The sequence below is a fragment of the Salvia splendens genome, chromosome 10 (assembly GCF_004379255.2).
Source record: "Salvia splendens isolate huo1 chromosome 10, SspV2, whole genome shotgun sequence".
Taxonomy (NCBI): domain Eukaryota; kingdom Viridiplantae; phylum Streptophyta; class Magnoliopsida; order Lamiales; family Lamiaceae; genus Salvia; species Salvia splendens.
This window is the reverse complement of record NC_056041.1, coordinates 22507774-22651952: the sequence shown is the minus strand read 5'-3', so window position 1 is coordinate 22651952 and position 144179 is coordinate 22507774. Positions and strand designations below refer to the sequence as shown.

General features: G+C 37.8%; 9 protein-coding genes across 17 annotated transcripts; 6 read left to right on the top strand and 3 right to left on the bottom strand.

Moving 5' to 3' along the window:
• The first annotated feature begins 5428 nt into the window (after positions 1-5428).
• LOC121752344 (trihelix transcription factor GTL1-like) lies at positions 5429-8637 on the top strand. 2 transcript variants are annotated; one of them, XM_042147355.1, is made up of 4 exons: positions 5429-5676; positions 5743-5997; positions 6900-7941; positions 8064-8225. In XM_042147355.1, the coding sequence occupies exons 2-4, from the start codon at positions 5759-5761 to the stop codon at positions 8073-8075; spliced, it is 1293 nt and encodes a 430-aa protein (XP_042003289.1). In that variant the 5' UTR covers positions 5429-5676; positions 5743-5758; the 3' UTR covers positions 8076-8225. The 2 variants fall into 2 exon arrangements, with proteins under 2 accessions (XP_042003289.1, XP_042003288.1); XM_042147354.1 differs by having other exon boundaries at positions 5431-5676; positions 8060-8637.
• A 31801-nt stretch (positions 8638-40438) lies between these two features.
• On the top strand, positions 40439-59580 carry LOC121751502. Of its 4 annotated transcripts, none has more exons than XM_042146248.1 (23): positions 40439-40752; positions 41202-42244; positions 42907-43022; positions 45289-45497; positions 46436-46555; positions 47844-47948; positions 48069-48194; positions 48841-48896; positions 48990-49089; positions 49833-49950; positions 50125-50334; positions 50530-50854; positions 52874-52967; positions 53655-53763; positions 53851-54119; positions 54204-54328; positions 54682-54916; positions 55312-55500; positions 56129-56412; positions 57205-57418; positions 57489-57728; positions 58572-58654; positions 59200-59580. In XM_042146248.1, the coding sequence occupies exons 2-23, from the start codon at positions 41394-41396 to the stop codon at positions 59357-59359; spliced, it is 4338 nt and encodes a 1445-aa protein (XP_042002182.1). In that variant the 5' UTR covers positions 40439-40752; positions 41202-41393; the 3' UTR covers positions 59360-59580. The 4 variants fall into 4 exon arrangements, with proteins under 4 accessions (XP_042002182.1, XP_042002179.1, XP_042002180.1 ...); XM_042146245.1 differs by having other exon boundaries at positions 47844-47972; XM_042146246.1 differs by having other exon boundaries at positions 41193-42244; positions 47844-47972.
• A 15060-nt stretch (positions 59581-74640) lies between these two features.
• LOC121752473 (GATA transcription factor 26-like) lies at positions 74641-80862 on the top strand. 2 transcript variants are annotated; one of them, XM_042147568.1, is made up of 8 exons: positions 74641-75195; positions 76229-76597; positions 77005-77428; positions 78111-78183; positions 78518-78621; positions 78962-79148; positions 79234-79351; positions 80268-80862. In XM_042147568.1, the coding sequence occupies exons 1-8, from the start codon at positions 75156-75158 to the stop codon at positions 80570-80572; spliced, it is 1620 nt and encodes a 539-aa protein (XP_042003502.1). In that variant the 5' UTR covers positions 74641-75155; the 3' UTR covers positions 80573-80862. The 2 variants fall into 2 exon arrangements, with proteins under 2 accessions (XP_042003502.1, XP_042003503.1); XM_042147569.1 differs by lacking the exon at positions 74641-75195 and adding an exon at positions 75212-76147.
• Positions 80863-83154: 2292 nt separating this feature from the next.
• LOC121750428 (putative glycerol-3-phosphate transporter 4) lies at positions 83155-88478 on the top strand. The gene is made up of 3 exons (XM_042144964.1): positions 83155-84322; positions 85241-85780; positions 88089-88478. Exons 1-3 carry the CDS (start codon positions 83326-83328, stop codon positions 88127-88129), a joined length of 1578 nt encoding a protein of 525 aa, XP_042000898.1. The 5' UTR covers positions 83155-83325; the 3' UTR covers positions 88130-88478.
• Positions 88479-89767: 1289 nt separating this feature from the next.
• LOC121750504 lies at positions 89768-93751 on the bottom strand. Of its 3 annotated transcripts, none has more exons than XM_042145043.1 (8): positions 93540-93751; positions 92755-92843; positions 92593-92668; positions 92086-92135; positions 91613-91992; positions 91489-91530; positions 91225-91263; positions 90231-90372 (listed from the first exon to the last, which is right to left on the bottom strand). In XM_042145043.1, the coding sequence occupies exons 1-8, from the start codon at positions 93709-93711 to the stop codon at positions 90366-90368; spliced, it is 855 nt and encodes a 284-aa protein (XP_042000977.1). In that variant the 5' UTR covers positions 93712-93751; the 3' UTR covers positions 90231-90365. The 3 variants fall into 3 exon arrangements, with proteins under 3 accessions (XP_042000976.1, XP_042000977.1, XP_042000979.1); XM_042145045.1 differs by having other exon boundaries at positions 91489-91527; XM_042145042.1 differs by lacking the exon at positions 91489-91530 and having other exon boundaries at positions 89768-90372; positions 91669-91992; positions 93540-93749.
• Positions 93752-96761: 3010 nt separating this feature from the next.
• On the top strand, positions 96762-98687 carry LOC121753168 (monooxygenase 2). 2 transcript variants are annotated; one of them, XM_042148367.1, is made up of 6 exons: positions 96762-97110; positions 97173-97288; positions 97363-97428; positions 97505-97667; positions 97740-97968; positions 98097-98687. In XM_042148367.1, exons 1-6 carry the CDS (start codon positions 96940-96942, stop codon positions 98606-98608), a joined length of 1257 nt encoding a protein of 418 aa, XP_042004301.1. In that variant the 5' UTR covers positions 96762-96939; the 3' UTR covers positions 98609-98687. The 2 variants fall into 2 exon arrangements, with proteins under 2 accessions (XP_042004301.1, XP_042004300.1); XM_042148366.1 differs by having other exon boundaries at positions 96764-97074; positions 97142-97288.
• Positions 98688-98697: 10 nt separating this feature from the next.
• Positions 98698-100547, bottom strand: LOC121753169. Its single transcript, XM_042148368.1, has 2 exons — positions 100163-100547; positions 98698-98923 (listed from the first exon to the last, which is right to left on the bottom strand). Exons 1-2 carry the CDS (start codon positions 100392-100394, stop codon positions 98874-98876), a joined length of 282 nt encoding a protein of 93 aa, XP_042004302.1. The 5' UTR covers positions 100395-100547; the 3' UTR covers positions 98698-98873.
• Positions 100548-115553: 15006 nt separating this feature from the next.
• LOC121751316 (GTP-binding protein YPTM2) lies at positions 115554-119265 on the top strand. Its single transcript, XM_042146036.1, has 8 exons — positions 115554-115711; positions 116360-116432; positions 117927-117974; positions 118063-118110; positions 118227-118298; positions 118401-118556; positions 118674-118777; positions 118892-119265. The coding sequence occupies exons 1-8, from the start codon at positions 115698-115700 to the stop codon at positions 118986-118988; spliced, it is 612 nt and encodes a 203-aa protein (XP_042001970.1). The 5' UTR covers positions 115554-115697; the 3' UTR covers positions 118989-119265.
• Positions 119266-133067: 13802 nt separating this feature from the next.
• On the bottom strand, positions 133068-134797 carry LOC121752907 (phospholipase A1-Ibeta2, chloroplastic-like). The gene has a single exon (XM_042148001.1). It carries the CDS (start codon positions 134756-134758, stop codon positions 133163-133165), a length of 1596 nt encoding a protein of 531 aa, XP_042003935.1. The 5' UTR covers positions 134759-134797; the 3' UTR covers positions 133068-133162.
• Between the last annotated feature and the right edge of the window lie 9382 nt (positions 134798-144179).

Here is a 144179-nt window from a genome sequence, read left to right as displayed (position 1 = left end):
TCCGCAATGATGTCGTTTTCAATATTGTCGATGATCCATGAGAACACCACGAGGTCGTTCTCTTCCCATTCGTCGTATCCCCTGCTTCCCGGTTCTGGGGGATCATTCTTGATATGTGAGTAGGTGCCCCTGCCTCCAATCTTCACCTTGATCAATCGTGCCCACAACGGGTAGTTCCTACCATTCAGTTTGAACGGTACCGTGATGTTTTTGCTGTTTCTGAGGCTTACTGGTTGTTCCACCTCCTTCGTATCTTCTGTGTCTGACATGTTTGGATGTAGGTTCTGGGTTTTTTGAATCGGTTTTGGCTGAAAAAGGTCGAGAAATAGGTATTATCGGCTATGATGATATTTTTTTGAGCCACGATCGTTCTGCTCTTGATACCATGTTAAACTCAATAGGGGAAATCATATTCTTATTCAATGTTGCGTGAATGCATAGATTACAATGTTATATAGGCTAGAGGATTCTACATATATGGTAAATCTAATTTACAATAATTACAATGAGATATATATGACATAATATATTCTCATATCGATTTCATATGATCTGATGCCTGATTTCGTGTGATATGATTCTAACAATATCTAAATGAATCTGAGGAATACATAAGATTCTAAATATAATACAATGGAAGTGAAATCACATGGCATGGTATTCTTTTATTTAAGAAAATGATCAATAATGATTTGTTTTTTACATTAGTGCTAATTATGACTCAAAATTTCAATGTATTAGTGAGGAGAGATCATTTTATGAATGAAATTGTGGTAATTAATTAAAAATGGAGGAACTGTGTAAAGGTGGGAAAGGAGGGCATGTGCAGTAATATTAGGAAGGGATATGAATCAGGAGAAACGCCACACGCACGTTCCACCATCTCACATGCTCATGCTCATGCTCATGCTCATGCTCTCCCCCACTTCACAGTTGTTTCCTTGTTTTCTTGTCCTCTCATTCCTCCTTTTCATTTTCCATTTACTTCTCACATTAACAAAAACAGTGGATGTAGCTTTTATTTAAAGATATACTCCCTCCGTTCCGTAATAGTGGACGCTTGCTTTTCACTATGCGATTTAAGAAATATTGTGTTAAGTGAATTATATAAAAGGTAGAGAGATGAAGAATGAATAAAGTAAAAATGAGTAAACTAAAAGAGAAGAAATATGTCGGCTTTTGCTAGAGAACGTTTCAAAATGACAAAATGACTCCACTACTGCAGAACAGAGTGAGTATTCGAGGAGAGGGATATTATTTTCAATTAATAAAGTGAATAAAGTAAAAAAGAGTAAACTAAAAGAGAAGAAATATGTCTGCTTTTGCTAGAGATCATTTCAAAATGACAAAATGACTCCACTACTGCAGAACGGAGTGAGTATTCGAGGGGAGGGATATTATTTTCAAGAAAGAAAAATAATGTAATTAATTCTATTATGGTAATGTATTTTGTATTAAAATTGTATTTTGGATGATGTCATATTGAAATGAGACAGTGAATAATTATTGAAATGGGATTAAGAATAGTAATTATGCACTCTAGCTCTTTGCCAAAAGAAATAAAGGAAGAAAATATGGAATTATATAAAAATACCCCATATCAACAAAAACTTATTAAAAATAGAAGTATTCGTTTTTTATCTGAAAGCAACTGAAATATAAAAATATCTATTAATATTATAGGCCATCGGAGATTTATAAAAATATTTTGAATTTATTTTGTGGTGTCGAAATATTGACTTGGCTTGTGAGATAGTGGATATATGACTGAATCACAATTTCATCCTAAGAAATGAGATTGCATCTGTTAGATCTCTAGAATTTTAAAATGTTATCTGAAGGTCTCTGTTAATGATTCATATAACTACGTACGTTATATTCTTTTCTTCTATTTATTTCCTTGAATCCACGTATCTTTTTATTCTCTAATTATTTTTAGTTGGATATCGTACTAAAATTTGATTTTTAATTATAAAGAAATAAATTTGATTTATTCTATAATTAGTTATTTTATTATTATGAAAATTATTTAAGTATATTACCACTTAAAATTTGAATGACATTCTTTCAAACTAATTCAATAGTTATTTATTTATTTTTATCTTTTAGTTATTTTAAAAAAGAAATATACTATGAGCTATATTTTAATTGATTCGAAATTTATATTATTATATATTTAATCAGTTTGTAAATATAAGTAAAAAAAATTGCTTAAAATTTCTATTCATCAAAAATTCAAAATTTATTTAAGTAATAGTTTTATGCCGAAATATTGTAATCTGTTTATTCAAATTCATTTTGGTCCTTTCTATTTTAGGAAGTGTACACCACAATCCACAGTACTTCCACTATTTTTTCTCTTCCTCTCTTTTACTTTACCCGTTTTTCTCTCCCTCTCTCTTATTTTATCAATTCATTTCTCTTACTTTATCAATTGTGCATTAAAAACTCGCGCTGTTTCAAAAATTTCTAATTTTCAAAGACGGAGGTAGTATGAGGAAATCTTGAAAAAATTGATAAATAAATGTTTAAATTTCAAATCAAAAGAATATTTTACTTACTCCCTTCGTTCTCGTCGTTAGGTTATTTTTCATTTTGGAACGTTCCACCGTAGTTGAGTAATTTCTATACATGATAATAATCAACTATTAGAGTTTAGTACACTGTAAAACATCATTTGTATGCTTGTATACGTAAATTTTTTTTATCCATTTTTCCATTTATTGAGAAGGAATATTTTGTTACAATGTGTTTTGCCTATGCATTTATACGATGTTAAATTTACATTTAAATACATGAGAAACAAACTATTCCGAGTCTTCGGCATAGTAGACTGGTTGTGAACGACGTTCACACTAGGTAACTTAGTCAGTTCTTGCAGAAGAGAAATGAAAATCACAACCTATAAAGACTTTGGCTACATATCATGAAAAATTGCGACGTCAGTCCGAAAATTTCTCTTACCTAAACAAATGAATGATGTTGGTCAGTGTGGTATAGCACTGAATTGATCTTATAGTATGATTTAAATGTTTAAGAAGCAAACAAGTCTAATTCTTCTACTTAGTAGACTGATTGTGAGCGTCGTTCACACAAAGTAAAATAGTTGATTCTATGCAATTCATTGCAGAAGAGAAATATATTTCACAACCTAGATATATTTTGGCTACATATCGCGATAGGTTGTAGTGTCAGTCCGTATGTTTCTTTACCTTTAAGAAATAAACGACATTGGTGTGGTAAAATACTGAACGAGATCTAACAGTCAGATAAGTCTTTGATTTATCTCAATGATATTTCTTAATCATTGTTGATATAACATTGAATATACGATATTGATTATGCACTACTTTGATTTATCAAAAGTGCGGGTTTTTCGTAATCCGAAAATCCTCTTGTGTAGTGATGATCAATGTCTAGCGGTGTTAGTATTGTTGTTGCAATGAATCATGTGTTGGGAGAGTCTGACTCGAATTACTTTTAGCACGGAAAATTACCCGCAAGTGTACGAGGTTTTGTAGTGAGCGGCAAGTTAAATTATCGAATTCACGGAGACTAAGTAGTTGACTCAAGTACCATGTTTAGATGTCAAATACTCTCCATGTCCCTTAAAAATAGGTCACATTTGCCATCTTGATGTTCCTTAAAAATAGACCAATTCTATTTAAGCAAACTTTTTTCTCTCCAATGAGGTCGGTCCCGTCCTGCACTAACAATACTCCAATTAATTTTTCTTTATACCTCTCTCATACTTGACTAATTGTGCAATTAAATTTGTGCCGTTTTAAATATTGTCTATTTTTAAGGGACGGATGGAGTACTATCTAGACTAAGGAGAGGTTTTTTTATTTTTATCTAAGATCTACTTGTAAAGAAGCAAAGCAAGTAAAACAAAGCAAGCAAAAGAACAACTGAATTGATAACAAGTTGAACAAGGCAGAACTTAGGATTTATTTACCATTGGAGGACGTGATAACACTCAATGAACGTGTTGACCTATATGCACCTCAATCTATGACTAGGAAAGCCGCTAAATCCGGGTAAGCCCTCTCTATATGTAGTGCACCTAACTCGTAGATTGATCTCTAATATCGGAGTCTCCTCCCAACACTTCGAAGTTAACTCCCCAAGTCCTATGACTCAAGCCCTTTCACATGCAAATGCTTATCTCGAATGCAAATTGACACAGAGTTGTTGATTAATTTAGGCAAGGAAATCCAAATGGTAGCTACTAGCTAAGTATTTGAACTATGAAAGCACAATAACTAACAAAATCATGCAAAGAGATTAGATAAACACAAATCCACAAGATCAATCCATACATCCCATTACAATCTTCACCAAAACTTCAAATCTATCTAGCTACTCATCATCAAGTCAAATACACGGAGGAATTCCATAATAAATGAGCAAAACATGAACAACTATTTTTTCGTATTGGTTTTACAATAAAATATGAGTGTAATGAGTTAGTGGATGTGAAACCTATTACTAAAAATAGTAAAATATAAATATCATGACAAGTATTGACGGACGAGTCGAAAGGAAATTATTGTCAAGTAATGAAGGACGAAGGAAATAAAAAATTTGAATTTTGTTCATAAGTTAAGTATTTCACTAGCAAGATAGCTACTCCCTCCGTGCCGATTAAGATGATACACTTTTTTTTAGTTTGTCCAAACCAAGATGACACACATTTCTTTTTAGTTTGTTCCAATGAAGATGTCACATTTATAATTTTAGTAACATTTCCTCTCCAATTAATACATCCAATCATTTTTTCTCTTAGCTACTCCCTTTGTCCGCCATTAATAATCTGATTTGAGTTCGGCACGAGTTTTAAGAAATACTGAAAAAATGGGTGAGAAAAGATAGTGGAATATGAGACCTATTTTTATATATTATTTTATAATAGAATGTGAGTGGAATGAGTTAGTGGAAAGTGAGGTGTATCTACCCTTTATAGTAAAAGTGTATTGAGACTCCTAATGGTTGGACGAGCTAAAATAGTAAATCGGGACTCCTAATGATAGATGGAGTGAGTATTAAATTCTCCTATTCAATTTTCTTTCTCTCTCCATTTAATAGTTACACCCACTCTTTTCTCTCTCCAATTAACCATATTAACTAACGACTCCTAAAATCTCGTTCCGATCAAGAAATGTGTCATCTTCGTCGGAACTAGTAATCAAGTGGTTAGTTAACATGTTAACAAAATAAACACTTTGAGTTAATAACTAAAACAAGAAAGACAAATTCTACATAAAAAAGGAAAGAGAGTGTCTAATAGAAACAGTTAAGCTAAATTACTTAAATATGGAGAAATTTGAAAATGTTTAAATCATAAGGAAACAATAAATCAAAGCATCATTTATTTTCCTTTATTGCTTGAATTTTAATATATTGGGAGATGGTAAGCGCAATTATTAGCTCAAAGTGCTGCAGCTGACAACGTAGCATTTGTGTGCTCACACAAACACACACACACACTCTCTCTCTCTCAATCATCGTCACCTTCATAAATCCTTACCCCTCTTCTCTGTCAACAGTCTCTCTCCATCTCTCTGTTTACAGTTAATACCATGATTATGGCATTCATCCTATGCCTTTTCCTCTTCTAAGACAACTACATGAATAAAAAACTCCATTTCACAATCTCCGAATTGAAACATTAAGGTCAGGCACCACTGATTTGAATTCCGAGATTGGATGTTTTATTTGATGATTGATCTCTGTTTATAGGTAGAGAATTGTGGATATGCAGCAGCAGGAGGAGGAGGAGGTGGCGGTGAGCGATGAGAAATTGGGAGATCTAGGGATTGCGGAAGCCGCCTCTCCGATTAGCAGCCGGCCGCCGGCGGCCAATTTTGAAGGCGGCTCCTCCAGCAACCGGTGGCCGCGGCAGGAGACTTTGGCTCTTCTGCAAATTAGGTGTCAAATGGATGCTGCATTTCGTGATGCAACTCTTAAGGCTCCTCTTTGGGAGCAAGTTTGCAGGTATGAATATATTTAAATTATTGGAATTCATTCATAATTTCATAGTATCATGTTGTGTTTTTGTATTAGTTAGTAGTAATTTAATTTTGATTTGTAGAGTTGAGGGATTTGGTTTTGTTTAGCAAGGCCAAAAATGGCTTCTTTTTTGAAATACATGATTCTCCATGTGATGATGCTTCTGTCTCTCTCTCTCTCTATCGCACTCGCACATGGGCTTGTGTCAATGCGTTGGCATCACGATTCACAACATGGCTTTATCATTTTAAAATTTCATCTTTTGTGAATTCCATTGTGACCCCTTTGCATGAAATTCTAGCCAATCATTTTCATTTTTATTCCCACCACATTACCATGAGATTTTATGTAAGATTGAAAAAATAGAAAAAATATCATTTTTATTTTAAAAAACGTTTCATTTTTAAGGGGATAGAAAGATACAGTCCTCTCGATGTCTGCACGTAGCCTCATATTCATTCTAATTGCTCCAATTTCAGAAATCACAAATCCCGAGACCTCCGTTTTATTCATTACCGTTCTTTATAATAAAAGAATTCACAGATCCCTTTTGCTTTGCTGCGCTACTTTATTAATCAATCCAACAGATCTGATCCATTTCTCACATTTTTTTTCAAAAATTAAAATAAAACAAAAATCACTTGGTTCAATTCATACTAATTTTATTACGCAATCCAGAAAAAAAGGTTTTATTTTGCTATTTTGAAGTCCACGTTTAACAGCTTTTTCTCGATCTCTCTCCTATTTTACGTATATGTCTCTTACTTTATTATTTTTTCTCCTTCAATCTTTACTTTAATAAATTTCTTATTAAAATCCTACCGTCAACAAATGAGACTATTTTTTTTAGACGAAATTACTAATACGTAGAATGTTATGATCGGCAGGAAATTAGGGGAGGTGGGATACAAAAGAAGCGCCAAAAAGTGCAAGGAGAAATTCGAAAACGTCTACAAATATTACAAACGGACTAAGGAAGGGCGCGGCGGTCGCCAAGACGGAAAGACCTACAAATTCTTCTCCCAGCTCGAAGCGCTCGATCAAACCACCGCGAATCCTGCAGCTGCGGCCGTCTCTTTAGCCCCACCGCCTCCGGCCTTATTCAGCCTCACCTTCTCATCCGACAGCTCGTCCGACGACGAAGAGACGGAGACGGGGAAGAGGAAGAGGAGCGGCGACAGCGACGAGAGAATGATGGAGTTCTTCGAGGGCGTGCTGAGGCAAGTGATGCAGAAGCAGGAAGCGATGCAGCAGAGGTTTCTAGTAGCGATAGAGAAGAGGGAGCAAGACAGAATGATCAGAGATGAGGCGTGGAAGCGGCAGGGCATGGCTAGGGTGGCACGGGAGCACGAGATAGCCGCACAAGAGCGCGCCATCACCGCCTCCAGAGACGCCGCCATTGTTGACTTCCTTGAGAAAATCACAGGACAGACCATACAGCTGCCTGCTGCACCAGTGCCACCGCCACTGCCACCTCAACCAGCTACGGTTGAGATGCCAGTGCAGGATTTGGCCACCTCAGAGCCCAGCTCATCCAGGTGGCCAAAACCCGAAGTTTTGGCACTGATAAAGCTGAGGAGTAGCATGGAGCCAAGATATCAAGAGGCGGGGCCCAAGGGCCCGCTCTGGGACGAAATATCCGCGAGAATGCAAAGCATAGGATATAACAGAAGCGCAAAGAGATGCAAGGAGAAGTGGGAGAACATCAATAAGTACTTCAAGAAAGTGAAAGAGAGCAACAAGAAACGCCCCCAAGATGCGAAAACATGTCCTTACTTCGATGAATTGGATGCATTGTACCGGAATAAGATACTTAACGTTCCTCCTTCTACTAGTTTGTCTCACCAACCCGACCTGCAGCATCCGCCAGACTTCCCTTCCAACCCTTTCGTCGAAAATCCTCAGCCAAACCTTGACGGAGAAAATCAGGTATAAAAGGACTACACTTCAACTTCCACACTTACACATAACTAATGAATTACTATCATGTTTTCATTTTGGTGTTGTAAAAAATAAATAGTGCTGATGATTAAAATCTGTATTGAAGCCAGAAGACATTATAGATAAGGGACATCGACAAGGAAACGGAGACACAACTGGAAACTACTGCTCTAATAGTGACGAAGATGAAGTAGAGGAGTACGACGACAAAATGGTTTACAAAATACAGTTCGTAGGCTCCTCCTCCAACGCTGGAGCTTCAGCAGCATCCTCGTTCGTCGCCATGGTTCAGTAATCCTTTCCATACAATATTCGAGGCTCAAACTGAGATATTTTTCTTTCTTTACTATACTCTCATTTATCATTTTGCAGTTTTCTTTATTTCATTCAAATTAAGCCTTTCTCAGCCTCAACACATCTGGACAAAGGGTCTGTGTTGTGTTGAGGATGTATAGGATGCAATAATTTAGTGATTTATTCATTTGATTGGGTAATAAAGGAACGGTTGGTTTCAAGCCATGCGCAAGGATTCACTCGGAGGAAGTACCTACCAAATTCATATCGCGAGCGCTGTGTAGAATTGTTCTTTTTTTCATTATTTCCTTTTCATTTGCATTGTCCAGTTGTATCTACAGTTACATAAACCAAAAATATTTCATTATATCTTTCTTCAATTTCAATTAATATCAAGTGTTACTACTGCATCCCCTTTAACAGGGTGTGACTGTAGCTACACAAGAAATGAGAAGTTCTTTTAAATTACAAAGATTGATCTGGCATATTTCTAGTAAGATCTTCTTGATTTCTTTCCAAGTTATTAATTGCTTATTTCTTGATGTAATTTTAACACAGCCTTCTCAAATTAAGTAACATGGCCACTAATGCTTTACTTGCTCAAAACTTCGGGTCAATATGTCGTCAAGTTGATCTTTAGATTGAGCAAACGGAAACTCCAAGAATCCTACTTCAGTCTCTTTGCTGATAAAATATCAATTAACATCTACATGCTTAATTATGTCGTGTTGAACAGGATGTTCTGATATGTTAATGGCAACATTGTTGTAAAAAAAAAAACTTGACATGTCTTTGAGGAATGGTAACCATGCTCGAGTAACAATTTATGTAGCCATTAGACTTCTGTCGCTTCTCCATTGATTCATCTGAACTCTGCTTCATTACTGTAAATGCCAACTATCTTTTGCCTTTTGTCCTCTAAGTGACCAACCAACAAAGGAATATATCTTGTATGTGTGAGTTGGCCAAGCGGTATAGAAGTAATATCTGAGGCCAAATGTCTCGAGTTTGAATCCTCCGATCCGTAGCATGTCCTTTAAATTTATATTCGAATTTTGAATTATTTAGGTATGCTGTTGTTTAAATCTATCAATTACTATTATTTGATGAGTTTGTTGAGGTTTAATAAAAAAAAATGGCTTAAAAGAGAGAGGATAAAGATGATGAAAAATGGAGTTAATTCACGCAAGAAGTTTTCATAGGAAATAATATATGCCAATCTCCTCACCTATAAGGACTCTTAGGACTCGTGAATAATAGATTCTCAACATATTTTACATAAGTAAAGTTGCAAGTCGGACATAAAGAGAAGATTTGCTCTTTTGGATTTTATCTAGTTTGTTAGATTACCTATCACTTCAATTATAGTTTTTGTTTTTATTTTCTTATTTATGGATGGCTAGATTAATAAGATTCTAGGGTTGTGTAGAATTCACCATGAAATATATGCTTAGGATATATCGAAGATCCACGACTCCCGAAGATCTCATAGGATGAATTATGAAAATTACATAAATAATTCACGAAATTATCTAGACTAGAGTGCATTTAGACAGATTGCATGTATGAATAAATGATCATTAGTACTCCTATAGAAACAATAGAGCCCTCCCTTTTTTGCATATCTTCTTTTTGTAGATGAAGGTTAATCCGAACCTTAAATCTTCTAGCCAATTACCCTTACTCAAGGTTTATATATTGTGTGGGAAATACTCTATCAAATCCTTAAATATAGGATATAGAAAATACAACACGAAGAGATATAAAGCAATTTTTCGAAAATCCAAGTGTGGATTTAAAAAATTCAGCCTCTTGATGCAATTTTTTATTACTCCCTTCGTCCCAACTAGATGAAACACTTTTCTTTTTAGTTTGTCCCAAATAAGACACATATTTCTATTTTTAAAAACTTTTTCCTTCAGTTAATACACTCAACCATTTTTTCTTTCCATTTAAATATTTAACTCCCTATCCCCTGGTGACTCGAACTTCTGATCTATTTTGGTTAGAGGGGAAGTGTCTTACCAACTGAGCTATGCTTCATTGTCAAGCTTCTCGAGGCAGGTCATATGATTAGATTCTCCATCCACTATTTCTAGAGTACTAATGTGATTGACTAGGGATCCAATGATATTTAGATAGGCCTCATCCTTTAGAGTTCAACCCAATATATTACTCCCTCCGTCTAATAAAAACATGTCATATTTTCTTTTTCGTCTGTCCCATAGAAATAGTCCATATCCATTTATGGTAATCTTTTTTGTTCTTCTATTTTACTTTATCATTTATGGTCCCACCACCCACTACACAAGTTCAACTACTTTTTCTCCTTTGCCAATTACACATTAAAACCCGTGCCAGCCCTAAAGGGCCCATTTCTATGGAATGGGGGGAGTATTAAATAAGTGAGTAGCACGGATTTTGCATGTTTTAAGACCTAGATTTAGCTCATTTCCAATGTCAATCATGCAAAATACTCCCTCCGTCCCATAAAAATACGTGCACTTTCATTTTTGTCCGTCCCACAAAAAATTATGTGCATTTCATTTTGGTAAAGTTTTATCAATTTAATAATGTAGGTCCCACTATCCACTAACACTACTTTTAACTACCATTCTTCTTCGCTCTCTTACTTAACCATATCATTCTACTACTCCTTCTTACTTTACTAATTTTGTGTTAATTCTCATGCCATATCCATTGCCCATATTTTTATGGGACGGAGGAAGTATGTAATTTAATTACAATATTTGTACAATTTGGTATTTAGACTTGTTTTATGAGAAATGTGCAAAATAGATTAAGAAATGGGCATAAACATATTGAAATTGAAATTATGAGGATTCATACCATTTCAGCGGTCCGCTGAGGTCAGAGTATGCCGAGATGGCGTCAACGGTCCACCGAGTTCAATGTTGTTGAGAGTCCAAGAGCAAGTCAGCAACTCGCTAAGAAGATGTTAGCGATCCGCTAGGTTCTTGCGGCGAATGCATTCAGCCTGTGCCTGAGAGGAAAACCATATGTCTAAAGAGTGGCCCCATTTATGAAGTTTCACATGTGCCCGAGAGGACATAAAGAATGAATCATGGTGAAGAAGATGACGTGGTTGAAGGAAAAGAGAAGAAGATTGAGAGCTCGCGACTAAACTAGTGGATGAAGTGGCGACCCATGCGATAAAGAAGGAAAATGATAAAATAGAAGAATTCCCACCAGTTGAAAGCTCGCGACTGAACATCTGGATGAAGAATACGAAATAAGCTCATTTCTACAATATTTCCATAGAGCAAGAATGCATATTACATCTTCCGGTTCTAGAGAGGCAACAACATAAAACAAAGCACTAGAGAGGGAGGTTACCCTTATTTGGAGAAATTGTTTATTTTTTTTATTTGGATTATTTTTGTTTTGCTTTAGTTTTGTTTTGATAAATTTTGTGTGCTTTGATTCGGGTTATCTTTGTTTGAGTGTGTATGGGAAAACAAGAGCCATAATTGGAGTGTAATAATGTAAATTTGGAGTCGGACCGAATCACTTGGTCGAGTGACAATCATGCCTCTAGACCACTCGACTAGTGGTGTTTTTACCGAAACCTACTCAACCCGAGTTAAGTGTTTACCAAAACCTATTCAGCCCGAGTTAAGTTTATGTCAAAACTCACTCGACCCGAGTCACACTGAGAGCAGTGAAGTCAGAGAATTCCACTTGACCGAGTGGACTCTACACCTTTTCCCAACTTGGCCGAGTAACAATCATCTATATTAATCTTTTTAAATTGAGAACTTTGTTAGGATTGGTATACTGAAAAGCATATTTCGAGCATGCTGCACGGATAGAATTGCTTGTATACAATATATTCTACAATCCACTTTTGACCCAGTGAGAGAAGAAGTAATTTTAGCGCATTGGTGTTTGTTTGTGCATTTATAAGATATTTCTCAAACATTTAAATGTATAAGAAGCAAACAAGTCTAATTCTTCTGCATAGTAGACTGGTTGTGAACGACGTTCACAGAAGGTGACGCAGTCGGTCCTTTGTAGAAGAGAAATAGAATTTCACAACCTAGATAGGCTTTGGCTACTTATCGTGAAAGGTTGCAGTGTCAGTCCGCATGTTTCCTTACCTTAGGAAATAAACGACACTAGTGTGGTATAATACTGAAGGATCTAACAATTGAGATAAGTCTTTCTTGCTATTTACTGAAAGACGAGGTCTTAGTGATTGTTATTTCTTAATCATTGTTGACATAACAATGAGCATACGATATTGATTATGCACTACTTTGATTTATTCAAATGGTGCGGATTTTTCGCAATCCAAGAGTCCTGTATCTTGGGTAGTGGTGATCAATGTCTAGAGGGGCTAGTATTGTTATTGCAATGAATCGTGTGCTGGGTGAGTCCAGTTTGATAATATCCTCAAGAGGTGTTCGAAAAAAATTTTATTATTCAGAAACCCGGTCGGTTGGAATTTATTCCAGAATAATAAATAAAGATTTTGAACTAGACAACTCTTGGAAAAAGATATTAATTAATTAAAGTCAAATAGCAAACTTAAATTAATTAATGGATATTTATATCTTAAACACGGGAAATAATAAATTAAAGAGGTACATCCTGGATTACTCGTAATTTGGGATTGGACGGGCAGTCAATATTATTACACTATAGTGACTGATAATAATATTCTGTCGGACTTGTATTAAATTGTGGCCCAATTTAATTAGTAAAAGTCCAACATGTTTGGCACAAGTCCAACCTCCATGGATCCCTAATATGACACATTAGGCCACCCGCAACGCGTCACGCGGGTGGCCCGTATTCCGTCACGAAGGGACGGGTCGGCGGCGTGACACCCATCTCGTCCCCAGCCCGTTCTGCGTTCTGTCACGCCATGACGGTTGGCGAGACGTCTCGCCACGCGCCGAGGCGACGTGGTGCGCTCCGGTGCCATGTGTGACGCCCACTCGCCGACCCGCGAGTGGATATCGTCACGCTGACGCAATAATTCATTTTTTAAAATTCAAATTAAATAAAAAACAAATAAACAAAAAATGACAAACGGTAATATTACTATTATATTACCGTTTTTTCAATTTTTTTTACTCTATAAATACTCCTAATTCATCATCATTTCACACACAAATACACATCTATTCTTCCCAAATCATCTCCATTTCCTCTCCAATTTTCATCTAACCTCTCATCACAAAATGTCCGGACGACGGAAACTCTGGCGGTGGCGGCTCCGGCGGGTTCGACATCAACGCGTTCGGTGACTGGGGGGCATGTACAATGTCCTCGGTGGTGGTTCCGGTTTATCGACGCCGGGCACCCAGGGTTCTTCGACGCCGGGGGGTACAATGAGCGTTTGTATCTCTGTAGATGAGAGGCTGATTCCAGTGTCCTCCGCGGTGGTACCTTCTCATAAAAAGGAAAGAAAAACATATTAGAAAAGAAGGAAATAATACTATTTACACCTATGCACTAAACACATCCATAAAATAACACCATGTTTCTCCGACAACGGCGCCATTTTGGTAGAGCGATATGGGTTTGAGATACGAGCGGATCAAGTAATATCAGATTATCACCGATCGGGTGGATCAGTTAGCAAATGTCGTTGCCACTTGATCAAGGAGTTCTCGCTCTCGCTCACCACCAATATAATTTATAACTCCCAAACTCGCACTACTTTAACAGTAAACCGGCAAGAACGGGGTCGATCCCATAGAGAAACCGGTGTATCGAGTGTGTGAGAAGTGAACAGGGTTCGGCTGCTGCCACGCTTTAAGTGGGGAGTTTTTATGCTACTGTGTTTATGCTAGGCAGAATGTAAACTAACTACTTGATCAAGCTATTTATCATGCTGGCACAATTAATGGATCAAGTAAGTGACAGGCGGAAATAAGAACTTAACTACCTAGGCATGCTACGAAAAACACAAACACTTCGCCATTCATCATGATTAAACACTGAATCGAAGACTAAAAAGCGAAACTGAACTGGAACAGTAAACAAGATGACGAAAACAAAACAAATTCGACTTTTATACCCAAAGCTCAGAACAGTGTTGCGAACATGCGGAATACAAAAAGATTGATTCTTTAACTACAGAACAATCACAGAATTATACTAAGCTAACAACTTCAGAAAATTAAGAAAGCGAGTAAAGCTGAGAGGTTCTCGGTCGGAAACTTCGAGAAGACTCCGAACAGATATTGAGTATTCTGTCGCGCTCCCTTTCGGTCGCTCTCTCTCTCTAACTAACCATTTCTAACTATCTTTGGAACTGGAGAACTACACTAAGCTAGAACGGAAAAAACGAAAATAAAAGAAGAAACTAAAAGAAAAATGCTAAAGAGAAGAGATCCTCCATTATGGTAGCATATGCTCTATTTATAAGCTTGCCGCAACGACCTCCAACTGGATAACGATCTCGACAGAGGATATTCGCTCACGCTCTGATCGAGCGTCTCATTGATTGATACGCGCCTTCCTTCTACAATGACGTCGCTCCTCAATAACAGAATGATGACTTAGCTCCGTCCTTGCGTCTTGCGTATCAGCACGTGTCTCCTTCTAGAACGTCCTCCTTGATGATGATCACCATCAAGCTCATTAGCCTCCGTGTCCTTCTTCTAGAACGCAGTGGTCCCCGCCTAACTGCTTGATCACTCCTTTGATCAACTCCTCTGATTTTAGGTTTTTTTCACCTTTTGTACCAGCTTGGCCATGTTGCCTTGGTCAAGCAGCATTCCTGCACAATTAACACTCGCTTTGCGCAATAAACTGATCAAGCAGCATACATTTTACCCCTAGATCGATGCATGAAATAGGCCTTATCAAACCGCTCACACTTAAAACATACTTGTCCCCAAGTATAAAGAAAAAGAAAAGAAAAAGATAAGACAAATTTCAGGCATGGTTTACTCATTCCAAGAAAGTAAAAGAAGAAGAAAAGGAAAACAAGACTCAAAACAAGACACATACTCGCATAGATGCATTAGACCGAATAAACTTCCAACAATCATACCCGAGGTCGAGGTCAATCCATTTTCCAGCAGCTTATGTTTCGTCCTTTTCGCGTACACTTGATCAAGGTGTCAGTTTGTCAAGATTGCTCAATTAAAAACCAATTGTTGGATTCACTCAGTCACTCATTTCTCACCAGAGATGTTAGGACTGTTCACTCAGTATTGCCACAAATTTAATACATCGAATCGGACTGTACAAGATAGTTCCTTAAGGTATTTGTTTTGGTTGTAATGGGGCTTAAGGGGAGTAATGTATTAGGGTAGGGTCCTAGGGGTTCTAAGTTAAATATATAAATTGTAAAAAGAAAAACACATGAGTCAAGAGACCAAAGATCTAAACAAATTTGTTGGATCAGGCTGAGTAATTACTTTGCCACTGGATATCTCACTTGGTCAAGTTACGACCTTTAGCCTCTAATTTTTGGCTTATTCCCTAACTTTCGACTTACTGGGTCAGGTTACAACTTTTTCCTGCCCTCTTTTCTCGAACTTTTCTCAACTTTCTTCAACAATTTTTTTTTTCGACTTGATCATCCTGATTGACTAACTTGCTCAACCCGACTACCCTTTTATTTCGGTTATTCTATTGCCATCCCTTTTTCTTTTGAAATAATTCACCTCTTTGACCCCTTTTCCTCACGTGTTTGTAAAAAGTATAAAGATGTGGGTTTCGGTTTAAAAAGACGGGTAAAAGTTTATATGGGATCAACGTGGTTAACTAGGGGGTGCCTTGTTTGATGAGGTGGGTTCATGAAACGAAGGAAGAAAAGGCTCAAATGGTTAAGTCCTAATGCCTTTAGTCCTTACTACTTGTGCAATTTTCACCTAAATATTAAAACGTAGCCTCTCGTATTTTTTCCTTTGGTAAAAATAGTAGAAAGTATTCTACTTTGGCTTATAACTCACATATAGAGAGGCTTCACAGAAGGTTTTAAAAATTGGGCATTTCCATCATACTTGCGTCGTTCAACCTGATCAAGTTTAGCAATCAAGTTTCTACATGTAAATATACTGAGTCCTTTTTCTTACTCTTCCCAAAGCAATCAAGTCTTTAATTTATCCAACTTCATGCATACTGCCCTATTATTACTATCTGGTATTTTTGCATTTTATAAATCGACATGAATGATTCAATTAGGCGGCTAACCCTCCCCCCTCCCACTGCATATGAACTCGTCCTCGAGGGACTTGATGCAATGAAAAAAGGGTTAGGCCACGACATAGACAAACCAAGAAAAACTTCTCACACTTAGACCAGACACTGTGCTAAGTGGGATATTGTGCCAACAATCAAAGCATGCCAATAAAAACAGAAAAAAACACAATAACCAAAAACACATAAGAAGTAAAAAATGGGAAAACATGCATAAACTTCTCACACTTAGACCCAACAAAGGTCTAAGTGTGAAAGTGGACCAGAATATCAGTTATTACATACCAACATCAAATGAAAAATAGAAATTGTTTTGAAATGAGCTGAGTCAGGGGGCTATACTAATGCTTCCGTGAGGGTTGACCGGGGGATGCCGAACTGGGCCTTAAGGATGGCGTAAGCCGCCGCCGGATCTGTCTCGGTGGGTATGCCACAGAGAGAATATTCTCTAGGCGCCTCATGGTGGCCGAGTCCACTTCAGGAAGTGGAGCGGCGGCGCTAGGTTGTGGTAGAGGGGTTGCGGTGGTTTCTGGGACTGTTTGGGCCTGGGACGAGGGTCTCCGGTCACCACTGCTGGTGCCGGTCCCTGAGGATGAGGAGGAAGTGCTGAATTGAGTGATTTTCATTTTTCTTTATGATGGCTGCGGGTGGTTTCTGTGGAGAAGATGATAACTTAGGAAAAAGGTCTTGAATCTTGAGGGGATGAGAACAAATACGAAGTACTGTAGGCGGTTGGATAAAAGTGAAATACGGATCAGAAGGCTGCCTTTTATGGGGAGATCTCGACTGTTGAGATTCCTGCGACGCTTCAAGTACATGCGCGCTTTTTCAGAGTGACAGCTGCCTTAGCTTCTCCGATACGCTTCCTCTCTCCAGTACCACCTTTTAATGCAACAGTTAGCACTTTCCGATACCTTTTCAGTGATTGCATGCATCCTGTCATCACCCTGCCCTGATCAATTCAACCACTGTAACCCACCAATTAAATTCAAATTTCAACTGATCAAGTGGACAATTAATTCCAGATGAAAACTCAAATGGTACCACTTGATCAGTTGCTTCCTCACTTTCCAACTTTTAATTTCCTAAGAATTTAAAACTAACACATGAAAAATATTTACACTAACTACCAAGGACTTGACCGAGTTCCACTAGGACGTCACTTGATCAGTTTAATAGATTAAGAAATTTGTTGCTTGATCAAGCAGACTACCCAAGAGTACCCAGTCACTCCTTTTACATGCTTACTAGCGAGAGTTAGGCATGAGTAGTGGAATGTCGTCCACTACATATACCTCTATTCCTTCTCTATATGGCTTCACCCTGTGTCCATTCACCATAAAGAAAGGCGAATCAGGATCGCTTCCCTGGAGTTCGATTGCTCCATTTGCTCTGATGGCGATGATGGTATAGGGCCCAATCCACCTTGAACGCAACTTCCCGGGCATCAGTTTGAGTCTTGACTGGAAGAGTAACACTTTCTGGCCCACCTCGAGCTCCTTCTTGCAAAGGTTCTTGTCATGCCACATCTTTGTCTTCTCTTTATACCACATGGCAGAATCGTAGGCATCAAGGCGGAGCTCTTCAAGCTCTTGCTGTTGCATTCTCCTCTCTTCAGCACCTTACTCGACATTCAGATTCATTTCTTTTATCGCCCAGAAAGCTTGTTGCTCGACTCCCACAGGCAGATGACACATCTTCCCAAATACCAGCCGGTAGGGGGACATTCCGATAGGCGTTTGAAAGCGGTCCTGTAAGCCCAAAGAGTGTCCTCCAGACGACGGCTCCAGTCTTTCCTCGTGCGGTTGATCGTCTTTTCTAAGATCACCTTGATCTCTCTGTTCGATACTTCGGCTTGGCCATTACACTGCGGATGATATGGTGTGGATAGGCGGTGGTGGACGCCATATTTTCTCATTATGGCCTCGATGGTCCTGTTGACGAAATGAGTCCCTTGATCAGAGATAATGGCTCGCGGTACCCCGTACCGGGTAAAGATGTTTGATTTTAAAAACTTGGCCACCTCCCTGGACTCACACGTCCTCGTCGCCTTCGCTTCTATCCATTTGGACATATAGTCCACTGCCACTAGAATGTAGAGATTTCCTTCGGAAGATGGGAGGGGTCCCATGAAGTCCATTCCCCATACATCGAATATCTCGCATACTATGATGGGGACTTGTGGCATCTCATCTCTTGCGGAAATTCCTCCAGTCAACTGGCATCTCGGGCATCTCTTACAGAACTCGTAAGCGTCTCTATGGATGGAGGGCCAGTAAAATCCGCTATCAAGTACATTCCTCGCTGTTTTCTTTGGCCCGAAGTGACCACCATAGGCTAGTGTGTGGCAGTGGACCAACACGTCCTCTTGCTCCCAATCTGGTATATAGTGTCGGATGACTTGATCCGCTCCCATCTTTCATAAGTACGGATCATCCCAATAGAAGTATCGGGAGTCGCTCTTAAGCTTATGCTTCTGTGCCCGTGTGGCATCCTCATTTCCAGGTAGCGCGCCTGCCATGTCTGCAAACCATGGCTCTTGTTGCTTGTGTTGTCTCTCTCATCCTCGGTTGGCTTGATCAATCCTCTCTGCTCGGTTGATCCACTGAAGGCTGGACGCTGACTTGATCAGATATAAAGCTCATCAGGGAAAGCGTCAGAGATGGCCTCCCCATTATTTTCTTGCAGAATTCGGCTCAAATGATCCGCCAATCTGTTCTCGCTTCCCTTCTTGTCGACCGCCGCCTAGTCGAACTCTTGCAGGAGGAGGACCCACCTGATCAGCCGCGACTTTGATTCCTTCTTTGCCAATAGGTACTTGATGGCCGCATGGTCTGTGTACACTATCACCTTTGAGCCTAGCAGGTAGGGCCTGAATTTCTCGAAGGCATAGACTACCGACAGCATCTCCTTTTCGATTGTATCGTAGTTCTTCTACTCTTGATTCAGAGTCTTTGAAGCGTAGAAGATAACATAACTCTTTCCGTCGATCTTTTGACCCAAGACCGCCCCTACTGCATAGTTGCTTGCATCGCACATTACCTCAAAGGGGTGAGTCCAGTCGGGGGCGCGTATGATTGGAGAGCTGATCAGTCTGTCCTTCAATAGCTGGAAGGCGGCTTTGCAATCATCAGAGAATTCGAACTCCACCTCATTCTGGAGCAGCCTTGTCAAGGGTTGGGCTATCTTCACGAAATTTTAGATAAATCTTCTATAAAACCCTGCATGGCCCAAGAAAGCCCTGATCTCCTTCTGATTCGTCGGGTATGTGAGTTTTGCTATGACTGTCACCTTCGCTTGATCTACCTCTATCCCTCTGCTCGACACCACGTGGCCTAGGACTATTCCTTCAGTTACCATGAAATGGCATTTTTCAAAATTCAGAACCAAGTCCTTCTGTCATCACCTTTCCAATACTCTGTTCAGGCTATGCAGCCCTTAATCGAATGTGTCCACATAGGCGGTGAAATCATCCATTAAGATCTCTATGCAGTCCTCCAACAGATCAGAGAAGATGCTCATCATACATCTTTGGAAAGTGTCAGGGGCATTGCAGAGGCCGAATATCATCCTCCTGTAGGCATAGGTGCCGAAAGGGCAGGTGAAAGTGGTATTCTCTTGGTCTTACGGATTCACCGCGATCTGGAAGTAGCCACTGTACCCATCGAGAAAATTGAAATACTGCTTCCCAGCTAACTTCTCAAGCATCTGATCTATGAAGGGCAACGGGAAGTGGTCCTTCTTCGTGGCCGCATTCAGTTTCCTATAGTCAATACACATCCGCCACCCAGTGACTGGACGTGTCGGGATCAGCTTATTCTTCTTGTTTTTATGACCTAGATCTCTTTTTTCTTTGGCACCATATGCACTGGGCTGACCCAGTTACTATCAAGGATGGAGTAGATGATTCATATGGAGATCAGCTTCACTATTTCCTTTAGTACCTCTTCCCTCATGTTGGGGTTGAGTTTGCGTTGCTGGTCTCGGTGCGGTTTGGCTCCTTCCTCCAGTCTAATGTGGTGCATGCATAAATCAGGGCTGATGCCGACCAGATCCGTCAGCTTCCATCCAATAGCCTTATGATTCTTCCTTAGTACTTCCAGCAATATATCTTTCTGCCCTTGGGTCAACTGGTTGTTGATGATAACTGGCTTTGTTTCATCTTCCCCCAGGTAGGCGTACTTTAAATATGCTGGAAGGGGTTTCAATTCCTTTGCGGGTGTCGGCACTTCAGTCGGCAAAGGATTTTCTTCTGTTTCTCTTCTCATTGATTTGCCTTGATCAGGCAGCTTCTCTAAGCTAGATACTTGAGCCTTCCCGCTTGACCCAACTGATCGCGGGCGTTCGCAAAAATCCATCATCGCTTTCGCGATGGCTTGATCATCCATTTTATCGACCTTCATGGTTTCGTACCATTCTGCGACTTCTCTCTCGACCTCTTCATCTGCAGCTGAGTCGGTGAACTGCCTCTATAGGAATTCTTCCTCCAAATATTCCTGCACTAATGGCTCAGTCACATCTACTGAGTACACGTTTTCGTTGTCTGCTGGTCGCTTCATCGCTTCGTCGATATTGAACGTGACCTGTTCTCCGTTGAAATCCAAGCTTATCGTCCCATTATGGACGTCGATAATAGTGTAGGCCGTCGACAGGAATGGCCTTCCCAGTAGAACTCCACTTGACTCCCTTGCTGCTGGCTCTGTCATCTTGATGACGAAGAAGTCGGCTGGGTACAGAAAGTTGTTCACCTTCACGATTACGTCTTCCAGAATTCCCTCCGGGTAAATACACGATCTGTCGGCCAGCTGTATCATTATATCAGTATCAATGAGCTTGGCTGCTCCCAGCTTCTGATAAATGGAGTATGGCAGAACATTGATAGATGCCCCCAAATTGTACATGGAGTGCTCCACTTGAATATCCCCAATCAAAATCGGGAGCGTGAACATTCCTGGGTCAGTCTTTTTTTATGGGAGGTCACTCATCTGGATCACGGCAGAGACGTTATCCTCTGTAATTAGTCTCCCTTCTTCGTTGACTTTACCCGCCAGGTAGTCCTTGATGAATTTACTGATCGGGGGCATCTTCAGTGCTATCAAGAGTGGCACCTTGACTTCCACATCTTTGAACATACTTGCCACGTCGATCGTGGCGTCTCTTTTCCTTGTCACCATTCCGCGGTATGGATATGGCTTGACCTTCTCTGCTTCTTCTCCTTGCCCCTCTCTTGTGGTCTCACTGCCCACTTTCGCTTTGCCTTTCTCTTTCCCTTTCGTTTGATCCGCTCCACTGGACTCTCCTTCTTCTTGGTGGCTTGGTCCAGGTATGGACATTGGGGACACCGCAGGTGGCCTGGGGCTCTGGTACACCTTCCCTGACCTCAGGGAGATTTCACTAATGTTCTCACGCCCAAGCTGCTGCACCGTCGCAGGAATTTTTCCTTCGTTCTCCCTCGGTTCTCCCAGTGACATGGCAACTTGAGATAACTGCTTAGTAAGCATGTCCAACGCCGCCCTTTGCTCCTTCGGAGCCTCCTGAATTTCTTGCATTGCATCATTAGGATGGTGCGGGATTATCATTTCTCCTTGACCTTCATTGGGGTGCCGGTTGTATCTTTGATTTGACGGCCCCCCACCGTGGTTCGGCTGAGCATAGTCGGACGCCCCATAATGGTCTGGCTGGTACTGTGGCTGGTTGTGCTGTTGGTTGCCTCTTTGGTGTGGTGGAACGTAGCTAACCGCCTGGTTGTTGGGTTGCCTTCCCTGGTTGCTTGACTGGGGGCCTTGATGTCTGTACCCCCAGTTTCCTTCATTCTGTCTACTTGACCAGTTGGGTTGTCCTCCAATTGCCTTGTGGTCCACCTGACCAGTTTGATCTCTCTTGGTTCCGAACGAGCCAATTGGACTGCCCTTCAGAGGATTATATCTGTTGCGCCGATGGTTGAGGCGGATTGCCTTGATTCTGATCACTCTACCTAAAATTGGGGTAGTCCCTCCACGGAGCGTCCCTTTGCTTCCCCTGGATCCAGTTTCCATTGGCGTTCCAATGGCCGACGACATTCACCTGAGGTTGCGATTCCACTTCAGGTGGGAACTCACAATAATAGTAATGGTGCTCCTCTGGCGGTGGCGGCATATATGGATTTTCCTTGGGTGCAGGCGGCGAAGGTGCTCTGGACTTCTCTACTGCCTCTAGCAGCTTCTTCTCTATTTGCTCGAATCGAGCCTCCAGCTTCTCATCACTTCTTGCCTCCGCTGCGTGCACGACACCTCTTCTGTACTAGCCACGGGAGGTCTCATACGATCGCTTGGCTTCGATTAGCCTCTCCAGAATGCTTTTCGCCTGACTGAATGGAGTTTTTGAGAAATCCACTTGGGCGCTAGGTTGAGATCGTTCTTGCTGTCCACTGTAAGTCCGCCATAGAAAGTTGAATAGACCTCGCGATTTCCCATCTTGTGGTTGGGGCACGCTTGAAGCAGCCCTTGAAATCTATCCCAGTACTGTCCCAGGGGCTCATCATACTCTTGCCTGGCCTTTGTAATCTTCCGTTTAAGGGCACTCGTCTTCGACGCTGGGAAGAAGCGATCTAAGAATATCATACGGAACTCGGCCCAGGTCCTGATCGATCTCTCTGGCAACCTCGAAAGCCAAACTCCATCGTCGCCCTTCAAGACGAACGGTATAGCCTTCAAACTATAATCTTCGGATGTAGATCCAGCTGGCACGGGCTGAATATCACAGTATCTGCAAAATTCCTCCAGAAAGGCGTAAGGACACTCCTTCGAAAGGCCATAAAAATTGGACAAAACGGCTAGTACTCCTTCTCGTCATGAACGTGCAGAGAGCCAATTCCTGAGTCGTTGTCGACGAGGGCCATCTCTGCTTTTGCTTGCTCAAGTGGTGGTGGCCTTGGTGGTGCGTTATGTTCACCTTCTTCCTCACTGGTTTGCTGTTCTTTAGCTGCTGCTTCCAACGCGGCTCTATAATGAGTGGTAACTACACCGGCCTCCTGGACTCGCCAATGAGCGTTTGTATCTCTGTAGATGAGAGGCTGATTCCAGTGTCCTCCGCGGTGGTACCTTCTCATAAAAGGAAAGAAAAACATATTAGAAAAGAAGGAAATAATACTATTTACACCTATGCACTAAACACATCCATAAAATAACACGATGTTTCTCCGGCAACGGCGCCATTTTGGTGGAGCGATATGGGTTTGAGATACGAGCGGATCAAGTAATATCATATTATCACCGATCGGGTGGATCAGTTAGCAAATATCGTTGCCACTTGATCAAAGCGTTCTCGCTCTCGCTCACCACCAACATAATTTATAACTCCCAAACTCGCACTACTTTAACAGTAAATCGGCAAGAACGGAGTCGATCCCACAGAGAAACCGGTGTATCGAGTGTGTGAGAAGTGAACAGGGTTTGGCTGCTGCCACGCTTTAAGTTGGAAGTTTTTTTGCTACTGTGTTTATGCTAGGCAGAATGTAAACTAACTACTTGATCAAGCTATTTATCAGGCTGGCACAATTAATGGATCAAGTAAGCGACATGCGGAAATAAGAACTTAACTACCTAGGCATGCAATGAAAAACACAAACACTTCGCCATTCATCATGATTAAACACTGAACCGAAGACTAAAAAGCGAAACTGAACCGGAACAGTAAACAAGAAGACGAAAACAAAACAAATTCGACTTTTATACCCAAAGCTCATAACAGTGCTGCGAACATGCGGAATACAAAAAGATTGATTCTCTAACTACGGAACAATCACAGAATTATACTAAGCTAACAACTTCAGAAAATTAAGAAAGCGAGTAAAGCTGAGAGGTTCTCGGTCGGAAACTTCGAGAAGACGCCGAACAGATATTGAGTATTCTGTCGCGCTCCCTTTCGGTCGCTCTCTCTCTAACTAACCATTTCTAACTATCTTTGGAACTGGAGAACTACACTAAGCTAGAACGGAAAAAATGAAAATAAAAGAAGAAACTAAAAGAAAAATGCTAAAGCGAAGAGATCCTCCATTATGGTAGCACATGCTCTATTTATAAGCTTGCCGCAACGACCTCCAACTGGATAACGATCTCGGCAGAGGATATTCACTCACGCTGTGATCGAGCGTCTCATTGATTGATACGCGCCTTCCTTCTTGAATGACGTCGTTCCTCAATAACAGAATGATGACTCAGCTCTGTCCTTGCGTCTTGCGTATCTGCACGTGTCCCCTTCTAGAACGTCGTCCTTGATGATGATCACCATCCAGCTCATTAGCCTCTGTGTCCTTCTTCTAGAACGCAGTGGTCCCCGCCTAACTGTTTGATTACTCCTTTGATCAAATCCCCCGATTTTTGGTCTTTTTCACCTTTTGTACCAGCTTGATCATCTTGGCCTTGTTGCCTTGGTCAAGCAGCATTCCTACACAATTAACACTCACTTTGCGCGATAAACTGATCAAGCAGCATACATTTTACCCCTAAACCGATACATGAAATAGGCCTTATCATGGATGCATACGCCCGTCCCTCCGCCTCAAGGTATTCGCAGGGATTATCCCAGATTCGGGAAGATTATTCCGTTGATCCCACTCCGGAAGAAGGCCGAGGCGGTGGAGGTGGCCGAGGCGGTGGAAGCTCCACGGCGGAGGTGGAGGCGGACGAGGAGGAGGAGGAGGATCTAGGCCGGCATCCGTACGGCCCGAAAGAAACGCTGGCGGTGTACAACGCCTGGCGGTGTACGATCTCATCGTCGGAAATCAACAACCCCGGAAGTACTTCTAGGAAAAGGTCACCGAGGCCTACCATGAGATTAAGCCGAAGGGGTCCCTTCGCCGCACATATAAGATGCTACGCGCTCACTTTGACCGAGTAGACAGAGAGGTCAAACGATTCTGCGCCATCCACAAGAATGAAGCGGCTCATTACCAAAGCGGAGCCACGGGAGCCGACATTCTGAGGTCGGCTTTGTGGGTCTACTTCAACGACACAGGCAAACAATTCAAATATGTCGATGTTTGGGAGGTCGTCAAGGACGAGGAAAGGTGGGTCGGCGGTGTCCGGTCCAACTCGGGCTCGACCTCGAAGCGCACGAAGCACACGGTGGGTGGCTATGCGGGCCACAAGAGTTTGCCTCACAGGAGGTTGAGGCCCCGGCAGACGATGCCGGTGGGTCCTCCCGTGGGCGCCGTCAGCCGCAAGGGAGAAATGCGGCTAAGGCAGCTACAGGGAGGAAGAGCCGAGCCGAATCAAGCCAGGCGGGCTCGGCCTTGGGGGGACCCTCGAACTCCCTTGTGTCCATGTACATGACCGCTACAATGGCGGACACTTCCCGCATGACGCCTCCCCAATACCAAGCCTATCTTAACGGAATTGCGTTTATGGCGGCACAACTTGGCATTCCGCCTCCTCACAGCTTCAGTGCACCTCCACCGCCTCCGGGGGATGTTTCGCCGGCAGTAGTTTTTTTATTTTCTATAAAATTGTATTTTATATTATGTCATTTTTATTTTTTTAGGATTTTAGTTATGTATTTATTTATTTTTTTTTTTGAATTTTAGGTTGTATTTTTATTTTATGTTGTAATTTTATTTTATTTTTAATGAAGTGTGTTTTTTTTAATTGAATTTGGTTGGAAATAAAAATAAAAAATGAAATTGAATGAAGAATAATTTAAGGGACGGTTAAGGGACGGAGGGTTGCAGGTTCCGTCCCTTAGTTAAGAGATGGAGTAAAAAAGTACAGTGGGGCCCTTGAATAGTAATTTAAGGGACGGTTAAGTGACAGCGTTGCGGATGGCCTTATAACTCTATATAAAAGGAGGTTAGAGAGGAGATTTATGATAATTAGTTCATAATTTTCGTTCCCCTCCTTCTGGGAGTGAACGATATTTTCAGTTCTTCCTAGAACTGAATTCTGTCTTTTTTCTCTTCAAGACCTTTTCAATTCTGACAAGCTTTGCTCACCCAAAGGTCAGATTCCGAGGTCGGGATACAGATTAGAAGAATCCTGGTTGAGTACGAAGATCTTCATGTGGAGAAGGCGCAAGCAATCGTCGATTCTTTGGAGAATCAGATCGGTAATTCTAAACCGTAGGAATTCATGAACTAGGATTTTGAATCCTTATTTGAGAATTATATGTGTTCTAGCATGCAATTTTGTGTTTAACATGTGAATCAATTAATCTCATAATCGGTCAAATAGATATGTAGATCTTATTTATTTGTGTATGCATGACTTCCACTGTGCAAGAGGTACCGAACCCCATCAATTGGTATCATAACCAATTTTTTTGCTCTGATTGTATTGGATTAATTTCGTGTTATATGAATTGCTTGATCGCATTTTTTTCTTCGTTCTGCTTGTGTTTTTTCTGTTGCTTTTTCAATTTGAGGAATACGGGAAAAAAACATGAAGAACGGCTAAATGAAGAAAAAGGCACGCCGTGTTGTTTGTGAAAATCTGTTCTCATTTTTAAATCATCACACGTAGACATAATTTGGGAGAATATTTTCTCATGATATGCTCGTAATGATTGCATGCCTAAGGATAGAATATTTTTTTTAATTCACCATATTCTTGTTGGAATATAATGGTATGTGAATGGTTGAATCTATTTGCAACGTGGGAGTTGCAATGGTGATTCACGGCGGTGAGGGCAGATCCGGTAGGCGGTGCTGATCAGCACCGCAAGAACAATCGGGGCAGCTGATTCTGCAATAGAGACAGCAGCACCGTGTGCAGTGGCGACGACGGAGCAGATGACAGCAGAGTCGACGGCAGTGGGCGTGCTGCGGAGACATTGCAGCAGTGGCTGTGGTTGTCGGCGATCGGAGCAGGCTGTAGCAACAGCGGTAGCAACGATGGAGCATCGCTGGCAGTTGCGAAGACTATTAGAAATGGGCCACTCACCCCTTAAAAGGCCTCATAAGGGGAGGGTTATCCACACTTATATAGGTGAGCTAGGATCGTTACCAAGTCGATGTGGGACAAGAATTATGAATTTTAACACGCCCCCTCACGTGTGGGCCGGAATGACACATCGGACATCCATCACGTGGATATGCAAGAGAAGAGATATAATCCATCATCGACTTGGGCCCGCTCTGATACCATATTAGAAATGGGCCACTCACCCCTTAAAAGGCCTCATAAGGGGGAGGGTTATCCACACTTATATAGGTGAGCTAGGATCGTTACCAAGTCGATGTGGGACAAGAATTATGAATTTTAACAAAGACGACGTCGCGACAACGACGACCCAGCAGCAGCAGCGGCTCTGTCCCGCATGCTATGTCAGCGGATTTCCGATTGGTGCCGGTGAAGAAGCTGTCAAGACTAGCAGCAGCGGCTGTGGATTTCAGTGGGAGTACGATGGAACTAGATTAGGATTTCCCTATGCGCGACGCTCGCGCGGGTGGATTTGAATATATTTTAAGTGGTTCCATCGCGCATAGGATTTCCCTATGCGCGATGGAACTAGAAGCGTGTTTCTAATATTATCGCGACCCACCCTAGTGGGGGCCATAATCCTACGAAATTGCAAGTTCATATGTTTAAACATTTTTATAAGATAGCTATGGAATTTTGTTAGTGGCATACGACCTTCCCTAGAAGGAGTATTAAAACAGAAATGAAATTCCTAGATGCTAATATTTATGGTAAAAGCTTAGATAATATTTGGCGGCCATGCCACCTTAGTGGTCTCTGGACTATTCGTCAATATTGTGACCAGGAAATTGTTGGAATCCGAATTTGTATGACCTCCCTAGAGACGTACTTATTTTGGTTTTCACTGTTGCGAGATACATAAATTGTTTTGTGGTTGTTTGCGATTATGTATCAAGCATAGTATGTGATAAATAGTTTTATTCTTTTAAGCTAAATTCTTAATAATGTCTGCGAACCTTAAAGAAATCAAACTCGAAGGCCAAAATTATGTAGACTGGAAATGTAAATGGATAAGATTCTCATTGCTGAAAACTTAAAGTTTGTACTCACCAATTCATGTCCTCCATTTCCTCGACAATGTCACATTGCCTCGTCCCGTGAAAAACTTCCAAAAATAATTAGGGTTTCCTAAACCAGAAATTGAATTTTGGAAAGATTTCAAGATATGTTTTTAATAAGATTTGAATATATTTTAAGTGGATTATCTAAATTTAATTTTTAATTAAATTATGGATTAATTGGATATTTATCTTTATTTTATGGATTTAGATAGATTAAATTCTATCCTGATAAATCCTAGATAAATTTGTATAATAATTAATTTTATTTTTTCTTTTGTCTTATGGATTTATATAGATTTAATTCTATGTGAATGAATCCTATATAGACTAAAATAAATAATAATTAAGATTATCCATATCTTATAGATATTGATAGATTTATATCTATCTAGAATATATCTTAGTAGATTTGGATAATTAAAATCCATGTTTATCTTCATCTTGTGGATATTTATAGAATTAGTTCTATTTAGAAAATATCCTAGTAGATTTAGATAATTAAGTTTTATCTCTATCTTATAGATATTGATAGATTTATATATATCTAGAATATATCTTAGAAGATTTAGATAATAATTAATGCAGTATTGTAATTATCTTTTGGATTTAAGTTAGATTTATTTCTATCAAGTTAAATCCTAGTTGAATTAAATAAATATTAATTCTAGATTATTCTAATCTTATGAATATAAACAGATTTATTTCTATTTAGAAAATATCTTAGATAGATTTGGATAAAGATATTACAAAAATAATTCTTATCTAATGTGATTTTGATAAAATTAATTTTATCTAGAATAAATCCTAATAGATATGATATATTCTAGTTTCTTATTCTAAATAATCTAAGATTTTCTATATGTTATGGATATTGATAGATTTGTCTCTATCCTGAAATATCCTAGTATGATTTAGATAATGATAATCAAAGGTTAGTCTTATCTTGAATTTATGATTTGATTTTATTTATATAAAATCTAGAGTATCCTAATTGGATTTAGATAGATTAAATTCTATCTAGGTACATCCCAAATTAATTTGGATAACCATTATCCAAGATAAACTTATCAAATCTGAAATTTCTATTTTGGATAAGATAAAGAATTAATTATTTAATTGAATCTCTCTAGATTTATTAAATAATTTCAATAATTATCCAGTGTGATTAATCACCATGACTTAAATGGATTTATCTGTTTATTTGGTTAATATGTTATAAGTTGATTATCTGTCTTATCTGCTTATGTGATAATTATGTAAAAACCATGTTTAAAATGACTAAGCGATAATTATAACAGTGCGTTGTATATGGTCTCCATAAATTGGTCTATATATGAAGCAATTTCTAATATTATCGCGACCCACCTTAGTGGGAGCAATAATCCTACGAAATAGCAAGTTCATAAGATTAGACTTCTTAATAGTAAATTGTTTAAACTAGAAGCGTGTTTCTAATATTATCGCGACCCACCCTAGTGGGGGCCATAATCCTACTAAATTGCAAGTTCATATGTTTAAACATTTTTATAAGATAGCTATGGAATTTTGTTAGTGGCATACGACCTTCCCTAGAATGAGTATTAAAACAGAAATGAAATTCCTAGTTGCTAATATTTGTGGTAAAAGCTTAGATAATATTTGGCGGCCATGCCACCTTAGTGGTCTCTGGACTATTCGTCAATATTGTGACCAGGAAATTGTTGGAATCCGAATTTGTATGACCTCCCTAGAGGCGTACTTATTTTGGTTTTCACAGTTGCGAGATACATAAATTGTTTTGTGGTTGTTTGCGATTATGTATCAAGCATAGTATGTGATAAATAGTTTTATTCCTTTAAGCTAAATTCTTAATAATGTCTGCGAACCTTAAAGAAATCAAACTCGAAGACCAAAATTATGTAGACTGGAAATGTAAATGGATAAGATTCTCATTGCTGAAAACTTAAAGTTTGTACTCACCAATTCATGTCCTCCATTTCCTCGACAAAATTCCACAAAGAAAGTTTGAGAATGTATTTTATGCATGTACTTGACAAGTTCTTTGACGAAGAAGGTTAAACTACTTTCTTTTAAGTAGTGAGACAAGTCTTGATTTATATTGATAATAAAGAGATATCCAATAAGGACGTTGTCTAGATTCTATTGGAACATCTAAAAGAGATAGAATGTTTTGAGGAATCTTCTGATTCAGTTACTCAAATAGTTTCTACTTTCAGTTCATCGCCATATGTAATATGAAGTGATTATATGAAGGTTGTTACTGAAAAGTTGGAAACCTTCGGCATTATATTCACTTAATTACTATTGAATCACAATTGGAGGAAGATAACATGATAGTTGACGAATTCATTAAGGCTGCATCTTAGTTCAATCGAACAGAAAACTAGCAATGGAAAGAGGGAAGAGCTGAATTGTCATCAATGTCTGCTGGAAAGCAAGAAATGCAAGAAAAATTTGGTGAAAAAGCAAAGAGAAGATGCATTGTAAGTCAGATTGACCTCTTCTATAGAAGGAAATGACTTAGATAGCAATGCAACTTTTAAAAGAGAGTTGATCCAGTTGGACAGTTGTTGCAGTGGGAGCTATTTATTTATGCTCACTTTATTGTTTTGTTTTGATGAGTAAGATTTTGTTTTATTGGTACAATTTAGTTTAGAAAGAATTCAATTTCAGTTTCTAAACTTGTTTACGATTAAGTGATGTTCGATGTCATTTTATAATGCGTGCATTATTAAAAAAATGTGATTCGAATATCTATCGTAGTGCCATAGAAAAATAAATAATACATCATAGTATCTAAACAATATAAATGTAACAAGATTGAGTTCTACACAACAGTTCAACTTCTTAAACAATGAATGATAAAGTATTTATGGCACTTAGACATAAGGCCAAGAATGTACTTAGTAATTGTTCAAACTGATTTTATCTAACTCAAGTGACTATCGAGATTTTAACAACTTGCTTGTTAAGTAGCTTGAACGTCAAGAAAATCTGGTTGATGCACTATAAGTTAGAATCATTTGGTTGTTCAAGGGATTCAGAATACTTATAGAAATGCAACATAGAAAGACTAGCATGTCTCAATGGTCTACACCATAGGAGACGAGCAATGAGTTAAGATCAATAGTGAGAGTTAAATCCTAGTTGACTACTCCAAGCATTCTTCTAAAGAATGGGATAGTCATATAAGAAGATATCGAAGTCTCTCGGAGACAAGTTTGATAAGTGAACATTTTTACTCAATAAAACCTTATCATTGATGGGATATACGTTGGAAACAACGAGTTATACCCTAAAGAAACTACCATAACATCAGTACCTTCTACAACACACGAGTTGTGGACTAGAGGCAAGTCTAGTCCAGCACATCTCAAGGTGTGGAGTTATTCCAACACATGTTTTGGAAAAGGTATCCAAGTAATTGGAGTTGTGTACTGATGTATGTTTTAAAGTTATCTCAAATGATAGAAATGGTATAAGTTCTATATTCTTCAGAACTAGAAAGTATTTGTTTATACAAATACCAGATTCTTGGATGAAGATTATGAGAAGAACTACAAGCCTAACAAGCATGATAATTCTCAAGATAATGAGAATATCTATTTTCCATCTTAACCAAGAAGTAATACCATTAGAAACTTATGCACTAAGAAAATCAATGTTTGTACCTGAGATTGTAAGAGTCATGTCGTAGTGGGAGCGTTCTTTGGGAACATAACAAGTTCATGGGTTTAAGAGAGTCTTTAGACACAGTCTTAGATCGACTTGAACCTAATCCTTGTAACTACAAGGACGCATTGACTCATTTAGATAATCGTTTTTTATAAGATGATAGATTCTGAATAACAATCTTAAATAGATAAGAATGTTTGCAAGACTTGAGATACTACCCATAGACTATTTCAGCCAGTGGGATCTAATGGATCTGCAAGTTTAAACATGGATCTTAAAAGGCTATAATAATGGCTAAACGGTTATACCAAGAGAGAATCATATTCTCGCCTGCCATTCTTCCTAAGTCGATCTGCATCATATTGTCTATGTAGCCTACATAAATTAGGATGTATGTACTATGATTGTCAAGACAATTCTCTTTAGTAGAAGTCTTGAGGAGTTCATCTGCATGGAATATCTTAATGGTTATGTAATGAAGGGCAAGAAACACGTGATTTGGAAGCTTATGTAGATCATTTATGGTCTTAGGAAAACATCTAAATCATAGAACATGTGTTTCATCCAAGTTGTCAAATATTTTGAATTTGACCAGTGCCCTTAACAGAACTACAAGTACACGAAAATTGAAAGTGCACTATATATGGTATTCTTGGTATTCTACAATGATAACATCTATAAAAGTTGATAAACAACTAAGAGGGTTATCTAGCGTAGGAAACTGATCGTCTACCCAGTTTAAGGATGAAGGATTTAAGATAAACTAGTTACATTCTAAGCATCTAGCTCTTTAGATTGCTAGAAAAAGAATGTTATGTTTTCTTAAAGAATCCTACATCTACCCAATACTTAGACACTGTAGCATTGAAGATTCCAAGAAAAGGTTTTACTTCTCTAGATGGAATTATCTTGTCTCTAGTCAAGTGTTTTTCCACACTGAATGAGATCAAGAGGAATGAGACAAGTTCCGTAATTGGAAGTCTCGTGTATGCTATGATATGTATTAAGTTAGATATTAGTTTTGTCGTTGGCATAGTAGCATAATATCATTTTAACCATGGTCAATGACATTGGATTAGGTAAAGAATATACTATAGTACTTGAAGAAGACTAAACGGTATGCTCTAGTTTACCAGACATCCATATTATGTCCTTTAGGTTACATCGAATCATATTTTATAATTGATCGATGATCGAGTCATCCTCTGACTACGTGTTAACATTAGGAGTTGAAAACTGAGACATGAAGGAGTGTGATCAAACCATAGACTCTATCATGATAATTACAAGTGTGGTTTCATCTAAAACTGCTAAGGTATTTGTTAATCTTAGTAACTTCCTAGCTTTGACCGTGATTCCGAGTATGTGTATGAGTATTATACTTTGTTATGATTATTCTATCATATGTCTAACTCGAGGGAAATACGTGCTGATGAAGCTAAGCAATCACATAGAGAGAAAGTATGAAATTAATTAAGGATTAAGTGCGCAGCAAGACATTATGGTTACCAAGAAATCATTAGAGAACAACCTAGCAGAATTTTTTCACAAAATGCCTAAATGGCAACATTTTTACACATGAGGTGAAAAGTTTGGTAGTTTGGTGTATCATGGTCCGAGACCTGCTTAGAGTATAAGTTGGAGAGTTTTAGTAGTGGGTATACTCGAAAGCATAATTTTGAATATAAGTGGGAGATTGTCACGCCCGCATTTTTAAGGATAGAAAACACGGTTGATCGCGACTAGGGGAGGATTAAAGAAGCGGGAAAGAAAAAGGGAAAACAACACAACTCGACCATAACTCGAAACAAATGGGAATAGATCGAATAAAATCAGAGTATCTCAACAATCAACAACTCAAAAATGAATATTATCTCAGCGATACAAAATCTCAAAAGAAGGACAACTACTCAACGGAAGCATTTGAGAGAAGGAATATGCCACGTGTTAAGACATGACACATTCTAAACACTTAAATTTCTTCAACGGTCTTGCTCAACACCCACCGCACCCGTCACGCTTAACCTGCACGTTTTTAAAAAGAAATGCAGGGCTAAGTACTTGATGTACCAAGTGGACACATGCCAAAATAATTTTCATAAAATATTGTGTCAGCATTTAAAAGTGAACTCGGGGTTTTATAAAAGACCAAGTCACCAAAATATTTTCTCACTCAAAAGTATGGCTGCAGCCCATTTTTCTCTCTCCTCGTACCATATCTGAACCTCATATGTGAAACGAGAACTTGGCCACATTCTCGATCACTGGACCGGCCAACTCGAAAGATAGCACACGATACCCTCTGTGTACACTAGCTTGAATATGAACTCACTCCCTAGACAAACCCGAATTTGATTAAACTCATAACTTCTAGCAGGGACTCACTCCCTCTCTCTTTCCCTTTTACCAGCAGCGATGTCACACCATCTCCGATGAATTCATGGCTGCTGTCCCATCTCTCGTCTCTACTCCTTCTTCATGTCGCCGGCGTCCAGCAGATCTCGCCACCGCTGCCGTCGTTGCCGCTGTTGCGGCCGCCGCTGACGCAGCCATCTCTTTCTCTCTCTCTCTTTCTTCTCAACGTCGCAAAGGTTGCAGGGCTCTTCCTTTTTCTCGGTTCGGTAGCCCCGAAAAACAGCATCGCTGCCCAACTTCTCCATCTCTCTTCCTTCATCAAAACGCAGTGCCGCTGCTGGGATCGCCATCGCTGTCTCACCCCTTTTTCTCCCCTCATCTCTCGGTTTCTTCTTTCCAAAGTTGGATTTGCTATGATTTTGAAAGAAAATGGGTAAAAATATTATGATTGTGTGAACGTGGGATATTTATAGGCAAAACTGATAGATATTGATGGATTTGGTGGTTGGAGAGATTTTAGGGAAGATGGAGATATTGATGAATAAATCGTGTAGAATGAGATTAGGAGAAGGAATTTACGTTGACTGAGGATTTGACTGTAGGATTAGAATAATTAATTAATATTTCAGTTTCTTAAAATTGGTTCCAACTAAAAGAAATAAAATGGGTATAAAAAGTCGGGGTGTTACAGAGATTGTTAGGATTGGTATACTGAAAAGCATATTTCGAGTATGTTGCACAGATAGAATTGCTTGTATACAATATATTCTACAATCCACTTTTGACCCAAGGAGAGAAGAAGTAATTTTATCGCATTGGTGTTTGTTCGTGCATTTATAAGATGTTTCTCAAACATTTAAATGTATAAGAAGCAAACAAGTCTAATTCTTCTGCATAGTAGACTGGTGGTGAACGACGTTCACAGAAGGTGACGCAGTCGGTCCTTTGTAAAAGAGATATAGAATTTCACAACCTATGGCTACCTATCGTGAAATGTTGCAGTGTCAGTCCGCATGTTTCCTTACCGTAGGAAATAAACGACACTGGTGTGGTATTACACTGAAGGATCTAACAGTTGAGATAAGTCTTTCTTTATATTTACTGAAAGATGAGGTCTCGGTGATTGTTATTTCTTAATCATTGTTGACATAACAATGAGCATACGATATTGATTATCCACTACTTTAATTTATCAAATGGTGCGGATTTTTCGCAGTCCAAGAGTCCTGATATCTTGGGTAGTGGTGATCAATGTCTAGAGGTGCTAGTATTGTTATTGCAATGAATCGTGTGCTGGGTGAGTCCAGTTTGATAATATCCTCAAGAGGTGTTCGAAAAAGGTTTTATTATTAAGAAACCCGGCAGGTTGGAATTTATTTCAAAATAATAAATAAAGATTTTGAACTAGACAACTCTTGGAAAAAGATATTAATTAATTAAAGTCAAATAGCAGACTTAAATTAATTAATGGATATTTATATCTTAAACACGAGAAATAATAAATTAAAGAGGTACAGCTCGGATTACTCGTAATTTGGGATTGGACGGGCAGTCAATATTATTATACTATAGTGGCTGATAATAATATTCTGTCGGACTTGTATTAAATTGTGGCCCAATTTAATTAGTAAAAGTCCAACATGTTTGGCACAAGTCCAACCTCCATGGATCTCTAATATGGCACATTATAACTCTTTATAAAGGGAGGTTAGAGAGGAAATTTATGATAATTAATTCATAATTTTTGTTCCCCTCCTTCTGGGGGTGAACGATATTTTCAGTTCTTCCTAGAACTGAAATTCTGTCTTCTTTTCTTCAAGCCCTTTTTGTTTCTGACAAGTTTTGCTCACCCAAAGACCAGATTCTGAGTTCGGGATACAGATTAGAAGATTCTTGGTTGAGTACGAAGATCTTCATGTGGAGAAGGCGCAAGCAATCATCGATTCTTTGGAGAATCAGATCGGTAATTCTAAACCGTAGGAATTCATGAACTAGGGTTTTGATTCCTTATTTGTGAATATGTGTTCTAGCATGCAATTTTGTGTTTTACATGTGAATCAATTAATCCATAATCGGTCAAATAAATCTATAGATCTGATTTATTTGTGTATACATGACTTCCGCTGTGCAAGGGGCACCAAACCCCATCAAACTTCCCTCGTCTCTTTTGGATTTCTTTCTCATTTATCTTTCTTCCTCTCTCAAAACCAACTTCATACATTGAATCAACATCTTTCCAAATTATTCTTGCTTTGCTTTGAATAAGTTTTGGGTGTGTCATTTAGGATTCAGTCTCTTTTTTGTTTGATGCACTATGCACTTTGCTTGAATTTTATTATTTTTCTTGATTTTAGTTATTGTTGTGTTTATTTTTGTTTTTGTTGTTTTTGTGTGTTGTTTTTTTTGTTTATATGTGCAACGAGATATTGGATGAGTTGCTAGAAAATGATACATTATCATTAATTGTTAAAAATAACTAAACCACCAATTGGAATTTGTGATAAATGCTAATATTAAGTACAAACCTATCCCATATCGGGAGTCTGAGTGAAGTTGGAAGGTGTATCTAATTCATGTCCAACCTTAATCAGTTTGAGGCCTTTTAAGAGTGACCTATAAACAAATCCGTGCGGGCTACAATATTAAAATGGAAAGAAAATACACAACATAGTAATAAAATCTGCCTTGTAACTAGTCGAGTGGCTCGACGAGGCTAACACATTCCCAGCTGAGCTATATGATAACTCTCCAAGTTGAGACATCTCTAATTGGAAATTGCGTTGTTAAAATATGAGAAATTGGACTTAGTTTTTGGAAAAAACAGTCTATGATTTCCTCATATTCATTTCTAACTTAGGACACAACAATTTTGGATGGTTTCTTCCAATTAATTCCAAATATCAAATAGTTGCAAACTAATGATAACCTGAAGGGACTGCCAAGATGGTCTCCAAATCCTATTTAAAGACTGTCATTCTCTTCATCATCGAAAAAGCTTCGCCTTGTCACCTTGCACGTGTCAATCGGTGTCCGAATGAGAAAGTTATGACCATTTTATGATGAATGCGTAGGACTGCGTAATTATGGTTACTTGACTTGCCGAAAAGTGCAGTTTTTCCCGAACCGAGTCAGCGATAAACTTGACTCAGTTTCGGATTTTTACCTATTTAGTGGCCTCAAACACGACTCCAAACACACTCATTCATGCCCAAAACACCCAAAATTCGCTCTAGAGCGAGAGGAAGACATCTAGAAGACTTTAATAAATGATTTGAAGACTTTCATCCGTTCAACTCTTCTCAATGGCATTCATTCTCCTGCTATTCATGTTTTATTGTTTTCTATCGAAGTTTTTGCTAAAATTCTTATGAACACGAGTAGCTAAATACTTTCATAGGGGGTCATTATGATAGAAATCCATGGGTTCCATCCTAAAACCAATTGGTTATAGAAGGAGTGGCCCATTAGAATTATATAGTGGTTTCAAATCTATGTGAACACCGATGTGAGATAGTTGTAAGTATTACTTTAGTTTCAATTGCCAACACATTCTTTGGATTCATTACATCTCGGAAACCTACCTAAAGAAGCTCCCAACCAAAGTCACAAGAACTTTTTCACCCGCCGGTTTTCTTTTTTCTTTGTCTGCCTTAACTTCAACGAAGGAAGGAGATGAGAGAGATGAGAGAGAAGAAGAGATAGAAATTCTAATTTTGGAATTTCTTTTTTTCTTTTTAATTATTAATTTTTATTTTTTTATTTATTATACACTAATTTAGTGAAAATATCACTAATCGGGCGTTGACCGTTAGTTTTGACTGAACCGTCAAAAAAAGGACCAATCTGACTACAATTTCGTTTGTTTAGGACCCGATTTTCAAAAAGTGAACGTTTTGGATAAAATTCGTGTTTTGGCCATATGTGTAGGACTACTTTTTTACCTTTACTCTATTATAAATATAAGTCTTATTTCGATTTTGTTTCATTTTTGAAAAGTCAAGCCACCTGACCTATATTATGCCCCCTATGTCCCGTATTACTTGAGGCATTTCATTTCGGCACAAGATTTTAAATAGTTGTGTTTAGCAAATTAAATATAGTAAATGAGAGAAATAAAGTGAGAGAAAGAAGAGAGAATAAAGTAAAAGAAAAAATAAAGTAGGTGAGAGAAAATGTAGAGAGTGTGATGTTTTTATTTTAAAAAATGTGTCATTTAGAGTGAGACATCTCAAAAAGGAAAATGTGTCACTTAGAGTGGATGGGATGAAAGGAGTATACATTTTGAATGAACCAAATTTACAATTTGAAGTTGATTATCTAAATCTCAATATTTATTATCATCGATAACTATGCTTATTCATTACAAATAGCCAGAGTTATAATGTTATAAATCTAAAATAATTACTCCCCCAGTCTATCATTAAGAGTCCTATTTCTTGGCGGCACGAGTTTTAAGAAATGTTAAGAAAATTGAGTGGAAAAAAGTTAGTTGAATATGGGTCCCACTTGTATATATTAGTTTTAAATGAAATGTGAGTGAAATTAGTTAGTGGATGATGGAACCCTATTATCATTTATGGTAAAAGTGAATCGGGACTCCTATTCGCGTACGAACTAAAATGGCAAAACAGGACTCCTATTCACGGACGGAGGGAGTACAACACATGCAACAATGCAAAACCTTCTCTTCATATTTCTTGCCCAACCTTCTTGTAACGTCATCGTCTCCTTCCGCCCCAACCCCTCCTTTTTATTGTTGACAACTATCTCTTCTAGGTTTCCTACTTGATCTGCCGGTTTTGGAGGAGTTTTGCTAGGGGTGGGAAAAAACACTGAAATACCACACTTGTCGTACTGTAAAATACAGAAAATACTAGTTTTTCGGTATACTACAATTTTAGGTTTGGTATGATACCGTACCGAACTCTTTCGGTACAATAACAATATCAATTTTCCTATACCGCGATACACCGTGGTATACCGAATATTTGGTATATACTGTAGATTCGAATACCGAATCCTTTGTTCATATAAAAAAATCGTTATATGTTGAAATATTATATAAATATTATACTATTATATTTAATATATTTATATTAAATAAAATTAAAAGGAAAAAATCTTTGAAAATCCTACTTTTAAATATTTGTGTATAAAATACATTTTTTTTTGCATAACGGTATTACGGTATACCGTAAAAGTGCGTATACCGCAATAACGGTATGGTATCAATATGATATTATATCATATTGCAGTTTTAGATACAGTATACAATATGAGGTTCTCGTTATGGTATACCGTACTGACTCACCCATAGTTGTGGCAAATGAATGGGAAAGCTAGAATGTGGCTGCAAGTGAGTAAGCTTTTATTTATTTATTTTGGATTACATTAAAATATTTTTTTGTATTGTTACAACAAACATTCATATTATTTCTTAAAAAATTTCCTTTTTATAGTACGTAATATAAAATCTTCACTCTTTTAGTTTTGTTGAAAATTTCATAAATGCCACTCTCATTATTTCAAAAAACCTTTTCACTTCAAATTTTCTTTATTATTACAAAACTAAATAAAATCTTTTTATTTTTCTTATTTTATCAAAAAATATGTAATGATATTTTTATTAATTTCTCTACAAAACCCCTAGTATATATAGATATAGATTTATCCTAAAGAATAAAATAATGGGGCACATTGAACTCATACCTAAACCCCCAACTGCTTTTATGCAAAGTAATTATATCCTGTTTAATGTTTGTTTGGGCACATATTAGAAATAGGAAAAGTCTTTATCCGTTACGGAGATGGAGGCAAAAGACAGGCTCTCTTCCTAATTATACTAATGATTTTGTATAATTATCTTAATTACAATAAATTTAATACGAAGCGAGTACAGCTCAGCTGATAGATCTCACACCGGAATCCAGCTAATCATCATTTTTATATTTCCCCTCTCTCTCTCTCTCTCATCACACTCCCACTCTCAACTAAAATAACTCCCTTCCCCTTTCGCCATCACTGTCGCCATCATCACACCCTTCCCCACCACCACCACCACCACCGTTTTCCTACTGTAGTCAATCTTATTACCCTAGAATTACATCACTGCATCTTAAATTCATTCAATCTTCTCTGAGAAGGAAAGGCGCGACGCTGACTTCGCGAAGCTAATAAACTTTTTTACTTTTCATCGTTAGTTTCTCCGCCGGGGAAAAAATTGAGGCTTGTTTCGGAGTTCGTAATCGTGCTCGGAGATTCACTTTTTTTTCCCGGTCAATCTCTGCTCTCAGCACTCAATGTTTCGTGTGTGTATGGTTACATGTGGCGGTATATGCGAAATTGAAATTGAAATTTACATGTAGGTAAATTAGAGTGTGTAAAATCGACTATAATTAAGTTTGTTTCAACTTTGGTCAGCAAATGTGCTTGCGTGAGCGTATGCATGTGTGTTTTAGTAGGCTTCCTTGTGTGATTTTAATCTGAATTACTGTTATGATGTTACGGATATTCTGTTTAGTTGCTGTGAGTTGTTGTTTCGAGATTATGTGGAGAAATTGAGTTATGTTATACTTTGAGAGTATTGAACAGTGTGCCTAAGTTACTTACCATCCTTAGGTGATAAACTAAGTGGGGGAGAAAATGTGTGCTTGTCAAGTCTAATAATAATACTTGCTTTCATACTATTGTCATATAGCTAATACTTGAGATTCAGTTACCGCAGGAAATGTATCACATGAACTGATGAGCCAGTGCACAAGATTACTTGAAGTGGGGTGATTGTGGATATAGCAAGTTTTATGATTCAGCTTTGACTTGACTGATTCAAAGTAGCAGCGATAACGATTGATTCTTGTGGAAATCTTGGCTCATTAACGTGTTAATCAATATTGACACATTTTTTCATTGGACGGTCATGCTTCAACTGAAATGTTGGTATTATGTCTGCTGGAGTGTTTTTTGTGGATACTTTTGGGTACATGTTCTTTCTCACAGCTTGGCGTGTACTGAAGAACAAGCCCTCAAGCTGGACAGAGTGTCAGCTCATGGTCTCTCACTTTTAAGTGGTGCAAATCGAACCAATTATTTTTCCAGATTACAAATATTAGGATCTTCAACTGAAGAAGATGATTTTGTTTCTTGTGAGGACTTGAAGGGTGTTGGGTCATTTGATATTAATAATACATGTGTTCTCAATTCAAACCTGAATAGGAGTTCAGACATATATGTAGTTGGTGGTGGAAACCTAGAGATACTTCCTCATGTAGAAATTCTTTGTCCAGTTGAAGGTTGTACGATAAGTTTCAATTTATCTGGCACCATAAAAGTTGGTCACAATGCAGCTGTAGTTGCTGGTACAGTGATTTTTTCTGCTGCCAATCTGACCGTGGAGCCTAATTCTTCTCTAAACACATCATCATTGGGTGGGTCACCACCTCCTCAAACGAGTGGAACGCCTGTCGGCTATGATGGAGCTGGCGGAGGGCATGGTGGACGCGGTGCGTCCTGTTTGAAAACCAACTTCTCGAACTTCTGGGGTGGTGATGTTTATGCATGGACTACCTTGTCTAAGCCATGGGCTTATGGTAGCAAGGGTGGTGGTACATCTGAACACCACAAGTTTGGGGGGAGTGGTGGTGGACGTGTATGGCTTGAAATAACTGATACTCTCTACATGAATGGATCAGTAACTGCTGAAGGTGGAGAGGGAGGATCACTTGGTGGTGGAGGATCTGGTGGGAGTATCATAATACGAGCTACGAAGCTGTGAGTAACCCTACTTGAATTGTTTAGTGCAACGCCAAATGCGCACAAGAGCTTAACCCTACTACTAATAAAAAGATACCCTGGATCCTTGGTGAATAGATATCTGAAATGGTACCTTAATGTCAATTAGAATTGACATAATGATTGATTTTGTCCATAAAAGATGAATTCAAACTAATTGTCCTGGACTTGTACAATCTGATTAACTGCTCTTTGGGAAAACTTTTGCCTGGTCATATTTTGTTATTGGCCATTAGAGAATAGAAAAAACTCGTCGGAACTGAAAGCCACTACCTTTACCATCTATGCTACTTCTGATTTTGTAATTTGTAAAGATGATGTTGTACAAGATCACGATTTAGTGTGAATACGTATATGTTCAACCAGATCACATTTCCTGTGGGAGTTAAGTTAATGTGGCCTTTTGAGTTGAAGCATTGACTTTCAGGGCCAAAACCCTGAATAATCTGATAGACCTATATCTTCTAATCTGATCTGCCAAAAGCCTAAAACTAGACTGGATGAAATATACTCTTATGATTTTTTTACATCTCGAAAGATTAGTGGTTGATAAGTTTCTCCCATGGTCCTCGTTTGGGTTAGTCTTTAACATAGAATTACTTAGTATATTTTAATTTAAATAATGTGATATTACTGAACAGGAGGGGCTTTGGGGTCATCAGCGCAGCTGGTGGGAAGGGATGGGGTGGAGGTGGAGGTGGACGAATATCTCTTAACTGCTACAGCAAGCAAGAAAATGTCAAAATTACAGTGCGCGGTTAGTGCTAATCTTGCCCACATTGTAATTTTAGTAATAGACCCCTAAGGAAGATCTTTTGCTAATGCTTTACACTTCTTCATGAGTAGGGGTGAGCATTCGGGTTTCGGTTCGGTTTTTTGCCTAAACCGAAAAACCGAATTTTGTTCTAAATTCTAACCGAACCGAACCTGAAAAACCGAAAACCAAACTTCAAAAACTGAACTAAACCGAAAAAACCGAAATTATATGAAATAACAAAAAAAAACCCAAAAATAATATATATAATATTTTATTTTAATATATTATATATATACAAATATAGGGTCGCGTTAAAATGCTAGCTAATTTCAATTGAGAACCTCAATTTTGTATGTTAAAATTATCAATACTGGGATATAAGAATATTAACATCATCTGTTGATATATTTATGTTTTGTGTTGATATTAAAATTCACGTGTAATATTGACAAAGTTATGTCTTTGCATTGATAATTTTAATGCACAACATTGAAGGTTCTGGGTTCAGGATTGAGAATTAGGTAGCATTTGATTATATCCCTACAAATAGAATATATAAATATAAAATTAATAGAATATACACATATTATATAAAATATATTAAAAGAATATATATGTTATTATATTATTAAATTAACAGAATATATAAATATATATAATATTATATAAAATATAATTCGGTTTTTTGGTTTCTCGGTTTTTTATTTCGTTCGAACCGAACCGAAAAATCGAAAATTTTGTATTTTCCGAAATAGACCAAAACGAAAAACCAAAAAAACCGAACCGAATTTCAAAATTTCGGTTTGGTTCGGTTCGGATATTCGGTTTCGGTTTTTTTTTGCTCATCCCTATTCATGAGTAATTTCTTACTTCCATCCCTCATTTGCATGGTAATGTTTTCAATATTAAGTTTTACATTTGAAACTACTAACTATTTATTTTCATTTCTTTAGCATAGTCAACCCTATCGTATTCGGGAATTATGTTATTATGTATAGGTCGGTGCCATGCACGCCTTGCATTTTCAGCTCATCTATTTTAGTTTCATTCTCCATTAAATATGAATTAGATCAAAAAAATTTACTTATGGGGTCTTATAAAAATTCTTCACTGTACGCCGCTGATTGATTGAAATTATTTATCATAAGTTCCTTTTTTATATTTTTGTTTTTGCTTATTAAAATTGATGAATAGAATTTGAATTTCCATGACAATGACAAATCACTCTCAATCGAAACACTTTTCTAGCTTTGACCTTTAGAAGGCATTAATAATTGCAAGGACGTGCATACTTTGAAAGCTTATAAACATGCAAATAAAATAAATCTAGAACAATTGTAATCTCACGATGCGTAAAAAACCTTGCAGCCTGGTACCGATATGATACTTTTTGATATTTGTATTGACTTGACCATGTAAATAATGTATCTTCCATTAGATGTATCATTAATAATAACATTTTCTTTGTTGCTTCATATAATGTTGGCTTAATCTCCTAATTGCTGGATTCGTACTTAGAATCATCCTTGAGCCTTTTACATTGGGCCAAATTGGAAGTTACGCTTGAACATTGCACCACCTATCGATGTCTAGAGATTAAATATCATACGCAAACATTGGAAATGAATGGTAGTGGTAATGAAGACTACATGTAAGGTGACTTTGGATACTTGCAACACAACCTAATTGTATAACAATAAACTATAGAGACATGTGGAAAATTAGAGGCATAGTAGAGAAAAGTAGTGGGTGTATTTTATTACTTTACATTTTACAAACACACACACATATATATAGTGCAATTGACTAAGCCTAACTAGGACACATAACCGATGTGAGATACTTATTCTATTACACTCCCGATCATGTCTAGCTTGGTACAAAATTCTTAGAAATGTTTCGCGGCCAATGGTTTTGTGAAGATATCAGCAGTTTGGTTGGATCTGCACATCTCCAGTGAGAATCCCACATAGCTTTGACACTGTCCATGAACATGATGTTCTGAATCACAGATGGTTCCAGGCTCAAATCCTGGAGCTATGTACTATATGATGCCTCTGTGTTTCATAGACATCGTATTTGACCTTTAGAGTTCAGTGCCCTTCCACATTATGGAGGTTATACAAAACCAAACTATGTTTGTATGCATAATTAGCGGAAATGATGTGAAAATCTTGCCACAATTTTTTTTCCATATTCATATAATTTTCATCTTCATAGGGTTTCTAGGGTTAACCTTGTGTATGGTCTGTCTTCTTTGTGGCAGGTGGATTTAGTGTTGGTTGTGGTGGGAATTGTGGTGCTGCTGGCACTTACTTCGATGCATCTGTATTGAGTTTACGAGTTGGCAATGACAACTTGACAACAGAAACTGAAACTCCTTTGTTGGATTTTTCTACAAGCCCACTGTGGACAAATGTTTATGTTGAGAACAATGCAAAAGTTTTAGTGCCTCTCCTCTGGACAAGAGTTCAGGTCTACCATCATCTCCTTTTCCGATTTAAAAGTTTAACTTGTGTTTATCTCTGACACATATAGGAAGTATTTCCTTGACAAAATGTTGCAGATAAAATACATGTTTAGAGACTTTTTCATCTAATGCAGTCAATAACGAATGTTTAGAATCATATACCTTTGACACTAATAACAGGTGGTCAATGTTCATCCATCTGGTGAAGGGACCTTTCTTATTGAATATAGACAATGTTCTACTTTCCTTTTCAATAGCGAAATAGTTATACCATCACTACTGAAAACTATATGTACAATAGTTTCCTTTTCCTACATCAAGGTTTGCCTCTGGCGTATATGCATAGTTTGATTCTTGTGTTCAATTCAATCATGTAGACTATGAATTGTAATGCTCATAGGATTCTTGGTTGTATTTCTAATGTATGTGTGAATCGCTTTGTGGTATTTATAGTGTATATGTAAGTGGCTGCTGATTAATTGATACTTATGTACTATTCAACAATTCAACAATAATGTAGTGGCAATTCCAACAGTCGGAACATATTCTGTAAAATATCCACCTATACTCCGAAAGCATTCAGGTTTATCAATGACAAGCAGCTGGTTCCTAAGGTTTCTGTTCAGAAGCATTAAAGGCAGCTGTTTCTGGAGATTGCAAATGCATATAGTTGCCAAATCGCAAGTGTAGAAATCTGTCGTGCTTGTACAATCATAGTAGTAATCGATCAATTAAGTACAATTACTGAATCCCTGTTGTAAAATCTTCAATACTGTTCATTAGTGAGATTTAGTGAGATTTCCTAGTTGACTGATCATTAGTTTTTTTTTTCTTTGCACCAAATGTTGTTGTTGCTGCTTAGGATGATACAAATAACATTTGAACTGAACTTTTCTTTGCTGGGAATAACCCATGATGATTTCTTGGAACTTTCCTTTTGAAGGTGAGAGGGCAGATAAGCTTGTATCGTAAAAGCAGCATTATTTTTGGGTTGTCTGACTATCCTGTCTCGGAGTTTGAACTTGTTGCCGAAGAACTTCTAATGAGTGATTCCATTATAAAGGTACAATCCTTTTTCTTATGCTATATATCTGCCTCTCAGCGTCTATAGATTTATAGTACTAATAAGTGTGGTTTTGGAAATATAAGCTCTGTGCTTATATTCAGATTTACCTCAACCTTAAAGTGCAACATGTTCAAGTACATAATGTTTTGTGACAGGGAAATTATTTGTTGGTATAAAGTGGGTGGTATTAAAATCTATTTAATGATACCTTGATCCTCATATCTATATCTTGAATCTTGATCCTCATATCTGTTAATATTGGGGGCAATCAAAATTTACAAATCCCATTGCTTCATATTAATCCATACCATAAGGTGCAACATGCTTGGGTTAATAGATTTTGTCCAAGATTCAGTTTGAAGTTTGGTGAGGTACTTTATTTTTGGAGGTCAAGTTGGATGAACCACACACTTCTCTAGTGTCTGAGAAATTGAATGCTTGTACCATTTTAGTGCACAGTTAAACTGGAGTAATCAATTAAAGAGGTGACATTAGCAAACATGATTCTTGTGAAGTATAATGAACATATTAGAAACTACGTAAAAATATGTTCTTTTCATCCATCTTCAACTTTATCATATTCGAACGAGTCCTAAGTTTTCAAACAAAGACTTAGTATGGAGCTCCATTGTATTAATATAATAATTTTTTTATGAATGTTCATTAGATAGTATTGAAGGAAGTTTGTACACAAATCATAATATGAATGGAAATAAGGAATGCTGGGCTATTAGATTGCCAATTAATGGACCCAAAGCCTTGGTTAGTTTTTAATTTTATAAAAAGGATATCAAACAAATAAGTGCCCTATCGACATGGCTCAAACTCAGGACTATGATGACGAAATTTTGTAATTGATTAGTTCAATGTCTTATTGGATGTGCAATTATAAGGATAGCAATTATACACAAGAGTTCCATAGAAGTCTATACATGTGTACTTTAGGATGTGCAATATAAAGGATACAGAAAATGCTTCTCCAGTTCTGCTTGATTTCATTTTTCTGATGAAATTTTATTTGAGCTGTACCTTGCTTGACAGGGGAAGCAGAAGTATGGGGCTGTCACCCATTGAAAATTTTCTTATTTCTCATCTTCAACTGGACTAACAACTCATTCTTTAAAAGATAATGAGGAAAACCAAATGCTATTGACTACAGTGTTTTAATGACCTAATCCTATTCTATAAGAGTTAAGACCATTGTTTCCTGACCAGAATAAAACAGAACTCAGTTTTAGTCTTCAAACCAATATTCACTATTTCTGTGTATTTCTGTCTCTACTAGGTTTATGGAGCTCTTAGAGTATCAGTCAAAATGTTACTCATGTTGAACTCACAAATCCAAGTTGATGGTGGAGGAAATGCTGATGTTGCTACATCCATCCTCGAGGTCAGAAATCTTGTTGTTCTTAAGGTAATTTCTACTTACAAAAAATCTGCGAATGTTGTCTTGATTAGAAGATAGATTTTATTTCGGCGTTAAATCACTACTTAATCCTTTTGGCGGCAGGACTACTCTGTGATCTGTTCGAATGCAAACTTGGCTCTATATGGGCAAGGACTTTTAAAACTGACAGGTGAAGGTGATGCAATAAAAGGCCAGAGACTATCATTGTCGCTATTCTATAATATTACTGTAAGATATCAGTTAAAGAAAAAACTTGTCTTCTTTTTTCCTTCTCCAAGTTATGTTCCATAAACGGCAATTCCTAAAGTCAGGCAGTACATTTTGTTTATTATATTTTTGCTGTATGAATTATTTTTATATTCGCTCACAACTAAAACATCTCTGTGATTAGTTTAGAATGCTTTAATACAAATCCAATGCCTACTCAGTATGTGTATATGTTTTCTGACATTGGCTAAACTGTTCCCTTAGAAATACCACAGTATAAGCTTTTATTTGCTAAAATTGTAATTTACATGATGCCAAAGTATTGGGATCTTTCTACGTGAGTTGTGATGTACCTTATCTTTTCATAGAACAAAAAAATCTCCTTGCATCAGAAAGGGATCAAATATAGCCCTAGTGAGGTTAATTTATTTTCACCAGAATTGACATTTATACGAAGCTGAAGTCTTAAGTTCTTTCCACTGGAGTTGGCATATGCTTTTGCTCTTTGTAGGACAAACAAATATCCTTGCATCACAAAAGGATAAAAATATAGCCTTGTAGATGTTCATTGATTGAGAAATTGACTGCATTCTCCATTTTTGGCTGCTTCTCGGTTTTCTTTATGCCCTTCAAACATTATTTTTATATCACAACTTTCACGTGGTAGGTTGGCCCAGGTTCTTTACTTCAAGCTCCCTTGGATAATGATGATAGTACACGCTTGTGAGTAGATCGAACAGTAATACCATATGCATAATGATTTCTTTTTTATTTCTATATGGATAAATGAAATCATCTTATGTTCACCTGAAACAGGGTGACAAAATCTCTCTGTGAGAGTCCAACATGTCCTATGGATCTGATAACTCCACCAGATGATTGTCATGTTAATTACACAGTGTCCTTCTCCATGCAAGTAAGTCAGATAACTTGTAAATACCCTCTGCATCTCTTTGAGAGTTTATCTCGCCATCATGGAAATTAAAAATAACTTTACATATGTGGTGTTTATTTATTTTTTGGGAAACTGTTTAATTTATTTGAGGTTATAAGCAATGTGTGTGGGGGAGGGAGGTGTCTGAATTTTTATTTTCTTTTTTGGTGCCATGGACATTGTTGAAAGTGTCCAGATTCAACCTAGTAATTCTTGCTTCCATATACTAGCATGGTATAACTATAGTTTCGAAGAATTTATTTAGAGGCTTGAGAATTCACATGTCTCTTGAAAAGGTTAGTAATTTCATGTTTTCTTCCGTTTTCTTTCTTGTATAGCACAATGACTAGATCAATGGATTCTTGTGGATGTAATTGTTAAATTAAAGGAAGCAACTAGTCATTAAAAAACATCTTAAATTAACATCACTGAGTGGGAAGGAAACATAGACCAATTAGGAGAGAAAAAGTTTCTCATTCCCAAGGGCGCTGTCTGCGTTATCCTTGACAGTTCTTTCTTGTAAGGAGAAACACATCTTTTATTCAACAGAGCCACGCAAAGCCCATGCTTGCAGCCAAATCCTAAAAATTAAACAACAGCTTATTAATTATACAATATTACAATGAAATGAAAACAACAGAAAATGCACCCACATGTAAACCATGTCTATTATAGTTATTCTTTGTGCAAATTTATGACTAGTTCTGACTGTTTTATATTTACAGGTTTGTCGAGTGGAGGATATTCTGGTGAGTGGGGTTGTTAAGGGAAGTATTGTTCACATTCACAGGGCAAGAACTGTTATTGTGGACAGTGTTGGCATGATAACTGCATCAGAGTTAGGTATATATGTATATATATATATTCTACAATCTGGTGGCATGCTACTTGCTCATTGGATTCTGAATGCTGCCTTCCAGTTTAATGCATTTTAATTATTTTGTATGGTGCAGCTTATGTGTTTCAGCTAAGCAGTATATATATGTGATTGGGTTTTTCTTGTGGCATGCTGTCCAGGTTGTAAGACTGGTATTGGTAAGGGAAATTACTCGAATGGTGCTGGTGCTGGTGCTGGACATGGTGGGAGAGGGGGATCTGGATTTTTCAATGGAATCCACAGTGAAGGCGGTCAGAGATATGGCAGCGCTGATCTTCCTTGTGAATTAGGTAGTGGAACAGAGGGTCGTAATCAGTCTGATGGATATGTGGCTGGTGGTGGATTAATAGGTTAGTATTTTAAATAGCTGTTATATTTTAGTCTTAGCAATGCGTGGTTTCCTTGTGGTAATTTATGTGTCGACAAATCAAATACGTTGAACTAATGCGACATGGATATGCATGAGAAAAACTTAAATCGCTCTATTGTCTTTTCTCTTATAAATGGTGTATGTGACCTGTGTTCCTGTTTATGCTTTATTGTAGTTATTGGGTCCAAGCAGTGGCCGCTTCTCAGGCTGGATAATTATGGGTTTATCAGTGCTGATGGCCAAAGTTGTCATAAGTCAACTCATAATAGTAATGGTACTCTAATAGGTGGACTTGGTGGAGGTTCTGGTGGAACCATCCTTCTTTTCCTTCAAGCAATTTCACTTGTAGAAAACTCTTCTTTATCAGCTGTCGGAGGCTATGGTGGTGCTTTAGGGGGTGGTGGTGGTGGTGGTGGAAGAATCCATTTTCACTGGTCTAAGATAGCAGCTGGAGAGGAATATGTACCGCTTGCATTTGTCAATGGTGCAATCAACTACAGGTATGCAAATTTCATGATATACATACATGTTTTTTTGTACTTTAGGGTGGTTCTACAATAAAGGTTCCCGAAATGAGAACCTTTATTTAGATTGCAGTTTTGGCAAAAACGCATACCAGGTATGCGTTTTTAAAAATGTAGCAGCTTTAGAAGCGCATATGGCGTATGCCGCTTGGAAAACGCATTTGGGAAGTATGTTTTCAATAATGCACACACCAAACAATTCAATTAAACCAGAATTATAAGCCTCATCGAACATCATTTGTATGCATGTCATATCAAGTCGAGCACCTATATAACTGTATCTATATGCGTTGATTTATAAAACATCTTATTATTTCAATATTTCTACATTTCGATCATTTTTGTTTATTCCAATCCTTTTTACAGACCAAACAAACAAACTCATCACACGAACTCTCCCACTCAAAATAATGTGTCAATTTGAGTAGGATGGATTATACGCAACATCCACACCAGAACATTGTATTATTTTACAGCCCTAAAACAATTTACGCAAAGAAATCACTACAACCTGGCCCATATTTCAAATAAAAAGAGATTATAGATAAAAAAATTAGAATGGTAAACTCTAAATCTTCTTCTCTCTCTCATCCTAAATTCTACCCTAGTGGCGCCGCCTATCGTCGGCCCACCACCCTCCAGCACCGCCCCCGCCTTCTTCCAGAACCTCCGCAACCCTCCAGCCCCTTGCCTTCGCCCAGAACCTCTGCATCCAGGCCCATTTACCTATATAACCCGGCCCATACTAGTGATGATGATTTTAATTTAGTCATTATTATTGTTGTTATCAATTATGATGATTGTTGAACTAAGACTTTAATTGTTAGATATATTAAATAATTGCTTGTGACTTTATGCTTTAATAATTGTTTTAAGAGTTTAGATATTGCATTTTTGTTATTTTAATCTAATGGCTGAGATCGTTTTGATCGTTTTGATCTAATGGCTGAGATTTGTTCTCTGGGTATGCACTTAATATTAGTTATACTTTGATCATTTCTCTCTCTCTCTCTGCGTTTCTTTATTTAAATCTAGTTTTGCATAGATTAAAACCCTATATATATATTAATAATATTTTATTTATTTATTTATCGACTGCCATATCCATGTGGCGGTTTTTGGGTGGACTGCCATTAGCCGCCATATGCCATTGACTGCAACAAATACATATCAAACTGACTTTCAAAATAAATTAAGAAACCCTAATTTTACAAATAACCGTTCCCTAACACTTAACAAAGTTGAAAATAATTCAATACCCAAACCAAACTTACCTCAATTTGTGAAAAATCTTTTCTAATTTCTGAAAATTGTATGTGTGTATGGTGTGTTTGAGCAAAATGGGGGAAAAAGACATTCTGCTGCATTTAAGACAAGTCAAAAACGTGTTTGGGGTGTGCGGCTTTAAAAACGCATACGCCAAGTGTGTTTTTAAAAACAAACATATCAAATGTGATTTCAAAGCCACTCATCTAAATGTGCTTTTCCCAAAACTGTAATCTAAAAGAAAGGTTCCTGTTTTGGGAACCTTTATTGTGGAACTGCCCCAAAGTAGAAAAAAACATTGATATACAACTTGCTAGTATCTCCACTGAAATTGTTGTTCACTTCTTAATTGGTGTGTCCAAGGACATCAATATTCACTTGGATACCATTAATTGATCCATTGTTGTGCCATCTATTTGTTAGTCAAATCAAAACAGAATCTTCTGTAGGTAGCTTCTTTTAACGCACTATGTTGAAATCTTCTCTTCACGTCAAACATGATGTGGCTTTTATGTTGTCTTTGGTTTGTTAGCGGGGTAATTTCATATTTACTCCTTAATGTACTTATTTTATTCTTTCTGGTTGATCATCTAGAATTTCAATATTCCTGCTATTTCCTACTTTAATAATATGTAAGTGAACTGATAACCATAGCAGACGTATAGTGCAAGCATTCGAATGAAAATTTTGCATATGTACCGGATAACAAACGTGTCCATTTTGTTCCAGTGGAGGTGCTGGAAGTGGAGCTGGTCGTTATGGGGAGAAGGGCACAATTACTGGAAAGAAGTGCCCTAAAGGCTTGTATGGTACATTCTGTACAGTATGTTCCATGTTCTCCCTTTTCTTCTATAGCTTTGGGTTGGGTAGAAGTATGCAAGGACAAACATTATGCAACATTAAAGCACTCGTTAATGTGGTGAAGATTTCATTTTAGTCTTGTTTCATGAATATCACATTATGTATTTATGTTTGGTATTACTACTAGGAGCATAGCACATCTTTGTTTTTTAAGGGTAAAAGGTCGATTTTGTCCCATCATTTGGAACATTTTCACGTAAATGTCCCGCCGTTTAGGTAATTACCATTAAGTATCCTTTACCCTTCTTTTTTAGTAATGTAAATCACCAATTCTTTTGGAATTCTCCATTGTGATGTGGCTATCTACCTTTTCACTTTATTGTGAGTTCATATTTACAACTTAGAAAGTGGACATACTCCTCGTGATCCAATTGGTTGGCACCATTGATTGGAGATGTGTGACATCTCCTTCGTAGTCTTCCTGAGTGGCTTTATAGATGGTAGGGGTAACTTTTTAATCATGCTTGATTTGGAATGTAGGTTAGTTGTCTAGAATAAATGCCAACTGATTGCATGACTAAAGGGTTTAGAAGATCGTCCTTTAATACTATAATGCAAGAAATCATTCTTCGTTCTAACCTATAGAACCATGCATGGTATATCTATCCTGATTATAGCTCACTTACTTACTACAATGTTGGTACTATAGGAATGCCCTGTTGGAACATACAAAGATCTTGAAGGATCAGATCCCAGTCTTTGCAAGCCTTGTTCTCTTGAACAACTTCCTACTCGTGCTATGTTTGTATATGTAAGAGGTATTGTAATTAATATGATGCATTTGTTCATTCAATATATCTTCATAAGTTTACATCTACTTCTTTAACATGCCCTATCTTCTGCAGGGGGGGTAACCCAGTCAAGTTGTCCTTATAAATGCATATCTGACAAATATAGGACACTGAAGTGCTACACACCTTTTGAGGAGCTGATATATGCATTTGGGGGGCCCTGGCCCTTTGCTTTTCTATTGTTCTGTGTTGTCATGGTCCTATCTCTAGCATTGAATTCTCTCAGAATCAAACTTATTGGATCAGGATGCTCTTATGACGGGGCAAACTTGATTGTGCATAATGATGATCAACGTTCTCCTTATCTTCTTTCATTATCTGAGGTGTGTATATCCTACTTCCCGCAGTGTAACTACAGCCATGGCATGGTCAATTTATGGTCTGAGTTGTGTTAATTTATTTTCCAGGTTCGTGGTGCTAAGGCAGAAGAAACTCAGGGTCACGTACATAGAATGTATTTTATGGGGCCCAATACATTTAGAGAACCCTGGCATCTTCCTTACTCACCTCCCACTGCAATATTTGAGATTGTGTAAGAATGTTTGCTTTTATTGACACTTTTTCGCTCTAGTGCATAATAATTTTCGCTAAATGCCGAGAGATATTTTCACATTTCCAGATCGGTGGTTTAACACCAGATTTAATGTGATATCTATGGTCCAGTTTTAACATTTTTAATATTCTCTTATTATTTTTCTGAGTATTTTAAATGCCGTATTTGTCTTAACAATTCTTTCTATACTGTGCTGGATTATAGTTTTATTTGATGTTCAGGTTATGCCATATTTACCTGATTTCATGCATACAAACTATATGGACTTGATATCTTTCATGTTCGGGCCAACAATTTCTGTAGTCACCAGCCATATTTATTTGGCAATGCAGGTATGAAGATGCCTTCAACAGATTCATTGATAAGATAAACTCTGTTGCTGCATATGAATGGTGGGAAGGGTCAGTTCATAGCATACTTTCAGTCCTTGCATATCCTTGTGCCTGGTCCTGGAAACAATGGCGTAGAAGAAAAAAGATTCATCAGCTTCAGGAGTTTGTTAAGTCAAAATATGACCACTCTTGTCTACGCTCTTGCAGATCTCGTGCTCTATATAAAGGAATGAAGGTCTTTTGGATATTCTTCATGCTTATTTACATATTTGTTTGATTAATGTACTTATGTATGATCTTAATACTTGTCCAAATATTATAAATTATACTTCCTCTGTCTACGAAGAGTGGTCTTATTGTCATTTTTGTCCATCCACCAAGAATGTGGCGTTTCCAGTTTAGGACATAACCCCTTATATTTTACCATCATTCACTCTCAATATTTACAAAACAAAACATTTACTTTTAGTTTTTGGTGGGTCCATAAATCTCTCCTACCCAATGCTCATAAAACACCTAATACCATAAATCTCTGTTTGCAAAAGTTGATTGAGCTGAAGAGGATGATTGCATATGTACATGGAATGCTTGTGAATTTGATATTTTTACATGTGAAATTCCCTTTTGCAGGTCGGAGCAACTCCTGACTTGATGGTTTCTTACATTGACTTTTTCCTTGGTGGTGATGAAAAACGAATAGACATGGTATCCAGTGTGCAGAAAAGATTTCCAATGGGAATTATTTTTGGAGGGGATGGAAGTTATATGTCTCCGTATAATCTGTACAATGATACATTATTGACAAACCTTATTGCTCAGGTAACTTTAATGTTTCAATCCGCTATTCAGAATTAATAGGAGTTTGTGATAGGTAAACATAGGTGGGAACTGCTAATAAATTCCTTTTCTCCATTTATCCATGTGAAATTCTAATTCTTCTCAACACTCAGTCAATTCTATTAAAAAAGTTTTCTGAAATATTCAGAAACAATCTTCTCCATGATACAATAAAAGAAAGACGAGGAGATCTAGAGAAAATTTCTATTTCAAAACAGCCCAACAATTATAGCTTGATATGATGATGATGATGATGATGATGATGATGATGATTATGAAAAATTATACTCCCTCCGTCCCTCTGCAGTAGAGGCGTTTTATTTTCAGCACCCGTTTTGGAAAAATAATAATAAATAGTTAAAGTATAGAAAAAAGTAACGTAAGAGATAGAATAATATAGAGAAGACTCTTATCTATATTATTCTCTCTCTTATTTTACTCTCTCTACACTTTAACTATTTATTATCATTTTTTCAAAATAAGTGCTCAAAATGAAACGCCTCTACTACAGAGGGACGGAGGGAGTATATGTATATGGTTTCTAATATACTTCATAACAATAAAGTCATTTGTTTGTCGTTTCTTCTCATACAAGATATTCCAATTTCAGCATGTACCTCCATCTGTCTGGAAGCGCTTTGTTGATGGCTTAAATGCCCAATTGAGAACTGTGACACATGGATCTATACGGACAGCTCTGGCTCCCATTATCAATTGGATGACTACTCACGCTAACCCCCAACTTGACTTTCATGGTTCTAAAATCGAGCTGGGGTGGTTCCAAGCTACATCTAGTGGGTATTATCAATTGGGAATTTTAGTACTGGCTGGTGGTTGTTCTCTAGAAGATCTTCATCACTCCGACTATATGGACAACTGTGATGCATCATCGAGGTAGTAAAGTTTAATAGTATGGTATCAATTAATCATGTTTGCTTAATTGAATAACATGTGTTTTATAAATTGGTTCTTTTTTTTTGTCTCTTTAGCTAACATGATAAATTTTTCTCCAACTGAGAACTGCAATACCGCATCAGTGATGGAAAATTTCTATAAGCTTTTTAGTACTCCTCTGTTCTTTGTTAATGGAGTCACTTATTTTCAGCACGTAGATTAAGAAAGCGATGTTTAGTATGTTAAGTGGAAGGAGAATAAAGTAGGAGAGGGAATAAAATAATAGAGATGAATAGAGAATAAAGTAGAGAGAGTCTTACTTTTTTTGCCAAAATTAGAAATGACTCAATTATCTTCGAACTTTCCGAAATGGAAAATGACTCAATTAACAAGGAACAAAGTACTTCTCAGTAATTTGCTTCACTATCAATTTTTGTAGATAAATCAAAATTTTCCGTGTGCTATCTCAAAACAACCAGAGAAATGCAATAATGTGCTTACTTTAAGCTGTATGCAGCTCATCTATCTCATTTCTGTTCCCTAGTAGAAATGTTACTGAATCTCTACTCACATTCGGCATCTGTAATTTTGAAGTGCCCTTTTCATCTGTGTGATGTTGACCTGCTACTCACTTGAAACAAATAGTAATGAAACTCTTCATATTAGTTTTCTTTTCTCTTTTATATACTTGCTGAGTGTCGTCGAATTACATCAGCGCTAAAGATTTGCTCCTTGAGGTGAAAATGTTTAGCCTTAAAAGTTCCTGGCTGATCTCATTATATCCTTCTGCAGTTTTAGGAACTTCACTGCAGGAGCACAAAAGAGTGCCAAGCATTCAGAAGAGAGCCAGGCCTATACAAGTAGTTTGCTCCACCGTAAAAAGATTACTAAGGGCTTCAATGAGGGTATTATAAATGAAGCTACCTTGAAATCACTAAGCTATAAACGGGACCTTTTCTTCCCATTTTCTCTATTGTTGCTCAACACCCGGCCTGTTGGCAGACAGGTATTGCAAGTCTGTGGTATGTTTGTGAGTACAAGGTTCACACTTTGACATTTGCTTACTTCTGTTTCAGGATACTGTACAGCTTTTGATTACTGTCATGCTCTTGGCTGACCTTTTTGTCACTCTCCTAATGCTCTTTCTGTTCTACTGGATAGCTCTCGGGGCTTTCCTTGCTGTGCTTTTAATCCTTCCTCTGTCATTGCTCTCGCCCTTTCCAGCAGGCTTGAATGCCTTATTCACTAATGGGCCTAGGAGAGTTTCACTTGCTCGTGTCTATGCCTTGTGGAATGCTAGCTCAATCTCAAATATTGTGAGTATTACAAACATTAACATTTTCACTTTCACCTAAGAAAGAACACTCCAAATAATAGTGCAATAAGGGAAGAAAAGCTAAGAGGGGATGTTGCATTGACTATATGCTTCAGACTCCTGATTTAGATTGTAAGGGTAGACGCTGTCTGCTATATGAACTCCAACTGAAAAATTAATAAATAATGTAGTGGACAGCAAAGAAAAAAGAGAGAATGCTGCACTTATTTGAACCAAGTGCCAACGTATTTTAGATTCCTAAATCTTGGTAAAAAAATAATCAGTTAGATTCCTCCCATTGATTGAAAGAAGATAAATCATCTAGAGCAATATAGATTGTTGCTTTAGGGTTTTGCCGCAACTGAGCTGCAACCAAGAAATGCTGTGGATCCAATTAAGTATTTGAAGGAAATTGTCTATAATTACTTCTTAAGTTAGCCATAGCTTGCTTGTCAGTGGCCCGATGAATATTGTCTAATTATTGACATGTGTTTTACCAAGCCTTCCTCTTGTTTTGATTGGAGAAACTCGTTGATGTCCTTTGCCGTTTGGGGCTGCCAGAATGTTAATCTGTCACCTCTATGCATTTTGTAACTTATTTTTCTTTTAAGGTAGAGACAATATTATTTTTCTTTTAAGGGAGAGACAATAGAGAATCACAATGACTAGTTTGTTCCTAACTAATATGCCTTGTTTTGTTTGGGCTGGGATTTACAGCATCACTCTGGGCAACCCAATTATGGTTCAAAGAGAAATTTATACGGAAAAAGTGACATGGTTCTTAGCTTTAACTTAGGATGTCTGCTTTCAGTTGTTTAATTATACCATTTTGTGTTTTGTTCAGGTTGTGGCATTCATCTGTGGCCTGATTCATTACATCATCACTATGGTGAAGTCCCAGGCAGAAACAAATGCTTGGCGTTCAAGGTAACTTTTTTTGACAACATGAGAATATTATTTTACCATGTTGGATGGGATTTTATTTAGTTACTTTAATTCACCATACTAAGTTTCAAAAACCGACCTAATAATTTCTAATTCGAAAATATTTCTCCCTTGACATTTCTCTTTTGACATTTCAATTTCCTACGAATTGCGCAAATGGGTTATACTTGAATGAAAATTAAAATCTCAAGGGGCAGTTTTCAAACATACTGGGCATATAATATGATGCAAATACATTCCTTCTTGACATTGACATTATGATATAAATGGGCAGAGAGAAGCTCACTGTAATTAGAACATATATGTGAGAGCCTCAAGATTTTATGAAGTGGTAGTATTGATTGCTTGGCTTCATTTTTTTTGGGAAATAACAAAGCACAAGTAGGTCTTTATTATTCCTTTGATAGAAAATCTGCACAGCAGACTCCTTGAGACCGACCAGCCTGTTGCGTAAATGAAGAGTCAGAATCTGCGTGTTTTGTCGTAGTTAGTTTGATGATAGATACCATGTAACATTTTAATGGCAGGGAAGACGATACGTGGTGGCTTTTGCCAAGCATACTGATGTTGATTAAAGTAGTGCAAGCCCGGCTCGTAGATTGGAACATTGCGAACCTGGAAGGTAAGGACCTGTCCCTCTTCAGCCCTGATCCTGATACTTTTTGGGCATATGAATCAGGTTCTTGATTAATCCATGCATAACTGGATTTACCTCTCAGCACCAAACTATCATCACTGTACAGATATATTCTTGCATAATAGAGAGTGAGGCCATTTTGTTTATGATACTTGTTGTGTACATATTGACTTTCGCAGTTGATTGTTAGGAATGATAGAAAGAGCTACTGAGACGACGACAGTATGTAACTCTCATTTGATTAATTATATTTTTACACATGTTTCTTATGTATCATTTGCAAAGCAGTCTACGCTTTGCTTCCTCAAAAATCTAACGTCTGAGATTTATCACCTCTAGGTAAATTTCATTTTTAAGTTTAATAAATTATACTTCCTCTGTCCTGTAAAAATAGTACTAACATTTTCCATTTCCATCCTTGCTCTCCCCAATTTATTTACAATTTATATCATTTTTTAGCAAAAAGTAATCATCTCTCTTACTTTATTCTCTTTTACTTCATTCACTATTCACTTAATACACACACTATTCTTAATCTCTGTGCCGAAAATAAGTGTATCTAATAGTATCATAGAACGGAGGGAGTAATGTTTAAAAATGGGCTCCACATTTCATTATATCTTTTCACCCACTTTCCTTTACATTTTTTAAAACAAGTGTTGAACTCAAATGAGACTTTTAATGGCGGACGTATGGAGTATGCATTAATTCCCATGTCGTCTCAAATATCTCTATTTTTATTAGACATGAGGAATATAATGAGCTCAATAATTTTATAGTTGGATGCAATAATAAAAATGAATCACGGACTTATGGTAAGAAGTGGCACTCATTTGATATGTATGCATCAAATCAAAACTCATTCTTATATCATAACTAATGCTAAACTAGAGCCATTAGATATGATTATCAACCGCCTAAATAACGCTATACTGTAGATTTATTATTATGTATGCAGTAAGGTAAATTAGAGAATCAATCTTTTTGTAGTTATGGAATAATCGATGATAATGTAGATTGAATTGAATAATGTCATAGTGCAGTGTAGATAACGCACTCAACGTGTTATAATTTTGTTGATTTTCAAATGTCTCATGTCACTTTAAATGACAATTGGCAATCCTTAAAAATTCTAAAAAAACTTAAATTTTATATAACTCTCTCGATTTTTAAATTATTTTTATGATTTAACAACATCTGGATTGCATATGTTCGGTAGAAAAAATTTGCACAAAAAATGTAATTTATATATATCTATAGTGACATAAATGATCTTAATTTCTTAGCTATGATGCCCTAAGTCAATGAACGTATGCCCTAAGTTCTGTATACATAATTCCAAAAGAAATGTACTCCCTCTGTTTCCAAAAAAATGAAACTCTTTCCTTTTTTGTATGTTTCCTAAAAGTAGAAATTTTCTAATTTAGGAAATGGACCCCAAAATCCACTTATACTAAATTCATTACTTTTTCTCTCCCTCTTCCTTACTTTGCTCATTTTTACTTTTTCTCCCTTCTACTTTACCAATTTTGCATTATAACCGTGACGTTTCCAAAGTTCTTATTTTCAGGAAACAAAGAGAGTAATGTTTAAGCGTATTTTCAAATTTGCAAACAAGTACAGTTTTATGAAGTAATCCATCTGTTCTAAAAAAATAGACTAATTTTACCATTTTGGGTTGTTCCCCAATATTAGACCAAGTCTAAATATGGAAAAACTTTAAACAATTACACACTAGTAATAATGTGGACTCTTCACTATATTTTCGTCTCTCTTACTCTCCATATCTCTCTCTTACTTTAACGATTGTACATTAAAACATGTGTCATTGACACATGTGGTAACATGTGTCGCAAGCAAGTACTGGTAACAATCCCTCTCTTCTTTGGTCCAGGTGGGGCTGATATGAATGGCACGTGAGTTATATGGTGAGCACAGAGCTAAGCCAACACGTCTCTCTGTACGCGATCTGAGTTTCCTTGTTGGCATACATGCTCTGATCACGATTCTTTCTGCATTTTGCTCTTTAGTTGTTTGACCAAGACTAATGTTTTGCTCCATGGCAGGTGTATGGAAGTTCAATTGCTACTTTCAAGGCAGGCTATGTCTATTGTGTCGTGCTGCAACATAACAATAAGTTTGTCAACTCAATGTCATGTTAGTAATTCTTGTGTTCATCTAATGAGCGCAGCGGAAATTGCAAACAAGAATAACAAATCTAGATTCATAATCATATTGCAAGTTGAGCACGTAATACACAACGGAACTAAATCTTACTTCTTGTTGTGTTTTCTTCTACGATTGTGTCCTGCAAGTTGAATCCACTACTATCGAGGTCCACGTGTATTATGATCCGATGCAGGAACAATTCCTCGGTACAATCGCTCTATAGAGAAAGTTAGGAATTCTCTACAAAGCTTTACGTATTTTCTCTCTAATGTTACGCTATTTCTCATCACCCACAATGGAGAATAAATAACCATTATATAGACAAAGAGTCATTAGGGTTTCATGATTGTTGGGCTTATGGAATAATTATAATTGTAGCTCAACTATAATTATTTAATCCATATTAATCTAATCTAGCCCATATCCTTTCAATCTCCCACTTGGACTAGCATTAGATATAATACGCAGTTCCAACTTTGTACCCTTGAGCGGATCAAAATACACTTATAGTGTGACCCTTTAGGCCCTCATTATCGACGACGATCTAATCGAAGTCTGCACAAAACTCCTAGACTGCGTTGGCAGCGTAGCTCGATATATGAAGGACGTTTACGTGAATTCGGTAAACAAGCCTTTACACAAAGTTTATAGTAACATCCTTTCATTCACGAACCACCCGATTGAGCCTAAGATTTGTCATGTGTCATCCAAATAGCTCAATCACTTTATCTCATCTTTATTAAATGACCCATTCGATCATATTCAATTACTTTAATTGAATATATCTTTGCATTGGCCAATGACTTAGTGGTCAAGTAATATAGAGAATTTGAGTGTTCTCTCGAAATTCTAATCGAGGAATGAATCTCATTCTTGGCTCAACTACCATTTCCATTTATCTTATGATGTACCCAACACAAGTTCGTGTCTAAATCCACCGAGGGGAGGCAAAGCGTTGTACAAGGTCAAAGCACATCACTCAACAAACAAAATGTGTAATGACCTCAGATCCAAGGACTATTACATACTTCGTGTACTAATAAATGGTAGACACTTCACAAAACAGTTTAATAGTAGGGTATACCAATACTCTCCAAAGTATACCATGTGTCCATCACGAGTATCTAATATCTCATAGTTGTGAGAACAACTACATTCTCGAAGAATGTGATGCAAACCCCATGCTAACCTATAACATATCACCAATATCCCATTCTTGATGATCATTGGTTAGGGCTATTTTAGAATTATACTATATCATTAATGTCTCACACCATTAACGACAGTCACAATTCAAGAGAACAAATATTTAGAATAAAATCAAACATTTAAAACAATTATTCCAATAAGTGCACAAAACCCATAGGAAATAAAATTTTCATATAATGTGATCAAGTAATATTGTCTCAACACAAAATGTTTCTAAGACATATAAAACTGTAACTCCCACTGATTCAAAGCCATCTACCAACATGCATAACACCTAAGCTCTCAAAGTGTTTGTTGTGTTTTGCTATACATAACGGTTTGGTGAAAGGATCAGCCAAGTTATCATCAGTGGGTACTCTTTCTAATTTTATGTCGCCTCTTTCAATTATTTCTCTGATCAGATGATATCTTCTGGGAACATGCTTGTTCATGTTCGTAGCTCTGGGTTCTTTTGCTTGCGCAACAGCACCAGTGTTGTCACAATACAAAGGTATTGCACTATTGGCACTCGGAATGACACCCAGTTCTTTAACGAACTCTAACAAAGCAACAGCTTCTTTGGCAGCTTCAGATGCAGCAATATACTCGTCTTCGGTGGTGGAATCGGCAGTTGTACCTTGTTTGGAACTATTCCAACTCACTGCTCCACCATTGAGGACAAAAACATATCCAGACTGAGACTTATAGTCGTCATGGTCTGTTTGGAAACTAGCATCAGTGTACCCAGTAACTGATAACTCTGGTTGTCCACCATAGAGACTAAGAAATATTCTTTAGTCCTTCTAAGGTACTTAAGAATAGTCTTAACGGTTTTCCAATGTTCCTCACCGGGATTTTGCTGAAATCTGCCTGTCATGCTAAGCGCATAGGCCACATCTGGCCTAGTAGAAATCATGGTATACATAATAGATCCTATAGCAGAGGCATACGAGATCCTTTTCATGTTGTCTCTTTCTTTGTCATTAGAAGGACAATCCTTCTTTGACAATACAATGCCATGTCCCATAGGAAGAAAACCTTTCTTAGAATTCTCCATTGAGAAGCGCCTTAGCAACTTGTCTATGTAAGTGGATTGTGATAATCCCAACATCCTATTCGGTCTATCTCGATAGATCTTGATTCCAAGGATGTAGGAAGCATCACCCAGATCCTTCATCATAAAGGAACTAGACAACCATTCTTTCACGGATTGCATCAGAGAACGATCGCTTCCCATAATCAAGATGTCATCAACATATATGATAAGGAAGACAACGTTACCATTCTCGCGTTTACTATAAACACATGGGTCATCTTTGCTTCTGACAAAACCAAACGATTTGATTGTTCTGTCAAACAAATATTCCAACTCCTCGAAGCTTGCTTAAGTCCATAGATGGACTTCTTTAGCTTGCACACTGCATTCGGCCTTTCTTTCGATACAAAACCTTCAGGCTGCGTCATATAGACATCACCTTCTATTTTTCCATTGAGAAATGCGGTTTTGACATCCATTTGCCAAATGTCAAAATTGTAGTATGCAGCAATTGCAAGTAATATCCTAATGGACTTGATCTTAGCAACTGGCGAAAAGGTTTCATCATAGTCAATGCCTTCGCGCTGACTATAACCCTTTGCCACTAACCTAGCCTTGTAGGTTTGTACTTTGCCATCTGCATCTCTCTTCTTTTTGAAGATCCATTTGCAACCTATGGGGTAAACCCCATCTGGCAAGTCAACTAGTTCCCAGACTAAGTTGAAGTACATCGAGTCCATTTCAGATATCAAGGCTTCAAGCCACTTCTCTCGATCGGTGTCTGACACCGCCTCGGTATAGGTCTTAGGCTCATCGTCGTCTAAATCAACTTCATCATCTTGATTCTCAACCATTAGATTCAGTCTCTCAGGTGCACGACGAATCCTTCTAGGCCTACTGAGTTGGTTTTCTTCTGGCTCGGGCTGTTCATTCTGATTGTGAGTAGGCCCAGGAATATCACTATGATCTTCTTGAGATAGAGGTGATGCAACTATTGTATCATCTTGTATTTGATGCATCTCATTGTCTTGAGGAGGTTCTTCGAGAGTCCCTCTAAGGTCTCCTCTAATAGTATTTTCCCCTCCCAATAGATAATCAAAAACTCCCACTGAGTTATTGTTCAAACCATTTGACAATACATCATCCTCATTGTTAACTTGTGGTTCTTGAATTTCTTCAAGATCTACTGTATTTTGACCTTGTTCCTTGCAGACATAACTGTCTTCAAGGAACGTCACATTCCTTGATGTTATCACCTTGTGATTTTCAGGACAGTAGAAATCGTATCCCCTAGTTTGTTTAGGATATCCCACAAAGTAACACTTCTCACTTTTAGATTCCAACTTATCAGTCATTTGTTTCTTAACAAAAGCTGGACAACCCCAGGTCCGCATATAGTTAAGACAAGGCTTTTTGGCATACCATAACTCATATGGTGTTTTCTCAACTGATTTAGATGGAACTCTATTCAGAATGTAAATAGCAGTCAATAAAGCATGACCCCAGAGAAATAAAGGAAGACTAGCTAAACTCATCATGGATCGAACCATATCTAATAATGTTTGGTTTCTCCTTTCAGATACTCCATTCATTTGTGGTGTACCAGGAGGTGTCCAGTCCGACTGAATTCCATGCGATTTCAAGTAATCAAGAAATTCTCGGCTCAAGTATTCCCCTCCTCGATCTGATCGAAGAGTTTTTATACTTTTCCCAAGTTGTTTCTCAACTTCACACTTAAACTCTATAAATTTCTCAAAGGCCTCAGATTTGTGTTTCATAAGATACACATATCCATACCTTGTCAAATCATCAGTGAAAGTAATGAAGTACGAATAACCACCTTTTGCTTGAGTTGGAAACGGTCCGCACACATCTGTGTGGATCAACTCTAGCACATCATTAGCACGCACCCCTTTCCCAGAAAGTGGCTTATTAGTCATCTTTCCTTTGAGACAGAATTCACAAGCACCATATGATTCAAAATCAAATGAATTTAGATAGTCTAACTTTCTCAATCTCGCTATCCTTTTCTCATTGATATGACCAAGTCTACAATGCCAAAGATAAGTAGCATTATCCGTATTACATAGCTTAAGTCTTTTATTTTGCACATTGAGAATATCCTGTTTGCATTCAAGCATATATAATCTATTCTCTAAAGTGGCATTTCCATAAAATAATCCATTATTAGAAAACGAGCACCTGTTGTTTGCAAAATGGAAGGAAAAACCTTCGATGTCCAACATCGGAATGGAAATAATATTCTTTGAAATAACTGGAACGAAATAACAATTATGTAAATCTAGTCTATGTCCTGAGGGAAGATCTAATCTATAAGTTCCCACGCGTTCGGCAGCAACTTTTGCTCCATTTCCAACACGTAGGTCTACTTCCCCAGGTCTCACTTTCCTGGTGTCAATTAAACCTTGCACATTATTACAAATGTGTGAACCACAAACGGTATCCAATACCCAGGATTGTGAGTTATTCATAGACATATTTATCTCAATGACAAACATAGCCGAGCTCCCACTCATTGCACCTTGTGCCTTGAGTTTTGGGCAGTCTCTCTGCCACTCCGTGAAATTTGACCTAGTCAATTTGTTTGTTTCCATCATACACTCATAAGATAAGTTTGACATGTTATCTGAACAGAAAATAAAACGAAAAGCACATTAGAAAAGCATGCAAAGATCACAATCGCATCACTAATCAAACAAGGGTTTATTGTATTGATTAGCTCCCACTAATTTTAACATATATTATGTCCCCCAAACATAAAATACGAATTTATATCTAATATAAATTTTAGTGGTCCAAGATCCAAGTCTATATTATTGCAGCCTCTGCGAGGGCTGATGACTACAATAATATCACCAGGTAGGCCTCCAAGCCAATTGTAACAACAATTTTTACAATTCTTGGTTTATTAATCTAATTAATATACGTCCATAAATTATTCTGGTTGCGAGGGCTACTCAAAATAATTTAAGCAAGTCAACCTCATCACACGATGCCAACCATGCATCTATGAATGAGCCTAAACCTTGTAGATTTAGAGTAAACGCGAGGGCGTAAAACTCGTGGTCGAAAAGACTAGGAACATCAAACAATTGTGATGGACGACGCATTTCTTTCAAAAACAAGACTTATATTTTATGGGGAAGAGTTTGATACTAGTTTTGTGAATATAATATCTAATATTAAATTTCAAACAATTACTGGGCGCCGCCTACCCATGCATAGTATAACACGGACTACACATACTGGGCGCCGCCTACCCAGACATAGTATAACACGGACTACACATACTGGGCGCCGCCTACCCAGACAATAAAACGGTCTCTAACTACTATAGTTAAAATAAATAAGCATAAATCAAATAGCATGCTTATCACATAGGATATCAAATAATGCTCAATGAATAAAATCAAATTTTATTCTCTAATTACATGTGGATTTAAAATTATATTAATTCGAAATTAATGTAACAAAATGTATTAATCCAATTAATAAATTTATCATATAATCTATATCAATTCCAAATTAATATAAACAGATACTTAATATTAATTCTAAACTAATATTAGAGGCACATTTAGGGTACTTAATATTAGTTCTAAACTAAACCGACACCCTAAACATGCACTATTAATAAATAATAATTTCTTGGCATGGATTTGTCGACGGAAGCATGATTCTCTTTTCATATTATTCGAAAAAATTGAGGTCAAAATCCAAAACAGATTGCAATTTGCCGTAATTTTTACAAAATTTTGTTAAAAGAATCGAAATCTAATTACAACTTCTAAGCAATTATGAAACCAAATTCTTGGAAATTTCGAAATCAAATTTCGAAGCAGATCAATATATACTTCTTCAGTTCTTCTGATCCCATGTTTGTTTTAATTTCTTGCGGTTTTGTGCTGCGATTTATCTTAAACTCTCCCAATCTGGTATTGCGGCGAGGATGAAAGATTTTTCGAAAATTTTATTTTGATTCAAGATTCGAAATTTTGAATCTAATGCAGTTTCTTAAAACCGTTTCTAGAAATTCATCCCAACTACAATAACATGATTAATCCACATATAATTAGCAAATAGAACAAAATAATTATGAATCGAGCCCCGAGCTCTGATACCACTGTTAGTAATTCTTGTGTTCATCTAATAAGCGCAGCGGAAATTGCAAACAAGAATAACAAATCTAGATTCATAATCATATTGCAAGTTGAGCACGTAATACACAACGGAACTAAATCTTACTTGTTGTTGTGTTTTCTTCTACGATTGTGTCCTGCAAGTTGAATCCACTACTATCGAGGTCCACGTGTATTATGATCCGATGCAGGAACAATTCCTCGGTACAATCGCTCTATAGAGAAAGTTAGGAATTCTCTACAAAGCTTTACGTATTTTCTCTCTAATGTTACGCTATTTCTCATCACCCACAATGGAGAATAAATAACCATTATATAGACAAAGAGTCATTAGGGTTTCATGATTGTTGGGCTTATGGAATAATTATAATTGTAGCCCAACTATAATTATTTAATCCATATTAATCTAATCTAGCCCATATCCTTTCATGTCAATGATACGAGCACAATGTGTACTTGATGTCAACTACGTTTGCATATGCTTCTCAGCCGTACCTCTGAAGCAACCTCGCGAGCTATGGAACTGGCAACATCCTATACATTTTCATGATTGACAACAGCTAATTTATACACATAAGCCACATTCTCTTTGCATCCCTCATCTCTACCCAGCTTAGTTCCAGTCCCAAAGTCCAAATTATCTTCATCCAATCAAGTAATGTTCTCTATGTTATCATCACCGGATACATGTTCGTCACCACTAGAATAAAGGTCAACTGACTTTCTTATGTCGAAAGATTCAATAACAAAAAAAATAAATAGGGTTGTTGACATCATACCTGTTCAAGATGTTGGGGTTACTGCAACAAACAGGTCCTTAGAGCATCTCCAAAAAAAGAGGTAAATGGAGAGGTAAATTAATATAACTAGCATATTTACCTTTTTTTCATGAAAAATTATTCTCCAAGAAGAGAGGTAAATAAGAATACCTTTTTCCATTTTGAAGAGGTATCTTTACCTCTCCATCAATGGAGAGGTAAAATCTTTTAACAACCATATTTACCTTCTTTTCATGTAAAACTATTCTCCAAGGGGGAAGGTTTATGAGAAGGTATTACACTTTATGTCTTTTAATGCATTTTGTACTATTTTTTAGAAGGGTATATTTCACTTTTTGAGAAGGTAAATAGATGATATACCTCTTTCATATTCCTTTCCTTGTTGCAGATGCTCTTACGGATCTATTTAAGTGATTATGTATTTGATTCCAATTTCATGCAAATATTCTGGATCTATAGGTAAACACATCAAAACACACATAAACATGTTTATTTGATGTAGATCTGATTGTTACCTCCTTATCCCTTGAAGGATTAACGCTGCTTGCTGAATCTCCCGGCAATCCATGATTTCTCGACCACGAACCTTCCATTCTATTCTCATGTCGTTGATTATTCATCCAGGTGGGCGGATCTCGAAGAATCAATGATAGTGATATGAGATCTTAGGAGACCAATACAAAACACAAGATTGTCTTGATCTAATCATGTGAATTAGGATAGAACAAGAACAAAAACCAAGAACCATAACCTCCCTAGGGCAATGGCACGAAAATCAATGCAAGAGGGAGAGAGAGAAGCCAAGTGAATGGCATCTAGGGTTACAGAGGAGTGTTGTGAATTGTGTATTGTATACTAGGGTTTCCTCATCCCTTCACTATTTATAAGATAAACTTTTTGGACTAGAATGGGGATCCATGGAATGATTAGATGTTGGCTAGCCCATTACAATATACTTATGAAATCAATTAACCCATGATTTAATATAATATCCAATGGAATATTATTTTATTCCACTAAAGAATAATATTGAACTCCCATCTAAATAACCAAATTACGACCATTTTATTTTATAATATTTCTCGCGTTTAAAATTATCTTAATCCATTAATTTAATTCTTTGTCTGCTATGTGACTTAAATTAAATTAATTCTCCAAAGATTTTTTCTAGTATGAAACTTTATTTATTATTCATGGAATACAATTCCAACTGCACAGTTTTCTGAATAATAAATTCATTTTTCAAACATCTCTTGGGGATTAATCATACCACACTGGGCACGCGAATTCTATGAAATAATATTCTGATATTTTCATGTTATTCAATTACTACCACCCAAGATACTATGATTGAGTTGCGAAAAACTCTCACATATTGATAAGTCAAAGTGACGTCTGATTAAATAAACAATATCAATATTATTTGCATAGACTAAGAAATACTAAAATTTCTTAAATATATTCTTTCAGTAGATAGCAATAAAGAATATATTTCGTGTTTGATCATTTCAATGCTTTACTACACCATTTTTACTAATCTCTTCTTAGGTAAGAGAGAATTATCACAAACACTGCAACCATACCAATATGTAGCTAAGATCTATCTAGGTTGTGAACTCGTTTTTCTTCTTACTAGATCTGGTCAAGTCCATACTAGAGAACCCCTGAGAAATCATCAGGTTCTCCTACTTTCACCTTCTTAGTAAGAAGCCTTAGATTTATTTATTTATATTTCAATAAATAAACCATTATATTACACTCCCTCAGTCCCCAAAGAATATGCACTTTGGATTCGGCAATGATTTTAATGCAAAATTGGTAAAGTAAGAGAGAGATAGAGAGAAAAAGTAAATATAGTATTGTTAGTGGAGAATGAGTCTCACCTTATTAGAGAGAAAATAGTTTTTAAAATTAGAAAATGCATATTCTTGTGGGACGGACTAAAAAGGAAAGAGTGCATATTCTTGTTGGACGGGGAGAGTATTATTTATTCTCACAATTAGGTAAACAAGTGGACGTAGTGTTTCTCGTATACATGCACAAGCTGACTGTACAAAGGCATGTACGCTCGAAACATCTTTTAGTATAGAAACCCCAACACAAGATTTAGACCATCGTATGTTTGTGATTTTGCTCAACTGCTGCATCACGATTACACGCATCATCATCCTAAAATATATGAAGTAGATACACTTTCATTCACTTTAACATCTTTTAATTGGGAAGTGCATCATGAAACTATAACATTTAGAATATGTACTTAACCTTACTAAATTCAAAACCAAGGCTGGATCTTGGATATTCGTCTTTGTTTTCAAGAATCTCCATATTGTTAGAACCATGATCATTCGTTAGCTACCTTATCATTGGCAAATTGAGACTGCGTCATTGATTCAACAGGATCAAAATCTATGTCGACCAGTCTGAACACCTTCCTAACTGTGTCACAAGTTATTTTAAAGCAACCATTCTTCTTGATTTCAGGAGTTGCATGACTTAATTCTCTGGCTAGCATATTCAGTCCATCACATATGTATTTTGTTGCTTACCAAACACCCACATGTATCATCTCTCATGATCTGATCACTATCCAACTTCATCTTCTTTCTCACTGGAGGCAACACCATCCACTTCTATGGTCCTTTCCGCACTACCCATTTCATTCGGTTCATATTATCCCGAAACATGGCCAAGCCCGCAATCCTTCTCTTTGCTTTCATTATCTTCTTCTTGTTTAAATAGTGTAGCCATCTTTATCCTTGGAATAGCTCGCGACACACGTTTCTTGCATTGCATGACTTGTCTACATAGAAAGCCTACATGAATTAATATAATTGTTACTCCCTCCGTCCCACCATAAGTGAGTCACTTTCCTTTTTTGGGATGTCCCACCATAAGTGTCCATTTCCCTTTTAAGCAAAAAATCTTCTTTCTTACTTTTTTTCCCCACATATTTTATTCTTTAACTCTTCTATTTTTCCCTCTCTCATACTTTACTCTCTCCACTTTAACTTTTTAAATATCAATTCTTTGAATTTCGTGCCCAAAATAAGTGGCTCGCTTCTGGCGAGACTGAGGGAGTACAGTATAACATCAAATATGGGTATGTCAACAGTAATATAGACGAACGTCAATAGCAAATTTAAATTCACAAAAAGTATCAATAGTTTTGTCAACTAAAATATGCAAATGTCAACTATAATTACAAATTGTCTATTTTCTGGCAACACAATATAATTCAATGTCAACAAAATATCAAGGATATTGATCATAGAACAAATTGTATAACTACATAAAAGAAATACCATGCGCATAACATCCAAATTACGTACCAAAGGAACACAATTAGACCATTGAAAACTAAGGACTTATTCTTGGATCACAACTTATGAGCCCTCATTAGGTTATCTAGCAAGTATTGCACCAATTTAAATTCTTTATATAAGGTAAACATATAGATAAGTTGCATTTTACAAACGAAATGTTTTAGTGTTTTCGAATGTTTTTTTTTAAATAAAACTTCGAGCTCACTATTTGACAAATACCAGTTTTTATGAAAATGTATATTTCGACATGTGTCAACTGAGTATATCAAGTACTCAGCTCTACATATGTTTTAAAAATATAGAGGAGGTTGAATAGTGATGACAATGGCAAGAGATAGAAATGTCTTTTGATAGTATTGTAGTTGGATGTATCATATCTCCATATATGACGTCATTTGGCCTTGAACCTTTCTGCAGCAAGTCAAATCAAGTTTATGTTCATTTATATTTGGATAAGCCGTTACTTGATATTTCACTCTATCCCAATTATTATAGGTTATGCTCAAATGTGTCAATTTTTTCCCTTTCTTCTCTGCTTTTTAAATATCCCATTAGTTACGATTAATTGAGTTTTCTGTCTTTAGTAAAGTGCGGTCATGACAATATGTAGTGTGTATGTATGTGTGTGTGTTGTGTATGTGATGTGGGTGTGTGTGTATCATTTGAATGTGCACTATGTGTGGGTTGTGTAAGTTTGTGTTAGATATCTAATTTTATATTCCCTCCGTCCCATAATAAGAGTCATATTTTATCATTTTGGTCTGTCCCACAATAAGAGTCACATTTCACTTTTACTATAAATAATAAGTAGGTCTCACATTTCGCTAATTCACTTCACTCACATTCTATTATAAAACCAATTTTAAAAAGTGGACCCTATATTCCATTAATTTTTCCAACTAACTATTTTTTACATTTTTTAAAATCCGTGCACACACCAAAGGTGACTCCTCTTGTAAGACGGAGAAAATAATTATTTAGAATTTCAATTATCTACTTTTAATATAAAATTCAAATTGTAAAATTGAGAAATTTGGATTCATAATTCAGTATCAAATCTAAATATTTTTATGATACTAATACTGAATTTGGAATTATTGGCTTCAAGTCCAATTCTATTGTCTCAATTTCACGTAACAAATGAGGCATAAGTGTTGCAAAAGTTTTTTAATTAAATATGGAGTTCTGCCAGGTGTCGCAAATATAACCATCTAAATTTCATATTCATAACAAATATTCAGCGTTGATCATGACCAAGTGGTTATGAAATGAACATATATGGAAAGATATACGTATTTCACCGGTGAAATGACTACTATATTTCATTTGTAAAATTAAGACTATTACACCATAGTTTTAGGAATTGTGTCAGATCGTGTATAAATAAATTAGTCAAATAAGTTTAAAAATGATGTGAGTGTCTGACATGTCGGCTGGACAAACTCAATAAATAAGTTGAACCTAATCAAATGTAAGAAAAAAAGGATGTGTAGTCCAATAGCAACACAGCACGTCAATGCCAATATCTCAAAATTTATTGATGGCTTATTCCAATATTGAAAAAGTGTAAATGGCTTAATTGGATTTTGGAATATTGAGCAGTGAAAATAGAACTATTTTACTACCATTGAATAAACATCACTCCCTCAGTCTCTCAAAAATTAACTTAAGTTATATATAATACGGGTTTTAATATGTAATTGGTATAATAAGAGAGGGGGAAAATAGTGAAAAAGTAGTAATAGATTGTTAGGTCCACGTTATTAATAGTTCAAAAAATTCCTTATCTAGACTTTGTCTAATTTTAAGGGACGATCAAAAATGAAAAAACTAGTCTACTTTTTTGGATACAGAGGGAGTATTTTCCTACTTTCACAAAATATAATGTGACAATTACGAAATCTATCACCTAATAATGTAATAGTATACCCCTCCGTCCCATATAAATAAGTTAAATTTCCTTTTTCATCCGTCAATAGAAATAGTCTATATCTATTTATAGAAATATTTTATTAATTATGCATTAAAATATGTGTTATTTTCAATTAGCATATTTCTATAGGACGGAGAGAGTAAATAACAAATTTGGAGGGATAAATGGTAGAAAATCCAAGGATCAGCCCTTGTTCTTTCTCCCTATTTATTATATTTATATTATTATATATTGGGGTTCTTCTATGTGGTATGTCTTTTCCTATTTATTATATTTATATTATTATATATTGGGGTTCTTCTATGTGGTATGTCTTTTCCTAATACCCTATCTTGTTCAATTTTAAATCTTAGCAGTGAAGAATTGACATCATACATTCAATATGACTATTCTCTTTGTATGTTGAGGTGGGGGTAGGAAAAATAGTTAATTACATTATACATATAAATAGTCAACAAGATTGAATAATATTGTGAAATCTTGAATCAATAATGAAATTGAATTAAAAAGGAAATTGAAGGAACTTTTATAAAGTGTTAACAGTGATAATTCAATTGAAAAATGAATTACCAACATATCATTATTATTTAGAATTGATTGATCCAAGCCATTCCAGCAAATTCAAGTAATTGAATTATGCAAAAAGTGAAATAAGAAAGAGAGATAGAAAAAGATGCTAAACAAATGAAACAGATGGAAATACACTTTAATATTATTGCTAGTGAAGAAAGCTGAAACATTACTTCACAAACAATAAAAAATTCAATACAAGAATAATAAAACATACCCCTAATCCCTTTGCCAAATTTTCATCCTACTTTTTCCCCATTGATTTATTCCAAATGGTGTTTTGTTTCTCTCAATTTGATTGACTTCCATTCATTCTCAGCTTAATCCCCACATCTTCTTTTTCTCCTTCACTCCTCTGAATTTAGCCTCTTTTTACTGGGTTTTTCTCAGACTAGAAAAAAAAAGGGAAAATATAAAAAATTGGTTTCCATTTTGTGTTGTAATTTCTGCAGAGTTTGTTGGGTTTACAGCAGGAAAAAGCTTCAAACCCGAAGCATATACAATAGGGCTACACGAAATCATCGAGACTGAGAATTATATAAATATTTACAGTAGATTTTTTTGTTGAAGCTTTTGATTTTTCAAAAAGCTTTAGTTTTTTTGTCGCTGGTTTCTGTGTGGTGAATTTTCATTTAATTCCCATCCTGTTTTTTTTAATTGGGGGAGATTCAAGAAATCCATAGACATGGGAAAGCATGGACCTTGCTATCACTGTGGTGTTACAAGTGAGTTTTGTGATTTTTTGACTAGGAATTGTGTAACTTTGTGAATTAATATGAGAGATTATTGGGGTTTTTGATTGAGTTAGTTTATTCAAATGTTTTTTTAAATGAAATGAATTGTCACTCAATCAATGAATTAGTCTCCTTTGATGTTCGGGTAGAGAATGCAATCAGTGAACAATGAGTAATATGCTGATATGCATTATCCTTTTTTTTGGGTCTTTGTTGGTTTTCTTCCTGTGAGTTGCTTCTGCAATCAGGGAAGAACGAGCAATATGTCGATATGTGACTTCGTATCTTTATATCGTAGTAGTATCTGCTGGGATCATAGTCCTTTCCTCTTGCTCTTCAGTTCATTGCCACCTCCAAAACTCTTAAGCCATTGTGTTAGAAGAAGGAATTAAGCTGATACTCAGCACATTCGAATGCAGTTACACGTGTTTTCGATCAAATTTGATCAATAACCACCATTGTTTTCAATCAAATTTGATCAATGCTTAATCACCATTGTTTTCGATCAAATTTGATCAATGCTTTAACCTTGATTGTTTACGCCATTCTTCCACCAATTGCATTGAAGATTTTATATCGCTGAATGGAAATTCCCATTTGAACCGTCTAAACTTTTGTGAGTGGTCCTGCTTCTAAAGGGGAAAGAGGAAAACAGAATTTTGAGCTATGGATTAGTTTTTGTGAAGCTTGTTATGTGATAAGAGAGTGAGCTTGTGCTAATGCCAAAATGGTTATGAGATCACGCATTCTTTGAACTAAAACTAGAGAAGGAGATGATATTGACTCTCTTGAGATGCTTTTTAAACTCCATCTGTCATAAAATTTTTATAGAGTCAATTTTTGTTTGCTTTAAGTTTTCTTGGGGAGAGTTCATAGTCTCTTTTCAGAATTCATATCTCATCACGGGCAATGTTTGATAACAAAATTTTATGCTTAAACAGATGTAATGGAACTCTCTGATCTCTATCATTCTTTTTTCATGATGGGAAATGGGTTTATTTGACCTCTCATAATCATGCAACAGGCACCCCTCTTTGGCGTAATGGGCCTCCTGAGAAGCCAGTACTCTGCAATGCATGTGGTTCGCGGTGGAGGACAAAGGGAACTCTGGCAAACTATACACCTCTACACGCTAGGGCAGAACCTGATGAGTTAGAGGATTTGAGGTTGCCTAGGGTGAAAACTATTTCTATTAAGAACAAAGAGCTAAAGGTACTGAAGCGGAAACACAGTATTGAGGTAGCTGAATTTGTAGAGGTTCCTCCTGACCATTACCAGGGTTTGCAAAAAGTTTATGATGAAGATACAAGCAATAGATCAAGTTCTGGTTCTGCCATATCCAACTCAGAGAAATACGCTCAATATGGCATTGCTGATACAAGTGATTTGACAAGTTAGTAGATCCGTATGCATGATAGTATTCTAGCATCATGATCTTCAACCCATGTCTTCTTTGACTATTATGTATATATTTTCTTCGGGAGGGGTAGGGCACACAGGGTAAAAGGTATGGATTATAAAAGTAAAATGATGATTTTCTAACTCTTTATGAGCAAACTAATCATGTACATCTTTTTACAAGGTGATAACTTATCTTTCTGTTTCTGGTTTTCATGGCATTTTCAAGTTTTCATTTAAGTGTTATCTCAAGCACAATGACTACGAACAATATTTGCACGGCATTTTCACTTGTTTTAATTGCTATAGTTTTAACATTTTAGAGCTAATTAGTGAGGATTAGTTATTAATTTGCATGTTATATTGTAATATGGTCAAGTTCTCACTCGTTTACCACCACAGGTCCCCCCCAACCCACTGCATGGGATTCAATTGTTCCTTCCAGAAAGAGAACCTGTGTTGCAAGGCCAAAACCTTCTCCAGTTGAGGTTCTTACCAAAGATCTGTATACATTATGGTATGAGCAACAGTCATCATGCTTGTCTGGATCTTCAGAAGAAGACTTGCTTCTTGAGAGCGATAAACCAATGATATCTGTTGAGATTGGACATGGAAGTGTACTTATTCGGCACCCAAGTTCATTTATTAGAGAAGAAGAGTCAGAAGCTAGCTCCCTTTCAGTTGATAACAAGCAGTATACCCTAACATCACGGGATATGAGTTTTCGTGGTCGAGTTGAAGACACAGGTGCCTACTCATCGAGTAAAGTTAATGAGAAACTTAAGAAGAATGCTTATCCTGGGGTTGTACAGGAACATATGAGAAGGTATTTTTATCACTCTCTGGTTCTTATGAGTACACCAGGAGTCTTCGGAAGTAGTCCCTCCGTCCCACTAAAGATGACCACTTTCCTTTTTAGTTTGTCCCACCAAGATGACTCATTACTAAAAATAGAAACCCCTTTATCTCTACTTTATTCTCTCTCTTATTTTATTCTTTCCACCTAACACACAAAATAAAGCTGCAATAAATCCCGTGTCGCCCAAGGAAGGGGTCATCTTCCTTGGGACGGAGGGAGTATTATTTTTAAGCTACAGACAGATACCTTGAACATAAATTATGCGATTTTTTATGTTCAAAGAGCTAGATATTTTGGTTGGTTACATTTTGATTGAAATGTTTGCATTTTTGCGAAACTATTTCAAATGAGTCTGTATATTAAAATCCACAAGTAACTCAGAATAGTTCAAACTAGATTTCAAATCCTATTATGAAACAAACCTTCTTTCACAAGCTTCGTGGATTTCTATTACTGATTTCAAGTCCATAGCTCCATATACTTTCATCCAAATTCATGAATTTCCAAACAAGCATGCCTTTTGTTTCAACCTAATGCGATTAATGAACTCCTTTCTTATACTAATTCAGCAGCTGCTATCTTAGGGGGGGGGGGTGATGTATCTTCTCTGAATATTCTGCTAATGCATCTTTTTCTTATTTAATTTCAGAGACAAGGACCAGGTTGTAAAATTACCGATTCTTGCACATAATAATTCTCCACTATGTTACATAAATCTACAAGTAAGTTGTAAAGAAAATGTTTAGTTGATACTAATAAGCAGTTTCACATTTATGTCTAGTGATAATGCATGTTTACTCGGTTCCCTATTCAGCCATGCCATAGAAAAAAATCCAACATATATAAAAAAATTTGTGAACTGTTCTTATATACGTCATAGTTTTTGTAGCAATAGGCTGCTGATACCATGTCTTCCTGCTATGCATATTTTCAGTTAGTCATATTAATGTTTTCCGTTGTAATTGAGATTATGAAGTACTCCTGTCAAGATCTGATTCAACTTATTTTCCAGCCCATTCTTCTTAAGCTGTCGTTTGATATGCCATATTGATGCAGGACATTGTTAATTTCGAATTGTTTTCAACTCATTTGACAAATGATGAACAAAAACAGTTGATGAGCCTATTACCTTCTGTCGATGCTTCGGATGCTCCATACAGGTGTGTGCTGTAACTTTTCTTCTCTAGCTTATGGAAGTCCAGCATGATCACATGCCATCATAATTGGTTTAAATATTTATCCACATGTGGCAAATTTTCTAATACTGAAGAACGAACTACGCGCCTCTTATTTGTGTCAATATTACATCACAATAGACATGTTACTTTGGTCATGCATAGTTTTGGATGCTTCTCAAAGATTGATTAGATGCTGTGATAACTTTTTTTGTTTAAGCCGAACGTTAGTCAGAAAAGGTACTTTTAAGTACAGAAAATTAAGCTGACTGACTAATGGTAATACATTTTTGTTTGCTTATTGTGGGCTCTGTTTCTTTTTTAGCCTTAAAAGCATGTTCGATAGCGCTGAGTTCAACCTGAATCTATCATCCTTCCAAAAACTTATTGCTGAGGGAGTTTTTGATAACTCGTATGGTGGGTTCAATACGGATGATTGCAGAATTTTGAAGAAACTTGTCTTATGCGATTTAGCTAAATCAAAGTGGGTTGAACAACATACAGCTTTTAAGGTTTGTAGTTTCAACAACTTGTAAAATCTTTCTTCAATTGTGTCTCTCGTAGTTTAATTTATACTCTAAATACTGTTCTCTTTAGGATCTGAAGCGCAAAAATACCATCAACTCAGAAGTGACAGGAGGATACAATGGCTTTGAAATTGTCAATGCAGCTCACTTAGAACTATCACGAGAGGGACAGCACAAAAAAACTACAGGTAAATTGTGGAAATTCGACAACTGTTAAGTATTACAATGTTCAATAACTGTGACACTCAAGCAAAGTGAATCTACAATTTTCTAGAGCATATATTGTCATGTGGGTTTAAAATGTTTCAGTAATGCAGCTGGCTTGTTAACTCAGTCTTATTTAACCTCTATCTCGATTAAGATATATGTTCTACGCTCTCCGTCCCACTCAAGATGTCCACCTTTCATTTTTAATTTGTCCTGCTCAAGATGTCCATTTTCTATATTTGGAAATAAATCTCTCTCTCATCTCTCATTAAAATATTCAACTACCTTTTTCTCTCTACTTACTCCACCTAACAACTCCTCCTAAAATCCCGTGCCACTTTAACTTAAGAATGTGGACATCTTGAGTGGGATGGAGGGAGTAGTATTTCAATTTATATTTTTCAATGCTTGGAGATGTCTGCATATGACCATTCTGTACGTGCATTAAGACTTGGAGCTGATAATTACTTTTTTACTTGCAATAGTTTTTATTTCATCTGGATCTACTGCCAAATATTCCATTTTATAAACTAACCACTGCCAATAAAACCCAGCGATCTGCTATGAGTTTTAGGTTTCAAAGCTTTTCTATCTTTTCATTCTTTGCTTATCACAACAAGATCATTTCCTTTCGACTAGTCTAGTATATCTGATTTCTACTTTTCTTTGCTAAACTCATGTCCTAATCAGGTATGCCAGAATTTTCTTCTACATATTGTTTCTGTTATTTAGTCCCTCTGTCTCATTATACGTGGCTTGTATTCCTTTTTAGGCGGTCTCACTATTAGTGGAGAAAAAAGATAAATGCATTTATTTGTTACCCAAAAATATCTTGATCTCATAGTTCAAATTGAATCATCCGGATTAGCTATTCTCTAACTGGTTTTCTTCCCCCAGGATCGAAAGTTATGATGAAGAGTCCCCGGAGAATTCTGATGAAGTCAAGCTATGGTAAAAAAGAAATCCTAGATAGAGATGAGTCTTTCGTGAGTGCTAAGAGTTTATTTTCAATCCAAAACGACAATGGTTCCTCAGTGCTGGACACATCCCACTTCGAAGGGGAGAACTCCGACCAGGACTTGCTGCTAGATGTACCATCCAATGGCTCCTTTCCACAGGCAGAACTCCTCCCAAGTTCGAGTTTTGGCGCCATGGCTAGCACTAGTAGCAGCTCAGCGTACCCGAAACTTATCCACCCGTGATGTTACTTGCATACGTATGTGCTACTTATTTCGTATACGAGGGGGGAGGGGTGGTTTCTAGACATTGGTTTCAACCTGTGGTTGTGTTCTTCATTTCTTTGCAAAGAAATAGGAGTTTCTGTTCAATTTGAGGTTGGATGGATGTATACCTTGTTCCCCACATGAGACATGCTGTTGGAATTGAAAAAGGGATGGGTTTATTTGCATTTTGGATTATGTACAGACTAACAAAAGATTGTGTTATGTAGCACAAAAAAGGAAAAAGAAGAATGGAGAATATATTATTCATATCCTTATTTTCTTCTTTGATAAATTATAGTACTAAGAATGGAGAATGTATTATTTACAAAAAATGAATAGAATACAAGAAACATACCACTACTTTTATTACAACATGATGAATGCTCGTGTAGCTAAGGAAATTTTTATTGCTAAACGTTCCTATGATTATTCCTAGGGTGTTTTAGATATATTCCAATTGCAATTGGAACTGAAATTGCAGTGATAGTATTCTAATTCAATTCTTAATCTTTATTTTGATAAGATTAAATACTAATTGATACTATAAAATTGTATACTAATTCAAAAAATTGAATATAACTTGATAGTAACTTTTTAATTAAATTTTAAAAAAAATGTTATATACTCCCTCTATCGTCTCAGTTTTAAAATTGTATACTAATTCAAAATTAATTATTCATAAGACAGAAAAATCTAATATAACTTCATTGTGTATTTATACCTTATTTTTCTAAATATTTTGAGTTGTCTGTGCGTAGTATCATGTGTGCAGTGCATATTTTGTGTGTTTTTATTTACTTTGTGTGTGCATGTATTACATGTGCAGAATGTATGTGTTTGTTTGTAAAGTATCCAATTTTATAATTATTTAGAATTTCAAAATATTCACTCTGGATAATACTCTTTCCTTTTTAATTAAATTGTTTCTTTTTTCCATTAAGATTTAAAAAGAGATGTATAGTTTTAAGTGAAGTTAAGCCAAGGTAAGAAAGAACGAATAAAGTTGAAAAGAGAATACGTATTACGGAATACTTTTTGTCAAAAATAGAAATGATTCAATGATCTTGGAATGTTCAGAAATGAAAAACAACTCAATTAACAAGGAACAAAGTAAATATGATTGAAATGAGTTAAAATTAAAGTGTGGCATTCATAAATTGATTCATATTAATAGATCTACCATTTTTCACAATACATGCTACGTAATTGACAAAGTAAGAGACAATGAAAAAAAAATAGTTGAATCAATGCAAGGGATGGTGGGGCCCATAAATCATAAAGTGAAAGAGAGAAGAAAATATTTCCATAAACATATACTATGGGACCGAAGGAGTATATAAAGTGACGAATGATTCTGGAAAAGTACTCATAGATGTGTGCATTATTAGCCGAACTATGCTACCACATCTTCAAATGTTTTCTTTCTTTATTTTATTTTATTCCGTATTTATTTATTAACTTTCTTTATTGTATTCTATTCTGTATTAATTTATTAAAAAAAATTTAGTTATGATATTGTATTTAATATTATATGCGATGTTTCTAGTGTTTTCATCGGTTTTATTTGGATGTATTTTGCTATTCACATGTATTGTATATTTACAAGGGCCTAATTTGTGATAACAACACCCTGCAAGGAAGTTTGTATAGGAGTTTGGGTCTTAAATGAGACAGCTAGTGACTATTCCAGTTTCTTCTAGGAATTTACTTGGAAGGATAATTCTATCGGCGTAACTATGAGTAGCGATAAAATGCGAACCCTAAATATTATATAAACTTTAAAATATGATCTTAAACGTTAGAAAATGTCAATAAATGAAAAAATAACAGCAACAAAAAAATGTCAATACAGTTTCAACACCTCAACTGTTGACACTGTGTTGATATTTTTTATTGCTATTATTTTGTCATCTGTTGACATTTTATTATTGTTCAGATCATAATTTGAAATTTGAATAATATTTAGAGTTTGCGTTTGATTATATCCTCGAGTATTTATAGTAGTCATCCATGGAATTACTGAATCTGCCCTTTCCACTATCAGTGTCAAATATTAATTCTTGGAGTTTATAGACTGTTATAAGATACTATGTGGAACAATCTGGCTATGTTTATTAGGTGCAGAAGTACACTATCAAAAATGAGACACATGCAAATAAATCTAACGGTTCTCATTGGTAGTATATTGTCATTTTAATTGGTTGTCATTTTTGTATAACCCCATAATAACATCATGAATACGTCAAAACAAATTTAAATTGACGTACTTATGTATTTGTGTTGACATTTATATTTAATTGTCAACACAAAGATGTCAATCTAAATCTACGTTACTAATATCATTGAACTCCCTTCGTGCCATAAAAATATACTATGCATTTTAAATGGCACGTAGATAGGGAGGGGGGTTGATATTAGTAATAGTGTTGAATGAGTTGTAATGGTGGGGTATAGGGAAATGCATGCCCGAATTTGAAGAATGAGGTACAGTAAAATATTTAATTTATATTGGAAGTGGAAATGAAATATGAGGAATATTAGTGAAAGGTTGGCGCCGAAGATGCAGAGAGAAGTGGGATACGCCACGTGTCCGTCCACGTTTCCGCACTCCTCTCCTTCCCTCCTCCATCAACCTCGCTTCCTAATTCTATCTATGGCACCATCTCACTATTTCCATTTCCATTCCATTTCCCACCGATAATGTTGCTTTCCTCGCCTCCTCGACAATAATCATGTCCAACCGTCGCCGAAACCCCCCCGGCATCATCCTAATTCGCGGCCTCCGCGGCAAGGATTGGAGCCTCAAAACCTACCGCTACGTCGTTTTGCTCGTCACATTCGTCGCCTACACCTCCTACCATGCCTCCAGAAAGCCGAGCAGCATTGTCAAGAGCGTGCTGGATCCAGGCCAGCAGCAGCTCAATTCGATCGGATTCTGCCCCTGGCCCCTCGGCCATTTGTTCATCGAGAGCGATGCGGCGCCGATTGCGGCGAAGAACAAGGGATGGGCTCCGTTCAACGGCGAGGACGGGACGTGGAGATTGGGGGCGATTGATGTGGCCTTCCTCGGCAGTTACGCCATGGGGATGTACGGCGCTGGGCATTTGGGGGATAAATTGGACCTTCGGATGTTCCTCACGACTGGAATGGTTGGGAGCGGAATCTTCGTAGGGTTGTTTGGGATGGGTTACTTTTGGGATATTCACAGTTTCGCCTTCTATTTGGCAATGCAGATGGTTGCAGGCCTGTTCCAAGCCACGGGCTGGCCTTCTGTTGTTGCTGTGATTGGGAATTGGTTTGGGAAGAGGAAGAGGGGATTGATTATGGGGGTGTGGAACGCTCACACTTCGACCGGGAACATTGCTGGATCCTTGCTTGCTGCTGGTGTGTTGCAGTATGGGTGGGGATGGAGCTTTATTCTCCCCGGGTCATTTATATTTGTTAGTGGGATATTAGTGTATCTCTTCCTGCCTGCTTACCCTGAAGATATTGGATTCTCGAACCCCCACGAGTCTCATGGGAAGGCGCTGGCGTCGCCTTGGGATGAGGAGTCGCAGAGGTTGAAGGAGAGTTCGGTTGGAAACTCGAGTTCTGGAGATAGGAAGAGTATTGGACTGGTTCAAGCTTGTTTGATACCGGGAGTTATTCCGTTTGCACTCTGTCTCTTCTTTGCCAAGCTGGTTGCGTATACGTTTCTCTATTGGTTGCCTTACTACCTTAGTCAGACTGGTAGTTTTCTACTCTTCGCCTTATTATTTGTGCGCACTGGAACTGTTTATATTATTCGAATACAGGGTGTTTCAATATCTTATAAACTGTAATGTCTCGGTAAGCTAGAGAGAAAACGATGGAGTCAGAAAATTGAAGAAAGATTAAATTTGATGCTATACGTAGGCAATGCCCATAAGGCCCATTGGCATGTGTAGGTTGCATAGGGGAAACTCATTGAACAGTATTTACTTGTTTGTCTATCTGTAGTAGGAGCCATGTTCATTCATACTTTGATCAAATTTTATTATCTATCTGTATTCTTACCAGTCACTAATAATAGTTATGACTGGAAACAAGTATATTTTCATGGATATAAGGCCCAAAATAGAGTGTTTTGGTTGGGTGGTGTAATGATATCTCCAGCTTTGTCCCATTCTTTTTTCTTTTATCTTTAAATACTCTTATTATGTGTTGAAGTGAATCTTTTAAGAAAAGACGTATGTAGGATATGTACACGTGAAGGTGACCTACTATTAAGATCCTTTAGCAAGTAGGTCAAAAACTTAGCTTGTCACTAAAACTGAAACAGTTATATGACCTAGCAACTGAAAATTAGAAGTTTAAACATATCCATGCAAAGAGAATAAAAATTTGTGTGGTAGATCAGTTGACTGAAGTAATGTTGACAAAGCAACACATTTTGAACAATTTATTACTTCTTTAAGGTGCAATTAGACCACCAGAAGATGTCATTTAGCCTTCTATTAATGCATGGATTCAGTAGATGTGATTTTATAGCTCTTCTAAACTGTCTCCAAGTAATCTTTTAGTGTGCACAACCGATTATTGTGGATCTGTGATTAGTTCGTTTTGTATTCTGCCAGTAGCCTTAGGTTGAATTCATTTCACCATGCTCATGTAGTTATGTTGTTACAGCTATTGAGGGACAGTATATGTCGGTGAAGTCTGCAGGAAATCTTTCTACATTGTTTGATGTTGGAGGGATAATTGGTGGAATTTTAGCTGGTTATGTATCTGACAAGCTTAAAGCACGAGCTACTACTGCTGCTAGCTTCATGTATGCTGCAATACCTGCTATGATCTTTTACCGTAGATATGGAAGCATCTCAAAAGTCAGCAACATTGTTCTTATGATGATAGCTGGTTTACTTGTGAATGGGCCTTATGCACTTATCACAACTGCAGTTTCTGCTGATCTTGGCACTCACAGTTCTTTAAAAGGCGATTCACGGGCATTGGCAACAGTTACAGCAATAATTGATGGTACTGGATCTATTGGTGCTGCTCTAGGTCCTCTTCTCACTGGATTTCTTTCTTCAAAGAGTTGGGATGCAGTTTTCTACATGCTTATACTTGGTGCTTTTGCTGCTGGTCTGCTTCTTACTAACTTGGTAGTTGCTGAAATTAAAGAAAAATTCTCCAAACAGTTGTCACCTGAACAAAATGATATTTCAGGTAATCCTTTCCTCTAGCTAAACGCAGTATTTTTTTTATGTTGTAGTACTTAATTTCCTTGTTTAGTGTACAGTTTAAAAGTCAATATTATGGTAATACATACTATGCATCTATAAATAATCACAGTACATACACTAACATCTAGAATTGTCTTTAGGAATTGGAAACTGAATTCCTACTGTTGCGTCTCAATATTCAATCTTTCATTTACTTAACGTTAAAGTGAAAACATTCTTTTGGACGATTACACTGTAGAATACAAAACCCTATTTATAAAAACTAATGAAGATTTCTAAATTGAATCACTAGTAAAAGAAAAACCTATCTCTAAGACTCCACTAATAACAAACTCTGATGATAATAAACAACTGAATAACAATGAATACACTATATAGAATTTAGGTATCAGGTAAATTTTGGCCAACCAGAACTCTTATTCCTATCTATACCTCATGAATATTTAGTCCAGCTTAAATTCTGACAGTACCCATTAACTTATAGTGAGGCATCTTTCACCTCAGGTTAACTTGAGTGCCTTGTGGTATCTACCAAATCAGTGTTGTTATATACACACCAGGCCATAGATTTTCAATATATCCCAAAAGCCTATTTAGGAATTGGTATGGTTGTTTAGGTGGGAATTCGAACAACAGAGAACTTCCTTGTGAACTTCTATCATACCAATACTGTCAGATATATTAGAGCTTTTGTAATTTACCAGTCTAGTACATGGAAGAATTAACTATTGAAGCATAGTAAAGTATTGTCTGGTAACCTCAACAATGAAAATTTTACAGAGGAAGATGTTAACTGTCTATGTTCTTTTTCTTTTCTGAGAATAAGCAAGATGTTGAGTTGCCTTGGCCAGAAATGCGCATACTGGTCAGATTACTTTCCCAGACCATAATGTTGTTTAGTGTACGTGCATAGTAGAAGGAAAAAATAAACCTCAGTCGGTCATACTTTTCGACATTGATTAGCTCTTCTTGGAACTCTTTTTAAGTATAGGATGGAGTATGCGATTTTTACTTATGATTGGAGGAAATTTAACTCATGCCTAGGCTTTGAGTAATTTGTTCCTCTTCTAGGGATTCCTTTTGGATATAGAAGTTAGTTAAGTTAGAGCATGACTATATGATCCAACTAATAAACCATCTCTGGTTGCTTTTAGTCATTCTTCAGGTCTGATTAATTGAACCAGTTCAATAATGTTTGAATTTACATGATCCATGCAGTCGTGCACAATAAATTCTAAGATTTAAATATGAGGGATCTTATGGATAATTTAATTTAAATAATTGTTTTCTGATTGTTATCGATTGATCGTATCATAAATTTTTTTTATATGTTTTGATTGAAACATTACATGTTGTGCTCATGTACTTGGGAAAATTTGAGAGTGAATTTTTTTAATGTAAGCTATTTATAAAAAAGTCCAACCCTATTTTTTCTTGTTTCCTGATGTTCAAATCTCCACATGTATCTCCACTATATTTGAACCAAACCATGAATTAGTAAGTACTCCCTCTGTCCCATTAGAAATGAAACGTTTTCCTTTTTGGTTTGTCCCATTAAAAATAAACGTTTCTAAAAATGGAAACGACACCCTCTCTACTTTTACTTCTCCCTTACTTTACTCTCTCTTCATTACCTCACAAAACAATACTATATAAAATCCCGTGCCGGAAAGCAAATGTTGCATATTTAATGGGACGGAGGGACTAGTTGTTTAACGCTTCAGTTTTTATTTTTATGTTTCTAAGATAAGAGGTATTGCCTGTAATCCTATTACTCAAACAGCTATATGTGTAAGATCTTGGAGAATAGACTGCGTAAATCAAGAGTAATGGCTTTATTGAAATGTTGAGAGAGAGAGAGATCCAAGAAATGTTATCCAAATTAAAGTGTGTAAACCATGTAAATGGGAAAAGTTTAAACTTGAAGTTTAATGCTCTGTTGATCTTTAATTGTAGTTGCTTGTTTCAAGTTATTTTCCGTAATTCATGCCGTTTACATACTTCCTTTGTTCCATGGATAGAGTTTTACATCTTCAAATTCCTCGAGAGTTTAACCTTGGACTTCTTTACCACCTGCTTGCTCATAGTTTCTCGATTGGACTTTGGAAATCATGCACGTCTGTATGTGACTAGGATGACGTTGGAAAATTCATTTGTGTCTTATTGAATTTGTTTGGCTTTCTCACTATTGAATAAGAGTTATGATGTCCTTTCAAAATATTTGTGTTGCTGCTTGATGTATGTATATTTTCAGAATTTGCAATGTTATATATGGGTTTGTGGTATTGCAGGTGAAGCCTCTCGGCCCCTTTTGCACGATCAAAGGCGTTGAGCTGAGCATCGCAATCAACATCTTGATACGAATAGAGCATGAGAAAAAGAGTTGTTTGACCTGAGTAGGTTGCATGAAACAATAAGTTATACAATTCGATGCTATAAAAACTTGTGAAATAGTTCTGTAGGCTGTTATATGTATGTATATATGTTTTTGTGCTGTGTCACGACAAGGCCTCACCTGCTTGGACTGCTGATGATATTCTTCTATCCCATTTCATGGCAGATAGAGGAAACGTTATTGCCTCAAATTCTGACTATAGACAGTAGATTTGTTTTGAATGTTTAGTTATAGAATGTTACACACTTCCACTGTTTTATTGTAGAAAGTATCCCTCATAATTCTACTTCCAGTTATGTGTTATGGGATGTAATTAAATGCAAACTTTAAATATTGTATAAACTCCCAACTATGATCTAAACCGTTAGAAAAGTTCAACACATGACAAAATAACATCAACAGAAAATCAACACAACGTCAACGGTTGACATTGTTTGGAGTTTGTACTATATATATGATTTGCATTTTATCACTACCATGATGTTTTTATGTGGATCTCACAATTATTTACATATTAAAGCACTATGTGATTCCAATTTAATCAAAACTTCTTAGTTAAAGTAAATCATTGACAATAAATTTCAAATCCTAAGTTAAATTCGAAATAACATAATTTATTATCTAAAATTACTTAGTTAAAATTTAAAAAAAATGACAACCAATTCAATCTTTAAAATATTTTTCAACTGTTATGTACCGATTTTTTAAAAAACCCAACAAATATATATTCAATAATAAACTGAATTTTAAATCAAATAAGAAATAAAAAAAAAATACGTATAAAACCCAACAAATATACATTCAATAATAAACTGAATTTTAAATCAAATAAGAAATAAAAAAATACGTATAATATTATAATGGCTATATGCCAATTCTGAATTTCAAAATATAAAAAATTAGTTACTTGATCAATAGTCTGTTATAACTGATTAATGGAATGCTGAGCTGGCGTCAACTATAAAAGTGTAACCAACGCTTTTTTGGATTATGAAATGAAACTAATAGTCCGCAACGGCAGCGCAATTGGTTTCATAGGGGTAAATTTGTATGAATGGCCAATGATCAAATCCCACTACTGCCATGTAGTTGCAACACCCTCAGGCACAAGTGTAAGGCCTTGGGAGGTGGGCTTCTGGCAGGCAGTGAGTTAGACCCTCCCCTTAGCGAGTCACTACGTATCCTCACAATACTGTCGGATCGGGATGTGTGGGGCTTTAGGGCTGGGGTTTCAACCTTTTTTTTTTGTATGAATGAAATGAAACTAACAACTTCTCTCTCATCTCTCACTCGCAATTTAGTAACTTCGGCGAGTCATGTACGTTCTTGACCGCCGTTCAGTTCCCGGTGGTCCTTGATTTGTACCTTTTTCGCCCAGCGATATATGCATGAGTTGTTTTATGTCATTCCATTATGGTAATCTGCTCTCCTAACACTAAAACCCTCTAATAATCTCGATAACCATGGCCACCACAACCGACGAACATAAGTAAGATAACTAAAGCAAGGAAATAAGCCCGCAGTGGTAGCGCAGTCGCTTCTGAAGGGGTAGAGTTGCAAGAAGAAGCAAGAAAATAATTTTCAATGTTTTATCTTCACAACTAAACATTCAAATGTGTTCATTTCCAAGAATCACAATACATCTTTCGTTATAATCACCCCCAAATGACAAAGTATGAAACAAGCACAATGCATACATAGTATGAACGTCTCCATACCGGGATTGTACTTTCTTCGGATATTCAACTATGATAGCGGAACGCTCTATTCAAAGTGGCCTAACTTGATGAGCATGTGCCATGGTGGATTTCGCACGTATTAACTCCTTCCTTACAAGGAAGAGTGCGTTGAAGTAGTTGACACTGTTTCACGGTGTCCGTAATGATCAAGCAAAATTTGATCCACCATGCCAACTCGCAATTGCAGCTGGGATGGAGTCGATGGACAAACTTATATTTGTTCGGACTAACTGGTTAACGAAATTGGTAAGACGTTTGTCCCTTTCACCTTTTCCTTTGTCTTCTACGGCATTCAAAACATTCGGTACATGAGGACTTACTCCGGCTTGTGGCACTAGATTGGAGCCTGCTGGGTTGGACTTTTAACTCATCAACTAATATCTGGCGAAGCTTATCGTTTTCTTGCATTAGTTCTTCAATGAGTACCTGGTGTTTCAACACCTGAATGCATATGAAAGCTAGATTAGATGCAGCCAGCAGATCCAGAAACCGTGGAACTGAATCGTGGTCAACATTTCAAACACTGTATTCAGAAGCCATGATTCTATTTCCAACGATTTAGAAACTTTTGGACTTCCATGGTTTCTAATATATTTTAATTTTTAAATTAGAATTAATGTTTGAGATTCTTTGAATGTTATATAGATGAATGGCACGGATCAAACCAAAATCTACATTCTAATTTTATGTCAAAGCATTTCATTTACTTTTAGCTTGAAAGTCTCAAATTATGCATTTTAATTTATTATAATCATGTATAAATTGGTGAAAGAATAGGAATAACTTTCTAAACAAGAACCGAATACTGTCCATATCATGTTTGGGTTTAGGCTCCACCTGGAGGTTCCAAGCTACTCATTGGCCTTGTATTAAGTAAGAGAATTTGAACAAGTGTCAAAATCACATAACTTGTGGAAAGAGTTCATTGAGTTTAGCTTCCTCCGTAGAGACACCCAAAGATCGCAGTAATACAAAGATATACTTTCAGGCCACTGGCACAATCCGAACGGAGTTAAATCATTTATGTCAGTCAGAATATATATACCAGGTGGAATAGATTCTTAAAGTTTTCTTTTTCACATGCATTCAAGTAGTGTATTCAGTTTTTAGGATATGCAAATCCATTAAAGGCTTGAACTTTATCTTTGTTTAATTCAGTATCATTAACAATGAAACTAAAGTTAATAAATAAGTAGCAGACAGATCGACATTCAGCACAAAAATGTAATGTTATATGACTATATGAGGGAAAAAATGGAAATAAAATAAGAACTTAGTGCTGTGTATGATTACCATTTGAAGCACGTTATTCTCCAATTGAGTTGCCCGACCCTGCAATGTAAACTAGAATCAGTAACCTTTATATACACAGGAAACAAAAGGTTAAGAAATCCATATTTATGGCAATGGCACCATATACAGAATACTGTCAACAATCATATGAGGATAAAGTGCCATTATTCCTATGCGATAATGCGACCACTCTGTTTTTGTAACATGAGTCTATAGACTTTCCTAGTGTGAGCTTTAAAATCAGAAGCCTAAGCAGAAACATACCAGTTATTTCTAGTTTCAGAATTCCACATCAACTTAGTTCTGCTATTAAAGACTTGTGTCAGACTGTCAGTCAATAAATTCTAGCACTACAAAATTTAAGAGTTTGGAGGGCTACTGTTCTTACACATATTGCAGTGAAATTGCTCTAGTATTTGAGTTTTGAGGTTCATGTATACATACTTGTTCCTGAGAGGAGCTACCGTCCTCTTTGAGATTTTTCAAAAAGTTGTTTAGGACTTTCTCTGTTTGACTGGTATACTCTGTATCTGTTGTAGCACTTGTCGGACTCGGAGCTAAAGTCCCCTCTGGAGAAAATAGTGCAGTCCCATTCCTTTTATTAGATGATGAATTTGCTAACTGGGCCCTGCTTCGATTTTCATATGATGATTCGTCTACCGCGCTCTTGCCAATTTGTAAAGATGGAGGGGAAATAATCCCTTGGCTAGCAGACAGGGTAGAACTGGAATTAATTCCAAGTCTTTCCATCACACCTGTTGCCACTTGCTGAAAATTGGAGTTTTAAGGTGAGGAAAAATAAAAACTAAACTTCATCCTGTTGGATAAACAATGAAAAGAGAAGACAGCATCAACACATACTAGAAATTGTGAATGTATCTGATGTAGCACACTAGGCTTCACAGCAAGGCCTGTCATATTTTGAAGTATATTAGCTATCTAATGCAAGTCAGGAATATGCTGATGCCTATTTCCATTTAACAGCGTGTCCCCCAATTCAAGGAAACAATTCTTCATATGCCTGCATGATTTTAAAACTGTTGACAGAATTTTGTGATTCTTTTACAAAAGGATGGCCTTGCAGCAGAGAACATGAAAAACGGATTAATACATACAGTACAAAAATATTTGCATATACAATCAAAGACATCTGAAAGAGATAGTATGATATCATGCTAACAATCTCGTAATCTAACAGAGGAGCTTAATAGTGAAACAATGAAAAGGGAACCGTCTTGGTAGCAAAAAAAACTCTCATAATCATTCAGTATCTATTCTTGCATTGCATCAGGGACTTGCAGATATAAGAATAGCAATCCTCCCTAAGTTTAACTAACTCAGGAAATTTATATCCTTCCAGGTACATACCAACTCCAAATCCATGGCCAAAACCCACTCCACAGCCAATACCAGCTTCAATGTTCTTTGCACCTACTTTCTTTAGCTACATTCATGAAAGAGACAGGGAAAAGAAGATTAAGATTTATCATAAAAGTAAAAAAGAATGGAACACATACCAGAAACACATACAGAATTATTGACATGCCTTTGCACACCAGAAAATGCATCAGTTGCGCCCCTGGCGGCACTCATGACTTGGCCCAGGACTGGTATTGCACCTAATGATATATTGAGATTTCACAATAAATGGATACACCAATAAGCCCAGCTTAAAAATAATGTCAGGTAGTATCATCCTGGACTCACAATTAAACTCAACGTTGGTTCTTAGTTAAGGAAATAATATTTGAATTAATATATCAATCGTAAGAAGAAGGGTCATTAGTCACATCAGCATTCAATAAATTGATTAACTCCAACATCTAACAGGTTCCAAAGTTTCACAAATTTCTGGTGATTATTCATTTAGAAGAAATTTTCCATCTCACTATTTTGCCAACTCTTTTTATCTGACCTATAATGATATGCTTTTCTACAGAACACAAATACTGCTGTTCATCAAGTAAGCATTTATCTTTTTGAGTGATTTTTAGGCGCAGTAGATATCGCATTTCCTTACTATTATTGCGATGGTAAATCAAACGAGTTAACAATCAAACTCTCTCAATTTCCCCCCAATTTTTAACATCAACTCCAACATCTCATGTGTCATTCCGAAAACTAACACTGCACTGAGCGTCAAAAATTAAATGAAACAAGAGCTAAGCTGCCAAATTCAAATTACACAAAACCTAATTCAAATACTTGAACAAAATAAGCGAATTTGAGGCATGCTTATTAATAAACTGGATTCAATGTATCATCTGGATTCAAATTGAAAAAACAGAGAGAAGAGTAATTGGCGCAAAACATACCTAAATTTATAGGACGACCGACGCCAATGCCAACACCACAACCAACTCCAAAACCGGTGAATACTTGACCCACTTTTATGGTAAATGGATTCTCTAACTTCATCGGTCTCCTTTCCATTTTATTGTCCGCGTAAACGACTCGGCCGCTGCCGCTGCCTCCGTTGGTCGCCATTACTTGGTAGGAGTATTTCTTAATTTAGTTATGTCCAGCTAAATTAGCATCCCCAACCCCAACTTTAGAGCATCCCCCGTAAGACTGGACGTCAAATAGCCCTCACATAGCCTTCACACTGCCACATCATTAGCACTACAATTCTCCTGCCACATCAGCTTGCCACATCAACTGGACATCAAATAGCTCTCACATAGCCTTCACACTACCTATCCACATCACTAATAATAATTATATAATTTAATTTACACTCGTATCAACATACGGAATTTAATTTACGAGACAAATACGAAAAATTCGAATAATAATATTAAAACTTAAAAAGTACATTAATTTTTTTAAAAAAGTACAATAATTTAAAAAAAAATACAAAAATTAAAAAGTTCATTAATTTAAAAAAGTAAAACAAAATCACTCCTCGTCGCCGTCCTCGTCTCCGTCGTCGCCCAGCGCTTCTTCACCGTCGTCGCCGCCGCCTCCGTCGCCACCTACTCCGCGGCTATTCCCGCCGGTGTCCCTCCTCATCGCCTCCAATTCTTCACGCTGGCTCTGGAGCAATACACGAAGAAAATCCTTCACCTCGGGGTCCACCGCCGCTTGGAAGTCGGCTAAGGTCTTCACCATTTGAGCGCGCGTTTGTTGACGCGCGAAGAATTTGAGCTCCTCGGTAGACCTGCCGAGGGGGGATGTCGAATGGACCCCTGGGAACTCGGGGTGCCCCTCCTCGCAACCTGTTGCGCCCGCCTTTGGCCAACCGGGCGAGGTCGGCGACCGAACGAACGAGGAGTCGGGACCTCCTGGGCCGTCTCGGGGAGGTCTGTCGAACCACCGCTGCTGCCGCTATAATCTCCGATATAGTTCAGTTTCTGCCTCTTCGGCCAGCCAGCGTCGACGCCTGCCCGGAATTTCTCCGACTCGTTGAGCACAACGTAGCAGTTCCAGTAGGTGAACTCATAGTACTTCTTCTGCGGATCGGGGTAGGCTCTCTCCGCAATCCTCCTGCAGTCTTCCTCTGTTTGGCCACTGGTCTGCATGCGGAGGGCGTTGGCGTACAAACCCGAAAATCGAGAGACGCCAGACCTGATTCGGTCCCAGCACTTCCGGACCTCCTCCCCGGTGCACGGTCTCCCTTCAGGGCAAAATGCCCTGTAGGCTGCGGCTACCTTGGCCCACAAGTTGACGATCCTCTGGTTGTTCGAAACGAGAGGATCGTCGCAGACACTCACCCACGCCTTGGCAACCGCAACGTTCTCCGAGTCCGTCCACTTCCTCCGGCCCCGGATTTCCGCCTCCGGCTGCGACGACTCGCCGACCTTCTTGGCCTTGCCCTTCTTCTTACCCCGCCCTACTCCCTGGCTTTGAATGAGAGTTTCCGGAACCTCGTTCATATCAAAACCCAAGTCCGCTAAGGAGAAGGTCTCCGTATACTGTGCATCCGTTGGGGTCGATGTGTGCGAAGAACCGGTGGAAAAATCAAAAGTCGGCCGATAGACGTTGTCCCCCCGTGCGTCCCCTGCGCCGAGGGAATCATCTGCTGCGCCGGTGGCTGCATCCCGGGTGCCCACCCCGGCATCATCTGTATAGGGGGCTGCATGTCGGGTGCCCACCCCGGCATCATCTGCTGCCACGGGTACATGTTGTAGTACCTGGTCATCGGAGGCCAACCACCTCCCCCAGGAGCCGGGGAAGTATGGGACCCTACCCCGGGAGTCGGGGCCGTCTGAGACCCTACACCGGGAGGCGGGGGAGTCTGAGACTATCCCCCGGGAGTCACTGGAGTACCTTCGTAGTTGTTCTCCATTGCTCGTTATTGATCTTGAACAGAAAGTAAGGTAGAGAGAGTACTCGTTAAAACAAGTGGTGCGAATGAAAATGACGTTCAAAGCGCGTATATATAGTGTTTTCAAAAGAAAAAAAAAATAAAAAATAAAATCTGACGCCGGTTTGACGCCGACCCGAGACCCACAATGGCGCCGTGAGGATCGGCGTCGGAACCGGCGTCATCGCGCGAATCGGCATGGCCACGCCGATTTTGACGCCGATTTCGCCGACGCCGGTTCCAATGGTTCGGCGTCAGAACCGGCGTCGGCGAAAAATCGGCGTCGCGATTTTGATGCCGTTACTGGAGATGCTCTTACTCTTTACCTTTACTCTTTACTCTTTACTTTTTACTTTTTACTTTTTACTTTTTACTTTTTACTTTTTACTTTTTACTTTTTACTTTTTACTTTTTACTTTTTACTTTTTACTTTTTACTTTTTACTATTGCCTCGGCCGGCTAAATGACGCATTTTATTAGTCGAAAAATGGATTTATAGTGTGTGTCAAGTCAGTGTGGTTGGTATAGTCTGTGAAAAGTCCGTGTTAGTAGTGTGTGAAAGGTCAGTGTGTAGTCCCACTTAAATTGTATGCTAATTTTGTAAATAAAAAATCGGAATCTAGATCTCATTTTAATGTATTAATTTTATATTCCTTCGTTCCCTTGTAGTTAAGGCAAAAAAATTCGTCACAAAATTTATGAAAATGATGTTGAGTGTGTTAAATAAATTGATGAAAAAGTAAAAGAGAATAAAGTAAGAGAAAGTAAAGTAAGAAATAGAAAAAAAATTACTACTATATATGGAAATGACTCAGTCACTCAACTATGAGGGAGCTTCCCGAAATGAAAAAATGACTCAACTATAAAGGAACGGAAGGAATACTAAAATGTGAATTGAATGAAATTAGCGGAATATGAGTCTATTACCATTTATGAAAGATCCTAACTGAGACTGCTAATATGAGATGACTAAAATAGATAATTACGACTGCTAAAATGAGACGGAGGGAGTAATATATAAAAATGAAACTCAACGTTACACTACTTTTTTACCAACTTTTTATAACATTTTTTGAAAACTCGTGTCAGACAAAATTGAGACTCCCAAAATGAAACAAGATACTTTTTTTTACAGATAAAATGGTCATAATGAATAAAATACAAAATGTTACTGCTAGTAAACAATGCAAACTCTCTTCCATTCATATACTCGATTTGTAGAAGATTTTGTTATGTTATTGTTGAGTATCGAATGAAAGGGGAGGAGATGATGTGTGGTGTAAGATGAAAGCAAGCGGATGAAGGTCGGCCACTCACTAGTAAGACAAATAGTGTGTTGTTGATCTACAAAAAAACACACATTCATTCCAACTTGGTATCAAGATGGCAATCCTACTACCGCCTTCAAAATGGCCTCTCAGGCATCCTTCACGGCGGAGGAGGGTGAGACCGGTGGTGGCGGTGGCGGGTGGTGTCAGGAAGGAAGACATAGTGATCGTGGGAGCCGGAATTTCCGGGCTGGCGACCGCCGTTGCACTTCAAAGGTTCCTCACCACGACCTTCACCTCTCGTTTGATTCGGTAATGGTTTTAAAAAATTTGTTTTGAACAGAGTCGGAATTGAGTCCGTGGTGGTTGAGCAGGCTGCGTCGCTGAGGAGCGGCGGCACTTCACTCACATTTTTCAAGAACGGATGGAAAGTGTTTGATGCCATTGGAGTGGCGGATGAGCTACGCCCTCAATTCCTCAAAATTGAAGAGTGCGTGTTTTACTTACCATTTTAGTAAGAGTTTGCATTTGATTACATCCCTATATATATATACTTGTGTGCAGGATGGTTGTAAAATCGGAGGGTGGGAGGGAGCTGCGTTCCTTCAGATTCAAAGATGAGGACCAAAGGTAAACCAAACCAAACCAAACCAAAACCCTCTTGCTAATTTAACACAATTTGACTGAAAGTTGTGAATGGAAGCAGTCAAGAAGTGCGTGCGGTAGAAAGGGGAACTCTGTTGGAGGCTCTTGCAAACCGGCTACCCCCGGCCGCCATTTCCTTTTCCTCTAAGCTGAAGAGCATCAAAACAGGCCACAACGACGACACCCTGCTGACATTCGAAGATGATTCTGTCATATCTGCTAAGGTAGTTTCCATCCAGCTTGATCACCACATTGACAAATGGCTTTCTTCTTCAACTTTAATCGCTGCCACTTAGGTTGTTATCGCCTGCGACGGGATACGGTCTCCAGTAGCCAAGTGGATGGGCTTTCCTGATCCCAGATACGTTGGCCATTGTGCTTTCCGCGGCCTTGGAGTCTACCCTGACGGCCAGCCATTCAAGCCACGAGTGACTTATGTCTATGGGAGAGGCGTTCGTGCTGGATACGTCCCAGTTTCATCCACTAAGGTCTATTGGTTCGTCTGCTTCAACAGCCCGTCCCCGGGTATGCTTCCCTCCCACTTTTTATAACCTAACTATAGTAAATATTGAATCTTGTATGGATCAACACTATGTGCTCATTTTAGGTGTTTGAGAATTTAAAAAGTAAGACTAACTAATCTCCCGTTTCAGGTCCCAAGATTACTGATCCATCCATACTGAGGCAGGAAACTGAGAATCTGCTCAGAGACTGGCCATCGGAGCTCTTAAGCATCATCAAATCGACACCTGACGATACAATCATAAGAACCCCTCTGGTGGATCGTTGGCTGTGGCCGGGCGTCACACCTCCGGTTTCATCAGGAAAGGTCGTTCTTGTTGGCGACGCGTGGCATCCAATGACCCCAAATCTCGGGCAAGGCGCCTGCTGCGCGCTCGAGGATGCGGTGGTCTTGGCCAATAAGTTGGGAGAGGCAATGAAGCTCGGAACCATGTCCGTGGAAGAAGCGTTTAGGTCCTATGGAGCTGAAAGGTGGCCACGGATCTTTCCCTTGACTCTCCGCGCCAATCTTGTGGGTGCTCTGCTGCAGCTTGACAACAAGGCGGTGTGCTCTATTCGGGACAATGTAATTGTGCCCAAACTAGTTAGGTTGGGGCCAATCTTGGAGCATACCAATTTCGATTTTGAACCTCTGCAGATATAGTCTTGTACACAACTCAAATAAGATTAGCTGTTGGAAATGGTAGTTTGTTTGCAAACGAACTAATCGGCATTATTGTGAATTACACGATCTAGACGAAAAAAATCGAAAACAGTTGCATAAATAAGTGTGAAGAATTAATAAATCCAAGGCATACGGCAAATTTTCAACGTGGCGTTATACAAAGCTATGTTATCGATCTTGGATCAACTGTATCTTGATATTTTGGAGTGTTTGCAACACCTTCTTTGATGTTGATGACGAGCATCTAAATCCTTACTTTGACAGCAATGGAGTCACCTTTATTTGCCAAATCTACTGCCATATTTAAGCGAGTAATGTCAGTGTCAGAAGCTGATGGAATTAACAAACAAGAACATGCAATTAACTTGATTTAGTAAAGCGAAATCCACTAAACACAGCATCTTACACACAAAAGCTAGTACTTGAAAATAAGAAACAGTTAATGAGAATATGACAGAAGCCTAACCATAGTAGTAATTTGTTAGTGACTACAGCAAACTTATTCTTCAGACTACTGAGGCTTCAACGAGCTACTCACGAATTCAGGCATAGTTTATGGTGCGGCTAGTTACATTCTGAAAGGGAATTCAGAAAGTTGGCATATTCCCCCAAATCCAATATCATTGATACAGTCAACTTAATTTGTCTACTAATCAGTCACAATAAACTTTATCTACATTTAACACGCATTGTAGGATCACATACTGAATCTTCATTTCATGAAACTGGAGAACAATACAACTTTCTCCCAAACATATGCGGTTATTTATTCATTAGGAATTCGTCAAAACTAGTAACTTCCAGTCTTGACAATGATTCCTCACTTACAAAGAAACTCACAACACCAAACCTTCCAAACGCAACAATCATCAGTTACTTCGGTTGCTTCATTGTTATGGCTACTTCTCGAGTCTGCCAAGTTCAAGCACATTATATTGACAACCTATTCGATATCCCATTGTTGATATTTGAATCTCAAACAGTATGCAATTCTACGATCCAAGCTTACAAACCAACTAATCAATATATCTTCTTGTGGAGAGGTGACATTTACTCTTTATGATTGAGTATCTAAATCCTACCATTTAAATGGGATAAATCAAGCAAAATCAGATCAAATGATAGAAAGTATCAAGGGTATTGCAAAAGCCCCATTACTGTAACAGCTAAAGTCAACAAAAGAAAGACCCTAGCAAAATTCCTCATCAATAACCAGACGAATTAGTTCACCTCCATACCCCAAAATCCACAACTCAAGATGAGAATAGCCTCTAGTTAAAAATGGTGAAGATCTATAGCTTAATTGTTGTTGTATACATAAGAATCCATCCTCTTCAAAATTAATCATCATACAAAACAAAAAAACAATCTCAAGTCAAAATCAGGACTACAGATGACTTGAAATCCCCAATAATGGATCTCGACGGCCTCAGTTAAACTAAAAGATCCAAAATCCAATTTCATGCCGAAATAATTTCAGATCCTATCAATCAATCTAAAAACCGACACCGATCAATAAGTAAATTAGCAAACCTGGAGCAGAGAAGAACCACAGGATGACGGCGCAGATGATGAGCATAATAGGGATGAGGTGGACGGCGGCCTCAGCGGATCTGAGGCGAAGACGGTCCTTCTTGGCGAGGTGTGATTCGGGATTGTAAGTGGGAAGAAGCTGTTGCTGCTGTTGCTGTTGCTCGGCATCTGGTGGAGAAGGGGAGGAGAAAAACTCGTCGGAGACACGAGTGGAGCTCCCGGAGCGATACATCTCAGAAAAATTGGGTATTGGTCAACTCGACGACTATTCTACTATTTAAGATTACCCCGCTGTGCTTCCAACCGCCGCCGTCCCGCGCTAAAATCACTCACTTGCTCTGCCTCCCTATCTCTCTCTTTTTATTCGTCTCTTTTCCTTTTTATTTTTTTCTTCTCTTCTTTTAATACTTATTCTCCAACGTTTCAGCATTTTATACTACTTCCCACCCTTCACAAAAAGTCTCACTTACATATTTTTAATAAAAAATTGGTAAAATAAGAAATGAATAAAAAAATAGATAAAGTGGGAGAGTTGTAACAATAAGGCCATCCGCAATGGCGCCTAGCGCACCGCCTAGTCGAGCGCTGGCGCTAGGCGGCCCATTGCAACCGCCCAGCCATTTTCGGAATTAAAAATCGCCTAGCACTCGGCGATTTCGTGGCGCTAGGCGAAGCGCTGAGCGATCCGCTCGGCGCTATTGCAGCGTCCGGATCGCCTAGCGCATCGCCTAGACGATTTTTTTTTCGAAACACTATATATACGCGGTTTGCACGTCATTTTCATTCGCGCCACTTGTTTTAACGAGTACTCTCTCTATCTTAATTTCTGTACAAGATCAACACCGAGAAATGGAGAACACCAATGAAGGTACTCCAGTGACGACCGGGTCTAAAACTCCCCCGGTACCCGTGGGAGATGGATGGGGTCCGATGCCAGGGTACTACAACATGTACCCTTGGCAGGGGATGATACCCGGGATGGCAGCTAGGAGGAGTATGCCGGCGTGGCAAGGGGTACCGGGGATGCAGCCCGGTGTGCATATGATGCCGGGGTGGGCACCAGGGATGTAGATGATGCCTGGGGGGGACGACGATGCAGCCCCCGACGCAGGGGACGACAAGGTGGGTATCGGCGGTGCAACCCCCGACAGGGGGGTACCGGGGACGCCGGGGGATGAAGACGTCTATCGCCCCAGTTTTGATTTTTCGACTGCTTCTTCGCATACTTCGATCCCAACGGAGATGCAGTTCACGCAATTTGATACTTTCTCCTTGGAGGAGTTGGGGTTTGATATGCTCGGTGTTCCGGAAACTCCCGTTCCCGCGGGGGGAGCAGTGCGGGGCGCCCCTAAGAAGAAGGGCAAGGGGAAGAAGAAGGGCGAGTCGTCGCAGCCGGGTGAGGATAGCCAGGTCCGGAGGAGGTGGACGGACGCTGAGAACGTCGCGCTGTGCAAGGCGTGGGTCAGTGTTTGCAATGATCATCTCGCTTCGAACAATCAGAGGATCGTCAATTTGTGGGGCAAGATAGCAGCAGCCTACCAGACATTTTGCCCGGAGGGGAGGCCACACAACGGGGAGGATTGCCGGAAGGGGTGGGACAGAATCAGGGCTGCCGTCTCCCGATTTTCGGGTTTGTACGCCAACGCCCTCCGCATGCAGAGCAGTGGCCAAACGGAGGAAGACTGCAGGAGGATAGCGGAGAAAGCCTTCCCCCAGCCCGGGTTATATAAGGAGTTCACCTACTGGAAATGCTATCTTGTGCTGAACGACTCCGAGAAGTTCCGAGTAGGTGTTGACGCTGGCTGGCCGAAGAAGCAACGACTGAACTATACCGGTGATTACAGCGGCAGCAGCGGTGGTTCCCACGACCTCCCCGAGACGGCCCAGGAGGTCCCGACACCTCGTTCGTTTGCTCGCCGAACTCGCCCGGTTGGGCACAAGCGGGCTCAACGGGAGGCGAGGGGGTCGCCGGGGGTTCCCAGGAGGTCCAGTCGGCATCCCCCCCTGGCCAATCCACAGCGGATCTCAAATTCTTCGCGCGTCAACAAACGCGCGCTCAGATGGTCAAGACGATGGCCGAATGGCGGGTGGCGGTGGACCCCGTGGAAAAGAGTTTGCTTCAAACATTGCTCATGAGCATGCAGGACGAGTTGGAAGCGGCACGGAGGGAGACCGGCGGGAGTAGAGGCGGCGGCGACGGTGGCGACGAAGGCGGACAGCCACGGAGGAGACGACGACGGAGACGAAGAGTGAATTATTGTACTTTTTTTAATTATTGTAATTTTTTAAAATTATTGAACTTTTTTTACATATTGTATTTTTAAAATTTTAATAGTATTATTAATGTTTCCCGTATATGTCTCGTAAATTAAATTCCGTATATTGTGTGATTGTTAATTATTTCATTTTTATATAATTGTTATTAGTGATGTGGCTAGGCTATGGCTGGACTATTTGCTTGTTTTGATGATGTGGCAGGGGGATTTTTAGCGCTGATGATGTGGCAGAAGGAGTTTGTGGCTAGACTATGGCTGGGCTATTCCTATTGTGTATGGCCTAAGTGAATAAATAAAGTATGGGAGATATATTATTCATTTTTGAAAATAAGATCATTTTTTATAAACATACTAAAATCTAAAATAATAAAATAAAACCCTTTTTTTAATGGATGAAGTAATTGGATTTAGAGCACAACAAAGTATGCATCCTGTGACAAAACACATAACTACGATTATTTTTAGATAATTCGAAGGGCATTATAAGTTCGTTCTATGTTAGTTTTTATAATTTAGATTTGAAAAATACGGAGTTTATTGTTAGATAATTTTAAGTCATCTTTGCTAAATTAAACTAAAATCAAAACTTAAAATGATATTCTGAAAATGACCTTCATGTGTTTGACTATGTAATACACAATAAGATTGAGTTTTGCTTATATTGCAATCCTTGTTTGATTTTCATGTTGAACATTTGCAATTAAATTGTGTTGAACATATGCAATTATATTGCAATCCTTGTTTGATTTTCATGTTGAACATTTGCAATTAAATTATGTTGAACACATGCAATTAAATACATCAACTTTACCATAGGAATTCAATCATTTCAATTTGATCACCTTCTTTAATTTAATCTCTACCACAGATCTTCTGATCTATCCCTTTGACTCGGAATTGACCTTCGTGTGGGCAAAGCTTGTCAAATCCTCAAAAAGCTGGACAAGAATTGAAAGACAAAAATCACTAAGCTGAAGAACCCTAAATTTCGAAATTTCAATATCTCTATATTGGGTGAGTACAGAATTTTATGAGCAGATTACCGTCTGTTTTCTCATCTTATCCCTTTTATATAGAGTTAACATTTTGAGCCAGATCATAGATCTATGAAGGATTGGATTTGGGACATAATTCATGCTTTTATGAATTAAATCAAAACTAATTTAATTCAAGCTTAAACTTAACTATTATTATTATTTTTATTATTATTATTATTATTATTATTATTATTATTATTATTATTATTATTATTATTATCATCCACTATATATATAATATTGATAGCTCGTCTACACCAAAATTACTAGTATTACTGGACTTCCTCTTTAATCAAAGCATTTCCCGTGTTAAAGATCCAAATATCCATTAGTTAATATCAAGTTTCCAATTTGACTTTTATTAATTAATTTCTTTTTTTAAGAGTGGTCTAGTTCAGAAACCTTATTTATTATTCATGGAATAAATTCTAGCTGACCAGTTTTCTGAATAATTAAATCTTTTTCTAAACATCTCTTGAGGATATTATCACACTGACTTCTCCCAACACACGATTCATTGCAATAACAATACTAACATCACTTAGACATTAATGATCACTTCCCAATCTATCAGAGTTCTTGGGCAATAAAATACTCTCACCATTTGATATGTCAAAGTAGTTTTCAATCAATGTCATATGTTCAATGTCATGCCAACAATGATTAAGAAACAATAATCACCAAGACCTCGTCTTTAAGTAAATAGCAAAGAAATACTCATCGCACAGTTTGATTCTTTCATGCTATACCATTGACGTCGCAACCTTTCACGGTAGGTAGTCAAAGCCTATCTAGGTCGTGAAACTTCTTTTTCTTTTGCAAGAACCGATTCTGTAATCTACTATAAACGCCGTTCATAACTAGTCCACTATGCAGATGACTTAGACTTGTTAGCTTTTTGTATTTAAATGTAAATTAAAAAATCTCATATATGTAAAAGCAAAACACATTATAACAAAATATTCCTTCTCATAAAATGGTAAAAATGGATAAATGGGTAAAAGTATTACTTACATATACAAGCATTCGAAAGATGCTTTCAGTACACTAAACTCTAACAACGTCCAATTTGATAGTATCCTGAAGAGGTATTCGAGAAAGGTTTTAACATTTTAGAAACCACGCAGTTTGAAATTTATTCCAGATGAATAAATAAAGGTTTCGGACTAGCCTATTATTGAAAAAATAGGAGTATTAATTAATTAAAGTCAAATAGCAGACTTCAATTAATTAATGAATACTCATATCTTAAACACATAAAATAATAAATTGCGAAGCCCGAATTGCTCATAATTTGGGATGAACGGATAGTTAATATTACACAATAGTGGCTGATAATGATATTTTGTTTTGATTTAAACTAAATTGGGACTCAATTTAATTAGTTAAAGTCCAGGTTTGGCCTTAGTCCAACCTTTATAGATCCATAAACTGACTCATTGTAACTCTATATAAAGGAGATTGGAAAGAATATTTGTGACCTAATGATTACAAAAAATTTGTGCCCTACTTTCACCGGTGGACGAAAAATCATTTCTCTCCAGAACTGAAATTATGTCTTCTTCTAGTCAAGTCTTTTGGTTTTGACAAGTTTTGCCCATCCAAAGGTCATAATTTGAGTTCGGGAACAAATTAAAAGATTTGTGATCGAGTACTACATTATCACGTGGAGAAGGCACAAAACAATCGTCGATTCTTTTGAGAATCAAACCGGTAATTATAAACTATAGGAAATTCATGTTTTATGTATTTAATTATTTGAACATGAATTATATGCGTTCATGTGTGCAATTAATTGTTTAGCATGTGAATCAATTAATTTCATAATTGGTCAAATAGATCATATGTCTGATTTATTTGTTCATGCAGGGGCACCAAAACCCCAACATGTATTAGGAGTGTGCTCACATGATATGCAATTTATCAATGTTTTATCATGATAGGAAGGATTAGTTGCTGATGGAAGAATTTTAAGGTCACAAGGGAAAATGGATTGGTAATTCCTCGTTGTAAGGTTATAATCACATTTTTAAAAATAGAATAATTGCAAAAGTTTAATAAAAAACTAACACATGACATATGATTGATAAGGTTCATATTATTTGTTGGATGCTGGATACACAAATGGTGAATGATTTCTTGCACCATTTCGAAGTCAAAGATATCATTTAAATGATTGGAATAACAGACATTAACCTACTACTGCTAAAGAATTATTTAATGTGAGGCACTCCTCTGATAGTTATATCTATCAGAGCATTGGCAATGGGAGCCGATCGCAAGGGTCGAGCGATTGGCTCCCCCATCGGCGCCCAGTGGTCGCAATTGTGGGGGGAGGGTCGATTCCCCCTCCCCAACGCCTCCGTCCCTTGACCGATGAATCGCCCTAGCTGATGGCGCATGGGCTGCACATCGGCCCTGCGATGGCCCTCCATTGCGGAGGCTCGGGCCGATGACGGAGCTGATTTTCCTATATATTTTTTAAATTTTATTACTTCTATATATACCTCCTTCCTCCTTTTCACACAATCACTCTCATCATTTTACTCAATTCATCCCTCATCATTTCACACATTCATCTCTCTAGCAAAATGAATCCCAATGATGCCAATAATTCCGGCGAAAACTAGTTTACTGGCCAATGAGGTCAGTTTTTGAACCTACTAGCGGGAAACCGATATCCCGGAGGCAGCCAATTTCCTGTGGAAAACATGTTCGGGTTGGGAACCCAATCATCCCAGTTTGGGATGGGTTCAAATCAGATTCCGTCTCAAGGACTGACAAATACACCGGCTTCCCACAAAGCGGCTACGTCGGTGCTGGTAGACCGATGAACACATCGAGTTCCGACGATGATGTCTACCGCCCAACGATGAGCCCAAGCTTGTTTGGTACTCCCAGGACTGATGAATCCACTATTCCGTTAAGAGACTTGAACTTCAGCACCGACGAGTACGAGGTGTCCGATATGGAGCCATCTTCTCCTAGACCCAAGGCGAAGGCGGCGAAGGGGAAGAGGAAGGAGAAAGTGGGAGCCAAGTCTTCTAAGGGCGGGCATGGTGGGCGCACAAGGAGTACCTACTCCATCGAGAAGTCGATTGCTCTTGCTCGTTGTTGGGCAGATATCTCTGAGGACCCGATTGTAGCCAACAATCAGGGCGAGGGCGGTTCCTGGGGCCGTATCACGCAAAGATATGAACAAGTCAAGCCCGATGGAGCCCCGACATACAAGCCCGACGATCTACGCAAGCATTGGAAACGCCTGGTGTTCGACTGCGCTAAATTTCTCGGTATCTACGATGGCAACTTGCGGGAAATGCGTAGTGGAGAGAACGAACTCTCCGTCGAGAGTTGTCGATGAAGGAGTTTAGGGGCACTGTCAACTCAAAAGGATTCAAGTACTAACATATCAGCAAGTGAAGGATTTTCCCAAATTCAAAAAGGGTATGTCGGAGGCGTTGCAGACGAGATCGGTGCAGACACGCTTGACGCTCTCCGGGAGCTATAGCAGCGGCTAAGCGGAGCCAATAGACTTGTCAGAGGACAAACCGCCCATTGAGCCTACTCCTCAGCGCCCAATGGGCGTGAAAATAGCGAAGGCAAAAGCGAAGAAGGGGGGGAAGGGGAAGGCAGAGTCCAGCGGGACGGATGCCCAATCCGCACCGGTCCAAGCTGACAATGCATTGGGTCATGCCGTCTTCGCACAATCGATGGTGGGCCTCTACAACATGCACATGAAATCCAATTCTCGATCTGTGACGAAGTCCATCTGGAACACTATCCAAGGTTGAAGAAAAAGATGGGTCTTGCCGAGGATGATGAGCTGGAACCCGAGTCCGATTGATGTGTGCTTGTTTTTATCTATCTTTATTTTTTTTAATGTAGTATGTTTTTTTAATCTAGTATGTTTTTTTTAATCTAGTATGTTTTTTTAAATGAAATATATTTTCTTTTATCATCTTGTTTAAAAATAAAATATATAAATAAAAATAAAAATGATGATGTGGAAATGAGATGGGCTCTGGGATGAGCCTGCTGACGTGGCAGTAAAGAATGGAGATAGGCTCTGAGATGGGCTCCGGAGATAGGCCTCCACTGTGGATGCTCTTAGAGAGGATGTTTGGCATATTAAAGAACCGTTGCAGTATCCTTAGAAGTCTTTCCTTTCTATCCAGCAAAGTTTCATGATCGGATCATCTTGGCATATGGCTTACTTTATAATTTCATAAAAAATGAAATTGGTGGGTATCAAAGGATAATGAAGATGATGTCTTACTTGAAGGAGAAGAAGACCTTAGCGGAGAAGATAGATAATTTATTGCTTTAATCAAACTTTGATGAATCGACAAATTCTAGAAATAATCTTGGTAATAATATGTTCAATACTTGAAGATCACATATTCAGTAGAAGATAAATTTTTATTGTTGTTCTAACTGATTGCATATTTTGGTGTATTGTACTGACTACATATCTTATTTCGTTGTGTTGGAAGGAAATATTACCGAGAATCAAGAGAGAAGATTATCGAGAATCAAGAGGCCGATTTCCTACAATCACAATCATTGAGTAATTAGTAATTGATTCTTGCCTTGTATAGAAGATTAGGCTAGGGTAATGAACTTACCTTAAGTTGTATTCTTGGGCCTATAAGATGCATGTAAATGTGTACTCAAATAAATGAAACGGAGTGAAACAATATTTCCAAAACCTATTTTAACATGGTATCAGAGCCAGAATTAAACTAGAGCTCAAAATTTTTGATCATCACAGCCCCATCCTATACCAATCCCGGCCAAATCAACAAGAAACCAGTGAGCAAACAAATCCAAATCAGTAACTAAAATGTCAGACGATGAGAAACCAACAGATAAACCAATAGAATCAGAGTCATCAAGCAGTAAAATACGAGCGAGTAAGAACGTTACAATTGCGTTCAAACTCAACGGAGGAAATTACCCACTATGGTCGAGGCTGATGAAGGTCGTGATATGGAGTAGGAGAGGCTACTCCCACATAACCGGAAAACCGGCTCCACCACTGCCGGGAAGCAAGGATTATGACGATTGGGATGAGACGAATTTGATCGTCTTTTCTTGGATTGTGGATAATATCGAACATGATATTATTGCAGATTTCGCCCACCATCAATCGGCCAAGGAAATATGGGATAGCCTAGCCACCACATACGAAAGTGAGGCTGACCTCTACCTCGTGTATGACCTAGAAGACAAAGCAAACACCATTAAACAGGGAGCATGGATCTGGAAACATACTACCGAAAAATCCACGGAATGTGGATCAACATCGACCGGTGCCAAAAGCAACCGGTCGACTGCTGCGAGAAGGGGGTAAACCAATTCAGAGTCTACACCAACACAAAAAGGCTGCTCCGATTCCTTGCCAGATTAAACGAAGAACACGAAGGAGTTCGACGGGACATCCTCAAAGAAGTGTCACCCCCACCGCTGGAGACCGCCTATGGGTGGGTTAAGAAGGAGGCGGCCCGACGGCGACTAGGGCCACCGGAATCCCCAAACACAATCACCCACAGTCACGGAGGGGGAGACTCGGGAGGAATCTGACATGGACTAGCAGCGCAAGGACAACGACACGGATACCGGAATGTAGCCCCACGTCAAACCACCACCGCTCACCGCCCGGGGAACAAACGGTGGACAAATCCAAACTTTGGTGCTCCCACTGGGGGAAGCAAAAGCACACCCATGAAACATGTTTTCAATTGCACGGGTATCCCGAATGGTGGGAGGAGCGACAAACGGTGAAAGCGCGAATGGCGGTTGGAGTGGCCGTCGGAAATGAAATGGCAAAAATGCCAACTGGAAATCGAGACATGGCGACCAGTCGGGGGAAGCGGAAGGAAGAATCGGAGGCCGCCAGCGGAGGCGGGAACGGTGGTGGAGTGATCAGTGCCAGTAATTTCGCCGGAAAAATGAGGAGTCGGAATGGATTAGGCGGCGGGAGCCAAGGAGATACCGGGTTAGGGGTTAAAAACCCTAACCCTAAATTTCCTTATGCACCATCAATTTCCCAGTATTTGCAGAATGACCCCCTGAACTCTTTAAAATTAGATTACAGACCTCGTTTTTTGCATGACAACCACCTAACTTGTGATGAATTACATGATGAACCCCATATCTTGAATTATTGTGAAGAACCCCCTGATTGTGTGAAAAATATGAAATTTAGCTCTATCCCACTTAAAAATAAATTTGAGCTCTTGGACCATATTTCCGCTGCATTTACCATAAAGAGGGATAATGGGGGTGAAAAAAGGGGTTGGATATTTGATTGTGGGCCACCGACACAATGACTCCAAATAAAGATGATTTTTGTAGTTTTAGTGATATTACTAAAACTTATATACAAACCGCTAGTGGGGAATTAATTACTGTGGTTGGGGCGGGTACTATTGAAATTTCCCCAACCTGGAAATTGTCAAACTGTCTTTATGTCCCAACGTTGTCCCATAGATTGATTTCTATAAGCCATGTAACAAAAGAGTTGAATTGCACCATGCTGATGCACCCCGATTTCTGTATTTTGTAGGATATTCGGACGAGGAAGATACTTGAGCGTGGCACTGAGAGCCAAGGACTCTACTATGTGGACGAGATAGCTCACCAAGGCAGTGTGATGCTGGCTCACGGGACCACTAAACGGGAGATTTGGCTCTGGCACCAACGACTAGGACATCCTTCCCCTGGTTATTTTAGTTTACTTTTTCCTAAACTCTCTATTCCAAAAGATTTTTCATGTGAGACTTGTGTTTTGGCCAAGAGCCACAGACAATCATTTGAATCGACAAATACCCGTATGAATTCTGTTTTTTCCCTTGTTCATGCTGATGTGTGGGGGCCTGCACCTATTATTGGGGGAAATGGTTTGAAATATTTTGTGATTTTTGTGGATGATTGCACCTATTATTGGGGGAAATGGTTTGAAATATTTTGTGATTTTTGTGGATGATTGCACTAGGATGACATGGATATATTTTTTGAAACACAAGTCTGAAGTGATGGACAAATTCATTCTTTTCTTTAACCTTATCCAAACCCAGTTCCAGACCACTATAAAGACTCTTCGATCCGACAATGGGAGGGAATTTGTAAACCAGAGAATGACAAACTTTTTTACCGAAAAAGGCCTAATCCATCAAACCTTGTGCCCTTATACACCAGAACAAAACGGGATAGCAGAAAGAAAAAACCGAATCATCCTCGAAATAACCCGAGCCTTGATGTTTGACTCTAAAGTCCCTACCCAATTTTGGCCCGAAGCTGTTGCCACCTCTATCTACCTCCTAAACAGACTTCCCACTAAAGTCCTAAACAAAAGAACTCCTCTCGATACACTCTCCAAACTCACCAAAATACCCAAACACCTTAATCTCCAGCCCAAAGTCTTCGAATGTACCGTTTATGTTCATATCCCAAAACATGAAAGAACAAAATTGTCACCCTGTGCTACCAAGTGTGTCTTTGTGGGATACGGGATTAACCAAAAGGGGTATAGATGTTGTGATCCAACTACAAAACGGGTAGTCACCACAATGAATTATAATTTTTTGGAAACCAAGTTTTACTACCACACCCACCTTAGTAGTTAGGGGGAGAATGAGTCACACAACACAGTCGACTACCTAAGTTGGTTTGTGCCTGGGTCAAATCTCTCCAACGAGGACCCAACAGAAAAGGTTGGCACTGTCGCCGAGCAGGTCTCAACCACAACAGAGCCTTCTCAACCGCGTCCTAGTGTCTCTCCTCAGCCGGTATCCGAAACATCTGAGGTAATTCCCGACTCACCTCAAGAAAGTCTTCGTTCTACTGATGCTACTAATGCAGAAATTGTAGACACGGCCCTAGATGAAAGCACAGGTCGGTATATACTTCCACCACGAAGTGCTCGAGGAATACCGCCCAAGAGATTCTCACCCGAAAAGATCGGGAGGAAAAGTCAGTACGCTGTAGCAAACTTTGTGAAAGGAAACCTAACCAAGATGGCTAGAGCATTTGAAGTAGCTCTATACGAAGAGGAGGAAATTCCTTATACAGCCGAGGAAGCAATGATAGTCAAACATTGGAGGGAAGCAATATTTGTAGAAATGGATGCCTTATTGAAGAACAAGACGTGGGAAGTGAGCGAGCTTCCAGAATGAGCTACTACCGTTGGCTGTAGATGGGTGTTTACAATCAAAAGGAGACCCGATGGATCCATTGACCGATACAAGGTGAGATTAGTGGCAAAAGGGTATACTCAGACTTACGACATTGATTATGCCGAAACATTCTCACCAGTGGCTAAGATCAACACAGTGAGAGTGTTGTTCTCGATAGCAGCTAATCGTGATTAGCCCCTACATCAGTTCGACGTGACAAACGCCTTCTTGCATGGAGAACTGACCAAACCCATATATATGGTTCCCCCGCCCGGGTTCACTGGAGACTTTCAGAATGGAGACGTCTGCAAGCTCAAAAAGACATTGTATGGCCTCAAACAATCCCCTAAAGCATGGTTCGGGAGGTTTACTGAGGTAATGAAGAAGTACGACTACCGCCAGAGCAATTCAGACCACACTCTTTTTCCTCAAGAAGAGGGATTGTAAGATCACATGCCTCATTATTTATGTTGATGATATGATTATCACCGGTGATGATGAAGATGAAATAGATCAGCTGAAGAAGAATCTGTCCAAGGAATTTGAGATGAAGGATCTTGGTCACTTGAAGTACTTCTTGGGAATAGAAGTGCTTAGGTCGAAGCAAGGGATCTTTATCAATCAGCGGAAGTACGTACTTGATATTCTAGCAGAAACAAGGATGATTGACTGCAAGCCAGCAGATACTCCAATTGTTCAGAATCACGGCCTGCAGATTCGTGAAGAAGCCAAACTGGATGACCGAGGGAGGTACCAACGATTGGTTGGGAAACTCATCTATCTATCCACACCAGGCCAGACCTTGCCTATGCCGTTGGAATCGTAAGCCAGTTTATGCATGCACCACAAGAAGAGTACTGGGAGGCAGTGTTAAGAATAGTACGATACTTGAAGGGTACACCGGGCCATGGGGTATTGTTCAAGAAACACGGGCATATAGAAATACATGGTTATACGGATGCAGATTGGGCAGGGAATCCAAATGACAGAAAGTCAACCGCGGGATACTTTACATTTGTTGGAGGTAACTTGGTAACATGGAGGAGTAAGAAGCAAAGGGTGGTAGCCTTATCGAGTGCCGAAGCAGAATTTAGGGGTATTAAGAGTAGATTGACAGAAATACTATGGCTTAGAAAGCTCATGACCGAACTTGACCTCAAATCAACTCAGCCGTACCGATTATTGTGCGATAATAAAGCTGCCATTAGTATCTCAGAAAATCCAGTTCAACATGACTGAACCAAACATGTGGACGTAGATCGACACTTCATAAAGGACACAATTGATGCAAAAGTGGTAGTATTGCCTTATGTCAAGTCAGAAGATCAACTGGCGGATATCTTGACCAAGGCAGTGAGTTCGCACTCTTTTCAAAGTGTATTGGACAAGTTAAGTATTGGTGATCCCATCACTTAACTTGAGGGGGAGTGTTGGAAGGAAAGATTACCGAAAATCAATAGGGAAGATTACCGAGAATCAAGAGGCCGATTTCCTGCAATCACAATCATTGAGTAATTAGTAATTGATTCTTGTGTTGTATTGAAGATTAGGCTAGGGTAATGAACTTACCTTAAGTTGTATTCTTGGGCCTATAAGAGGCATGTAAATGTGTACTCAAATCAATGAAACGGAGTGAAACAATATTCCCAAAACCTGTTTTAACACGTTGCAATTAACTTCTTATTTTATTTGTAATTGACTGCATTGTTATTGTTTGCTGACTGCATATGTTTATTTTTTATATGACCAATCTTAAGAAGAGTAGATGTTGTATTTTATAATGCAAGATGTCCTGGTAGAACAAAAGAAAATGAAATTATATTCTGAATCCCAAACTTATTGAGGTTCTCCTTTATATGATGATTATTGGAGCATATAAAGCTGATAATGGATTCAACCTTGTTATTTACTCCCTCTATCCCAACTTATGAGTCATGTTTTACCATTTTCGTCCGCCCCAACTTAAGAGTCTTATTTCACTTTTACCATAAATGGTAAGTAGGTCTCATATTCCACCAACTTATTTCACTCACATTTTATTATAAAAATAATATATAAGTGAGACTCATATTCTACTAACTTATTCAACCAACTTTTCTTTACATTTCTTAAAACTCATGCCCTAACTAATTAGGACTGTTAAGTTGAGACGGAGGGAGTAACATTTTTTGAGGAAAAGTTACATGTTTCATTACCTAATTCGGGTTTAAAAGCCAAACCATACACAAAATCGAAAATCAAGACAATGAAGAAAGATTTTCCCATTTTATATGATATGGTGCAAGGCCATAATACGAGTGGTTTTGGATATGATTAGGGCTGGGTCGGTACGGTATACAGTACCAAAAATTCTATATGTTATACCGTACCAAACTATCGATATGAAATAATTTCATATCATTACAGTATCGAAAGTTTTGGTATACCGTACGGTATACCAAACTTTTGATATGGATAATATCATTACCGTTATCGTATTGATATTTCGGTATATCGTACCGAATTTTGATATACTACATATAGTACCCAAAATTTGGTAATTATTGGTACGATACGAGCGATATACCGTTTTTTCGATATTTTTGCCCACCCATAGATATGATATATTCCCTCTGTCCCATTAAACATGGAACATTTTTCTTTGTAGGTTGTTTCATTAAAAATAAAATGTTTCCTAAAATGGAAACAACTATCTCTACTTTTTCATCTTTCTTATATTACTCTCTTTTCATTATGTAACAAAGCAACATTATATAAAATCATGTGTCAATTTTCAAATGTTCCATATTCAATGGAATGGACGGAGTAGATAACGAAATGTGTTTATGCAACAAAGGATGCATAGATTACATATATGGGGTGCATCCCCTACTGTGATTTAAATCACAGAACAGAATGCTGTGTTTAGTAGGCAAAACTCTAGGAACAACACGCAACATCCTTTTTCATTCTCTTATTTTAATATTTTCATTCTTCTCTTTCTCTCTTTTTTTCAATATATCCATTCTTATTTTTATACTTTAAAATACTAAAAAATAATATAAAATGAGTCCATATAAAATATAATTATCATTCATAAAATAAAATATTTACCTCAAAAGTATTTTATTATCAGTTTTGAAATAACATATTTTTGAGATAAATATTTTATTTTATGAATGATAATTATATTTTATATGGATTCATTTGATAATATTTTTCAGTATTTTAAAGTATAAAAACAAAAATGGATATATTGAAAAAAAAGAGAAAGAGAAAGATGAAAATATTAAAATAATAAAATGAAAAAGGACGCTGCGTTTTGTTCCTAAAGTTTTGCGTATTAAGCACAATATTCCGTGCAGTGAATTTATATCACAGTAGGGGATCCACCCCTACATATCTTCAGATTTAATTCATTCTATATTATATTTTTGTGGGTTCATAAAATAATATTATTAGGTTATCACAATAAATGAGTTATCCATCATCATATCCTTACAAATATATGTTGATGCTTACTAAAAAATTTCATTTTAGTTGGGTTTTACATTAGTAGTTTTTCTTATATTCCACCGGTCCCATCAAAATTGAGGATTTAAAGATGATATAAATTTAATATGAAATTAATAAAGTGTGAGATAATATTTTAATTTTTTGAAAAGAATAAAAATGATTTAATTTTAATAAACAAACAAAAATAGTAAAAATTAAAGAAGGGAAGGGAGTATATTCTTAATATTGACTAATTGAATATATGATTTTATAACATAAAATATAATTATTTGAAAAGATATTAAAAGCGAATACGCTACAATGTAGAATATTCACCATTTAATTAATACCGAAATCACAAAAATATTTGAAATAAGGGCGAATAATAATATATTTTGATTAATGAATATCGTGTATGGTTGCCACAACCTACAGTTGCGACATTTTAGGATTTCCTTGTTCCTCATTCTCTACCCTCTCTCCCAATTTCCCTCTTTATAGAACCGTTGCCGCGAAAATTGAATTTTTCCATTAATTCGATCATCATCACTATTCATCTTTTACGCCGGCCATGAATCCAGAATAGTAATCCTTCTCTCTTTCTCTCTCTCGAATTCACAGTTTTAGTTCAGCAATTTACCATTTTTTTTATACAATTGGTTGTTTGATCACTTGGATCTGTTATATCATGATATGAGTCTAGATCCGTTGTGGCTGGGTTTTTATGCTGATCATTATCCGTGTCATCGGATTGCTATGATTTTGGAACGTGCTAACTGTAATGTTTCTAATAGCCGAAATCAACTAAATGATTCAGCTGATCTGATTGTGATTAAGGTTTGGGATCAGTAATGTTGTTATGGATTGGAATCTGATGACTCTAAATCTTTTGAATTTTTATGTAATTCTCTGTCAGATTTCTTTTCCACTTTCAAATGAAACAATTGCTTATACTGTTTTTTTTTCCTTTCTAAATTGAGTGTATTGTCAACTGTGGTGGATCATGATGTGAATAAGTGATGGAGTGGTATTATTCTTGTTATCATTTGGCTGATGTTGTGTTATATGCTTATGTGATGTTAAATATGTTTTGTAAATTATACTCTCTTGGTTGGCTTCCCATTCCTAAATCATGCAGATATGGAGTTGGATTTCTTTTGTTAGATTATGGGAAGATCTTTATGCTCTTGCAATTTGCAACTCTTATATTTCATTTTTGCGATTTTTTCTCAGCGACTACCTATTTAAGCTTTTGCTCATTGGAGATTCCGGTGTTGGGAAATCATGTCTTCTTCTTAGGTTTGCTGTAAGTTCTTCTATGATACTGAACTGACTTGTTAAACCTACTGTCCATTTGTTTCCACTAGTGAGTTGAGTGTCTTGTGCTAAAAAAATGTTACTGTAGCACTTGTTCTGTTTTCTTGTGTCTGTAGCCTATTAGGGGAGGCTGATATATTTCTTTCTATTACTATCTGATTTGAACAAGTTCTATTGTATCTATTGGGCTAGAAATGCTTTTGATTCTTTATTCAAACGTAAGGTAGATTTTTGTCTTAAAAGTTAGAACTTAGTTAGATTTGATTATTAGCTTAGAATGTAATCGTTTCATAGGCCCTGAATAGAAGAATTATATTGCAGCTAAGGTTTGTCTTAATACCCCCAAGTAGCTGTTACCAGAATCCTGCAAAATATTAAAAAAAGTTGAACACTAACACAACACAACACATTGTAGTTTGTACGGTTCAGTTTATAATGTTTCATTATAGATTGGTTAAATTTTAACAAAAAATAGATTTTCGGCAAGTTTGACCAAAATGAGATCTGAAACTGCTAAAACTGATGTGTGATACCGATTCTTATCTTGTTTTATGGAATCACTTGTCCAAGATGTCTTCAATCATCGGAAGGAAAAAAACAAGGAAAAATTCCACATTAATCTGGCCACTTAGAACTTGTTATCTTGCCATATGTAATTCAACGGAGTAGTGCTTGATTATTTTGTTTCCAACTTCTTGGCGTATTTTTAAACAATCACAAAGTTAGGTAAGTTCATATATAGACACCATACTCGGGTGTTTACTGTGACAGATTAGATTGATTATACGTATTATTGAGTATTTAAAGGATTAGAATAGCAAAAACTACAAAATTATTTAACCCATCAAAATGTTTACCATAAATTATTTCAATCTATGTAAGCTATCACCGAAAGTACCCCCCCCCCCCAAAAAAAATGTTCTGCAAATATCCATTAATGTTTCATCTCTTGTTTATTTATTGCACATTTCAAACTCAACTTTTGGTATTAAATTATTGCGATAATAGTGATGATGATGGATCTTAAAAGATACTCCCTTCATCTAGTATAAAGCGAAGCATTTCCTTTCGGCATGAGATTTTATGCATTGATATTTTGTGAGTTGAGTGGAAAGAGAATAAATGATGATGATGATGATGCCTCTATTTTAGGAAACGTCACTTTGAATAGGACAGCGCAAAAATACAAATGAGTCACTTTAAGTGTGACAGCGGGAGTATTTAAAATTTTCAAAGTTATGATTAGTACCTTTTGTAGGGGCGATTTCACAAATTACGTAAAAATAATTAACCAAATATATCGCGTGGAAATTTAGTGCTTGTTCATGTGCAATAGTGATACCTTTTTTAACTGCAACCACTGAAATTGATTTATAATATTCTTTCTATTACTTCCTCATCCAGCTAGTTGCACCACAATCTCTCTAAGGATAGAGAAGATTCTGTTAACTTTCTCTGCTCATTTTCTTGGGTTTGCATGCAGGATGACTCATATCTTGAGAGTTACATTAGTACCATTGGTGTAGACTTTGTAAGTGATTGTTTTGATTTACTACAACTTAACACAATATGGTCTTATAATTTCCACAATAATGTACATATATTATTCTATGATCTAGAAAATCCGTACAGTGGAGCAGGATGGCAAAACGATTAAGCTGCAAATAGTAAGTATCTGGATCTCTGGATTACTAACGTGCAGTGTATGGGTGTAAATTCTTTACTTATCCAAGACAATGGAGTAAACACTTTCAAAGGACTAACCATTTACTCCTTCGGGCAGTGGGATACTGCTGGACAGGAACGGTTTAGGACAATTACTAGCAGTTACTATCGCGGTGCTCATGGTATCATTGTAAGTGCAGGGAAATTTTAACGCAGTTTTGATTGATGTGATTAATTAATCAGTGTCATTATGGAGTAAGTTAATCAATGTCATAATGGTCACGCTTACCAGGTAGTTTATGATGTAACTGATCAAGAGAGTTTCAACAATGTGAAGCAATGGTTGAATGAAATTGATCGATATGCAAGTGACAATGTTAATAAGCTTCTTGTCGGAAACAAGAGTGATCTCACTTCCCAGAAAGTTGTCTCCACTGAGACAGCCCAGGTAAAATGTTTGATTTGCATCGCACTTGCTTATCTGAACCTGATGGTAGCTCAAATTGCATGTGTAGATACGAACCATGAGAGACCACAATTATTGAAAACCTTTGTTCAATTTCAGGCATTTGCTGATGAAATTGGGATACCTTTCATGGAAACAAGTGCTAAGAATGCTACTAATGTAGAACAGGCTTTCATGGCTATGTCTGCTTCTATCAAGAACAGGTACACATTTTCATCATTGATGTAACATGTCCTTTTCCAACTGATCACGAATTCATAGAAATACTTCTATATCGTCATAATCTTCTGAAACCCGTCTGGTTTTCTCTTATCAAGAATGGCGAGCCAACCAGCGATGAATAATGTCCGACCTCCAAGTGTGCAGATTAGAGGGCAGCCTGTTAACCAGAAAACCGGGTGCTGCTCCAACTGAAACCATAAACTGTGCGTTTGGCTGACATCAATTTGTCAATCAGGGCATGTAATATTGGAGCTCTATCTAGCTAGGGGTTTAAGAAGACTATTTCATAATTCATTGCCTGTTTTATCTTGACGGACTTCTATGCTCAAATATCCATTCTTTTTTAATTTATTTCATCAGTTGAAAAGGAACGTTGTACAAAGTAACGTTATTGTTCAGAACTTGGTTACTGGTCTTTGTTCTCGTCGGAATTCACTTGATAATTATGATGAAACTCAATAATTTTGCATATAATCCAAGTCTTTAATCGCTAGAAACATTGCATTGCAGGGTTTGTGTCATCTTTGTTTGCACCGGAAAGTTAGACCCGTGTGGCATAAATTAGGTCGCTTATGATTCAAGATTTAGCCATCCAACTTGTAATGAGAGGTATTCTTCTCGCCTTTGGTGTCACAGTAAAACAAAACTTCAGTTTCACTAAAGAAAATTCAGAAGTGGCCAGGAAGAAGAAGATTTGAATTTTGTGCTTCTATGTAGGATATGCAGCAGAGGCCATTTCTTGCAATTCTTCTTAGTCTTTTCTTTTTTGGAATTTGAATGGAGGAAATTTGTTGCGTGAATGAGCATTTATATAGAGATTTGTTATGTTGGGTTTTACACACACAAGGCTTTCACACACTCAAGAAGATCACACACACACTCACTGTTGTATGAGATCACACAATGCAGAAACACACACACTCACACTTTGAGTATTGAAGATGATAATCTTGGAGAGAAACTGGAAAACTCTTTATTGATGAAACTACTCCTAACTACATACACGGTTTATGAGCTATTTAAAGCTCTACAATCAAGTAGCAACTGCTACTAACTAACTACAATAAGAATCAAGAAAACAAGAAGAATAACCGCTACATCTCAGCTAACTAACTGCTGCTCCAACGGCTAGTTCGGCTAGGTTGCTTCTTCCTTCTCGGCTCAAGACCGAACTCCCTTCTCGGCTAGTTCCAGCTCAAAGCCGAGCTTCCTTCTTCTGCCTTCTTCTTCCAACTGAAATGAGCACTCCATTATTACAATTCTCCACCTGAGGGCTCATCTCAGTTCTTGCACAAACATTGATCAACTTCTTGCAATGATCAAACTTGTCTCTACCTAGAGACTTTGTTAGCATGTCAGCCGGATTGTGCAAGGTGTTAATCTTAATCACCTTCACTCTCCCCTTCTCAATCTCGTCTCTAATAAAATGCAACTTTATGTCTATGTGCTTGCTCCTTTCATGAAAACCCGGATGTTTAGCCAAGCACATAGCTGAGCTGCTGTCACAATGAATCACCATTGTCTTTTGGTCAAAACCAAAGTCAGAAATCACTCCCTGAATCCAAAAGCTCTCCTGTACAGCTGCAGTGAGAGCTATATACTCTGATTCTGTTGTTGAGAGAGCAACAACACTTTGCAAACCTGATTTCCAGCTGATTACAGTTCCAAACATGGTGAAAAGATAACCTGTTTGGGACTTTCTGTTGTCCAGGTTTGCAGCATAGTCTGCATCACAATAGCCCTGCACAACCTCCTCAGATTCACCTTCCCAGCCATTGAAGACAATTCCCCAGCCACTGGTTGACTTCATGTACCTCAATATCCACTTAAGAGCATTCCAATGCTCCTTCCCCGGGTCAGCCATGTATCTGCTAGTCACTGAGATAGCATGTGCCAGATCTGGTCTGGTACAGATCATAGTATACATAACACTTCCAACCACACTAGCATAAGGAATAGACTCCATCTCCTCAGCCTCTTGCTTAGATTTAGGGGCCTGCTCCTTTGAAAGCTTAAAACTCTGGGACAGAGGAGTTGATGCAGCTTTTGCATTTTCCATTTTGAATCTCTGCAAAACTTTCTCAATATAGTCAGTTTGAAGCATCCACAGCTTCTTGCAGCCTCTGTCTCTCTGAATGTGTATGCCTAGGATCTTCCTTGACTCTCCTAGATCCTTCATTTCAAAGCTAGACTTCAAATCCTCCTTGACTTGCTGAATTTCTGTCATAGAAGGTCCTGCAAGTAGCATATCATCCACATAGAGCAATAGATAGGCAATAGGTGTTTTGCCCTTCCTCTTGATGTAGATGCAATCATCAAACTCTGATCTAATGAAGCCAATCTTCTTCATTTGTGCATCAAACTTCTTGTTCCACTGTCTAGGACTTTGCTTAAGACCATAAAGACTCTTTTGTAGCAAGCACACCTTGCTTTCTTCACCACTCTTCACATAGCCCTCTGGCTGATCCATGAAGATAGTCTCCTCTAGGTCTCCATTTAGGAAGGCAGTCTTCACATCAAGCTGCTGCAATTCCCAATCTAGCTGATTCACCACAACCAACAAAATCCTAATAGAAGTGTGCTTAACAACCGGAGCAAACACCTCATTGAAGTCAACTCCTTCTTGCTGTGTAAATCCCCTTGCCACCAGCCTTGCTTTGAACCTGATTCTGTCTTTATCAGTGGTCTCTACCTTCTTTTTAAACAACCACTTGCAACTGATCAACTTCCTCTCCTTTCCATCTGTATTCAGCTTGGATTTGTCCACCAAAATCCAGGTTTTGTTCTTGAGTAAAGACTCTATTTCTTCATTCATGGCCTCTATCCATCTCTCTCTGTCTTTGCTTCTCATGGCCTCTTTATAGGTGAGAGGATCAGCAATATCAATACTCTCAGCAGCACACAGTGCATAATAGACCATATCTGCAAATTTCTCAGGAGGCTTTGCATTTCTCCTTCCCCTATCTCTTGCAATCTGGTACTCTCTGGTAGGATCTGCTGTGGGCTCATCATTTCTTCTACCTTGAGCTGGAGCACCATCAACCTCTGGATCAGGTTCATTTTCTGAGTCAGTGACTCCACCTGCTCCTAGGCCAACTCCCATAGGCTCCACCTTGAAGAAATCACTCTCAACTTCACTGGAGTCACTGGAGTCCAGCTTATCTTTCAAGTAGGGCATCTGATCCTCCAAGAACACCACATCCCTACTCACCACCACCTTCTGCCTACCAGGCTCAATACACCAGAGCCTATACCCCTTAACACCCCTCTGATATCCCAGCAAGATACATTTCAGAGCCCTAGCTTCAAGCTTACTTTGCCTAGCATGAGCATAGGCTGCACACCCAAACACCTTGTATTTTGAGTAGTCACTATGAGCTCCATACCACATGTAATCAGGAGTTTCAGATTTCAGGGCAGTAGATGGGCATTTATTGATGAGATAGGCTGCTGTATACACTGCCTCTCCCCAGAACCTGCTGCTCAAACCAGAACCAAGAAGTAGGCACCTCACCCTCTCTAGGATAGTCCTATTCATCCTCTCCACAACACCATTTTGCTGGGGATTACCAGGAACAGTACGGTGCCTCTTCATACCCTTCTCTTTGCAAAATATATCAAATTCAGCAGACAAGAATTCCAAGCCATTGTCAGTTCTTAAACATTTAACACTCCTTCCTTTCTCTAGCTCCACCTCCTTACACCATATCTTGAACTTAGTGAGTGTTTCAGAATTTTCCTTAAGAATATATACCCACAACTTCCTTGTATAGTCATCAATGATAGCTAGATAATACTTTCCTCCACCAATTGAACACACCGGTGAAGGCCCCCAAAGATCACTATGTATGTAGTCTAAAGGGGCTGTAGAAGAGTGAATACCTGTAGGATAGGGTGCCTTCTTTGCTTTTCCAAGTATACACTGCTCACAGGGGTCCATCTTGTTGAAATCTCCAGAGATCAGGCCCTTCTTGATGAGTTCTTTCAAGCTTCCTTCTGCTGGATGGCCCAGCCTCTTGTGCCATAGCATTAGGGAATCATCTGACACAGCATTGCTTTCTCCATCAACAGCCTTAGCCTTCAAATAATAGAGAATATGCTCTCTGTCAGCCTCCATCATCACTGCATCTCCAGATTTCACAAACAATTTTCCTTGACTCATTAATATAGTGAACCCCATCTGCTCAAGCATTCCCAATGAGATGAGGTTCCTCTTCACTTCTGGAATATACCTCACCCCAGTCAGGATCTTCACAGAGCCATCTTGTAGGCTTAGCTTCACCTTCCCTATCCCTTTTATCTGACAAGTATGATTATTTCCAAGAACAACCGTACCCGATGCTTCTTGAAGATCATGAAACCAGCTTCTATTGGGGCACATATGGAAGCTGCACCCCGAGTCCATTATCCACCTGTGACTGACCCCACTGTCACTAATATTCATAAGTTGAGCCGGGGGATCAGCACTCTCCACACAATCAGATTGGTTGTGGCCCTCAGAGGCCATCTTTCTCTTCCATGCATGACAATCTTTCTTCAAATGTCCAGGTTTCTTGCACCAATAGCAAGCTCTGGTTTCCTTCTGAGCATCAGAACTTGAGGGTTTAGGGCCCTCAAACTTCTTCTTGAAGTTGTGCTTCTTGAACTTCTTCACATTCAAGGCCTCTGCAGCTTGAACATTGGAGCTTGCAGAGCCTCTGTTGGCTGTCTTCTGGAGTTCTTTGGCCATCAAGGCTGAATAGACTTCTGCATAGGTGATAGGTTTATCTCTTCCATAGATAATTGCATCACTTAACTGGTCATACGAGCTAGGCAAGGCATTCAATGTGAGAATGGCCTTATCCTCATCTGAAATCTTGACATCAACAGATCCCAGGTCATCAATGATCTTGTTGAACTCCTCTAGCTGCTCAATGATGGACCTATCTCCAGAAAAACTATAGGCATACAGCCTCTTCTTGAGATACAGCCGGTTAGCCAAGGATTTGGCCAAGTAAACTTCATCCAACTTGTCCAAGATCTCCACCGCAGTCTTGGCTTCTTGAACATCCCTCAAGACCTTATCTCCAAGGCACAGAATCACTGCAGAATGTGCCTTGAGCTGCATCTCCTCCATCTTTGCCTGAGCTTTATCATCAAGCACTGGAGCCTTTCCTTTCTCCTCTGGTTTTGCAAGAACTGCGGCCAAGCCTTGTTGAATCAAAACCGCCTTCATCTTCATCTTCCACATGCTATAATCATTCTTGCCTGTGAACTTTTCTGCATCAAGCCTTGCTGCCATCTCTGAAACCGTTTGATCCTCTGCAAATCAGCTTCAATATCCCTTCCCACAGACGGCGCCACTTGTTGGGTTTTACACACACAAGGCTTTCACACACTCAAGAAGATCACACACACACTCACTGTTGTATGAGATCAGACAATGCAGAAACACACACACTCACACTTTGAGTATTGAAGATGATAATCTTGGAGAGAAACTAGAAAACTCTTTATTGATGAAACTACTCCTAACTACATACACGGTTTATGAGCTATTTAAAGCTCTACAATCAAGTAGCAACTGCTACTAACTAACTACAATAAGAATCAAGAAAACAAGAAGAATAACCGCTACATCTCAGCTAACTAACTGCTGCTCCAACGGCTAGTTCGGCTAGGTTGCTTCTTCCTTCTCGGCTCAAGACCGAACTCCCTTCTCGGCTCAAGACCGAACTCCCTTCTCGGCTAGTTCCAGCTCAAAGCCGAGCTTCCTTCTTCTGCCTTCTTCTTCCAACTGAAATGAGCACTCCATTATTACATGTTATATGGTTTAATACAGAAATTGTTCAAGTATCTTCTTGGAGAAGACAAACACCTCATTGCACTTCTGCGAGCGCAGCCAGGCCTCAACATTGCCTTCGGATGAGCCGGTGCAGACCATGGCGCCGGTGGTGGTGACGATGGAGTCGTCATGGGCCTAGACAGACTTGGAATGCTACGGACGCCACACCTTGAAGGTTTTATCCCATGAGGATGACTGTCGTCTCCTTGTCTGTGCTCAGGCACAAGATGGCGTCCGGCTTGGTGGGTCTGCACAGAGGCGTCGCCGGCCTTCTCTCTTTCTCCTTCTCCCCCCTCTCCTTTTTCTTCTTCTCCTTTCTCTCTCTCCAGGTTTCACAGCATACTCAATTAAATGGTGTTTTATTCGGGTAATTACATACCACCATACGTACAAAATGTTTCACTAATATTTCAAAGTAGTACAAAATGTTTCAAGTTTACATAAATCATACAATAGATAGGTTTCATTAGTGTTTTAAGCTAATACATTCCATTTAAAAATTCAAACACCTCGTTAGTTTTGTTAACAATTTTGTTAACCACAAGGATTAAATACATAATTGTATAATAGAAAAGAATATAATTGTTCAACATTAATTAGCTAACATATTCAATTGTTCAAAGCTCTTTCATATAACAATGGAGATGGTGGTGAGTGCGTGTATTAAACTTTGAAAAACCAACATATCGATTACTTCCAGATCAAAATGTCCAACGGTAAATTCACAAATTTAACCATCTTTGAAAGATGAGATGCTGACTTATTCCATATAATCCTTAAGAATGCAACCAAAAGTAAGCAATGAACAAAATTCTAGCAAACTCATTATATGTTAGTAGAATTTAATTAATCAAAGTAAGCAATGAACAAAATTCTAGCAACTAGAAAGAAATATGCGATAAGTTATTTTGGGAGTGGATTAATGGAAAGTCTCTCTACCATACTTTACCCACTTTTTCTCCTCTCTCACGTACTTTACCTACTTTTTTTCATATCTCTCTTATTTTACCTATTTTTCTTATTCTCTCTTACTTTGTCAAATTTCACATTAGAACTCGCGTCGTCCACAAATGAGACTATTTTTTGTGGACGGAAGGAGCATTAGAGCATCCTCATCCGTGTGTTGGAGATTGGAGAGTATCATGCAAGAAATGAAGGAGATTACATCAAATCAGGAGAAGATTGAACGAGATATTTAGACAACAAATTAGAGAGATTTGATTGGGGAAAATCTTACCATGTATAATACTCCCTAGGTCTATATATGATGTACTAATTCATTGTGAATAATAACCTACAATTACACAATTCTACATGGCATCCGAGCAGGTTAGGCTCAGAAAATTATCATCATAGCCCGAAACCATACCTCTCTCGACCGAAACGGCGAGAAGACAGAATCTGCCCAAACCTGAAACCTGAAAAAGGCAGACGACAAACCAGAAAAACCCCAAATCGAAATTGTCGAAAAGATTAGATCAAGCAAGAGTGTTACCATAGCCTTCAAGTTGAACGGCTCAAATTATTCACTATGGGCACGATTGATGAAGGTGTCCATTGGCGGTCGAGGAGTCTACCGCTATATTTCCGGAGTACCATCTCCACCAAAACCAGGCGAAATCGGATTCACCGATTGGGAGGAAATAGACTTAATAGTCTTTTCCTGGATTATCGACAACATGGAGACCAATCTCATAGCTGACTTCGCACATCATCAGGCAGCAAAGTCGCTATGGGATACACTCGCGGTAACATTCGCGAGTTCATCGGATTCGTATTTGATATACGACCTGCGGGACAAAGCAAGCAAGATAGTACAAGGGGACTCAACGCTGGAAGCATACTGGAGCCGACTACACGACCTCTGGATCGACATCGATCGGTGCTCGCATAAAACAGTCAATTGTTGCGATAAGGGAGTAGAACAATACAGAGAAATCAAATCGGAACTGAGGCTATTTAAATTTCTCACCGAGCTCAATGAGAAATACGATTGGATCCGACGCGAAATCCTCAAGGAAGAACCTTACCCCTCAGCCGATGTCGCGTACGGATGGGTGAAACGGGAGGCAGCTCGACTTAAAGTCATGTCACCGGCGTCCGATTCAGCCTCCGTCGCGGTCGGAAACGAGACATCATTGGGGGGAGTCGGATTCGGATTTGGAGCTCGAGAATACCGTCCTCCGCAACCACAGAACAGGGGTCAGCCACCTCCGTCGCGCTCCGCCGCCAACCGCCGGGGAAACGGCAAACCAGACAAGTCCAAGCTCTGGTGTTCACACTGTGGAATGCACAAACACACAAAGGAGACGTGCTTCCAATTGGTGGGATATCCGGAGTGGTGGGAAGAGGAAAAGACCAGAAAGGCGAAAGTCGCCATTGGAACCGAAAGCGGAGGGAGAAACCAGAACGAAGGAGGCCGAGAAACGACCGGGTTCCAGGAGAAAGGACCGGCTATTGGCGGTCTCCCAACGAACGGCGGCAGGCGCGGCGATGGTGGTAGTGGGGTGAAGACGGCAGAAGTCATGGTGGCTTCGCTCAGATTAGACGGAGGCGGAGAAACAAGTAAAGGGTTGGGGATCGAATGCAGCCCTAACCCTAGTAACTCTTATTCTTCAATTCAGCCCAATTATTTTGGATATTCAGAAAAAAAGACCCCATTATGATAAGTGTAGTCAAACCAGCCCCTGAATTATTGATAATTGCAGAACCGACCCCATTATTTGCAGAAACTCATTTGCACCCCTAGAAAATTTATCATGTGCTTTTGAGGCCCAGGATTGTGATACCGTTAATGATACGGGATGGATTTTCGACTGTGGGGCAACCGACACTATGTCATACGACAGGAATGATTTTTTAGAAATTCATGAGACCCCTAAGTCACACATAAAAACGGCAAGTGGAGGAGTAACACCAGTCGAAGGGGCGGGAACCATAGAAATTTTTCCCAATGTTCTTATTCCTAACTGTCTCTATGTGCCTAAACTATCTCAGAAATTATGTCAATTAGTCATGTGACGAGGAATTTCAACTGCTCTCTGCTAATGCACCCAAACTTCTGTATGTTACAGGATATCCGGACGGGGAAGATTATTGGACGTGGCACTGAGCGTCGCGGGCTATACTTTGTGGATGAGATTGCTCGACGAGATGGTGCGGCGATGCTTGCTCACGGATCCACTAATCAAGATACTTGGCTCTGGCACCGTCGGATGGGCCATACCTCTCCGGGTTATTTAAAATCCCTATTTCCTAAACTTTTTGTTCCAAAAGAATTTTCTTGTGAAGCATGTGTTTTGGCCAAGAGCCACCGAAACTCGTTTAAACCAAATGATACACGTGTTGACACTGTTTTTTCCCTGATTCATTCTGATGTGTGGGGCCCAGTGCCTATAGGAACTAGTTTTGGCTTTAAATACTTTGTGATATTTGTTGATGATTGCAATAGAACTACTTGGGTTTATTTCATGAAACATAAATCTGAAGTATATGATAAATTCGTCCTATTTTATAAAATGATTCAAACTCAATTTCAGACGTCTGTCAAAATTTTAAGATCCGATAATGGGGGGGAATTCCTAAACAGTTCTATGACAAATTTTTTCACCGAAAATGGGTTAGTTCACCAGACTTCCTATTCCCACACGCCAGAACAAAATGGGGTAGCCGAACGGAAAAATAGGATAATCCTCGAAATGACCTGAGCCCTCCTATTCGACTCGAAAGTTCCTTCTACTTTTTGGCCTGAAGCAGTTGCTACCTCCGTCTACCTTCTTAATCGATTCCCCACTAAAACACTAAATCGGAAAACCCCCCTAGATCACCTTTCTACCTTAACAAAAATTCCCTCAGCCTTATCCTTACCACCTAAAACCTTTGGTTGTTCTGTCTATGTTCATGTTCCCAAACACGTACGAAATAAATTTTCCCCGTGTGCAATTAAGTGCGTTTTTATGGGGTATGGGATTAACCAGAAGGGCTATAGGTGTTATGACCCCAAAACCAAACGAGTTATTACCACCATGAATTGTAACTTTCTTGAAACCGAATTCTTCTACCACCTTGGGACTCAGGGGGAGAGTGAGAGACAGGGGGAGACCCAAGAAAATGACTCCCTTCGGTGGTATGTGCCAAGTAACTTTGATTCGGATCCAACAGAACAAGATGGCACTGTTCCTGAGCCGAACCGTAACGGAATCCGAGGTAATATCTAGTCCGAATCATGAAAGTTCAGATTTTATTCCTGACTCACCAAGTGCAGAAGTAGAAGAGGAAGAAGATACCTCTATTGACCAGGACACAGGGCAATATGTACTCCCTCCACGAAGTACAAGAGGAATTCCGCCCAAGAAATACTCCCCGGACCGAATAGGGAGGAGAAGCAGATATTCGGTGGCCAACTTTGCTGAAGCCAACATGTCCAAAATGGCAAGGGCGTTCCATACAGCACTATGCGAAGAAGAGATTCCGAGAACCTTTGAAGAAGCCTCCAAAAGCAAGGAGTGGAGAGAGGCAATGCTTGTCGAGATGAAAGCACTAAAGCGAAATGGAACTTGGGAAGTGGGCCCGTTGCCCGTTGGGAAACATACAGTGGGGTGCAGGTGGGTGTTTACAATTAAACGGAGACCAGATGGGAGTATCGAGCGATACAAGGCTCGATTAGTGGCGAAGGGGTATACGCAAACTCAAGGAGTGGATTATTCAGAGACGTTCTCCCCAGTCGCCAAGACGAACACAGTAAGAGTTCTACTATTCGTTGCAGCAAACAGAGACTGGCCACTTAATCAGTATGACGTCACCAATGCCTTCCTTCATGGTGAATTGAAAGATCCGATCTATATGGAGGCCCCGCCGGGCTTCGAAGAGGAATTCGGCTAGAACAAGGTGTGCAAGTTGAAGAAAACCTTATACGGGTTGAAGCAGTCCCCAAGAGCATGGTTCGGAAGATTCACAGATGTGATGAAACGATACGGCTATCAACAGAGTAACTCGGATCACACACTGTTCATCAAGCGAAGAGGAGAAAAGATCACTTGTCTGATAATTTACGTGGATGATATGATCATTACAGGGGATGATATAGAGGAGATAAGCGACCTCAAGGGGCATTTGGCTACAGAGTTCGAGATGAAGAACCTTAGAGACCTCAAATACTTTCTTGGGATCGAGGTACTTAGATCTGGAAAAGGAATCTTCATCAGTCAACGCAAGTACATTCTCGATCTCTTGACAGAAATAGGGATGCTTGAGTGCAAACCAGCAGATACTCCCATGGTGCAGAATCACGGCCTTCAAATAATCAAAGGAGCAGCATCGACTGATCGGGGAAGATACCAGAGACTAGTGGGAAACTCATCTACTTCTCTCACACTCGGCCTGACATTGCATATGCAGTTGGGGTGCTTAGTCAGTTTATGCATAATCCACAGGAAGAACATTGGGAGGCAGCACTCCGAGTAGTGCGATATCTGAAGGGAACCACCGGACACGGAATACTGTTCCGGAAGAATGGACACCTCGACATCCATGGATATACTGACGCAGATTGGGCAGGGAATCCGATTGATAGGCGATCCACAGGAGGATATTTCACCTTTGTGGGAGGAAATTTGGTCACTTGGAGGAGTAAAAAGCAGAAGGTTGTGGCCCTGTCAAGCGCAGAAGCTGAATTCCGAGGTATAAAAAGTGGTCTCACTGAAATCCTTTGGCTTAGGAGGGTGATGAAGGAATTGAACCTTGAATCACAAAAGACTTGTAAACTTCTCTGTGACAACAAGGCAGCGATCAGTATTTCAGAGAATCCAGTACAGCACGACAGAACCAAACACGTCGAGATTGACCGACATTTCATAAAGGAAAACCTTGAAGAGAAGATTGTAGAGATTCCGTATGTAAAGTCCGAAGATCAACTGTCAGACATCTTAACCAAGGCCGTATCTGCAAAGAACTTTCACGAAGTTCTAGGCAAGTTAAGTTTCGGAGATCCCGTAACTTAACTTGAGGGGTAGTGTTGGAGATTGGAGAGTATCATGCAAGAAATGAAGGAGATTACATCAAATCAGGAGAAGATTGAACGAGATATTTAGACAACAAATTAGGGAGATTTGATTGGGGAAAATCTTACCATGTATAATACTCCCTAGGTCTATATATGATGTACTAATTCATTGTGAATAATAACCTACAATTATACAATTCTACACCGTGCTCTTGCGAACGAGTGCGGATGTGGGCCCGGACCCACTTTTACTCCCTGCTCTTAGGAAAGAGCACAACACCCACATCCGTGCTCTTCCGCAAGGACAAGCTCAAGGGTCACATCATTCTATTATTCAATTTAAATAAAAACATTTCCACAAAATTAAAATGCATTAAAATATCCGGAATACTATTACAAATTATAAAAAAATTAAAAATTACATTATTAAAATCCTAAAAATTAAAAAGTACATAATTAAAATCCTAAAAATTAAAAATTACATAATTAAATTCATAAAATTAAAAAAACCCACTACTCATGGCCGAATTTCCCCAAATGTATTTGATTAGGTCTTCTTGTAGCTCAATGTGGGCTCGGGTATCGCGCATTGTGTTTCTTGTTTCGATCCTCTAGCCCACCGTCGTATGCACACCTCGGCGTGGGGGAGACCTCGCGGTTGAGCTTCCGGCTTCATCCTCGTCATAAAAACTAGCCGTCATCGGTCCTTCGTCAGCTATAATCATATTGTGCAAGATAATACACGTGTACATGATGTCAGCGATATTTTTCACGTACCACAACTGAGACGGGGCCTTCACAATGTTGAATCGGGCTTGAAGGACCCCAAAAGCTCTTTCGACGTCTTTCCGAGCGGACTCTAGACGCTGCGCAAAAAGAACCCGTCTCGGGTCTTGCGGGTTGCTGAGCGTATTCACGAAAGTCGACCTCCTAAGGTAGATACCATCGGCGAGATAGTAACCCATGTGGTATGCATTTCCGTTGACATGAAGTCGATCGCCGGTGCTACACCATTCAAAACATCATTGAAGAGTGGTGAAGAATAGAGCACGTTCAAGTCATTGTTGGATCCGCAATACCAAAATATGCATGCCAAATCCATAGGCGGTAGTCGGCGACCGCTTCAAGGATAAGTGTTGGGCCGCCGCCTTTGTGGCCGCTTAAGTGTTGCCCCCTCCAAGCAGTCGGACAATTCTTCCACCTCCAATGCATGCAGTCAATGCTGCCAAGCATACCGGGAAAACCATGGACTGTTTCGTGAAGACGAAGCAACCGTTGGCAATCATCGGTGGTGGGTGCCCGAAGGAATTCCTCACCGAAAGCTGAACGAACGCCGTCGCAAAATTTTTTAAGGCAAAGGATTCCAGTTGACTCACTGACATGCAAATACTCGTCGAAGAGGTCAGCCGCTTGCCCAGTAGCAAGTTGTCGGATGGCACACGTACACTTCTTCAACGCCGAGAGACTTTGCCGACCGGTTGCGTCTGTACTTGTTTGAAAGTATTCAACACGGGCGGATAATGTATTGACAATACGCATAAACAAGCATTTTGACATGCGAAAACGGCGCCGATAGTAGTCTTCCGGAAACCGCGGCTGATCGGAAAAATAGTCGGCAACGAGTCTTTCGTTGGCTCCCTCCCGGTCACGATGGATGTAGTGACGAGTTGATCTAGTTGGTCGAGGAGGAGGGGTGGGGGTATTCGCGGTGACATAGGCTTCATAGGCGGCACAATATTGTTCATAGTATTCTTATTCTTCGTGCTCCGCTTCCGCAATGAGATTGGTGAAATCCATTTGAGAGGGTTTGAGTGAGAGAGGAAGATGTACATAAGTTGTATGAAAAAATATGAATGAGAGATGAATGAGAGATGATTTGATGTGAAAAATGGATGATAAATGTGTGTATTTATAAATGATTTTGGGAATAAAAAAATAAAAAAATTCCAGAAAAACGGCCATATTTTTGGGAATGTGATTTTTTTTTTAATTTTTGGTATTATTTTCGATTTTAAAAAAATGAATTTCCAACGGAAATGCAGTTGGCCAATCAGAACGCGACACGTCACCTGCTCGCTGGCACGGACGTGCTCGATGCATCGAGCAGCGCCGCGCCAGCGGCAAGAGCGCAGCGACGAGCAGGCGGTGCCGCGCCGCTGGCACGAACGGACGGACGGGTGTCCACACACCGCTGCGGATGCACTTATATAGATAAATGAACTAAGTTGGTGCGTCTATCACAATTCACAGTGACCCTATCCGCATTTAAATCAACCTACAATTTTAGAGCTTCATAAATATCAATGGGAAGTAACTTTAATCATTTATTTCATAAATATATCAACAAGTGACGCTTATATCGGTGGAACAAGCAATAAGTTGAGATCGTGAAAGAGTGTTATCATAATTGTCCGCCACATTCAAGGTAGGCAATATATATGCGCAATTTCAAAATTAAGCACCCATTTATAAAGCTAGTTAAATTATTTCAAATTTACAATGAGCGCCATTAATTTATTTTCACCATAAGCTAATTATTAATCAAGATGGACTTGGCAAAACATTAGACATAGACATTCCACATGTAGCGTGCACATTGTTCAACCTCAAAGCCTTGGCCTTGCTCGTGTACAATCTCTTCACATTCGACCTTTGCTCATTCAATAGTCTCCACAAACTTCTCTTAGCATTCGACCGAAAAGGGCAATTCGACGCCAAAAATCCATCCACTAAATGCAGATACGCCTCCAAGTCATGGCAACACGCCACATCCGCGTCGGGTCGTAAAAACGGAGACATTTTCGTATCCACTCTCAATTCCGTCCCGACGTGCGTGTACGACCACGGGAGGCTTGCGTCGAGGGCGTCGAGGAGCTTCCCTCCCGCACCCGTGGCGCGAAGCTTCTTGTCGAGATTCTCATTGACGAACATCCCGGGCACCCGGGTGACGAGATCCTGCGAATTGACGACGCGCAGGACTTTGACGTTGTTGGCGTGGAGGCGGTTGGCGAAGCCGCGGTTGCCCACGCGAGGGCCGCCGAAGGAGAAGACCGCGATGGGCGGGACGTCGGGCGCGCACGTGCTGAGCTCGTTGCCCACGAGAAGGGCAAGGGCCGCGCCGAGGCTGTGCCCCGTGATGGTTATGCTTAGGCTCTCCCCTTTGTACTTCTCCATTAGGCTCTTGATCTCTTCAACGACTGACACAGCCAGGCTGGGCACGTGCTCCCCACGTGTTGTCAGCAAACTTAGAAATCCGCATTCCACTTTGGTTGGCGGAACTGCTCCACTACCTTCTGTTTCGTCGGGAAGTGGGACGAGGACGTCCCTCACGTTCTCGGCCCACTCCAGACACGTGGCGGTGCCGCGCAGGGCGATGACGATGTCCCTCCTCCCCATCCTTTGGATCTCCCGGCGGTCGTCGCAGACCGCCACGTACCCGACCCAACTGGAGCGCTGCGTCATCCAGCCGAGGTCGGGCGCCACGTCATCGACCCACTTCGGCAGCCCGACCGAGGCCGTGGCGTAGAGGCTCCGGGTCATCCGGTAGGACCGATCCGGGAGCGCCACGTGGCGGGGCCACTGGGTCTCCTCGGGTGACGTGGCGGGCTTCGAGTGGAAGCCGTGGTAGGCCGCCTGGATGAACTCGCCGCACCGGACGACCTCCCGGCGGAGGTTCTCGTCGAGCGGGTCGAGCATGCCGGCCCAGTCGCGGCTGCCGTGGTACTCGCGCCAGCGGCTGCCGAGGCTGTTTCGCGGGGAGAACTCCACGGACTTGGACAGCAGCCGCTGGAGGCGGTTGAGGTGCCGCGGGGACATATCCTCCGCGGCCTTCATCTCTGGCCAGACGCTGGCCAGGGAGAGGCCTTCCAGGATGCCTCTGGAGGCCCTGGTTTCCGCGTCTGGCTCAGGGTCGGGCGGTGGATTCGGATTGGGGCGAGATAATGATTGCTTTTGGAGGAGTGTTTCGAGGTTCGAAAGATGCTTCTGCGTCGTCTCGGTGGATAAATTCTCGGGCTGTTTTCGGGCCGAGGCATGTTTGAAGGGGTTCAGAGGTGAGCCCGAGCATTCGAACACGGCTCGCCTCACCTGAAATACTTGGAGATTATGTGCAGGAAGCGTTGCTCCGATTTGCATCATGGTGAAGGTTGAAAAAAAAGAGAGATGTTTGGGAGAATTGGAAACCAAGTGGTGTGTGATGAATGAATGAAGGTTTATATAGGTGTGAATGTTTAGTAAATGCCCTTCTTGTTTGCAGAAATTACAATGTGGACCATATGTTAAATTTATTTGGAATTATAAATTCAAGTTTGTTGGTAGTTGGTCAGCCTGTATCCGTAAGAAAGAGATGTTGAATCTAAAATCTAAAATTAAATATTGATGGGATCTCTGCCGACTGTGAAACATAGCTTAATTAGGAGTAAATAAAATATTTTTCATTCAATCAAATTAATTAAAAGTTCAAATATTTTTCTTCATCAAATTAATGAAAAGTTCAAATTATCACGATGATGTATGGGAAAATCGTTATTGTTCTATCTCCAAAATATAAATGGGATCCATGATTTAAACAAACTATCCATGATCCATCTATGATCTATGCATCTTACTGATTTTGCCACTGTATGGTTCCAGTTGGAGAATGGAAAACTACTCCATATCTCATGATTCTCATTATTCTATCAGTTTTCAAATAGTACTACTTTTTCCAGTTTCTCATTCATTCAATAGTTAATCGTTGATCGATATGAATTTTAAGAAATTATCGATTATAGTAATGATTAGTGGAATGCACAAATGAAGCTATGAAATTATAATCGAAGGGGCAAAAATATAAACATACAAAGAGAAAGCTCTAATTTTTGTTTGCTAATGGCTCTAAAGAGAGGCAAATCTTTTTCAATTTTTTCATTTTTTTCAACTCCATTCATCCCATGAAAAAAGAATTTTTTGAAACGGTATGTAGAAGTTTAATTCACAATTGATAAAGTATAAGAGGGATAGAAAGAAAAAGTGATTGGAGTATTATTAGTCCAAAATGAGATTTACCTACCTCATTAGAGGAAAAAAAAATTACGATAGAAACGAACTATTAATTTATCGTACGAATCAAAATGGAAATAGTCTCTATTTTTGTGGGACTGAGATTATATTATGTATGCCTCTTACTGCCTTTTATCTTCTGTGGGACAATTATATATTTTTATTTTAAATATAAGGGGTAATTTAGTGGAGTACTACTTAATTAATATATTAAAACAATGTGTTATATATATCTACATCTAAATAGGAAATTGAGGTGGGCCATTTGCCCCTTTTTATTATATGTTGACTTTGCTTTGGTGGAGAATGAGGTACTGGAATAGTATGATCCATTTATTTAAAATAGTAAAATAAAATGGGATAATTAATTGGAATGAAATAAAAATGGCAGTAAATGGGACAATCAATGGGTATGGAAGAGGTATTAGGTTTTTACTCTGAGGTCTAACTTTTTTTCTCACTTATTTTTGAGAATTTCACTAATCAAAATCGACGTGGTTTTCTAACATATTGAATAAGTATTCGTGGCATCTAAAGTATTGCTAAGGTAGATTTCGATTAAAATTAATTGGTTGGGTTTTAATTGTAATTATCTATACATTATGGTATTATCTTCGACTAAATTAAACATTGGTGATTTCTTTTTTACTTTACCTTGGTGATAATTCAAAGTTTCATACTTCAATTTTGGCAAACTATAGCCATACTAGTTACAAAATTATCGGTTTATAATATTGACCTTTTAATATAAAACTTATTTTTACAAAATGAAATACTGCCAGCGGAAAATGCGTTGAATAAGAATTAATGATGCATAATGAAAGAAGAATATAAAAATCCAATAAAGAGCCTACAAACAACAGCTAAATGCAGCACAAAAAATCTAAATTAAACCATATAGTATTATTCAATTGCTTAAACACCTTATTTTGAAATTTGAATTGACTCCTTCTAGGGGAGGAACATGATACCAAATTGTTGGAATTAAACAATATTGTCAAATTCGATAAATTTTGACTCCGCCTTTATAAATAAATTTCAATTCAATTCCTTGTAAGGAAGTATGATTTGAATTTATAGTAGTAACTAATTCAAAATCTATAATTAGGGTATTTTCCTGTCATCTTTTGGGTCAAAGGGTAGTGAAATAAAACTTCACATTGAAATGTGATGCACATATGTAATATTATTGAATAACTTAATGTTCGACTAAGATTATTGAACATTGTTTGTTTAATTTCGTCCCACCATTTCGACCTATTGGGCATGTTATATAGGTAATTATTTCTTTTCTTCTAGGCAACAATTGGCTAGATTATTTTATTTGGACCATTAATTACTACTCTTTTATTTTATATCAACTCCCTTTCTATATACATTTGGTAGTGTTGACAATTGAAACATAAAAATGAATATAATAATATCTCACATCGGTGTACACAAAGAACTTAATCCACTATATAAGTCTCATGTGCCTCTTCTCTTATAACCAATTGATTTTAAGATGAAACCCATGGATTTCTATCAGGTAGTATAGTATATGAATACAATAGTAACATAAAAGATCAATTTTACTCGACTAAAGGTCAATTTTGGTCCTAAACAATGACAAAAATACGAATTTAGTCCAAAACATTCACTTTTTGAAAAATAGGTCCAGAACAAATAAAATTCTTGTTGGAGTGGTCTTTTTTTGAAAAAACTAACGGTCATACCACTGTGCAATTAGCGTTGACCGTTAGCTTTTTGACGGAACCGTCACAAAAAGGACTAATTCGGAGACATTTTCATTTATTGTGGATCTGTTTTTCAAAAGGCGAATATTTTGGACCAAATTCATATTTTGGTCATATGTTCAGTATCAAAATTAACATTTACTCATTTTTAATTTTTACTAAGGGTGAATTTGTATAGTTGAGTGAGGCACAAGGAATGATGGACGATATATACCAAGAATGGGTATTTACTACTCGTTTCGAGCATACTCGTTTTTGTTGCCATTTTGTCAAACGTGGAGTACATCTTGAAGTGTTGGACATAGATATTTCACACTTGGAAGATATGTGGATGTTGCTTATCGTGAACACACATTTTTGTTTCACATTGGGGCTATATAATTTATATATAAATAAAATGGTATAATTATAAATTTGTTTTATCGTAAACAGTTATTCGATTGTGTAGATTGATAAGATGATTGAATTGGTATTTAATTTCTCTTGCCGAGTGGACGCAAGTTTAGTTCGAGTTAGGAAAAAGTAAAAATTTTCATTTTTTATAAAGAACAATTAGTACTATACCTAGCTATTTATGGACTGTGATGATTATAGCAATGTTGATCACCTAACTAACTGAATTTTAATTGTAGTAATTATTAATATGTAACTGAAAATTACTAATACGATTACTGAAACTGAATTTTAGAAAAGGGCAGTTTCCACTAAAATTCTGTATTTTACTCAGTTTAGTTTGTCTCTAATTTTCTCCATGAATCTAGAATGCAGATTAGTAATTATTCTTATTATTTATTTTCATAAGTTATTAGGATTTGATTTAGTTGTTTATATATGATTTACTCTCATATTATTATATGAGATCATTTTGCATGCATAAATTATAAATATGTATGGAGTTTTATTAGTAATTAAGAAAGAAGAAATAAAGTATATTTTTATCATTCTCGTTTACGGTTTCTCTGTATGAGAGAAACCCTCTCCTCTCCTAAAAGACGCTCGTTGTTCGTCTCCATCCCGACGGTCCATTCTCTTAAGAAAATCTATCCGGTACGTATTAATTCCTAATTAATGCGTATCAATTGGTGCTTTTCTTCCCGAATTCGTGATGAACTTCCCTCGTGCTCCTCGGTTCTCCGGTGGTAACTCTATATAAAGTAAGTAAAAGTTCATAATTATTTGAACTTACAAAATACATGAAAGTTACAAGATTTATCGGCAATTATACATTTTAGTAAGGGTAAAATGTGTTTATGTAAGTTGCTTTAGGAAATTGTGTTGCTTCTTTCTTTGATGGACAATAAGATATTTTCGGCGACTAAAGCATAGTTGCTAATGTTGATCAATACCAATTTATTTGGTCTGCAAAAAATCAACTTTTGTAAAGCTGCCCTTCTTTTATTTAAACGAAAATTTTCAGCAATTTCATTTTACATTTCTTTATGACAACTGTTTTCTCAAAAAAAAAAAAAGTTTGAATTGTGTATTTGTACGACGATTCAACAACCTGAAATTCTAGTCAAAGAGATAATTGGTGCATTCAAATATGTGATCACGGACTCGACAACAAAATTCATTTCTTTTAAATGAAATTAGTACTCCTAAGTCCTAACAAGAAGCTAAACACAATCTGTCCCGTAAAAATAAAAACTATTTCTATTTTTGTCCGTCGTGAAATTAGAAAAATTTTATTTTAGAAAATATTTTTTCTCTTTATTGAGATTAACCTATTTTCTGTTAACTATATTTCAATCATTTTTCTTTCCATGTTTCTTTATTTTATCAATTTTACATTAACACATGTGATAATTCAAAATTTCTATTTTTAAAAGATGGAGATAGTACTAAATTGATGCATTCAACAACTTCTACACTCCAGTTCCCAAGTTAATTGACTCGTATTTCATTTCGGGTCATCCTAAGGTAGCTGAGTCATTTCCTTTTTTGACAAAAGACTTTATTCTCTTTGATCTCTTTATCTCTCATACTTTATTCTCTTAAAAAAATCGACAAATTTGTTAATGACACATGTTTTAATGTTTAATTGGTAAACTAAGAGAGAGGTACGAAAAAAGTAAGAGATGGAGGGGAAAAAGGTAATGGAAAGAGTGTTAGTAGATTGTGGGGCCCACATTGAAAATGATGTGTATGGTTATTATTTGTTGAAAACTTTTCATATTTAAACTTAGTCTAATTTTGGAGGCTACCCAAAATGGCAAAACTAGTCTATTTTTTGGGGATGGAAGGGAGTATGAGTTTTTGTAAATTTATTATATGGTAGTATAAAATAGGAACGTTATAAAATTTTATACTATTTTCCTTTTTTTTACTATCCTTATTAAAGATATTTAAAAATTTACAAGATAAAAAAATCAATAAACACAGAAATTTAATGATTTTAATCAAATTAACTTTTCGATAACATAATTCGTGTCTGCCCAATATCTTCTCAAACATACATATCACCACGTAATTTACGTGGTTTTAATTTTGTTTTTGTTTTATTTTGTATTTATTTATTTTCGAAAAGTGGATTGAGAAATCGGATAAAGGATATATGAAGTGGAAAGTTTTTAACTTTTAAGCTTGACAAAAATTGTTGGATTCATAGTCAACTTAGATCATTTTGTCAACGAGATTTATAACGAATTAATTAATGGTACGTGTTTCGTGGTACTTTTAAAGTCGACATGTTTAAACACCAACAAAAAAAAAGTAGATAGATTGCCATAAGTCTTCTCAGTGCCGTTCATAATGCAACAACCCTTTTCGATTATTAACAAGTCAATATTATTTACAGGGTAAGTTTGTCAATATATTTGAATTTACATGCCAATCTTTATATAAAAGTACCTATTAATCATAAAAGTAATTTAGTTTTCCCCCAAGTATTTTCATTTACAAAGATTTCGACAGTCAAATTCAACTTGCATGACAATAGGGAAAATATCACGTACGAGGAATATATAAAAGAAAAAGATTATTTAAATCTCAAACTATATTAGTTAATGCATGCATGTCTCTTAAGTACTCTTTAGCTCTATAACAATAATCACGATTTTCATTTGCGTTCTCTAAAACTACTATATGATTATGAAAACGATGGATAAGAAAATACTTCATCCGTCCCATAAGAATATGTACTCCCTCCGTCCCGGACTACTCGCACATTTCCTTTTCGGCACGGAGATTAAGGAATGAGTGTATAGCAAAGTCAACAATTGCGGCTGTAGGTGATAATTTTTACTAAAAATGGAAAGAGTGCAAATAACTTGGGACACCCAGAAAGGAAATAAGTGCAAGTAGTCCGGGACGGAGGGAGTACTTTCTAATTTTGAAAAGTCTTTACTCTCTATTGAAGTGAGACCTATTCTCCACTAACAATACTTTAATTACTTTTTCTCTTACTTTACCAATTTTGCAGTAAAACCCGTGACGAATCCAAAGTGCATATTGTTTAGAGACGGACGGAGTATGATCTTTTTAATCACACTACTTTTTATATTAGTATATCTTTGTGTTGAAAAATATGAGAAAAAATTAGTACAACTAATACTATAATGCAAGTGAAATTCATATTCTATTAACTTTATTATATCAATTTTTTTTAACATTTCTTATAATTCGGGTCGAAAAGAAATAGTGCTTCGAAGGGCGACAAAAAGGAATAAGTGTTGAGGAGTATCACTTTTATTTCTGTGTCATAGAGGATATTGGGTCCACATATTTTAAGATATTAGTGGTAGGCCTAATAATAATAATTAAATAATTATTTGAATAGTGAGATTAATAATGTTGAGATTTTTGTGGAAGAGTAGCTAAAAATGAATTAGGCATATTTCTGATAAGTCCGACGAAAATGGGAGGATAAATATATGTTGTTTTGGGAGATGGGAGTGGACTTCCACAGCCTTAGTTAAAGTGTAATTAGACATTAGTTGAACATTGGCGATTTTCTGGTTGTCTCGATTAAATATGTAGAATGTTTGGTTTATGATATTGAATCTCATAACTCAATTCTAAATAGATAACCATGTGATAATTAGTCATAGTCAATAACCTTCAATTAAAATAATCTCACAACTTTATCCTAGATTATATCTTAGTACTCCCTCCGTCCCTTTGTAGCTGAGTCATATTCCTTTTTGTGTTGTCCCACTATAGCTGAGCCATTTCGTTTTTTGACAAAAAATATTTTACTTTTTTCTTACTTTACTCTCTTTTCATCTCTCTACCTTTTTTACTTTCTACTTTATTCTCCTTTTACCTAACTCATTTAAAACAATTTTTCTTAAACCTCGTGCCGTAAAGATATGTCTCAACTACAGAGAGACGGATGTAATACTATTTTATCTAAGAAACTATACACTACCATGGTAAAGTGAAAATAAACTAATTGTGCATCATATCACAACTAAATAATTGTCTTGGGATATGACCATACGAAGGTCGGTGCCCAGCGTCTATTGGCCCTTTCTAGGATCATTAGAACCCTTTTCTCTACCAGCCAGCATCGTGGCATTAATTTATATAAACAAGTCAACTGCAAAAAATAAAATAAGAGAATATTACATGATTTTACTTATTTGTTTATTACAACATGCACTTACTAGCAAATTTATACAGCCTATAAGAAATTATATTTGAAATATTGTACTTAAGAAAGGGTTAGTTGCATTTTACAGTACGATGATGTATAAAGTCGTGGCCACTTTATTAAGCTTGAATTTTAAAAGTTACAAAAATATAATAAACAATATGCTTTGGTGGTCCAATTAATAAACAATTTTTGGTGGATTTTGACGCAATAAAACTTATAAGTTACACATCAAATTGATCCGATGATGATTTTATGTCAAGAATTTCTTGATATTATATTTGCTTTTATGAGAAGTGAAGATTTAATAAATGATAACAAAGGTATTTAGAGGCTTAGAACTATTCTTAAGGGCGGGAATTTTTGTAATCGCTGGGAATTTTACAAGCTATGAACAATATTAGACCAAATTTCAAAAATTAATATATTAAATATTTTTAAATTCAAACTAATTTTCCACTTAAATATAGAAAAAATAATTAACATCCACAACATAATATTTTTATCTTGCATAGGATAGCATGAATGGGGAAAAAAGATCCAAGTATGGAACGTGTGATGCTATTCTTATCCATCTGATTTAAATAAATTAATATCCTTGCTTTGCATGTGGTGTAATGCTTTTTGCATAAAATAAAGTGCATAGTGTAGTTTATACCACAAATTAATGGAATATAAACAAATACTTTGGCAGTATCTCTTTGCATCACATGCTTGTTTTGTCAGCATTTACAACTTACTGATCTGGCAACAATTAGTTAATAAGATTATGTATCTACTTCGTTTAATAAACAATAAGCGGATTTAAAAAATTAATTATAAAAATCTGTGGTATTAATGGCTCAATTAAGAAGCAGTTTCAGCTCCTTTCATTTGACCTAATGAGTTTATTTATAGGGAGATATAAACGGTGTATGAGTCGACTTTTTTATAATACGAGTTCTCTTCCAAAATACTAAAATAATGGCCATTATTTATAGTTATATTTTGAGGGGCGCACTATGGTCAATAAGTGAAATTCTGTCAAAAATTAAAGTAAATCTCAGTCCTTAGATTCTTAGATTGGATGGTTGTGATAAGTTAGATTATTAGACTAAGATGTTACATTATTAGCCAAGCTACATTATTAGACTAAAATGATATATTATTTTACTGAAATAGTATATTATTAGTTGAGTTACATTATTAGACTAATAATCTACATTATTATATGACACATGACATTAATCTGACCATTAGATCACAAGATCCAATGGACTACAAGTGTTTTGATTTTGAACACCTTTTAACTTATGAATCTGAATACATCCCTATATTTTGATTTTGGTATGATAAAATGTGAGATCAAAATAAAATAAATGAATAACTCTTTAAATTGTGTAATTAGATAATATTAATTAGTCAAGAACTCTCTAAATATTGTGAGTTTCTAAATTGCACTACGAAAAACTTATCTTCTAGGGACACAAAAATTGAGAAGCAATTACTTATGTTAGTAAATTTTAAAAAATAACAATAATTAGGACGCAAATGAAAGCGTCCTTATATTAAGTACAAATTAACTTAATCTTTTGTTGTTCTAAACGCTTCCATTTGCGTCCTCTAATTTTAGTTGGGACACTTTTTGAAGCGTTGATGGTATATTTAGAAACACAAATTAACATCCTTAATTATATTTAAAAATTTCATTAATTGTTTTTAATTGTAGTATTGTGTACTAAATATTAATCAGTCAAGAACTCTCTAAATAATGCACTAGTATTGCAATTCAATTTTCATTAGTTTCAAGCAAATAAATATATATTTGATTTTATCTTATTTCACCTATTTTGATTGTATGAAACGTGTTTTCTCCAGCTCAAGTGAGTGTGACACTTTATAGGATAGATTAAGTTATAGATCGAATTCAATTTACAGATAAAGTAATGAAGATCAAGTTATTCGAAACGTTAACACTGATCACTATGTCCTATAAAAATATGTTACTAGCTTTTTATATTCGTCCGTCCCATAAAAATATGAATATTTTCATTTGTAGAAAATTATCCCAATTTATTATCTCTATACAATCATTAAAACACTAACAATAGGATCTCACCATTCACTAACACTAAACTACATTTCCCTCCTCTCTCTTACTTTGCTAATTTTATTTTAATTTTCATGACATATCATATGTCTATATTTT

Coding starts and splice junctions, on each gene's coding strand:
- LOC121750428 (XM_042144964.1), top strand. CDS start 83,326: ATGTCCAACCGTCGCCGAAACCCCCCCGGCATCATCCTAATTCGCGGC. Junction 84,323..85,240: donor TTACTACCTTAGTCAGACTG/GTAGTTTTCTAC, acceptor ATGTTGTTACAG/CTATTGAGGGACAGTATATG. Junction 85,781..88,088: donor TGAACAAAATGATATTTCAG/GTAATCCTTTCC, acceptor GTGGTATTGCAG/GTGAAGCCTCTCGGCCCCTT.
- LOC121752907 (XM_042148001.1), bottom strand. CDS start 134,758: ATGATGCAAATCGGAGCAACGCTTCCTGCACATAATCTCCAAGTATTT.
- LOC121753169 (XM_042148368.1), bottom strand. CDS start 100,394: ATGTATCGCTCCGGGAGCTCCACTCGTGTCTCCGACGAGTTTTTCTCC. Junction 98,924..100,162: donor GTGGTTCTTCTCTGCTCCAG/GTTTGCTAATTT, acceptor TAAATATGGCAG/TAGATTTGGCAAATAAAGGT.
- LOC121751502 (XM_042146245.1), top strand. CDS start 41,394: ATGCTTCAACTGAAATGTTGGTATTATGTCTGCTGGAGTGTTTTTTGT. Junction 45,498..46,435: donor TCCTCTGGACAAGAGTTCAG/GTCTACCATCAT, acceptor TTCCTTTTGAAG/GTGAGAGGGCAGATAAGCTT. Junction 52,968..53,654: donor TGTATGGTACATTCTGTACA/GTATGTTCCATG, acceptor TTGGTACTATAG/GAATGCCCTGTTGGAACATA.
- LOC121750504 (XM_042145042.1), bottom strand. CDS start 93,711: ATGGCGACCAACGGAGGCAGCGGCAGCGGCCGAGTCGTTTACGCGGAC. Junction 92,136..92,592: donor TGGCCATGGATTTGGAGTTG/GTATGTACCTGG, acceptor AAAATATGACAG/GCCTTGCTGTGAAGCCTAGT. Junction 90,373..91,224: donor AGAATAACGTGCTTCAAATG/GTAATCATACAC, acceptor ATATGCATTCAG/GTGTTGAAACACCAGGTACT.
- LOC121752473 (XM_042147568.1), top strand. CDS start 75,156: ATGGGAAAGCATGGACCTTGCTATCACTGTGGTGTTACAA. Junction 76,598..77,004: donor TGATACAAGTGATTTGACAA/GTTAGTAGATCC, acceptor TTACCACCACAG/GTCCCCCCCAACCCACTGCA. Junction 78,184..78,517: donor TATGTTACATAAATCTACAA/GTAAGTTGTAAA, acceptor ATATTGATGCAG/GACATTGTTAATTTCGAATT.
- LOC121753168 (XM_042148366.1), top strand. CDS start 96,914: ATGGCAATCCTACTACCGCCTTCAAAATGGCCTCTCAGGCATCCTTCA. Junction 97,289..97,362: donor CAATTCCTCAAAATTGAAGA/GTGCGTGTTTTA, acceptor ACTTGTGTGCAG/GATGGTTGTAAAATCGGAGG. Junction 97,969..98,096: donor CTTCAACAGCCCGTCCCCGG/GTATGCTTCCCT, acceptor CTCCCGTTTCAG/GTCCCAAGATTACTGATCCA.
- LOC121751316 (XM_042146036.1), top strand. Junction 117,975..118,062: donor GTACCATTGGTGTAGACTTT/GTAAGTGATTGT, acceptor TCTATGATCTAG/AAAATCCGTACAGTGGAGCA. Junction 118,557..118,673: donor TCTCCACTGAGACAGCCCAG/GTAAAATGTTTG, acceptor GTTCAATTTCAG/GCATTTGCTGATGAAATTGG.
- LOC121752344 (XM_042147354.1), top strand. CDS start 5,759: ATGCAGCAGCAGGAGGAGGAGGAGGTGGCGGTGAGCGATGAGAAATTG. Junction 5,998..6,899: donor CTTTGGGAGCAAGTTTGCAG/GTATGAATATAT, acceptor TATGATCGGCAG/GAAATTAGGGGAGGTGGGAT. Junction 7,942..8,059: donor ACCTTGACGGAGAAAATCAG/GTATAAAAGGAC, acceptor TCTGTATTGAAG/CCAGAAGACATTATAGATAA.